Source organism: Equus quagga, chromosome 19 (genome assembly GCF_021613505.1).
Source record: "Equus quagga isolate Etosha38 chromosome 19, UCLA_HA_Equagga_1.0, whole genome shotgun sequence".
In the NCBI taxonomy this organism is placed as follows: Eukaryota; Metazoa; Chordata; class Mammalia; order Perissodactyla; family Equidae; genus Equus; species Equus quagga.
The window spans coordinates 16,855,205-16,999,383 of record NC_060285.1 but is presented as its reverse complement, the minus strand read 5'-3'; the positions used below and the strand labels follow the sequence as shown (position 1 = coordinate 16,999,383).

The following is a 144,179-nucleotide window of genomic DNA, read 5'->3' as shown; positions in this document are numbered from 1 at the left end:
TCCATCGTTTATTGAGCACCAACGACATACTCAACACTACTGGGCTACAGCTTGAGCAACACAGGGGAGGTTTCTGTCCCCGTGGAACTTCTATGCTCGTGGAAGAGAGACAATAAAAAAAGTCAGAAAATTCCAGACAATGATAAATGTTATAAAAGCGGGTGATATGGTAGAGAGGAGCTTGGGTGAGAAAGCTCAGATAAGATGTGAGGACGCATCCTGGGGCTGGCCCCGTGGCCGAGTGGTTAAGTTCGCGCGCTCCGCTGCAGGCGTCCCAGTGTTTCGTTGGTTCGAATCCTGGGCTCGGACATGGCACTGCTCATCAAACCACGCTGAGGCAGCGTCCCACATACCACAACTAGAGGAACCCACAACGAGAAATATACAACTATGTACTGGGGGGCTTTGGGGAGGAAAAGGAAAAAATAAAATCTTTAAAAAAAAAAAAAAGATGTGAGGACACATCCTTAGAGGTGAGAACCTAGTAATAAGAAAGGACCACGAGGCTGAAGATTCCTAAGGCGAGTTCTCCACACAGAGGGAACAGCACATGCAAAGGCCCTGAGGTGGGAACGAGTTTGGCACATTTGAGGGACTGAAAGAAGATGGGGGTGTGCACCATGGGCAGTAAACCACAGGGAGAGGATAGGAGACGGGATGGGAGAGAGACGAGGAGCCAGATCACACAGTGCTTGTAGACCGTGACGAGGGATTGGATTGTACTCATGGATTTATTGAGCAACTATTATATTCTGGGTGCTTTACAAACACTTTCTCTTTAAATCCTCATGGTAACCACACAAAGCTGATGTAATGAGCACCACATTATAGATGAGAACAGTATGACGGAGGGAGGTTACAGGATGTGTTTTATATCCCACCGTAAATGGCAGAGCTGGAATTTAAATCCATATTTGTCCAACTCCAAAGTCCGTGCAGCTAACCACTACGGCATGCTGGGAAAAGAATAGGATTTTCGCGGTTACAGGGCCTCTGTGTGTTCCCCTCTCTTCCCTCCTCTTCACTCCCCCCAACGGCTTGTGCCTCCTCATTTCCCCTGCCCTTTCCCTCAGACATCTGTGGTATGTGAACAATTTGAGGGCCGGGGCGAGACAGCTTCCCTGAACCTTACATGAATCTCGGAGCCCGGGACTCTGCATCGACAGGCAATCCTGAGTGTTGTGGGGAACCTTCCTGCTCCCCCACCACGCTTCTTCCAAGCAGCGGCAGGAGCCCCCCTAGGGAAGCACTCTCAGCATCTCTACCCCCTCTCCCCTCCCCTAGGGAAGAAGAGGTGACTTACCCTGATGGGTGAGGTTGACAGGAAGCCCTTTTCCCTCCCCTCTCCTCCTCTCATCTCTGCTTTCCTCCTTCTTGGGACCATGTTGCCCACATGGAACACCCATTCTGCTCTCCCACTCGCGGCAGGCTCTGACCTCTGAGCTGCCTGTGTCTGGTGGGTAGATCTGTCTATTCCAGGGTGAGTATTAGGATGCCCACGAGTCTGCCATCTGATCCGAGGCTAACTTACCTCCTGCTGCCTTTTGAGAAGCAAACAGTGGGGAGAAACACTTTGTAGGGAGACAATTAATGTTCAAGGGTGTGATGCCATTATTAGACACCCACTGCATGCCACCATCATCAATGGGCCTTGGCTTAGGTCCCCTGAGCTGTGATTGGGACATCAGTAAAAGTTAGGTGAATAATCTTAGCTCTGCTTACCTCCCTCAGTTATTGTGAGAAGCAGCTAAAGCAGGGCATTGAATGGCAATGTGCTCCATAAACCATAAAGCTCTATTAGTAAGTGTGGAGGGAGGAGAATATGATTAATACGAGGAACCTGGGAGTAAAAGTAGGATGTCAGAACCAGGAGTAGCCAGAGAGTGTGATGAGGAGAAGGCACGGAACGGGGGATGGGGGGCAGCCTGCCCTCAGCAGTACATGACAGAAAGAGCAGAGGATTTGGAGTAGAGACCTGGGTCAGAGGCTTGGCAGCTCAGTTTACCAGCTGTGACTCGGGCAAATGACTTAACCTCTTGGTCTATGTTAGCCTGTTTCCTCATCTGTGCAATGGATGAGGCATCTGTCCTGCATGCCCAGCATCCATGCCCTCCTTCAGGTAACAGCCTCCTGATTTTCCTTGCAGAACCACCTACCCCCACTCTCAGGTCATGCTGTGGAGCTGACCTCGCTCTCAGGTCCAAGGTGGGCATTTGACAGAGACCTGAACGACTTGAGCATGAAAGTTGCATAGCCACAGTGGGTTGTTCAGAAATGGACATGTAAATCTATGCTCATTCTGAGACCTTTATTGAAACTCTCAGGAAGAGAGAATCTCTTCAGGTTGTGAAGCGGATGGATTATAAAACTGGAGCTGCCGGAAGAAAAGTTGTCACAACAGGCAGCCTGGTTGAGAAGCAGATCCAAGAGATAGAGAAAACAAGACTAAGACTTAATGACATTTTCTGAACCCCTGGACCTAGCCATACCTGAAGCCCAAGACTTTGCCAATGAAAATAAATAAATTGTCTTTATTTTGATGAGGCCAGTTTAAGATGCTACCTGTTACTGGAAGTCCCAGCTTATAGAGCATTTAATTTAATAATATATTCCAAGTGCTTAAAGCCATGCCTGGCATACAGGAGCTACTCAATATCTGAAGGCCATTATGTTTAAGCTCACATGACTGCACCTTGGTGATAAGGCTTGAACCAGAGGTCTTAAGGAGGCCCGTGTTGTAGAAAGCAAAGGGGACACTAGCCCTCCTCTGTAGCTCTTGCCTCCTATAAAGAGCCTCCAGTATCAGAGATTCGGCAGCCTCTGGCTGCCGACCAAACGCTGCCCACCACACCAAGGGAAAGGCCTCACCCCTTCCCACTCCTCACAGCAGATCCAGTGACTTCCGCCTCCATGACATCTAAGCCAGTGCTTCTTAACCTTGGCAAAAGTTGACATTTTGGACCAGATCATTCTTTGTTGTAGAGGCATTCTTGTGCATTGTAGGATGTTTAGCAACATCCCTGGCCTCCACTCCTTAGAGGCGATTAGCACCCCCAGAGCTGTGACAACCGAAAATGTCTCCAGACCTTGACAAATGTCCCTGGGGGAAAACCATCCCAGCTGAAAACCCTGATCGAGACCTAAGGCTTGAATGTCCAATCCGTTGAGTAACCTTGGTGGTGAAATGTACACCCCAAAGACCCCAAATTTCAACGACCCAAGCAGTGTGAGTTTTGGAGAATTTAATGCACAGCAAGTTACATGATAGTGGTGAAAGCAGCAACATGGGTAAAAAATAAAACAGAGCTTCTAAAGGCATTGTCATCATCAGCACTGTCGTAATAAGCCAGCATGTATTGGGTGCTACCAGGCACTTTTCACTTACTATCTCTCTTATTCCTCATCACAGCCCCATAAGAGGAATACTAGAGGCATACTAGAGATGAATCACAGATGGGGAAGCAGAGGTCTGGAGAAGCTAAGTCACCCGCTCATAGTCACATAGCCAGCAGGAGGCAAAAGGCATGACTGGGATTCTAATGTAGGTCGTCTGACCTCACAGCCTAAGTTTTTAACCACAATAATCAGAGGTGACATCAAAGGAGTTCCTGAGATGTAAGCCTAGATAGATGAGAGATGATAGATAGATGGATGGATGGATGGATAGATAGATAGATAGATAGATAGATAGATAGATAGATATAGAATCAGAAATATGGAGCCAGAAAAGGTCTCAGATATTATTGCGGTCTGTGGGTCCCATCCTGGAGACCAAGTCCACCAACGCCACTTACCAGACGCTGATTAGAAGCCCTGATTGGCTATCAGGACAATCATAAGAATCCCTAAAATGTGATTTTATTATATAATCAGAAATATTTATATATCTGCATCATAAACAGCAGGAAAATAAAATTATTTAACAACTAGTTCTGTTCATAAGACAGTATCTTTCAAAACTTGGGGAGAAAAGAAATCAGAAAAAAGGCCTGAAGCATCGAAAATTGTGAGACCCTGCTCGGGTCCAATCTCGTTGCTTCTAACGAAGGTGGGAAATTTGGGGAGCCAAGTTGGACAAAACTAAAAGGAAAAACTCAGTTTCCCTCAATTCGTAGTCCTGAGGACACTGTCTGAGGAAGATGTGCCCGTGGAAACGTATTTCTTTTTTCTAACTATATGTGGATTAGACTCTCCAAAGAACTTCTTCCTCTGGCTGGCTAGCTGGCCATCATTTCTAGATATGGAAACATTCCCATAGAGCCTCCTCAAATGATCACGTGAGCAGCAGGGGATCCAGAGAAGGCAAAAGAACAAAACCACCCCCATCTTCATCCTGCTCAGATCTGGGCAAGAGTGGGAAGAAAGGCTGGCTTGGCCAGTTTGCACAGACCATCCACGTGACATGTGCACTTTTGCAAATAAAAACATATAAATCCTGACTGTGGCCATTTGCTTATTTCCCGATCTCCCCTCCAAGACTGTAACCTGCTCTTTGTATCTCCAGTGCTCGGTACCTTTCTTGCCATACAGTAAGCATGCCATAAATGCTCATTGAATTAATTCATGTTTATAGACTAAGGCATTAGTCAACAAGATGAACACGGACTTCAAGGACCAGGGTTCACATCCTGGCTCCTACTGGCAAACTTTGTGACCTCATCCAGGCTTCTTTGCCTCATCTGTAAAATGAGTAAATCTGAAAAGCAAAAGATCTATGCCAGGTGAGTGGAAAGGTAAATGATTACAGATGTTTCAGAAGGCAATCTGTGAGCTCTGAGTGAAATTAAATGTACGTATGTCCCAGGTACAAATATGCCAGAGAAATTCCAGTTTATGGTAATGGGTGATGCCAGGGGAAGTAACAAAGTTGAGCGTAATGAATGTGGTCTATGGAATGCAACACAGCAAAAGAAACAACGTACCATGCATACCGAGAGCAACGTGGATAGATTTCAAAGGTGCAATATTCACCTGCAAAACAAGCAAGCAGCCAGAAATACATGAAAAGACCTACAACCTCACTCCTAATAAGAAAAAAATGCAAATTGAATCTATGCTGAGATACCATTTTTTCACCTATTAGATTGTTACAAATATGGAAGTTTGACTTTATTGGCAGGACTGTGGATTAACTGGCATCTTGTACATTACAACATGTAAATGATGCAATTCCATGGTGAGGAATTTGCAAATATCTCGTAAAGGGATGTAGCATTTGTCCTTTGACCCTGCAAGTCCATTTCTGGGAATCGCCCTGAAAATGCACCTCCACAAATTCAATACATGCCCATGGTTGTTCACTGTGGCATTGTCTGTAATAATAGAAGAAGGGAAGCAACCTAACTTTCCAACAATAGCAAACTGGTTGAAGAAACTATTGTACAATGGAGTACTACGCAACTGTAAAAAGAAAGAAGGGCTCTGTAAGCTGGTTTGGAGTAACTCCAGGATACATTGTTCAGTGAAAGAAAAGCAAGGGATAGAACACTGTTTCTACATGTACTACATTTCGTGTAACAAGAAAGAGAAATAATATGTCCATATATATATATATGGATATGTAAGTGTTTATTTTTGTCCCCAAAATTTGCTGGAAACATATACCGGAAACCAATAATAATAGTTACTCTTATGGGCACGAGGGCCAGAAATAGGATGGAGGTATGGAAAGGACACATCGTTGAGTGGGATTTTTAATTTAGTTTTGTCTTTTGAACTATGTGTTTTACATATTCAAAAAATAAACTAAACCAAAAAGAGGGAGAAAAAAGACAAACACCAAAATGGACAACAAACTTTTAAACACAATATCCTAACTATTCATCTTTAGTGGGGTGTGTTCTAAGAACAAGAATCAAAGAATTTGGCAGAGAAATCTTAAACTTCACTCGGTAGCTTTATTGTTAGTAATAATATTTGTATTTCAAAAAACAGTATTGAATGGGAAAATAAGGATAGAATAAGATTTATAGCACAATACCACTTGTGAAAATTAAAAACATATACACAGGCAGTATTTTACAATAACACACCCATATTTAAGGATATATATATCCTTATCTCCATATATATATATAGATAGATCACATTAGAATGAATGCCTATTGTAAGGAGAGAGAATGGGCGTGGGTGTTTAGGAAAAAGGGGAAAAAGAAAACAAGAGTGAGACTTTGCAGGAACTAATGATAACAACATGCTATGAGCTCAGAGGCATGACTTACAAAATTCTCTGAACATGAGGGGAAAAGTATACAGATATTAAATAAATAAAATGAATGGACTGACTAACTGCTCAAGTTTCTCCTAGCTCTAACTGTTAAATAAAGAAAAATTGAGAAGACCATGAGCAACATGATGGCACTCTTTTCCTGCAAGAACCCAGCACAATGTCTGCTTTATAAGAGGTGCTCATTAAATATTTGCTAAATAGATGCGTATCAGTTATGAATTGCATTTGACTGCTCCTAACACAGATGGAACCTCCTAAGAAAGAAGCGTATTTCTCTCATACCCAAAAGATGTCTAGAGTTAGGCAATTCAGGGCAAGTGTGGTAGATCCCAGGTCATTAGGGACACAAGCATCTATCGCTCTGCTCCACTGACCTCATCCTATGGTTTCTGTCCTCAAGGTCATGTCTTGGTCCACGATGGTCTAAGATGGCTGCCAGAGTGCCAGTCATTTCATCTACATACAGGCCAGATGATGGGGAAAATGTGAAAGACCAAAGAGAAGGAAAAACAGTATGTCTCCTTCTTTTTTAAGGAAAATTTCCAAAGGCACCAAACGCTTGTGATTTCATTTCATTTGGTCACACCTAGTTATAAGGCTGCAGGAAGGAAAGCTGGGAAACACAATTTTCTAGATAACGTGCCCAGCTGGAAATTAGGGTTTGTTACTGAAGAGAGAGAGAGAGATAATAGGAGCTGGGTAGGCAGCCAGTCGTCTGTCATGGGAGAAGGAAACTTTTTAAGACACAAACTAGGTGCTAGGTGTCTAGCAGACTCTTTACACACATTGTCACACGGTCAAATCACATGGGACACACTTATACCAAAAATTACTTGTTGTTTATCTGAAATTCAAATTTAATTGAGCATCCTATATTTTTATTAGCAAAATCTGGCAATGCTACACTCTCAGGATGTGATAAAGGCTAGCAGGTGAGCAGGAGGCTGTATGGCTTAGTGGTGAGGCAAGCAGACTCTGAGTCTGAGTGCCCGAGTTCAAATCCCCATTCACGATAGGAGCTTGAGCAAGGCCTTGGTCTCCTTCTATGCTTCCACCTCCTCAATGACATGATAGTCTCTATCTCTTAGGGTAGTTGTTAGGAACAGATGAGTTATGCGAGCAAGATACCTAGGAGGGAGTGTGTCTAAATAGATACAGGAAGTGGGATTTGGACAAAGGACTCTGCCCATCAGCTTGCAGTCCCTCCTGGTTTGACTTAAGACCCCAACACGCTGTGGCGCAGATAACATGCGTTACCCCGACCCTCTGTGTTTCACAGTCGTCACTATTACTGCTAATGATGATTAATCGTAGGAGCAGTGATTATAATCATCCATCCACCGTACTCCACACCTTATGAAAACAGTCTCCCTCCCATTAGCGCATGCTCTCAGTCTGCATTTTATCATTTGTTAAATATCAGTGATGAATTGATGTGACTAGTGAATGAGATCATGTGTATTGAGTGCCTGGCACACAGTAGGTATTCAACAATCCTTTTGCTTAATTCCTCTGCTCTACTGCATAGCCCTAAGTGTGCAACAAACATGAAATATTTGTATGTTGAGTCTTTATTTTATGTATTTGAATATTGACTTGTATTTGTATCCACATCGCTATGTATATATATTGAATATTTATGATAAATAAATGCCTAAATGAACCAATTCTCATCAGTGCTTCTAATCACTCTCACAGATGGCTTTTATTGGGGGGGGTCACCTCAAGGCACTTTTGAATTGGGGTTTCCTCGCTAAGGGGTCTGAACTTGGCCTGCTTCCATTCTTCTGGCCCTCACACCAGTAATAGAAACTCAAAACTCTAATCACTGGCCCATGCCTGGACCTGTTCCAGAAACCCCGAGTCAGGAAACAGGCTCCGAGTGAGAGCTTTTTTCGTTCATTCTGGTGTTGGCCTGGCACAGAGCAAGGAGGATAAGGGGCAGGAGGAGAGAACTGTATTAAGGATGCTAGATGAGGCCCGGAGTCTGAACACACCAGGCGGATCCTATGACCCACGGGATGCTGTGATTGGTATCCCTCGTATCCAGGCAGAATCCCGGGTGACTGGGATTGCCAGCACACCGTCCCATTTCCTATGCAACGCAAAGTAGAGAGGGACAGCCAGGAGGAGAGGAGAGCTGACATCTGGTGTGGGTGGGCGGGACAGAGAGAAGGGTGGGGTTTCTCACCAGAAAGGCCTGAGACATCCCCCGTCTACACTTGAGGTTGACAGACGGCAGGCTGTGTCACACAATGAATAGTAACAAAGGGGGACCGACTCAGAACAGATGTTAGAAGGTATATTTCACCAAATAGGAAAAAACTAAAGTTCTGCCATGCCCAGGGCTCGCAAGCAAATGGGTCGAAACTGTGTCTGGTTCACTTCTGCTCCCATTCAACACGTCTACCCAGAGTCCTCCGAACCAGGGACCAAACGGGATCCACCTGCCTCTTCTTTCCTCAGAAGGGATCTGACCCTTGACTTTCACCCTCCTGAAGTCACAGCTGGGAGAGCCCACACCATGCAGATGTAGATAACCTGGGCTCAATTTTAGCCCCGCCCTGTACAAGCTCAGGGTCTTGGGAAAGTCGCTTCACCTCCCCAGGGCCTCAGTTTCCTCATCTATTAAATGGGGACATAGTAGCCCCCTGCTGGGTTGTTATATGGATTAAATGAGATGGTGTAGGATGATTTGTCATTGCCGTGGGTCGTTTTTTGGCTGCCCAGCATTTGAATCTCTGGGCCTATGACCCAGGCCAGAGCCGTCAGACACACATGCCCAGGATTTCAAATCTGAAAGTAAGAACCCACAGAAACAGAGAAGGGGAGAATTCATCTTGGCAATTCTGACCTGGACGATCCCATTTTCTAGGGCAGCAGTGCCACCAGCAGCCCCCAGTGGCCAGAGGCCGGACCTGGCTACGGTCGCAAAGCAGCCACGAAGGCAATCTTCAGCGGCGGGAACCACAGTCTTCTCCGCAAACTGGCTCTGGGGCCCAATTTTGGCTGAGTTCTGGCCACCTTGCTTCCTTTAGATTCCTAAGCCTTTAGTTTTCCGAGCCTTGTTTCCAGGCTTCCTGGAGATTCTGGGAGCTGCCCCATTTTCTTTCATAAATTGCTTTCCTGCTTAGATCAGCTGGAGTCCCTTTCTGTTGCTTGCAACTGAGAGCCCCGTCTGGCCCAACCGTGAGCAGGACTTGCCTCAGGGCCTGGTCAGCAGCAGGTGTGCAGGGCACGCTCATTTCCCTCAGAAATTAGTTTTCTCTTCCTATTCCTAGGGCTGCTGTAACAAAGTACCACAAATTTCGGCGCTTAAGACAACACGCATTTGTTATCTCACAGCTCTGTAGTTCAGACATCCGGCTCGACATGGTTGAACTCTCTGCTCAGGGGGCCAAAATCAAGCTGCTGACAGAGCTGCGTTCCTTTCCGGAAGCTCTGAGGAAGAACCCACTTCTGAGCTCATTCAGGGTGTTGACAGAATTCAGTTCCTTGCAGCTGTAGGACTGAGGTTCCCATTTCATTGGCCTGTGGTCCCCTCCATCTTCAAGCCAGCAATGGCCTTTGAGTCCTTCCCCTGACCTCCCTTCTGCCCTCCTCTGCTGCTGGTCAGAGTTCACGCGATTACACTGGGCCCACCTGGGTCCTCCAGCTGCTGCTTCCCTCTCTTAAGGCCAACTGAGTCTAAGCTTAATCACATCTGCAAAGTCCTTTTTGACCTTAGGGCTGGAATCTTGTGGGACCCTAAATGTGCCCACCACACCCTCCTTCCCAAAGCCACTCTGCAGTGCCTCCAACTTCTCTCCTTGCTAAAATATCACCTAGAAAATGTTCTGAAGTGAGGTCCAATCCGCGTTTTAGGAAAATGACTCAGATGGCAGCGTGCAGGAGGGAGTGGAGAAGGGATGAGGCAGTCAGGGAAATCGGCTCGTGTGGGAGAAGACGAGGGTGAAAACTAAGGCGGTGGCAGTGGAAGCAGATGTGACACAGAGAGTGATGGAGAAAGCAGCTCAAGGCGGAAGGAGGGAAAGGGGAGGAGAAGCCACCTGCCCTCCCTGGGTTTCTGTCCTGCACATCTCGTGCCGTTAAGCAAAATGGGAAACCAACCAGGAAGAGAAGCAGGTTTGCTGGATGGGAAGAAGTAATTTTGATTTGAATGCGTTGCATCTGAGAAGCCTGAAGAATATCAAAGCAAGAATCCGTCGCCGGGCCCTGGGAGGAAGAGGAGGAATTGATGAAACAAAATATAGAGTGAAAAACAAAAAAGCAAAAAAGCAAAAAAGAGAGAAGTGGAGGAACTTGGAGATGTGCAAAGCAGTCACGGCAGGAACGATGAGGAGCATCTCAGACACCATGACCGCGCTGCTGGGAAGTCGCCTTCTGCCAGCTGCGCCCCCTCCAACATGTGATCTTAAGTTCCCATCTGCGGCATAGTCACACGTGTTGGTCTCTGCTTCCCAAGCACGAGGTTTTCTGCTTCCCTGTGAAGCTGCAGCCCAGCACAGGCCTGCCCTCCTGATTTTGCAGAGATAAACGCTGCTTTGGGACTTCATGGGACTCCCGATGGCACTCTGGGATTCCTGCCCACGTGCCTTATGCTTCCCAGGCCCAAGAGGGTCGCCACCACCTGGATTCTCCTCCAGTCCTGCCTACCATCTCCACATGTCCTACCCAAAGCCTCTTCCTTATCTCCCTCTCATTCCCCCTTCTTCTCCCTCCCCGGGCCCCTCCCCTGGGATATAGTGGAAAGATCACGGGCTCTGGAATCCAATAGACCTGGTTAGTTCCTTAACCAGCTGTGTAGCCTCAAGCAAGTTACTTAATCTCTCAGATTCCTCACACATAGCATGAAATCAGTAATACCTGTCTCGATAGACCTGTTGAAAGTACATTACCCAGTACAGAATAGAAACTCAGTGGATGACAATCTGCTGCCTTCAGCCTGGCACACAGGCCTGTGGACCTCTTTTCAGAGGCAAGAAGGAGCAGACAAAGGCCGCAGGGCCAGAATGACTATGGTGATGGTGAGCTTTTAGTGAGGGGGGCTGAACTGCTCTGTGTCTACCACTTCTTGAGATAACCTTGAGATAACCTTGGGCCCATTTTCTGTGTAATTTCTCGGAGCCTTGGTTCCTCCTCTAGAAAATCGGGACAGTAGGCGCGTGTGCTTCTGCTGAGCATCTCCCATTTGCCCCTCCAGATGTACTCTCCTCCTCTCTCTATCTGCTCTGAGTCCTTGGAAGGTGACCTGTGTGAACCACATCAGTGGATATCCCTGCCCTCTGGCTCCAGTTGAACTTCAGCTGAGGGGGGGCACTGGCGGATCAGAGGAAGGGAGAAGAGTGAGGCCAAGATAGTCATTTCCGAGTCCTCTCCGTGCAGCGGACAGATCATGGGCTCCGGAATCCGACATGGTCAAGGTCAGGCAGAGAAGAGACAGAGCAAGATCAGCTTCAATAGTGGGCATGGGTCCCCCACAGCTAGCGGACTGAGGCAGAGCAATTGGCCCATGCACTCCCCTCGGTGCCGCAGCAGAAGGAACCTGTCCCCTGCCCGCAGAGGACAGGTGCAACCATGGGGCTGGCCAGGTGCCACGTGACGCGCAAGCTTTAGACAAAGGAGCGCTCATCGTGCCTGCAAGAGGGACGGATGTTCCCACACAAGGTGATCAGCCTGGCACAGGCTGAGCCGGCTCTTTCTCTCTTGTAAGAAAGTGTTCCAGGCCCAAGATGGCCCATTCTTATGCGGAGTGGAGGTTGAAAGACTGTGCACCTGAGACAGCCCTTCCAACAGTCACCTCGGCTGTGGCTGCCCTTGATGGGAGCTTCTGTCCAGGAGGCCCTCTCGCCACAGCTCTGTCCTTCCAGAGCCCCAAAATGACCCCTCCTCAAGCCTTCCTCCCTGTCCCTGGGTACTGCAGCTCCCCAGAGGCTGCCCTGCACCCTGCCCACACCTCTGGAAACTGTCCTTTACAAAATCTCCTCTTTCATGCGAGGCCCCTGCCTAAAGCTGGTAAGGAATGAATTAAATAAGATATGCCAAGGGCTTAGAGAATTTTCCAGCATAAACACTAAATAAGCATTAGCTCTAATTATGTCACTTTGTAGAGTTTTCATGGAAATTTATTGAGATTACTTTCTAAAGTGCCTAGTAGCATGTCTGACACAGAGGAAGACCCCAGTGAATGATCGTATTAGGAAGATGTTTATTCTTTCCGTTTTGACAAAGGGGAGGGAAGTCCTTTGCTACTTGACAGAAGGGAATATTGGTAAGAGGGACACAACTCGTCCTTCTTTTTACTCCTCTCTTCCATGGCACAAGTGATTATCTGGCTGGTGAAAGCAGAAAAGGAGCATAGGACAAACTCACTCAAAGGCATTTGGGCTCACTCTGTTGCTTACCACCTGCCCACAGGAATACCAGGTCCTTCCTTCGGTCCCAGATGAGGCACTCTGTGTGGGAGAAGCTGTGTTCGTCCACTGCTAGACAAGTTCACTTGAAGAGAGGAGGATAAAAAGTCCAGTATGGCCTAGGGTCCAGGCCATAGTCTCCAATTTGGGTTTATCAGGAATAAAGCTAACACCTGGGTTGCTTTCTCAATGGAGTTAGAACCCAGAGCAGGAAAAGTAAAATTATTTGTTACCCTATCACTCCTAAACCAGAAGTTGATTTTGTATCATTTTTATTACTATTATTCTACTAAAAGATAACTTGCAAGCAGCATTCATTGTGTGGCTTGATGGGGAAATATGCCACATGGGCCTACTTTGCAAAGCCTGTCCAACCTGGGTCTTCCCACGCCGCGTGCTCCACAGTTCTTGTAGTTGGGGCCAAAGATGCTGTAGGTTCAAACTGAACCTTCCCTAATATGGTCAACACTGTAGACATTTGTCATTCTATCTGGTTGCCTCACACATCCTATGTCCAAAGGAATCCTCATCTTATGAGGCTTAGGGCAAGGTACTATAGAAACCTGATAGTCACTTCCCTTGCCACTAGGGTGCAGATATGTGAGCCAGTCCCTACCAATTAGACAAACCCATGCCTGGCTTTGACCCAGATGCAGACCCCACATATAGTCTATTCTAGCAATGGTGGTGGCAGCCACCTGCAATTTTCAGAGGCAGCTGTGACAAACATTGTATCATTAATGGCCTATTCTCTGCGTCACCCTACCAGATGTTGGCACTGCAAGGGGCAATGTCTTGACACTGGGGCTGGCCAGGGGGTCTCCACCTGCCAAGTTCTACAACAGAAGTCTGTTTCTGCACCTGCAGCCTCAAAGTCTGGCTCTCCTGCACGTCTGTGTTTACCGAAGAGGCTTTAATAATTTCCATTTCTGCATAAAAGAACTAAAACTCAATTCTAGTGTTTGAAGCTCAGAACTCTGACTGATAGAAGCCATTGACATGACAGCCCCTTGGACCATGAACAACGTGAGGGCAGAGGCCACCACTGTACCACTAAGAGTTTCCTTTGGCTTTTTATCCCATGTTTTGCTCAGAAACCCTATCAGTCAAGAATCCTTCGGTTGCAAGTGACAGAAACCCAAATCAAACTAATTAAGCCAAAAAAAGGGACCAACTCTCATAACTGGGAAATCTTGAGGCAGTATTTGCTTTCGGGACAGCTCGACCCGGAAGTTCAAATGATGCTACAGCGCACATTTCATTTACTTTCTTAGTTCTGTTTGCTTCTCTTGGCTTCATTCTCGGGCCATCTTTCTTTTCACTTGGTGATAAAACTGGCCACCATTAGTATCCCTAGGTTTACATCCGTCTCAGGGTAATTCCAGAAAGAAAAGCAAGAACCCTAAACTCCTCTCCCCTAACATTCACACCTGACCACCCAAATGGCACTGAGTGGCCTTGTTTGAGTTTTGGGGGGAACTCAGGACCAATCACTGGGTCCAGGAGAAAAAGAAATCCAATTAGTTGGAGGGGGTGAAGAGCTCACCCCTGCAATGTAGAAGGTAATCACAGGAGGTGATGCCCCCCTGGAGTCACGTTGCATTGGGAGGGACAGTTCCCCAAAGGAAGTGATGCAGAACCTACAAAAAGAGCAGGTTTCCGCTACAGAACCCTAAGTGGCACAGTGCCAGTCAAAGCTATTAAAATGGAAACTACAAGCGTTCTCCTACTACGATTAATACATTCTCCTCTCTCTCTCTCTCTCTCTCTCTCTCCTGTCTCCTCATTTCACATACACACACAAGAAAGAGGTTTCAAACAGTCCCTTGGGCCCTAACAGAGAAAAATGGCCAGGAGGATCAATCCCCATATTACTAAGGGGACAGAGCTAAAGTCTCTTGCTACATCAAGAGGAAAAGAAAAATCGTGAATTGCAGCATAGATTTCCTCATTGTGAGGACTATGAATGGGGGGGCAGTGAATACCTCATCATTCTCAAATAGACGATAAGCTTCAGGAAGCCTTCCATAAATAACCTATCACATTGACATGAATGAAGTTGAGATGGAGTGGGCCATGGTGAGACAGTAGATTGGACAGGAGAACCAAAAGAAAGATGGGTTCTGATGTCCCTTTGTATCTCCCACTTATCCAGATACTGAAACTGAAACACCACGACGAGTCAAGTTTCATATTCCCAAAAAATCTGCCAGCCATTCCTGACATTTCAGCTTTATTGAATTACTATGTAGTGCAGCCTTAGAAATATAAATCATGGAGAAGCAGGAAATGCGCTGATTTCATTAACCCATCCAGCCTTCATTTAAGGCATGCTGATGCATCTCTTAGGAACAGCCTTGCAACTTCACCCTGCAAATACATTGCATTTTGTTTTCCAGCAGCAAACCTAATGATGGACTATCGTTTCATTCCTGCTTCTCTCAACAGTCTTTTATTTCCAATTTAGTTGCCCAGCTGTAGTGCAGAGCTTCTTTAAGATGAGAACATCTTTATGTCCTTTTGTTTGTCGTTTCTTGGTCTCCCAGGCAGCAGTTGGCCAGACTCCCTTTTCATGTCCGTTCCAATCAAACAGCTATGAAGGGGAAGAACTCATTCCCAAGACTGGCAACAAACATCTGGACGATATGCAAAGGCCTGATGACCTTTGGCACAAAACGTGGTCCTCTGTGGAGGGAATGCATATACAAAATGCTTAATTGATGGCGTCAGTAATGAAGACAGATTACTTGGTCCTAGCAAGCAACTTTGCATGCTTAGATGACGGAGCAGAATTAGGATTGGGAGCCCTGCAGTTAGGTGGCCTGAGTTCACATTCAGGCTATGCATTTACCAGCTGGATGACTTGAGCCCATAAATTCCCTTCTCCAAGCTTCCATTTCCTCAGCAGTATCAATGTTTACCTCCAGGGACTATTGAGGGGCAGCTCCAAGGAAAAAATGAGTGTGGGGGGACCTGTAAGCTACAAAACATCCCTCAACTTTGTTATTGTTATGACACCCGGACCAAAGAAGGCAAGAGACATGTACTTAAGTGGCTCAGCTTGAGGCAAAATTTGAGTCTCTCCTTGTCACCTTTCTTGTAAGAATTCCCTTGCTTTCTCATCCTGTCCCAGTTCCCAAGGGGCCTATGTTGTTCTCCGCACTCGCTCTCAGCACTCAATAAATCTCTCCTGAAACATTCATGGCTGGCTAAGGTCTAGCTGACAATGGCTTGATGTGTGCTTCCTCCCAGGAGTAGTGGCATTTATTTTAAGAGGGAAGGAGATCTTGACTTCTCTCCTAACCACTCAGAAGTTCCACCGGGCTCCAGGAGACATCCCTAAAATGTCACCATCTGGGCCTGTCCCACATGATCGTGTTGAAGGTTTGGGAGAATGAACAAGGAGAGGAAAAAGAAAGCAAAAGAAACCCTGTTGGGAATTACTTCTCACTCCCTGATGTGAAGCAAAGCCTAGTGCCTGGAACATGGTAGGTGGTCCATAAATAAGCTTGAATGGATAAAGAAATGATAGAGTTAGTGAATGAGTGAACAAAGAAAGGAAGAGCTGCCCCATACCTTCTCCACTCTCACAAAGAAGAAAATAAATGAAAGCTCACTTTGTCAGGGCACCTCTGAGAAGGAGCAACCATAACAGCTAACTCCCTGGCCAGTCCTTTTTACTAGAATTACCAGCAAGCAGAATAACTAATTTGCTTTTCACTGGTTGGATTTTTACCTGCCTTCTTTCTGGAATGTGATTAAAGGGGTTAGGGTGGAGAACAGAATCTTGATAACAGGAAAGGCATAGGCTTTGAAGTCTGCCATATCTGAGTTTAAAACCCAGTTCTGCCATCAGCTATTTCTGTGACTGGGCAAATGACTTAACTTCAACTTTTGCTTATATTCATGAAGGAGAAACTCTTATGGTACACCCTTTGCCCCAGTGTAAAAACAAACTACAAGAGGGCCAGCCCTGGTGACCTAGTGGTTAAGTTCAGCACACTCCACTTTGGCAGCCTGGGTTTGGTTCCCGGGTGTGGACCTACACCACTCTGTCAGCAGCCATGCTGTGCTGGCAGCCCACATACTGAAAAAATAGAGGAAGATTGGCACAGTTGTTAGCTCAGGGTGAATCTTCCTCGGCAAAACAAAACAAAACATAACAAAAAAACTACAAGACAGAACAAAATGTATTAAACAATTGTTTTCAGACGTGAGACAACAAGAAACACAGGACTATAATCCCCAGCAGAAAGGGAAAAACAAGGTATATCCTACAATTGCCCCATCTTGACCTGGGGGCAGTTTCTGGTGAGAATCACCAGGAGGGGAAACAAGTGATAGAGATAAGGGAGACCCTGGAGGCCAAGGAAGTGAGATTTGGGGGCACAGAGTGCTGGAGAGAAGGGCACTATACAACAAAAGAGCTCCAGAAATCTGCATGGGAACACTCTTGAGTCTTTAGCTAAATACTAATCTGCTAATTTGTGGGGGGAAAGTCTATCAAGGTGAGCAAAGAAAAAAAACAACCCCCAGGGAGCAGCAAGCTGAGCAATTCCTAGAGCTTACCCAGGGCTGGAAATATTCAAGCTCCCACCAGCCAGAGTACAGAAACATTGCTGAATGAATATACCTACCAAACAGAAATGTTAGGGATGAAAAACACAATGTCTGAAATAAAATTTCACTGGATCGAGTTAGGAGCAGATTAAACACTACCAAAGAAAATATCGGTGAACTTGAAGACACACCGAAATGAACGTGTAAAACAAAGCACGGAGAGAAAAAAAGACCAAAAAAGGTCAACAGTGTCTCATTGTCACAAAAAATGTCAACCATGTCAAGTGGTGTAAAATATATGTAACTGGAGTTCAAGAAGGAGAGGAAGGAGATGAATCAGCAAAACAAGCATTTGAACACATAACGGCAATGACATCATCTCCAGCCACTCTTCCTATTGCTTACTCTGCTCCGGTCACCCTGGTCCTCATTGTGTCCTGAGCACCTCAAGTGTGCTCCTTACTCAAGACCTTGGCACTTGCTGTTTCCTCTGGCTGAAGGCTTTTTCAATACACAGCTGTAGGGCTTAATGCTGAAGTGTCACCTAACCAATGAAGGTTTCCCTGAGCACTCTACAAAAATCACTGCTCCTCACGCCCATACACACTCCCTCCAATTTCCTTGTCCTGCTTTATTTCTTCCATTGACTTATCAGCATCTGCCATAGTATGTATTTTTTTTGTTTATTGTCTGCCTTCACCATCCACCACTGGAGGTTATCCCCAGGAAGGCAAGGACCATCTCTGTCTGTTCACTGCCGCATCCCCTGCACCTAAGATGGGCTATGCAATAAATACATGTTGAATGAATCAATTTTAAAAGAGAGGCAAGAAGCATTCCCATAAACAAGGGTAGAGGGTTTCTGATCCTAAAAGAAATAGGGAGCAATGCTGTAAAACTAAACCGTTATATTCCCACTTCACCCATGCAGTGAAAAACCAAGTGAAGGGCCTTGGAGTAGCTCTTTCCATTCGTGTGGCTTTAGGGGAGACCACTAAGACCAGCTGGTGCTGGAGGAGGCACATACTGGCTCTCAAGAGCCCGTGGTTACAATTCCAGGAGTTTTGCTAGCTCATTGATATCACATTGGTGTCTTGAAATCAGTCATGGTGGGAGAATTTATGCTATAGAAATTGGCAAACTCTACAAATCAGTGCATCTCCCCACACTCCACCCTCCCCTACCTACCACCCGACTGCCCTGTCTGCCCCCACAGAGCCGGTTGTTAAGCATTTACCAGAACCCCACTCACTAAAACTATATAGCCCAGAGCTTCTTTTTGGAAAATTTTCTAGCCATGAATTTCACTCTTCGAACAAAAACCTCTCAAGAAGCACAATCCACAAACAAATTGGAACAGCTTAGGTTGGACCGTGGGGAGGTTTTCTAAATCACAGCAACTCAGGTTTCTTTTTCCGAACTCTCCTTGACCCAGATGGGTATTCTCTACGGTGATCCCAAGAACACAGTTGGAAAATCACTGCTCCAATCCAAGCCTCCCTTTGCAAAAGAGGAAAATGGTGTCCAGAAAGAGAAAAACAACTGGACCGAGATCCCAAACTCCAGAACTAAGGTCTCCAGACTCCCAGCTCGGCATTGGAATCGACGTTGGACCAAGACCCCTGATTTCCTTTGGCTTGAAAGGATGATTCCCAATCACTTATTAGGCATTGGGTCAGGCAACAAGGTCACCCAGTGCAGGTAAAGGGTACAGGTTGATCCAGGGGTGCATGCTAGGAAGTCACAGCAGTGCTCATATTCAGGGAATGAGCAGGAGGCAAAAATCAAAGGCAAGTAAGAGTTCAAGGGCCAGACAAAGGCAGAAAGGCTTGGCAGGTGAGGCGGAGGAAGAAACAAAGCAATGACATCCAGGACTTTGGCTGTGAGCAAGGCAGTTGGCATTGGAGATAGTGGCAGGATCATGAATAAATTAGCCAGAATGGAAGATGCAAGGACAGGAAAGACCTCAGGTGAAACACCAGTCAAAGCACCCATGCGAGACTGCACTGGAAACTTGGAGGATGACTTGCTTCTTTAAATCTGTCTCTTCCCTTTGGAGCCCTCTTCTCAACAAGGAGCACTCTCGGTGGCTCCAACTTAGCCTCATGGGCAACATTATCCCACTATTCTGAATCCCAAAAGGGCCTGAGCATGTGATTATGAGTTGTTTCTCCAAAGAGAGGCACTTTTCCTCAAGCCCTCCATGTCTTTTTACCTCCTCATCATGGTGCCCAGAAAGACATGTTTATGAGAAGCAAGTCTAAGCAGCGCCCACTGCCAGGGACCATCTGTACCCCCCAGGGGCTGACCCCACAATCACGGCCTCTTGGGAGCTGACCAGCAGGGCTGGTTCTGAGGCCTGCATCTGGCTTTCTGCTTTGCACACATCCTTTTGTCTGGGCTCCAAAGCCTGATGGCTGAAGCTTCTGGAATGCCCTAGGCACTGCTGAATCAGATGTTTTTCAGTTTCGATGATTCACAAATCCCAATTTGCAGAACTTTCTCAGGATAACTATTTTTTGGAGCCCCTTTTCTCCAGCTGCCTCCAAAATGAACTGTTCCCCACCCTCAGTTGCAGCTGACCGTGAGGTGTTCCTTTGGAAGTCTGATTTGAGGTCATGACTGTGTCATCACCCCGCTCTGGGCTTTGAAGATGTGGCAATGCTGTGCTTTTTATGTGATCGAAGTTGCTGTTGCAGTGGCTGACCCCAGGCAGGTCCATGCAGTCCAGCCTGGCATCCTGTGTTTCCATATGACTCCACGCAGTCGCTTTGAGTTCTCAGCCCTGTGGAAGCAGAGTCCCTGGAGGCACCCCAGCACGGGAAAGAGCGTGTTGAGGGGGTGCATGTGAATACACAGCTTTGGTCAGAAGAAACCAAGCCACTGCAGGCCTACTGTCTCCCCTACAGACTTCTGAGCCACAGCAGACGCTTAGGATGGAGACACACTCCTCCATCCCATGCCACTCTAAAGGAGTTAAGAAATCTGAAGCAATCCTATTAATTCCATCTGCTGAGACTGGACCTTCTAGAACCTGACACTAATGGGATATTGGTGGACAGTTGCTCTCCTCTCCATGTTTGTTAGGAGAGTACATTGACTTGGGCCAGTGCCTTCATTCCTGATGGTTTTCTGTTCAGTTCCTGCAGAAAAATGTTGTTTACATGAACAGGGATGGCAACAGGATTGGGTGTTATGATCAAGGAGCCTGGCTTGAAGAAGGATCATCCCAGGGGCCCAACAGAGCAGTTAAGATCTTGGGCCCAGAAGCCGGTCAGCCAGGCCTGTTTTGGAACCCAGCTCCACATTTGATAGCTGGGTGACTCAGGAAACTTGCTGCATGTTTCCAACATTCAGTTTCCTCATCTGTAAAAGTGGAGATAAGGGACCATGAGGGGCGTTAAAAGAGATGATGTACGTAAAAAGTAGGCACACTGCCTGCAGCTCGCTAAGCTCTTGGTTAATATTAACAGCAATGATTTTTCTTTATGCTGGGACCTCCTTATGGGAAGCAGACATAAGCTGTGACAGAGAGGTTGTTACATGTTCATCTGATTCCATTTGATTTTCCACTTTTTAGGTACTATAGATTTGAAGAATATCCAGGAAGTTAGGTTGGGGTCAAATGACTGAGTTCTGGCCCATGGGATGCGGGTACAAATGATGTACACCACATCCAGGCCTGATCCTTAAAAGATCCTGACTTGTGCTCTCTCTTGATCTCATTGGCACAGCTAGAAATGAAGGACCCCAAGATGGCAGAACCACAGGATGCAAGAAGCTCAGATCCCTGAGTGCCTGTGTGGAGATGACATGACAAGGAGAGCTGCCCAATCTGTATTGGACTTGGTGAGAATAAGAAATAATTGTTCATTATATTGAACCACTGACATTTCAGGGTTTACTTGTTACTTTAGCATAACATAACCTATTCAGACTAATTTATGAAAACTAGCACAGGGAGTGGACAGGGCAATCAGCTGGCTAAGACACAATGGGTATTCCCAGTCAGATAGAGACAGGCAGTGTAAATTTCTCATCAGTAGGAAAATAATCTCCACAATTTTAAAACAAAATTGGTTGCTAATTTTCCACACAATTCCATGCTGGAACCAGACAATTGTGATAGCATGGGGCAGGTCTTGTGACATGAAAATCTTAGTCTTCACTTTCTGGTCTTCACAGAGCATCACCACTACTCCACTTCCATGCCCCAAACTTTGCATGGTTCTGTGGATTAAAAACATCTCCTCCATAAATTGCAATCAACTGGTAGTGAATTTCTGCAGTGGAAACATATTTTTGTTTAAAATTGCACATCATGGCATGTATCTCATCTGGGGACCACCTGTGGAAGGAAGCGGACATTGCAATTAAGGGTACACAAAGTCATAAATGATCACAGCCAGTCCATGTTAGAATGTGGCCACACATGTTTAACAAAACACCACAATCCCTGGACTGTCGTTGTCCTATGCCAATAGACCAGAAATTAACCCTGTAAAGCTCTGTTTTGAAGACCCCAGGGCCTTTGCATATACTGTTCCCTCTACCTGGAATGCTCACTCTTCATATAGCTAGTTCTTCACATTCAGACCTCTACACAAAGGTCACCTCTTCAGAGACGCCTTCCCTGACTACTCTTTCTACAGGAGGTTTCCCTCTTCCTTAATTCTCTATCTCTGCATCCTATCCATTTCCTTCATAGCACTTATTACGATCTGTACTTTTGCAGGGGTTTATTTATTCACTTGTTGATTACCCATTTCTCCCAGTAAGTAAATGTGACATCTACCCTAACTCTAGAATTCCACATGTATGAGCTAATTAAGTCTCTTACGGCTTAAACCAGTTTCAGCTGGATTTCCTGATTTTATAGCTGATTTTACAGCTAAAACCTTCCTAACAAGTACATCTCCTGTCTACAGTGTTATGCGTTGTCTTCCCTGATATTATCAGTATAAATTAAGAATCTTTTATGTGTCAGACCCTGTATTAGGTATTTTATTTCATTTAGTCTTTGCCATAACTCTAAACGTTAAGGATTATTTAATGCTATTTTATAGATGAGGAAATTGTGGCCCAAAAGGTGTAGCTAAGATGGGTTGCTTTTTGTCAGTTCTACATCCCTTCCTTTGGGGGGCTTCCTTCCCCCACTCTGTGTGATTCTGAAGGAGCTGCTTTCAAGTATATCAATGGGTGGGCACATGATCCAGGCAGTCCAATCAGAGCATCTCTTCACTCTGTGACTGGGCCGGAGGGAGACACGTGAGCCCGGCAAAGCCAATCACAGTCCTTCCTTGGCACATACTGGCTAACATAGTTAAGAATCTCTATCTGACTCTAGGATCACACACTAAAAGGACCTCATAACCCAACTACAACCAGGAGCTATCTTGCTGCTGTGCAGAGAGAGTCTGCCTAAGAATGAAGCCCCGACTCAGTGAGAATGGGTGAAAAGGAGGCCAATGACATCGCTTGCACCCTGGATCCAGCTGTGCCTGAGACAGAGGCCTTGGACTTCTCAGTTACAGGAAGCAGTAAATTCATCTTGTTACTTAACATAGTCTAAGTTGGGTTTCTGCCACTTTCTGCTGAACAAGGATGGAGTGAGCACCACGTAGAAGCTTAAGAAATCTAAGTTCTCTCAATTTTCTTCCTTAAAGTGACCACTCCCCATTAACCTCCCAACCTATCAGTTGACAACATGTCAACCGTGCCAATCCAGCCACCTTTACTCCCTCACTACCCCTTATGTGTCACATTTGGTCCGGCCTCTAGCCCGTGCACATGCTGTTCCTTCTATCTGGCTGCAGAATTATGTCTTTCCAAAGAGGTTTACTTTTAAATAAACTTCTCCTTAGTCCGTTACCCTGAAAATGACTGACAGGCCCGTTTGCTAAAAGTGGCAGCAAGAATTAAGAGCCTCCAATCCAGGTAGATTGTCTTTGAAATGTCCTATTTTAGAAGTGAGTATTGCCCTGTAAAGAAAGCACTATGGTTTCCCATTTGTGCTGAGTTTTATACTCAAGATAACTTCATAGAAATTCTCTCACTCCTTCTTCACAGCCCCGTTAAGAATTGGGTAAGGTAGCAGTTAACATACCCAACAGACAGGTGAGAAAACTGAGGCCCAAAGAGGTGAAACAGCTTGACTCAGCAGCAATCATCATGTCCCACATGGAATTAGAGTTCTTCCCACCTCAGCCCAGCTTGAGAGGCAGGGACCTGTCCTAATTTGGCAGGTCACAATTATAAGCATCCATGGCCCAACCCTCTGCCATACCCAAATTAGCCAATGAAGTCCCATTGGATTAGGTTGCCAGATAAATTCAGGATGGGCAGCTACATTTGAATTTCAGATAAATACTTTTCTTAGAATAAGCATGGCCCAAATATTGCGTGGGACACAGTTACAATAAAAAATTATCCATTGTTTAACTGAGTGTCCTCTGGTTTTATTTGTTAAATCTGACAATGCTACATCAGATGTTCTCCCAGGAGACCATAAGGGGTGAAAGCTGTAATTTCTTTGAGAAGTCAGACTTCTCATGGATGGATCCCCTGACACTGCTATTCAGTGCAGAGTATGATTCTCTAATGTTTGGTACTAGGGAAAGGGTTAATGTCATTTGATACTGTGACCAGGATCCAGGAACTCCTCAGTCTGACCCAATTGTTCATCCTCTTTCCAAAAGCTTCCTGGAGGGTCTGTTCACACAAAGAACAATTGCAAAATGGGGCTCAAGACGCCATTTTATTACAGACAGAGCAGTTGCCTTCCCCATTAGGAAACTGGCCCATTGGTCTTGGACTCTGAGCAATCAGATGAGCCATTTGTCTGCCGTGGGATGGAGGGGAGTGCAGAGAAAGGGGGCAGGCAGGGGAAGAGGAAGCATGGGGAGGAAGTGTGGCTGAGTGTTAACCTTTGATGGTGTCTCCAGTCCAGACTGAAGGAACTGGGTCAAAAGTCTCTTTTGGAAACTGGAACCGAGAACATAGAAAGTTGGAAGCTATGGGGTAAGCCAAGGCAGGTCACAAAATCAGGGAGGAGAAAGCTAGGCTACAAAAGGAGGGGGAAAATAAAGCTGTCTGCAAGGAGGAGCAGAAAAGAGGGTGCTTAGTTTTCTTGGATCCCACTTCTCCACTTCCTGGTTCCAGCTGCACCGCCAGCTGCATTTCTTCTGAGAACTTCGAATCAATTCTCCTTTGGTGCTTAAGCAAACTTGGGTGGGTTTCTGGTACTTAAACCCGTTGTGTCACTTACTTAACTAGGAGAAAAACAACCAAATAAAGAGGCAAGGTCCCACTTCAGTTCAGTTCATTGCAATTTATTTAATTTAAAAATAAAAACAAAAAACCCAAAAAACAAAACAAAAATCAGTTTCCAATGAAAACACAAACACTTTGGGTGGTTATCCAGCTTTTTTTTCCCTGTAGGCTGTTCCGGGCTCAAACCAATCAAATGAGTTAAAACCAATGTTGACTGGAGCCATAAAGCATGTTGCACCAATTAAATTACACCAATATATTATTATAATACCTTTGAAATGCCTTTCAGACCAATAAATAAAAAAAAGACAAATTCAAATAAAAAAAGTCAACTTTTTATTACCAAAAAAAAAAAAAAATAGAAATTAAATAAAAGTCACAACATGGATTTAAAAAAAAATGCAGTCAAGTTTCTCTCTCTTTTTTTTTTTCTTCTAGGAATGATACCATGCCAGTAAATCCCTACAGAACATTTCCAGTTTGGCAATAAGCAGTCAGTCGATCATTCACATTTGTACTCAAGACAGCAGGCCTGGGCAACACATCCCTGAATTTCATCCTGAAAAGTGCGCCCCCGTCATCTGAAGAAGCAGCACCTTATAACAGGGATGGAAATTCAGAGAGGACTTAGCATTTTTCATTTTGCCTGGGGTCTTGAAGCACTTCCTGAAAACTGATCATGCCTTGAAATTTACCTGTAAAAAGAAGTATAATTCTACTCCTTTGGCAGATGTGTAAACTAAGACACCGAAAGGCCCACCGAGGCAAGGAAAGGACCAGAGAGCTGACATCGAATCTCCCGTTTGGTCCACCAGGTCAGAAAAGTGTCTCTCACTTGTAATTCCATGGAAATGACTCAAACATGACTTCCTCGGCTGGGGATTGGCTGGTAGGGAGGATGGGACTGACTCAGGAAATAGAGGAGCTGCTTTTCAGGGCTTTTCCCTCTATTTCCAAGTTTTGCCTTGAAAGGGCAGTCAACATCACATCTAGAAGCAGAGGATGTTAGCAGAATGTCAGAACGAGGTGGGGCCTGAGACACCAGCGGATCCACCCTTCCAGCCCTCACTGAAGGGAACGCTTAGCCCCCAAAACACAGCAGTGTCTGAGGCCAGCAGCTAGTTAGCAGCACACCAGGACTCAACTCAGAATCTCGGCCTCTGAGTGGAGGACTGTCTTTGCCACGATCCACTGTCTGGGCTTCTTGACAAAAGAGAACATACATGTGGGGTTTTTTTGGGGTGTGTGGGATTATTTTCCTCGATGATGTCATTTTTATTTAAAGATTAGAAGGATGGAAAACACTAAACAGATGCAATCACTTGGCAAAAGGAAAAAACACATCAACCAGTAGGTAGGTGTGATACCTAAGTCATGCTGACAGCTACCCGCTAGGCCAGCTGCCATGTGAGGGGCCGGCAGTGAGGCAGGAGAGGCTGTTCAGAAAAGGTTGCATAAAACGAGTTAAGGAGCAGGGAGCTCAGAGGTTGCAGAATGCCCTCCATGCACCCACACACCTCATACACACAATTTGCTATAGCTTTTTTTTCCCTTTGAACCTATATTGGAGTTCAGGAAAGAGATGGAATTGAATGAAAGCAAACTGAGAAGCTTGCCATAATACACTACTCAGCTCAACCTGAAGGCGCAAGCCCAAACCCTAGAGCTGGTGGGAAGGGGAGAAATGGGAGCTGCCTTCTCAGGGAAAGGGCAACCTCATCCTACTTAATGTTCTTAGTGTCCTCAGGTGAATTCTTTCTCATCTCCCTATGAACTATTGTCTGTTGGTACTCCCAAAAACACTCCCAGGACTAGTCCTCCTTATGTGTCTAGGTGGCTCTCGGAAGTCAGCCATCTTGATACGAGGGTTTCGATTTGCCCAAGGCAGTAGAATCTGAAGTCATCCCAAATTCCCAAAGACCATTCATTTCGAACCCAGTGTCTGGAGATGTCCCATTGTGGGAGTGACTTTGTCAGATAAGAGTCCTGTCACACCTCTTTTTTGCCTCCTCCAGGATCACTTCAATGACTCCTAAGAAAATGTTCTCTCTCCTCTATGCTTCCTCCCAACCCACTCTGCTCTCTCAACACCTTTTTCCCCAAAGCCTAGGAGACCAAAACCATCACAGAATACCCAGATTTGGGGATAAAACACCTTCTGCCTGACTTCCTTTTCCTCCTCCAAATATCCCACCTACACACTAACTCCCAGAGCAAACTCGCCTACTCTGAGAGGTCTACACTTGGGGGATGGGAAACCTTTACTATCAGTAAACAGAGCAAATGGTTGAGCCAGTGGCTCCTTTGGAGACTATGGACAGTATCACATCCAAGTCAAAGCATTCATGCAGGCGAGAACCCAAGAGGCAGCATTCCAGTTAATATTGAGACGTTAAGGAAATTGACAAGTCGCCCCCTTGCTGGTGTGCATCAACATCCCCTCATCTGCACAAAGACCACAGAGGGTCCTGAGCTCTGTTATACACCATAGTTTTGACACCACTATCTTTTTCCCTGTCTACCTTCGGGAGGTTATGCTGAACAGCAAAGCAGACATCAGGAAAGAAGAAGTGGAGAGCAGGGAGCCAAAAAATCACCACGGGCTGACTCTATGTCCTTAGCAGAGTTCAGAGCATTCTCTCTCTGACCAAGGCTCTGTCTTCCATTCATGGTAGACTAGCAAATTAACAAATGCCACGCCAGAGGCATACAAGTTCACATAGATCCCACAGGATGCCTTAACCTAACTCCCAGGGCTTAGCCAGGTCAAGGATGGCAACTACATGGCAAGAGTGCTACTGCCCCACTTCCCATCCCCATGGCAGCCATTACTATTCAATCACAGCACTCCTTCCTGGGCTACTCAAGCTAGCACATTCAGCAGCCACTATCAATCAATCACTGATTCAAGATCAGGTTGCTGAAATCTACTTGCTGGCCTCGTGTGCTCAGACCAAGCTTGCTATGGGAGGAGAGGAGGAGCAAGCTCTTTGAGCTCACCCACAGCAGATGGCTCCAGTCTCTCTTGCCCCTCCTCCAGAAGCATCTGGACGCTTCTAGGGAAATGCTTCCTCTCCTACACACTTCCTCCCCACCCTCTAAGTGCTGGCCAACACCACCTCCCCGGGACAGCTGGTCCTCTGGGAGGTGCCACAAAGCAAATGCCAATTAGGACCCAAATTCTGACTGGCAGTTGACAGGACTGGCAGAGAGCCCACATCTCCCTTTTAGGTGCTGGCTCAAGGCTGCAAACCTGGCCAAGCAAGATGGCAGCACCAATCCTTTTTCAGTCTCTTGTCATGGCCAGCAAAGAGGTAACCAGCTCGTTAGCACAAGTCACTGCTCCCCTTCCTCCCTCGCACCCACCCCCGCCCCGCCCTGCACCCCGGGGGAGCTAGTTGAGCTTGTTGCAGATCTCCAGCGCTTTCTTGTAGACTTGAGTCACGTCATCCATGTCCGTGAGGAGCGAGAAGCTGCTGTCTCCCAGCCGGTTCCGGTACCGCTTTAGGTACTGGGGCCGGGGCCGGTTCTGGAGCCCCTCAAAGTCCTGGATCTGGAGGAAGTTTTCGGCGGAGACGCAGCTGCGGATGCGCTGGCGGGCAGGACGATTCTCCTGCAAATCCAGCAAGTCGAAGGAGTCGCTGGACAGGACGCTGTCTTCGCTGATGACGCTGGAAGGCCGGCTGTAGCTCCGGGAGAGGCCCTCGGCGGGGACGCCAGGCTCCAGCAAGGATTCCAGTGTGGGCATTTCGGGGCTCGCGAGGGCCGGGTCCATGGTGCCTGCTGAGTACTTGCTGCTGTGTTTCAAGATGCCCTTCCTGCGGCAGGAGAGGCTGTGGGACGTCACTCTGGCTGGGTCCGGGGGGCTGGGGGAGGGGATGCTGCTGCCCATCCCATCATTACTGTCCAACAGCTCTGAAGACTCGCTGCGCTCTGGGGAGGAGTAGTAACCCGATTCTCTCTGCTGGGTCTTCTTCAAGATGCCTTTCTTGGGCATCGTGGCTGACTGTTTGGGGCTGAGTTTACCAGGCACCTCTGCCTCGGGGGAGCTCGGGACGGGCACGCCAGTCCGGCACAAGTCCTGCTCCATCTTGAAAGCAGAGGGTAAGGCAGGAGTGACGACGCCTTCGATGAAGCCGGTGCTGTGAGAACGATGCTCGCTGTTGCTTCGCTTCTTCAGGATCCCTTTGGGCCTCTTGGAATTCAACTTGGATGGGCTTTCGGGCACCGAGTCCTGGCCGGACTGGGCAAAGTCATTCTCCTTCTTGGACTTCTTCAGCGACCGCTGCCGCTCCAGCATGACCTCAGAGGCCCCGGGTTTGGCCAGGCCCTTAATTTTGGCTTCGGCCTCAGCCTGCAGCCCCGTGGAACGGTGGTGCCAATCGATAATGCGCGCCAAGAGCGGGGACTCGGAGTTGTGAAGGGCATCACAGTCACAGACGCTGCTCTTGTAGCCCCAGTTCACCCACCAGTGGTTGGCTATGTCCTCGATGGTGGCCCGGCGATCAGGGTTCACCATCAGCATCCACCGAATGAGTCCTCGAGCATCTATGGGTCAAGAAACAAAAGGAACGATGCATTACATGGGAGCTTTTGGCTTTGGGACAGGGCTGACACTCCAGGAGTGGCTAAGGAGATGCTCACTTTAAGAAAACTCTACTTGGAACCTTGGTCCAGCCACACTATAGAGCGGGAAGCCAAAGCCTTCCAGACTGTACATCAAAAGCATCATCAAGGCTCCGAACCACCGGCCAGTGCGCTGTCACATCCTGGCACGTTTTCCATATGAGTGAAGGAAAGTCATGAACTACTGAGCTTTTCATCAACTCAAGATCTTTAAAAATGGGGAAGTCCAGGTAACCGGGAAAGAATCCAGACCCGACCCCGAGCAGGGCCCCACCATTCCTTTGGTGGATATCATTTTACCAAAAGGGGAAACAGGTGTAGATCACCCTGGATTTCTTTAGTCCCTCCAAGGTAGGCTTGTATAAACATGCAGTGCTCAGGGTTACCGGGAAAGCATGTAGGCACGAAAAAGAAATTCGGGGCTGAGAGGGAGAAAAAAAGGCTCCTCATCAGAGAGGAGAAGACAGAGAAGGATAGAGAGAAGCTCCACCCTGGCACCCCCAGGCAGTGAGAGGGGCCGTGCCCTAGGCGGGCCTGACCCCAAGCCTTGGCCAGGTTCTCAGACCCACACCCAGGGAGCACACCTCTTTCTCTCTCTGACATAAGCCGGAGCCTACTGAGCTGTCAGATCACAGAGCTGATCTATATCTGCTCTCCATTTACAGCCGGTCTGAAAAATTCCATTTGCAAATTTCTGCTGCCAGAGAATTAGGGGAAAGTCCCAAAGGGATGTTGAGGAGGCCACAGGAACCAAATGACTCTCATAGCTTATAAACTGACTTCTAAGATCAAACTATGCTCCCCCAATGGGGGTTGAATTAAAGCCTGGGAAGGCGCCACCTCCCTTCACCCGCATAGGTCGGCTAATGGGCAGCTGGCAAGGCCTGGCAAGGGGGCCGGGAGTGAGCCATACCCATGAAAAGTTACACGACGATCGTTCATTCAGTCATTCACTAAGTATTTTCTGAACCCCTGTCACGTGCCAGGAATTGTGTTGGAATCAGTTAGCTGGGGAGGCAAATAAGACTGCCAGAGAGGTCATCTGAAATCTTTCCAAAAAAAAAAAAAAGGTTGGCTTATTGAAAAAATATGCCTATCTATAGACATACACTCATCTACAATGGTCAATCCTCACTATTCACTGATTCTATACTTGTAAATTTGCGTACTCATTAAAATTTAGTTGTAGCCCCCAAATCAATACTCGAGGTGCTCTCCTGGTCATTTGATTATATCCTTAGAGTGGCAAAAAATTCGAGTTAACCCCAACGTGTATGTGTGTCACCAGCTGAGGCCAAACAAGATGAGGACACTCTGCCTCCCCGTTTCTGCTCTCATACTAACAAGTGTCCTTTTCACAGTCTATTTAGTCCATGTTTTTTACATTTTTTTGTACTTTTTGTTGGTGATCCTGCTGTTTAAAATGGCCCCAAGCATAGTGTGGAAGTGTTGTCTTGAGTTCCTAAATCCACGAGGGCTGTGGGGCACCTTATGGAGAAAGTATGTGGCTGGGTAAGCGTCGTCCAGGCGTGAGTTACGGCGCTGGTGGTTGTGAGTTCGATGTTAATGAATCAAGAACATATTTTAAACGAGGTGCTTTACACAAACAGACATAAAACAAGGTTCTGTACTGATCGGTTGACAAAAGTATTGTGACCAGATGCTCACAGGAATCGAGCCCTGTATTTCCACTAGGAGCAAAGGTTCAGGATTCACCAGCTTTGTGTTCATAGCAACTTTATAGAACACAACTATTGCAAATAATGAGAATCATTTATATGTGTGTGTGTGTGTGTGTGTGTGTGTATGACGTATATGTATGAAGGGTCTGTGTTAACGACACTCCAAACACAGCCACCTGTACACACCCTTTCCATCCACATATGATGCTCTCCCATCGAGAGATGGAGCTTATGGCCTCGGCTGCTTTGACCAACAGAACATGGCGGAAGCGACATTATCTGGCTTCCAAGTACAGACATTAAGAAGGCTTGGTAGCTGCTTCTTCCTCCATCTCTAAGCTGCCATGTGAGAAGTTCAGGCTCCTTCCTGGAGAGAGAAGCCTGGGGAGCTTCCTCACAGAGAGGGAGCCCACATGGTGTCCCACAGTCAGCCCCAGCCCAGCGGCCACCTGATTCCAACTGTAGGAGAAGCCCAAGCGAAGCCAAAGAGCTCTAGCCGACCCAGGGAATCGAGAGAGATGGTTACATGGTTGTTGTTGAAACCACTGAGTTTGTTTTGTGGGGGTATGGGATACAATTGGCATACAGCAACAGATCACAAAACCGTGCCCATGTGCCATAGCCCCCGCCGGGGGCACAGGATTGAGAAAGAGCAGCTGGCACCCTCATGGCACTTACAGTCCAGTGAAGGTGGTTCATATGTCCACATGGACTGGAAGGGACTTCATGTAACACCTTTTCCAAAATTTTAATTTACAGGGAGAAACTGAATCCAAACAGGGAAGGGGACTCGCCCACATTCACACAGCAAGCAAACAGGACTCCCAGCCCACCTGCCATATAGGACGTTTGTTTTGAAAATTCCATTTGGGAAAGTTTGGGCAATCTGCCGAGCAGGCCAGCTCTGCCAGAAGGCAACGGTCTGGAGAGAAGAAGGAGGAAAGGCAGAAGACCTCATACAGACAGTAAAACAGAAGCAGCAGGAGTGAGCTGGGGCAGGCACGCCGACCACTCCCGCCCGACCCTCCGCGGCCACGCACCTGAGGGCTGCGTGGGCTCCCGGTACTCTCCACTGCTGATCTGCCGAATGAGGTTTTTGTGATCGAAACCATCGAAGGGCATGGTACCATAAACGAGAGTGTAAAGCAACACGCCCAGGGCCCAGCTGTCCACCTGGAGCAGAGAGACAGGACACATAGGGGCTGGGAAGCAGATTCCAGGATGCCTTGCAAACCATTAGCATCACAGCCTGTGAGCACCCACCCTCAACGACCCCAGGAACTGAATTTAGCACCTGGCAGACAGGGTCCCACCGCAGCCTGACACCTGATATGCAGTGCAGCTGGGGCCTGCCTCAGAGCCTGACCTTTCCATTTCAAACAGAGACCAGGTCGCAATGTAGATGAAAACCTTCTCAAATAGATTATCTTCTCTGATCTTCAATACAGTTTTGTGAAACAGGTAGGGCCTGGATTATTTTCAACCCCATTTGACAGATGAGAATACTGAGGCATAAGGAAGCTAAATGGTTTCTCCAGAGCCTCACCCCAGTGATGGAGAGAAGACTGGGACACAGGGGCCTTCATTCCTAATCCAGAAATCAAGTCCTTCCTGCACCTTCTTCAAATGGGTCAGGGGCTGCAGACTCAAATGCTTTCAAGAGCCAGGCAGACAGCAAACAGGAACAAAGCAGGAGGGAACCTGGGGTATGACGTGGAGCACTGGTGATGCAGACGAACTGAAGAGTGCATTCACCCAGCTTAAGCAAGCAGCCTCCTCTTGGCCAGTGGCTGCTGCACAGTAATGCTGGCCCAGCCCTGCTAGACCCTTTGGTTTTTCAAGAGAAGTCAGAAACCAGACTTTCATGTGAAATCTCCCAATTATTAAGTGTTTGTTCAATTTGTTTTAGAAAGACTAATATGGCCAAATAAAGCAAGCTTGCTGGCCAGATCACAGCCTGCCAGCTTGTAACCTCGGAAAGAGATCATGGGAGATCAAAGAAGCATTCATTATCGATGATAAACGTACAGTGTCGAGTTTCTACAATTTTGTAAATTGAATCCTACGCTCCTCCCTTACATTCTTATTTTAGGAACACTTTCTCTTCACTCTAATTGGTAGAGGCTGTTGGCAGTCGTCTCTTCACCCCCCAGGCCGGCCCCAAATACTCTCAAACAGATAAATATTTGGAAGGAAACATTTCAACCCACTGAGTAGCTGCTATTCAAAAGGATGCTGAGTGGATGAATCTCTCTGTAAAGAAAGTCATCTTTTTGAAAGAGAATAATCACTCGAAACTCACCCGTTTTCAAAATAATATTTTCACATACACATCTTTTACGGTGGCCCTGAAAACTTTAGGCATATAGAGAAATGCATTTCTCATGAAAGAGAAGATGCAATTAAAATGTAGTTCCTTAATCAAAAGTACAGGTTGTCAAAAATATATGCAAAAAGGTATTCACTGCGGAGTTGAGAGTTTTTTGTTTTTGTTTTGTCTGTTTTGTTACAATAGGGAAAACTGAAAACAATCTGATTGGTTAAATGTAGGGACATAATTAAATAAATGATGGCACATTCATACAATAAAATATGTTCTCATTAAAAACCATGTTTTTAATCATAAATTCAGAAAATGTCACAATTCTAAGTTAATAAAAAGCAAGATATACACATGTATATACCTATATAATCTCAATTATTTTTGAAACACAAAGATCTACACTGGAAAAAAGTCCAAAAGAAAAGTCACAAAAATATTAAGTGGTATTCTCTTAGAGAGAGATTGCAGGTAACTCTATTTTCTGGATTTTTCAAATTTTCTCCCGGGTGTGTATATTATGTCTTTTATAATCGTATAAGGAAAAGTTTTCTTTGTTTGCTTGCTTGTTGGTTTCTTTTTAAGTGTTTCCTGGATTCAGTTCTTGCCCTCCCCTCTTTTCCTCCCCCCAACTCCACTCCCCCCCTCCCCCATATACACCAGGCAACCTGCTCACCTCTGGCCCTCGGTAAGGCCTCCCATTGACAATTTCAGGAGATGCGTAGAGTGGGCTCCCACAGAAAGTTTGCAAGAACTTGTCCTTCTGGTACAGGTTGGAAAGCCCAAAGTCAGCAATCTACAAAGAGAAGCAAGACCCAGGGAAGCCCGTTAGCGTTCCAGTAAGTGCCTGCCCTGGATCAACTCTCACCACACGGCATGAGAGCACCTGAGGGTCTGCCTGCCGGGTCACCATTTTCCCCCCAGTCTTGAGTCTTTATATGAGGGGACCGGTCAACACAAGGGGACCAGTGACTCCCAACTGCAGTCCTTGGCCTTCATCACAAGTTCTGTCCTATCTGCACACTTCATGCTGTTACTTACTTAAAATTACTCCCTCTGTGGACTCTCTGTTTTCACTCGATTTAGACTTGCCCTGAGAAATCGCCACAAAATTCGAGGCTTGATGTTTCTGATGAACACTAGAGTGCATAACTATTCATCTGAAAACTAGCTATCTGTGGCCCACCTAAAATCGTACTGCATCCACGGTGGTGTGCATATCCCAACTTTGGAAAACCCTGCCCCGGGCAACCGACACCACCATCTTTTCGCCATCCACACTCTGATGAGAACCGTACTGTGCCCACCTTGTGACCCTAGATAAAACAGGTCCAGCGCACTGGGTTTTGAGTCATCACATTTCGGGCCAAATTCGGCCACTAGCCATCTGTGTGACATGGAGCAGGTCACTTAGCTAGTCTCAGTTTGCACAGCAGAAAATGGGAACCCGGGATCCCTATGCTGTTTTAGATTGTAGGATTATTGTGAGAATAATAAGAAAAAAAAAACGATCAATCAAACTGAGACTATGCATGGAAAAGTGTTTTATAAACTTTACGTCTTCGGGTTCCGTGCAAATGTTTTAGCTAACCTTGCTTCTCTCCCGTGTTGCACGCTCCTTAAAATCATTCTCTTCACCTTTGGTTTCTAGAAATGTTTCCTTTATTACCCTTTACGGCAGCACTCTTCCATGTATATATACATACACATTATCATATATATACATATAATGTATATATACTATATATAATGCATGTACATATATACGTATGTATATATAATATAAATATATAAATTTTCCTTGCCTACTAGACTGAGTCCCCTGAGGCAGGTGGCAGGTTCCACATCTTCCCCTCCTCTTTCTACCATCCACACCTAGCACCTGCCCCCACCCAAGAAACACTTGTCATTAGAATAGGCAATATATTTTGCAAAGCACAAGATCATGAACGGGTAATGCAAAATAATAATAATAATAGACTTAGTTGCCACTTAGTCAACAACCTCCAATTCTCAGCACTGTTCTAAGCACTTAGCGCTCTCTAGTCTAATCCTATCTAAAACCCGATTTACACAAAAAGGTGAATGTGCTACATGCCACCGAACTGTATACCTAAAAATGGTTAAAATGGTCAATTCTATGTCATGGATATTTTACCACAATTTTTTTAAAAACCCATTGAACAGACGAGGAAACGGAGGTTTAGGGGGATGGGGTTATTCATCTCAGGAGAGCTAACTGGCGATGTCAACGCCGTGTCGTCGCCACAGCTCCAGACCACTGCGCGCACGGCCCCGGGTAATCCACAGATTCCTCTCCAGCCTGAGCCTTTCACTCCAGCCTCACAAGCCGAGCCACTGGGGGCTCCTGCCCTTCCCCAAGCTGATTCCCATTGGCGCCTTATAAATAAATAGGCTGAGCGATTCACATGCCCAGAGAGCAGCCCAGCCCAGACGCTGCTGAGGCTCTCTTTTGAACGCAGCCCCCGGAATAAGCCTATTTTGTAAAAGTTGTCCCTGAATGAATGGAATGTCATTGAAAGCAGCTGGTGTACAACCGCCCTCAGAAAACGCATTCTCGGGGCTCAGATTGCACTTAATTGCCCTGAATTCCACTTTCTTATCAAAGCCCCTGACTTGCTTGCAGGAAGCTGGTTGGAAACTTTATGAAGTGTGCCCTGTCAATCAGAAGAGGAATGGCACGGCTGCAGCCCTGGCATACCCCAAGAAGTCCAGGGCTTCATCCTCTCCGATGGCAGCTAAGGCAGGGACAGCCACAGCATAGCACGCGTCCCAAGGAAAATACATTCCCTTCCCCGCTGTGAAGTCTGCAGGGTCTGGAACACCGCAGGAGCTTCCAAATACACACGTGTGAGAGGCCCCGCCGGCGCCATGTGCAAATACACACGCACACTCGCACCAGGGGTTCTCCAAGTCTGGGCATCCTTGCGTTCTTTGTAGCCGTTGTGAGGAGTGTGTTTATGTTATGGCCCACTCCCATCCTCACAGACTGACGTTTATCAGCCTCTCCCAGTAAAACTGTCACTGCCGCTCACATAAGATTAAGAGAGATCTAGATTAGCCCGTGTTCTTGGCACTTCAATGGAAAAGCCATATTAATCAACACATACAAACACACATAGTTCTCAAACCTTGAGCCACTCACACTTGGGCTGCAGCTCTAAGATTTACTTCCCTAAGGAGCGTCGATGAACTATAAGAAGGGAAAAGGCCACTGGCTATGCAGCTTCTCAAAGCCTCAGTTTTCTCATCTGTAAAATGGAGGTAGGAACAGTGTCCACCCCCACAGTGTCACAGAGAAGATTAAATGGCATAAAGTATGTAAAATGCTTAGAACAGGAACTGGCATGGCTTTGGAGCTCAATAAATATTTGCCTCCCACTCTTAAATCCACATAGGTAACTTTATGAACTTCTTGATACTGATGTTTGATGCTCAAAACGATACTGGTTTTCCATCTAAGGTAATGATGGCAGGTTTCTTTTTCAAATATAATTTTTAAAAGGGAACTGAACTAAATAAAAAATATAAAGTAAAATAGCACAGAAGATAGCAGGAAAAGGCAAAATCCATGACGAGAGTGAAAGAAAGCTGAAATTTGGGAAATATTGATTTAAAACATCACATAACAAAATACCCAAGTCCCAGAATTGGTTTTGACCTGAAAGAGCGCTCAGAGATGAGCTCATCCTGCCCCTCGCTCTGTAAGTGAAGCAACTGAAGGTTAGAGGACTCAGAAGCTTTGCTGAGGGGTGCAGAGACGAGAACAACTACGTGGGCATTGGGAGTCTTCTCAACCTGTATGCTTTCTCTGTAACAGGACCCCAGTTGTCTATGGAGGGTGACTCTCTAGCAGAGGTAATGGGGCTTTGCTTTTTAAGTCATATTTTGCTGACACACTGGTGATCTTTGAAGAAAGGTAACTACTTTGCTTTTTTTTTTTTTTTTTTGAGGAAGATTAGCCCTGAGCTAACATCTGCTGCCAATCCTCCTCTTTTTTACTGAGGAAGACTGGCCCTGAGCTAACATCCATGCCCATCTTCCTCTACTTTACATGTGGGACACCTGCCACAGCATGGCTTGCCAAGTGGTGCATAGGTCTGCACCTGGGATCCGAACTGGTGAACCCCAGGCCACCGAAGTGGAACATGCGAACTTAACCACTGTGCCACCGGGCATGCCCCACTACTTTGCATTTTTGCCGGCTATGGTTTGTTCCCCTGCCCCGTACTGGTTCAGAACCACCCTGTGTCCCCAACACTGGGCTATTACGTTCAGCCTGGGCTCTGAGAAGTAATCTGGGAAGTCAACACTCATGTCCTCAATTTTTGGACTTTTTATTAATATCAAGCCTTTCCAGAGGTGTACCCTACTGGGTGAAAATCAGAGTTAAAAAGATAAACGAGGAAGTCACTATTCACATTTCAAAAGGATTAACCTCACTACAGCATGGATGAACCTTGAAGACGTTCTGCTAAGGGAAACAAGCCAGACACAAAAGGATAAAAATTATATGATTCCCCTTATATGCAGTACCTAGAAGAGGCAAATTCACAGAGACAGAAATTAGAATGGTGTCAGGAACTGGCAGGAGGAAGGAACAGGGAGTTGCTTTTTATTGGGCACAGAGTTTCAGCGTAGGAAGATGCAAAAGTTCTAGAGACGGATGGTGGCGATGGTTGCACGACAATGCAAACGTTCTCAATGCCCCTGAAACGTAGACCTAAAAATGATAAATTTTATGATACGTACATTTTACCACCATTTAAAAAAAAAAAGGATTACCCTCAGATCACTGTGAATAATCACTGTGAGCTCACCCGACGAAAAGGAAGTAACAGCTTGCCGATGATTAACCGCTGGGAAAGGATGCTGATGACAATGATAACATAAGCGTCTGATCATCATCTGCAGTGTCTAAGAGGAAGTGCGCTGGACTGGACCAACCGATCAGAGGTTCTGCAGCCAGAAGAACCTGGGGCTAACTTTGGACTTGGTGCTACAAGATGACTGCTGGGACCTGTCAAGCCACTCAATTTCCTCATTTGCAAATTGGCAATACTAATAGAACCCAACTCACAGAGGTGTTATTGTAAGGACTGAAGAATACGCATGTTGAGCCCCTGGAACAGTCCTGGCACCGCTGACTCTTTATAAATTACAGCTGTTACGATAATGCTGATGGTTTGGTTTATTCAACAGCCACTTGCTAAGAGCCACTGCCCACCAGAGCCCAGAGAAATAATCATCATCCATTTCTAAGTAACCGTGGGCAGCATGAGAGGCTGCCTTGCATGGTGGGAAAAGTATGAGATGTAGGGGTTGAGTGTTTGGGTTCAAATCCGGGCCTCACCTCTTGAACCAGCACTAACCTCAAGCACGTTAGTTAATCCCTCTCTACTCCACGGAGGTCCGTGGAGCAGCAGCAACACCACCAGCTGGGAGCACAACAGCAACTGAGAATGGCAGACCCTGTCCCGGGCCTGCTGAGTTAGAGTCTGCCTTTTAACAAGATGCCCAGGGGATTTGCTGCACATTAGTCACTCTGAAGCTGGGTTTTTTCTTCCGTAAAATGGGGATGATGAGGATAATGTAACCTACCTCACAGGGCTGATATGAAATCATATGAATTGAGAGATGGAAAGTGCTTAAACCATGCCTCGCACATAGTAGGCCTTCAATAAATGTTAGCGATTTCTACTTTAACCTCTCTGACTCTTGGTTTCCTTTGTTGGAAAATGGAATTGCAATAGCACCAATCCCACGGTGTTGTGGAAACCAAAATCAGGTTAAATGAGATGATAAAAACAACGATGAGGACGGCAGCACTGCCTCCCAGCAGTCGCTGTTCTGTGAGTGCTACAGCTATTACATGTTACATCCTCACAACAACCCTGTGAGGAGGGTACCATTATCACTCCCATTTTGCAGATGAGGAAACTGAGACACAGGGTGGTAAGGGCCTGAGATGAGGGGAAGAGCCGCCTTGGCCGTAGAACTCCCACGAAGGGGAGTTATTGCTCTCAGTGGCTGAGGAGGGAGTGTCCTTTGTGCGGAACTCTTCAGGAAGACAGCAACCACGTGGAGGAAGACACACTCCGTAGCTCCTTTCCGGCCCTGGAGTTAATTGCTGTGGCTTTAAACACAACAGCCTTACTCCTGAGTCATCAGGAAGTGAAGGTAGGGAGTGGAACAGACAGCAGAAGTGAGAGGGGTCGGCTTTCATCTTCCGAAGATCTAAGCTCACACGGCCTCTCAGGAGAGACTGGAAATGACCAACCCCGAGCCATCTGGGGATCTCGTAACTGAGGGTGCCTTCAAGAAGCAGCCTCTCAGAGGACGGTGATGAGCAACCTGTCCCGGCTGACTGCACACTCAACTGTGGCGTCCCTGCACGGCTGCTCTGGCCACCATCAGCACGCGGAGAGGCTCTCCCATGGGCTGCTGTCTGCAGGCTGCCTACAAACAAGGTAAGGGCAAAAAGCGAGGACCACAAAAGGGCCCTCATGTGATGCTCTCCTGGATTTACGCCACATTTGGGTGGTATCGATAGAGGGTAGAATAGACGCATCAGGTACCTGGTCTGCAGAATCAAACAGCCATAGGTTTGTGGTCAGCCCCATAGCTTATGAGCTGAGAGAGCCTGTTCATTTGTAAAATGGGGGCAATGAGACCCACCCCGATGGAGACATCCTGAAAACCAAATGAGATAAGGTCTGTGGCAGGTCCTTCTAGCAGGGGCTCAATAAAGGTTCCTTTCCTTTTCTAGCCTCCATGCCCTGTTCCTGTGCTTGCTGCTCCTTCCTCTTAAAAAGCCATCATCACATTCCTTTCTACTGAACTCCTACCTATCCTTCAAAACCCAGTTCACTCACCACTTCCTGAGCAAAGGCTTTCTGGTCCATCCAGCTAACAGACCCACCACCTCCTGCTCGGCACTTCCACAACATGTTACATAGGGTGCTATGAGGTACTCAGCAGGGCCACCTGGCCCTGCCAAGGGAAGAAGATCAGGGAAGCCTTCTTGGAAGAGGAGGCCTTCAAGGTGAGACTCAAAGGAGGGGTAGATAAAGAGCAGTGGGAAAAGCATTCAGGCAGAGGGAACCATGTGTGCAAAGCAGGCAGCCAGAGAAAGCTTGGTGGATTTGAGGAGTTCAAGTCCTACACAAGGGGCCTTCTCCGAACACCCCAGCTAAAAGAGCACCTGCCACTCCTTAGCCTCACCCCACATGGATTTTCTTCACCACGGCACAATTACTTTGTCTTCATTTGTTTATACAAACTGCTGGTTTAACAGCTGCTAGGTTCTGAGCTCCAAGAGGACAGGGACCTGGCCATCTATTTCATTACTAAATCCCCAGCATCCAGCACAGGGCCAGGTACATGGTAGAAACTTATTAAACATTTGTGGTTGAATAAACACTGCCCATAGGAGATACTCGATTTGCCAAATGAGTAAGTGCGGGAATGGAGGCGTGAACACAGCCGTGCATGGATATATATGTACGTACACACACACACACGAACGAACAAATGAACGGATTACCTAATGCACGAGTGCAGAGTTCTCACATTCATACAATCAAAGCCCAGAGGCCCGTATCCTGAGCTGCCCCACTTGGTCTTATTAAGCCTCAGAGGTTTCTATCTCGTCTTAGCCCTGGCCATTCAAAGCTTCCTTTCTTATCCGCAGCAACCACGCTTCTATTGTCATCAGGGGCAACAGGCCATTTTTCCGACGCCCATCTACTCTGAGCCCTGGGAGCTCACCAAATTCCCAGCCCTCTTTGAGGAGGTCGGCTGACCCTGGTGCCTGGACCTCTTCTCATTGTAAGGCATTTTTACAGGAGCCTTCTATGGGAATTGTCGGCATTCCATTCTCCCAGAGAGTGGGATGTGAATCTGGCCCATTTTTATTAATTGCAAATTAATGCTAGGCTGGGTGTCTATTTTAGTAGACATGCTTCTCCACAGAGTACGGAATGCGACCCAAAGCAGCACATTGCTCTCATTCTTTCTGCTGACCGACTGTGTGAATATTTTTAGAAGCCACACCCTTTTGCAGTGGCCAGATAAATAATTCCCAGTGCCAGATGTGCTCTTTGCAAATCAACATCAGGCAGGGAAGGGGAGAGGCGCAGCAGCATGGCTCACACCGAACCTGCAGTGACATGTGACAAGTTTACACCAGTAGCATTTTTATAGGCTTCCTGGGCGAAGCCCTCCACCCTCGGAATATGGAAGATGGACCCCTATTTAGAGAGGAGCCAGAGGGGTACATTGCTGCTCATATGCCGCTGGTTGGGAATAGGCCATCCGTGTCAACGGTCCTCCAGGCCAGCCACTGATGACATGGGCTCTCGTGAACGTGGAGGCCAGCTTGTGGCCATGTGTCCGCCTGCCTTTTTTACAAGTGCCCTTTCTAAATATGTTTTCAGCAAAATGCTGAGTCAGGAAGAGCTGAGCAGACACGGCCGGAAGACAAACCAACAGCAGCTGAAACACATTTTAAAAAAACCTTGGAAGTGGGTGTGAGATGATGAAAAGAGAATCTGCCTGGAAGCCAGACATGTGAGTTCTACTCCTGGCTGTCATCCCTTCATGCCAAAATCAAACCGCTTAAGAATACCCACTGTGTGACACGCACTGTGCCACCACCATATCGTCTAGACTGACTCACTGGGTGAGCTTGGGCAAATCACTTAGACTTTCTGGGGCCATAACCATTAAAACAAGAGGTTGGAAGATGACCTTCAAGGTTCTTTCAAGCTCTAGGATGCTCAGATCCTAGCAGCACTCCTGGAACAAGCACAAGGAAGGACCAGCATCAGAGAATGGAAGGTTTGGTTTTTGTTTAGATGTGTGTGTGCGTTTCACCTTGGGAAATGCCAGGAGTAGAAATTCTTAAGGAAAAAGATATGACCAAACCTTCATTTTTATAATGTTCTGTGTGTCTGCTATTTCCCTACATCATGGACATGGATCCGAGATTGAAGGTCGTGGTCAATCTCACAGAGACCCAACATCACTGCCCTGTTGCTTATGCAAATAAGCCATTCTCCTGGGCCCCTGCCCATTGTTCCCAGCACAAGTGCTTTCAGAATTCTAACCATTCTTCTCCTCCATTGGGGAATTCTATGACTCCGTAGGAAGCTATGTGCCTTATCACTTCTGGTCCGACATCATGGGACCAAGAGGTCACGTTGTACCACAGAACCCAATCCCCGAGCGAGAGGCTCGCATTCCAGGCCTTGTAAAGACTCCACTTCGTTCTGAGAGCTCTGGGGGCAGGTGGCAAGAAGAATCTGCAGAGAAAGCTACCAGGGTGGATGACACCAGTCCTTAGAAAATGTGTCACAGACCAGAACCCAGTTCTCTAGCCATGGCCTGACCGCCACTCCCCAGGACCCAAGCACCTTCAGAGCAGCTGACTTGCTGTTCAATTTCCTCTCTGGGGACCAGCCACTTAAGCAGGTGCCTTGGATATTAAGAGTTAAGTGCTAAATGCCTTGACTATAGTACTGTCTAAAATCCTCACGTTTGTCACCGACTCCTCAGGATTGGCCACAAGCATGGCACACAGTAACTGATCAGGAAATTTTGTCAGTGCTGTTGAGTCCATTCGACTCTTAGCACAGCTGGACCCTGCCCAGTGTTTCTGCACCGTCCTCTCACCTTCCAGGGCTGTATCAGACATTGCTCCACTGATACTCATAGGCCAATTTTTTCAGAGTGAGCAGCCAGTTCCTTCTTCCCAGTCTGTCTTAGTCTGGAAGCTCTGCTGGAATCTGTCCGCCATAGGTGACCCCATGGTATTTGAAATCCCAGTGGTATAGCTCTTAGCATCACGGCAACCCGCAGCCACCACAGTATGACAACTGACAGATGGGTGGTGTGGTTCCCTAACCCGGACAGGGACCCAGGCCACAGCAGTTAGAGCACCGAATCTTAACCACTAGACCACAGGGGCTGGCTCATCCGGAAATACTCAGTGAAAAAAGGGAGCAAATAAACAACAATCCCCAGAGACAGGGACTGGCATCCCTACCAGCCAGATGAGGAAACTGAGGCTTAGGTAGGCAAGTACTCTACCCAAAATATTGCCGGTAGTAAGGGGCAGAGCTGCAACTCAAGCCCAGGCTCTTACACTCCAAAGCCACTGCTGTTAACCTCGGCTCACTGCACAGTGCTCAGGAGCTTATGAAGCTAAACACAGAGTGTCTCACTCAGTCCTCAAAACAAGCCTGTGGGTGTTACTGTCACCTCATGTTATAGCTGAGGAAACAGGGTTAAATGGCTTTCCCAATGTCAAGCAGCTAGAAGCCACACAGGATGGAATTTTCTAACTCTACAGCCAGTGCTCCTGCTAGAGTTATCCAGCCACTTTGCCAGAAAAGGAGAGACCCTGAGCTTTCCCTTCCTGTTCCTAGGAAGAGCTGCCTTCACTAACTGTCTCCTCCTTCCTCCAGGGACTGCAGAGAAATACGTGATCATGGTCAACCTCTCGCAAGAACAAGAGGTCACCTGGACCTGGCTTCCGGGGGCCTCTCAAAGGATGATGGTGACCAATGGTGGCTGCCATGATCTGTAAACAGAATCCAAACACCTAAGCAAGCCCATCCTTCCAAACAAGGAAACGGTCTCCCCGCATTGCCCCCTCAGAGGATAGCAACAACAACAAAAAGTGAGGACGATGCAAGGTCATTCCCAGGCTTTGTCCGGGGACCAGGGATGAGGCACTAACGTCACCAGCGGCCAATTAGAGGGATCTCCTGGTGCAGGGAGTGCTAAGGCCATTTCATAATGAAACCCATGCAGCGAGCTCCGTTTATTTTGAAACCGTATTTGCTTATTTTGCAGACGTGATCAAAAGGACATTTGGGGTGCTTGCTCTGCAGGAGGCACTTGAACCCTGTCGGCCAGGAGAGCTTTCTCCAGCTCCGGCAGCAGCCAGCAATAAATAGTCCTCTCCATCAGAGGAAACTCTGTCACTCGCGGATATAGTCTTTCCCAACGGCAAACACCACCATCATTTAGTCAGCTTCCCAGTTCCACGGCTGGTTTCACGGGGTGCGAGGGTTGCGAGAGAGAAGGAGGAGACAGGGGGTGGCAGTGAGAGAAAAGTGGCAGAAAAGAGTTCCAACTCCAAAATAACCTGGCGCCCTGCTGGCATATCGCGCATAGTGGTTCAAAGGCTGGACTCATGAGTCAGACAGACATGGGTTCCAACCCCAACGCCACCATTCACACTGTGTTACCACGGGTAAGTTACTGCCTCAGTTTCCTATCTGTGAAATGATGTACATAACAGTACCTATCTCATGGGGTTTTTGTGAAGATTGAATTTAAGCGATATCAGGCAAATATGATACGAAAAACATAAGCAATGTGTTACTGTGATAAGTATTTTTACGGTGATGATTGTAGACTATGAGCTTCCTGAGGACAGGGACTGTATCTTCGTCATCTCTTTTTATCCCAGCATGAAGAGCAACGTCTGGCAGGTAGATAGATAAATGCTTGTTGAGTTGAATTGTTTGAACTGATCTGAGGGCTCAAACCCAGTGACTCTCCCCAGCCGCCGGCCAGGGAAGGAAGCGGCTGCCTTATTTTTAGGCTGCAGCTTGGAGCATCTTAAGCCCTCACCCGGCTGCACTCCCCAGACCCTGAACATCAATCAACGAGGCAAGAGCTTTACCTTAATATTGCAGTTGTCATCGAGCAGTATATTTTCCAGCTTCAAGTCCCGGTGGACCACGCCGTTCTGAAACGAGAAGACAGGCAGGGAATTGAATGGGAGCAGTTGGGATGAGAGAGAGAGAGAGAGAGGAAAGAGGAGGGCCAGCAAAGGGAAATGTTTGACAGATTAAAGAAATGCACCAGCCCGGTGGTCCTCGCCTCCATCCTTCAGGGCTGCTCTTACTGTCATGAAGCTCCCTGCCAGCGACCGGCGACAGGAGAGCATTAGTCACTTGCTGTGTGGTTAAGGGAAAAATGACTGGAATCCATTCTCCCCCAGAGCCTGTAAAACAGCAGGGGGATTCTTTGTCGGAATGTAATTCCACTGTGTGAAAGCAATATAGTCCCAGGCAGCCGCGAACAATGTCTGTCTGTGATGTGATTGCCAGGGAAGAAGATGATTTCTCTGCTGGGGACTCAGAATGTGGGGCTCGCAGACCTTGCTTGTCTGTCTGTCTGCCTGCCTGCCTCCTCAATGCTGGAAAGTGGCCTGGCTCAATCTATCTGGACTCCTGAAACCAATCCAGATCTGTCCTGAGGATAACAGAAGCACTCCCGAGAGGTTATTTCCTAAGCAGCTGGGAGGGAAGACTCTGCAAGTCCCTCTCTGCTCAGCAGGACTCGATGTGGGGTGAAGGATGAAGGTGGCAGAGGCCAATGAGCCTGTAGCCACTGAGCTGGCCAAAGCAGGTCACTGCCATACTGGTGACCTTTCCATTCAAGGAAACTCTGGCAAGGCTGGAAGCTGAAATAAAGTGACAAGCAGACGGCCAGCTAAGGTGAAAAGGAGTCGTTAACCAATAGGCTGTGGGTCTATCCAGCAGTAACAAGTGGCTTGCTCAATTCTTTTTAAAACCCCATGATCTTTTGGGGGGGCGGGGGGCAGGAAGAGAAGTGGAAATGAAAGAACCAGCTACTTTGGGCTGGGCAGATAAATAGCAAGGGGTAAGTTTTAAACATCCTTCAGCATAAAGGACGTTTGCAATTAAAGCTGCTCTTTTAAGCAAACCAACTGGCTGGAAATTCTTCATCTTTCATTCAAGACTTCTTTAGTTCGGAATCCGCATGTTTACAGTTGGTGATTTATTGTCGATTTTCCTTTCCATTTGACAGTTCTTCATATCTCCCAAAGCATTGACTGGAGAGACGAAAACATCTATTTCTACTACTCTTTTTCTAACCCAAACCTTTAAAGATGTGTTTTGGATTCAGAAATGTACAAACCAGGGCTCCTGGAGGAAAGATACGGAATACGAGGTACCTGATTTTGTTTAGTTTTAAATATTGGGAGCAGTCTAGTTTACACTGTTGCATTCCTAGTTTTCATAGTAAGATGGAATGAGTCTAATAAAGCTCCATTCATACAAAACCCAAGTATCCACACACTTAAATAATGAAAATATGATCTGTGGTGCTTTAGGATGAGGTCTGATGACAAAATACAAAATACACTATGAGCTGCATCATCAGTGCCTTTGAGACAGCAAAGAGAAGCCAAATAACGTTCATATGGGTTAAGGGTCTTAGATCTGAATAACCATCTTCTAACCCCTTACAGAGCTACTCTCAGTTAACCAGAATATTGAACAAACCAGAAGGCCCCAGGTTGCAATCATCTGAATGAAGATTCTGACTCTATTTTGGACGCCATGTTGGATTCAAGTCACTATTGTCCTCAAAGTGAATGATGGTTCCAGGTATGACAGTTCTGGGGAAAAGTAAGAATGGGATTGAAATCAAGACTAAAATAATTTGGCTGAAATTTGGCTGAGAATTACCTGTCCTTCACTTCCTTCTCCAGAGACCCAGGGTAGCTAAACTGGCTGTGTTATGAGCCCACCCCATTACGTGCATCGCAATAAAATGTGTGTGGACGTAGGTCACCTATGTGGATGTAACCCATCCAAGAAAAGGCACCAAGAGCATAGAAAGGGTTAGAACCTACGGCCTAGCAATTGTGCTTCTGGAATTTCTCTTGAGCACATTACTCAAATAAGAAGAAAAGGTTAATGGATAAAGATGTCAATCATTATTTATAATAACAAAAAATTGGAACCAGCCTAAATGTCCAACAATCACAATAATTACAGTGAATTTTCAGTAACATAGGAAAATGTTTAAACTAAAATACCTAGTGAAAAAGCAAGACACAAATGTAAGAAAACATGCAATGTGGTACTCTGGATTAGCTCCTGGAATGGAGAAAGTCACTGGTGGAAAAACGGATGAAATCCAAAAAAAAATCTTGAGTTTCGCCAATACCAACATACTATTGGTGTCTCAGTTTTGGCAAATGTACTAGAGTAATGTAAGATGTTACCATCAGGGTAAACCGAGTAAAGGGTAGATGGGAACTCTCTGTACTATCTTGGAAAGTTTGCTTTGAACCTAAAATTATTCAAAATAAAAAGTTTAAGTCAAAAATAAATGTTAGGAGTGGAAGGAAGAAGACTGAAATAAACAAACAAAAATGTCAATAGTGGGTTATCCTCGGATTCTGGAATTAAGAGTGATGGAGATTTTCTTCTTCCTGTTTATAAATTCTCCATAAACACTACAATGAACAGACATCACCTTTATGATATGAAAAGAATCACGTGGTACCATAAAAACCACCTGTGGCCCAAGCTCTGGCCAGGCTCGGCTGTACCTTGTGACAGTAGTGCACGGCGGACACGATCTGCCGGAAGAAGTGTCTGGTCTCCCGCTCACTGAGGCGTCGCCGCTCGCTGATGTAATCGTACAGCTCCCCTTTGCTTGCGTACTCCATGATGATCACAATCTTATCTTTGTTCTCAAACACTGTGGGGGGAGAGCAATGCACAGATAGTCTGTTTATCCAACAAGCTCGCTTCTGACTACAAAGAGTGTGAGAGAGGACGATGGAGATGTCTCTGAGCTGGGCAAACAGCTAGCGGCCAGGAGACAAGTCAGGCCATTCAATGTCACAGTGGGTTGGGCAAGTTTTCCAGCCAGGTGGACAATGACATCATCACTAGTGTTTCTGGAAGCGCCTTCACAATGTTAAGGAGAACATGCCTCTTTTCGGTAGACCCCACCCCTTTACCAGGATCATTTCTCACAAGCCCGTCCCACTAGATCAGCTCCCCTGGAGATGGAATAATGGGTAATAGGACACACAACTACCATTTATTAACCATTTGATACAGACCAGCTACCCGGACCTATAAGCTGCTCTGACCCCAAAAGGGGTGGCTGAACTTGTGTCCTCTTTGCTCAAAACCTTCCAGACTGTTCATCTCACTCAAAATAAAACCCAAAGTTCCAAATGTGGTTCACCAGGTCCTGCATGATCCTGTGGACCCTTCTTAGCCCTTTTATATATCTATTCTGTATGTTTATTTATTTTATCTCCCCCACTAGAATACAGCCAGCCCTGGTGTCTAGTGGTTAAGATTCAGCGCTCTCAGCGCCATGGCCCAGGTTCGTTTTCCAGTCAGGGAACCACACCACCCATCTGTTGGTTGCTAGACTGTGGTGGTTGCGTGTGGCTGTGATGCTGAAAGCTATGCCACCAGGATTTCAAATACCAGCAGGGTCACCCATGGTGGACAGGTTTCAGCAGAGCTTCCAGACTAAGACAGACTGGGAAGAAGGTCCTGGCCACCCACTTCCAAAAAATTAGCCATGAAAATCCTGGGAACAGCAGTAGAGCATGTCTGATAGAGAGCCGGAAGGTGAGAGGATGGCGCAGGAAGACTGGGCAGGGCTCTGCCCTGCAGTACACAGGGGCGCTAGGAGGTGGAACTGACTCATGGCGCTAACAAACTAGAATATAAATGAGGGCTGGTCTGTTTCATTCACCGATGTTTCCCCAGCACTCAGAACACTATTTGTCACAGGGGCTCAATTAATATTTATTAAATGTGTGAACTCAAAACTTCATAGATGCATTCTGGACAATTACAGTAAATAATTACTTAGCACTTACCATGCACCAGGCTTCTGTAAGGTTTTGAGTACCTGACACCACGTACTGACTCATTTAAATCTTACAACAAACTATCAGGAAAATATTTGTCATTTTACCACTTGAAAATCGAGGAAACGGAGGCCTAGAGAAGCTAAGAAACTTGCACAGCCGGCAATCAGGCCGTTCGGCTGAACCACTAGACTAGGTGGCTTCTCAATCGGCTCGTTTCTGGCTTCCAGCGTGGGTGGGGAGCCGTCTCGTGTTCTGCCAGGACCACTGTAGTCACCTCAAGCTGGTCTCCCAGACTCAGCCCTTCCCACCCAACCTCCACACCACCATGGAAATCGTTTTCCAAAATGCTGGTAAACGCTTCTGTCTCCTCAACCCTGATGCTCTATAGCAATGATCCTCAAACTCTGCTGGACGAAGTGCTTGTGAGTTCCAGGCAGATGACCACGCAGGCGGGTGAGGGGAGGCACAAAGGACAGGCTCCAGGTCCTCAGCACCCCCTCAACAAAAGCCACTCCACTGCTATCTGTCCCCTACTTCGGGCTTTCACATAAGACGTCCTTTGAGCCAAGACAAATTAATAATACTTGTTTTGAAATCCATCACTCCCAAGGGATATGGTAAAAACCTTTGTAGGGGGGCTGGCCCTGTGGTATACTGGTTAAGTTCAGCACACTCTGCTTCAGCAGCCCACATTCATGGGTTCGGATCCCCAGCATGGACCTACACCACTCAACAGCCATGCTGTAGCAGCAACACACACAGCAAGCAAAAAAAGAGGAAGATTGGCAATGGATGTTAGCTCAGGGCTAATCTTCCTCAGCAAAAAAAAGCAAAAACAAGAACAAAAACCTTTGTAGGGGACCCAAGACCCTCCCTGAAGGACCCTGCCTACCTCCCACCATCTCATCAGCTTCTACTATTTCCCATTAGGCCCCCCATGCCCACTGATGCAGGGCTGTTTGCTGTTTCTCACAATCACTCACTCACACACAGAGGGCTATTTCACACCTCCACACTCTTCCCTCTGCCTTTACTCCTACCTGTCTTTCCTGCCAGGGAAACTCCAAATCACCAGTCAAGACTGACCTCAAATATGGCAGCCAGTGTGCTTCCCTCTGCCTCTCCCTGTACTAATCAATCCACTCCTCTGCCTGGACAGTGAGCCTGGACTTTGAGAGGTAAAAACTGTAGCTATGGAATCAGATACTCCAAGCAGGATTCCTGGATCTGCCTCTTTCTGTGTGACTCTGGGGGAGTGGCTTGCCCTCTCTGTGCCTCAGTTTAGTCAACTGTAAAATGTAAATAATATTAGTAAGTACTTCTTAGAACTGTTGGGAGAGTTTATTGATATGGGGTATGTTATAATGCTTAGAACAAGGCCTGCACTTACGGCACGCACTCAATAATGTTAGGTCTTATCGTTGGTATTAATATTATTGGACCCCAGGGCCTAGCACTGAGCCAGACACACAGACACACTCAGTGAGAACCGAGCTGAACTGGAACATGCCCCAGGCCTGGGTCCCCTGTCCTCCCACACCTTGTCACTGGCTGCTAGAAGCTCAGGCCCCTCCAGTTCCTTTTTGGCTCCTTCAAGTCCAGCCAAAGCTCTCTGATAAAATGAAGGGGGAAAGGGGGAGGGCTGGGAGGAGGAGGAGAGAGAACAGCCAGATAAACTTGGCTGCTCCCGCGTCTGCTGGCCTCCATGTACCCTGCAGCCTCGTCTCCTGCCAGGGATTTCAGCCTGTTGTGCACTTTTCATTAACAATAAACTGTGGAAACTGCAAAAGCTGCCTCGGGATGCATGGCTCAGGCTCCGAAAATGATAAAGATGTGCCCTGGAGAGGCCAGCGGGTTTTCTAATTTTAAAAATAGGGAAGGAAGAAAGAGGGAAAAGTACTTTGACAGAGAAACAAACAAGGAGGCTCACAGCCCAAAAAGTCTGATGCATCCTTAAAGGAAGCCAAAGCCACTGGCCCTTCAGTGACTGTCAGAGGGTGTGCGGGTCACGTGCCTCACGCAGACAAAAGGACTGTTTCAGTGACTGGATTTGTCCTGTTCCAACTGGCTGACTTGGTATCAAGGAGATTTAAACATAATTCATTTCAACACAGTTCGATACGCCAAATATTTTACTAAGCAGTTTCCATCAGTAAGTGCTGGTCCTCCCTCTAAAATGCATCCTGACTTTGTCCACCCGTCTCCCATGCCCGGCCACTCTTCCCCTAAATCCCCAGCCCCACTGGTCTCCTGCCTGTCACTCCTGTCTCTCTGCTGATTGCATCTGGAGGGACTGTGGAACAGTTGCAAATGCATCTGCCATGGAGCACTAGTCCTGCAAGATATTCTGGAGAAACAAAAGGTTTCATGGTCAAACATAGGGAAAATTTTTAGAAAACGCTAATACTCGATCGCCCTTGGAGAGTCTGGCTTTAACTTAGAGTTTTGCGGGTTGATTCGGCCATTTCCACATCCTATTTACATCCAGAGGAACCAAGCAGGAGCCAGTTTGGGAAACACCGGATGAATGAGACAATATCCGAGTGATAAAATTGGCCCTCACTGTGGCAGGCGGGGCTGGTGGGCAGCCAGGTGAGAGAACTGTCCACGTGGCCAGGGCTGACTCTGGGACACCACCGCCACCCCTCCTACAGGAAGCAGCCCAAGTCTTATGGTCCAGGCCCCGATTATAACCCTAGATTACTAAATGCAAACAATCTCTCTAGACTTAGAGCATCAATGATTCATCAAGGAGGCCGTGCGGAGTTTTTCTCAAAGCTTCTTGAACTCTTCCTAAACAGAGCAGCATTTCTTGAAGGCCTACTATGTGCAGTCACTGTGCTAACAGCATTTGCATGAATTATGTCATATGGCTTTGGTCCTATGAGAAGCCTGGTTCCACAGACGAGAAAGCCTGGGTACAACGAGGTTAAAAACTGCAAGGGCCACAGAGCAGGTAGGAGGCAGAGCCAGGCCTGGGCGTGCAGTCTGACCACACACTCCACACTCTTAGCCGCCATCCTATTATTCACATACATTGACCTCCCTGAACCTCAGTCTCTTCTTCAGTCAAATGAGGCTAACAACTTCCTCACATGGTTACGGGGGATTCCGTGAGCTCACAGGTCCAGCGCCCTCAGCACGGTGCCTCGGCCAGTCCTCAAAAAATAACAGCTCTTCTCCTAATTCCTTCACCTGCCTCTTCGGCACCTCTGGCCAAACAAACCCGTAGACTTTCCTCTCCCCACTGGCATTGCTCTTTCAAACATGCTGTGGATGCCGCAGAATCACAGGATTTTTGAGCAGGAAGAACCTCAGAGATCAGCTATTATTTTTCCAGAACAGCCCAGGATTTACAACATATAAGAACAAGGCCTTGGGAATTTGTCCTGAAGAATGACCAGCTTCCGCCCCGCTGGCCCAAGGCTCCTCGCCCACTGTAAGGTCACTATCAACGAGGTGAGAGGAACACTCTCAGCCATTCTTCTGGCAAAAAGGGCCGCTTCCCTTGGGCACTTTTGCAACTGGTTATTTATAAGCCCAGAAATCTTGTCTGTGTTTATGTTATTAGTCACTAAGCAAAAGCTTATTTTCCACCAGTTGGGAAGGGTTTCCTTTCTGAAAAATGAAAGCCTGTGTCTCTTGGCCAGACAGTTTTACCCAGAAGCCCGGTGGCTCCAGAATGGTAAGGCAAACTATAGCCCTTGACATGCCAGGCCTACCAGGAAAATTAAAACCTCGAATAGAAACTTAGCTCAGCTTGAGTCAGCTCACAGCACTGGGGCCGTGTCCATTTGCTGCGGATCCTGGTTTTTAGTATACCAATAAATTTTTATAAAGCACCCACTATGTAGATGGCACCGGGGGTCCTGGGAGAAGTCTTTACCAGGTTAAGGAGCGGAAGAAGGCAGGCCTGGCAGAAGGGGCAGCATGGCTAAGCGCAGAAGCAGGAACACTGCAGGCAGAACTACCAACAGTTGGCAGGTGCCAAGATTAAGAGAAGAGAAGGAAGAAGTAGGCTAGGAATGAAACACAGAGGCCTTGAATGCACACAAGGCGCTCTGGGTGGGGAGGAGTCAGACACGAGACCAAACACTGCCAAGAACAATAAACAGACGGAACAAAGGACAGGGTAGCATCCAGGATCCTGAACCTATGAAACAGTCCAGGGCTCGCTTCTTCCCAAGAGCCTCCCCAGACAGTGGCCTCTCCTTCCCTAGGAGGCTTATTTATAACAATAGTTCACGCTTATTGAACACTCACTGCATGCCGTGGATTGTCACATTTAATCCTAACAATCCTTGAGATAGGTGTTAATATTATCCCTCCCGCATAAACAGGGAACCGGCACTCAGATAGAGAAACGAGATGGCCAGCACCCAGCAAGTGCCCCCATGTCCTCTTTCTGCCACTAACCACCTCCCCAAGGATGTATATAAGCCAATAGGATACATTATTAGTCTTGCCGATTTTGAGTTTTCTAAAAATGGAATCATGCAGTATATATTCGTTTGTGTCTGGCTTCATTAGCTCAATATTATATTTGTAAGAATAATCTGTGTTGTTCCATGTCATCAAAGATTGTTTACCCTTACTGCTGTAGAGTACTCCATTTTGTGAGTGTGTCGCGGCTTAGCTATCCATTCTACTGTCGATAGACTTTGGGCTGTTTCCAGGCGAAGGTCATTATGAATCACATTGCTGTGAACATACTTGTGCATGTCTTTTGATGCATTTCTGTTGGAGAGATAACCAGTAAGGACTGGATCCCAAATTTGTGTGATTCAAAAGCTTCTGTTCTTGCCACAACTCTCCACCACCTTCCTCCATCATCCGTTTACTCTCCTTGCATAATTCTCAATGAAGATTCTCCTTCCCTAAAGAGAACCCACGTCACTATCTTTTCTGAAAACACTTTATTAGCCAATCTGAAGCATTTATCTGAGCATTTTGCTATGTATTAAAGGGGGTACAAAACCAGAGTGTGGCCTGGAGGAGTTGCTAGCTAGTTGTATACAGCTAGTACTTATAAAATAATTCAAGGACTGACCTGTCTGAAACAGACTTTAAGTACCTAGATGATCAGAGAGAAGGATTAGTGAGGTGGCTTGAATGGGCCTCAAAAGATTCCTAGACAAAACAGGCATGGACGTGAACCATCAAAAATGACTAGGGTTTTGCTTGCAGGAGACCATTTCACCATCGTTTCAGCATATCTTAAAATATCCAAACTCTGTTTTCTTCTACTGTTCTGCAGAAGGGCCTTCTTCCCAGACGCCAACTTGAATTATTCTTCTTGTTTTCTATTTGTTTTCCATTTCAAGGGAGAGTGAGGATTGGCTACTATAGCAACAGCTGCTTCTCCAAATTAATTTTGAATTTCATCAGATGTTCAGCTTCACAGTCCAGTTCTGCCTTCGGATTGTCTGGCTTTCACAACCACGCTAATTACCCAACTCCTAACGACTCCCTCCCTGCTGCCCTCGGGGTTAATAACGCAACTCGTATAACTTGAGAAAATGCATATTATAAAAACAATGCCCGGGCCTGGGAGAAATACTGATGAGTGACGAGATCTTGGGATTTTAGCCTTCCATTGGCCATTTTAGAGCCTAATGAGGCCATTTAGAAAGAAAATGAGCTGGGGAAGGGAGAGAGTGGGGATCAATTTACAGGAAGCTCCGTGAAGAGCAGGTTATAAAAAATGGAGGAGATCTTTCGGGTCTACACGGAACTCCAGGGGAGGAAGATTCATTTGTTGGTTGTAAGGAAAAAGGCCAAGGGCCTAGAGTGGACCAGTCAGAATTCTCTTTATGCCTTTGCCTTCTATCAACTCCATCTCCTAACTTAGTTCCAGGAGGCTGCCATCCCTTCCACGGTGTTCCCTCCCCACACAGCAGCATTTTTATTACTTTCCTAAAACCTCAGACAGAAGTCCTGTTCCACTCCTCAGGGGTGTTCTTTTTATTAAAGGTCAGTAGGATTCTCACAGAAAGTACCTTATTTTTCATTTTAGAAATGGAGTGAACTTTCCTTTGCAAGAATTGTCTGCAACCTAATTAGGTCATTTAGTCAATACAAGATTCATTCTTCAAGTTTCCTCCCCAGAACTAAATTTCAAACACCTCATGGGCTCACAGCTTCACAAAATGGTCCTCTGATCCCTTCAGTCCGAAAGCCTAGGGCAGCAGGAGTGAGAAAATTAAACCGGACTGGCAGCTCTCCCATTGTCAGCGAGCTGGTCAGAGTTGAGTCAATGTGTTTCCTGGTTTGGACAATGAAAGGCTCTTTAGTTCACTAATTGTCTTTTCTTAAACCAAAACTCTTTCTGGATGTTGGTTGGCATGCCCAAGGAGAACCACAGCCAACTAGGCCGCCCACCGCCAGCAGTGGACTCCACAGAAGGCAAAAGAAACGGTCAGAAAGTGGATAAGCTACCTGCGGAAGAGGGGATGCAGAAGGCTTGCCAAGAATCATCCATTCCTGCTAAGATCATTAGTGCTACTTGGGGAGACCAGTATCAAATGCCAGGAAGGCAGGGGACATGGCCAGGATAAGAGAGGAGTGTGGGAGAGGGAATCCCGGGCACCATGCTGGACCAGTCATTGGACTCTGCCCACCTTCCACAGCCATCCTGGGGGCATTGCCGTGGAAACAAGCAGGAATCTGAAGTGATGGGTCCATCCACCATCCCCACACACTCATCAGCCACACCCCACAGTCTCCCTGATCATTCCCTTTATTGCTCTGTCTCAGCCTTTTTGTCACACACACTCACACACATACACACACACACAAACACGCTCACACAACCATGAATCTGAGAGAGCACTGACAACTGACCAGAACATCTCAGAACCACCCCAGGCTCAAGCTTAGGCTCTTGCACTTGACACTGGAACTTCTAGAAAAAGCAAGTTCCTTCAAATCGGGCAACGAAGTGGGTAGAAATCCCTCCCTCTGCGAAGACAGCCTTAGTCTGCCTCCCCCCACAGAGGGCTTCGCTACAGGGGCTCATCCCCCACTTCCCAGCAGTCAGGGTGGAAAAGCCAGGCCTGTGGTTATCACACCTCTCCTTGTAGCCTCCACCAGACCCCCTTGGCACAGGAATATCTTGTCCACTCAAAACTCTAGCCCAGCTCATCAGCAACAGAGCGCAGTGGTTAAGAGCCTGACTCTTGGAGCCAGGCTGCCTGAGTTCCAACCCAGATGCTGCCACTTACCAGCTGACCTTGGCAAGTTGCTTAACCTTTCTGCGCCTCAGTGTCTTTATCTTAAAATGAAGACTATCTACCCCTCTACCCTCTTTGTGCAGATTATCACAGCGCACAGCAGTAAGCACACGTGTAAACGTTAGCCTGTTCCTATGAGGCAGCAAGTCTTAGTTTAAGAAAGGAGAACAAATGAAGACACGCCTGGATCAAACCCAGGATTATTAAGGATATGTATCGGAATAAGAATTCGCACCTGAGATTACACGTCTGCCCTCGAGGGATGGGAGGGAGGTGAGAGAATGGAAGGGTTAGTAAACGAACACTCAAAGACATCAAAGGACTCGTAGCAAAGCCTGACATGGAGGCGAGCCTAGCTCTTGGAAGTGGGGTCCATTCTTCAGTCCCCAGGGGTGTTCCACAGCCCGGATCTCAATCTCAGAGCCATACCTACCAGATGAACCCCGTCAGAAATCGTGGGGGGATGGAGGCCCTCGTCTATACTCTATGAGCCTTCGTAAATGCATGCTATTGACTGCCTGAGCAAATTACCGGAGCCATCCCAGTTAATTTCCAAAGACCCTATATTAAACGGCAACACGGTTCTATTTTTTCTTTAAAAATTAGCTTCAAGTACAAGCGGTATTATTTGAGGCACTAGAAAAGACTGAATTCCAGGAAACCCAAGAGGGCGAGGCAGGACAACCAGGGAGCAGCATTAGTTTTTCGCTGTTTTATTTCTAATCTCCAGCCTCTAGAAAAATGACTTGGGTGTAATCAAATGAAAACAATGAAAGTAATACACTTGAAGGTCAAACAGCTAACTTAATAGGAAACTCATTAGAAACGTGGCTGGACAGATTCACAGCTGAAGAGCTCGTTCACATGATTAAAAGTGAAGAAAACTCTCCGGTGTCGTGTCATTAACGGGGGCGAGGCCTTAATCTGGATGCAGTCTGTAGAGCGTCCATGTGGAACTTGTGAGTCTGGCAGCGAAGGGAGTGCGTTAAAATGCTCAGCAATTCGCCATGGGTTCAAAAGAGTAAACACAAGCATAACAGACCACTTTGCCAAGTTCAACAAACTGTTTCATGGAGCTCTAAGTCTCTGATGGGGGCAGCAAGCAAATGGCTAAGGAAGCACACCCAGGCCCAAAGGTGTCAGTCGGGGCTCACTGGTGACTGTTGCCAGACACACATTCTTCTCTGGAATTCACTGATGACAAATGATCAGACCAAGACAAGTTTCTCGAGCAGGGCTCATTTCCTCCTGGTTGCAGGATTAAGTCCATACTCCTCAGCCTGGCGAATTAAATTGGAATCCCTAGGGGTGAGGCCCAGGCATCAGCATTTTATAAAAGCGCCCCATGAGATTCCGATGTGCATCTGGCGTTCAGAATCCCTGAAATGGGCAATCTGGCCTCAACCTACTCCTCTACCACCTCCCAACAGAAGTTTCGACTCTAGCTAAAGGACCTCTCAGATCCCTAAACATCGCATCAGGGACAATCAATATTGTTTCCTGTACCCAGCACTGGGCTTAGCAATTTTATTCATTATCTCATTTAATCCCCCCCCCGCCCCCGATCGTATCTATAACATCACTAGCTATTGGTTCCATTTTATCCATAAGGGAATTAAGCCTCAGAGAGGTTGTTACTAGCCCACGGTCACACAGTAGCAATTAGGAGAGCAACTGGCTCATTCAAATCTAAGCCTGTTTGGACAATAAAAATACACTCACCCTCCTAAAACAGTACCTGGAACATAAGTGCTCAAAAAATTTTTGTAAAATGAATGAATGAATGACTAAATAAGTGAATGAATGACAGCAGTGGGTAGTATTAATAACCCACAGACCTTGTTAGATGAATTCAGCCATCCCCTGCCTTCAAAAAAGTCTAAATCAGGACTTCCCTGCCTGCTGCCTGAAAACCATGGATGAAGACACTCGAGCCTGGGAAGAAAAATGTAAAGTGCTTCCTTCCACTGTAGGTATTTCTGAATAATTGATGCTGGCCAAGCAGCCCTACTTCGGTTTCTGACCTACCGAGCAGGGCTTTCTCTAACACAGTGGTCCTCAAACTGAGAATGCATCAGAGTCACCAGGAGGGCTGGTTGCCTCACAGAACCCTGGGCCGACTCTCAGAGTTTCTGATTCAGTGGGTCTGGGGTGAGGCCCAGGTGATGTGGATGCTGCTGGTCCTGGATCGCCCTCTGAAAACTGTTGCTCAAATGTATTACTAGGTAGTTTATCAGGGCCCTGCCATTCTCAAGGGGTTATCTTCCAGTGGCAGTAACAGCTTCTGACTCCAGGACCTCTGCTGGGTTCTGGGGGACATCTTGCACTGGCCCCATGTCCCCGCCACAAGTTGACAGGGAGGAGAAGGCAGGCAGTGGGGCGCCCTGTCCTCTGAGCCTGCAGGGCGCCACACAGGCTCCGGGCCCTTCCACAGACCCTGTCTCTTGGTTTCTCCTCCACATCTCTGGTGGGATTTTCAGAACAGTGATTTTAACCAGGAGGTAAGAACAACATCCCCTTCCACAAAGATGTAACAGAATCTCAGGAGGCATAAGTAGCTTGAAAAACCATACTGTAACGTAACTTCTAGGAAGACGGCAGGAGCTTTTAACTGACAGTAAATTCATCCAGAGTGTCTCCATGGTAGTTATGCGGGGTCGGTGAGTGGAGGAGTCGAAAGAAACATTTCTTTGACTCTCAAGATCTGGCAGTAGTGCTCTTTTATTTGGAGAACAGTGTGGAATAGCATGGGGACAGGACCCATGGGCAATCAGGCTGCTGCGTGGGGACAGGGCCCAGGGGCAGGAGGAGCCGCTGCTGCTGCCCCCACTACTGCTGCAAACATGAGTGGAGAGTAAGGCTAAACTTAAGGCATAGGTATGTGAGCCATCTCTTTACAAGACAAAGGAAAGAACACATGAAAAAGTTACACTGGTATTAGTCCAGGTGGGGTCTGGCCATTGGGTGGTCCCACAACTTTTAGATAAGAATCAAATCGGATTAAGTAAAGGCCAGAAGCCACCACCCTAAATCAGTTACATGAGGTTGTCAGACAGTAACCAACTTAAGTTCTTGCCTTCCCCATTAAGAGTTTCTAGAGATAAGGCCGTCCCCCTTCTTCCTGGCACAGAGAGGGAGGCATCTTTACAGATGGAGGTTTCCCTTACAAATGTAAAGGTTTCTCAGCAAAGGGCAATCAAACTCCAGTCCTCGGAGCCTGCTTCTCATTTGCAGTTTTAAAATTAACCAGCCTAGAATCTTCATCCGTAGGAATTCAGAGAATTTTCTAGAATATAGTCTCTTTTACGTCTTCTCACAGGCAGCAGGTTTAAGGCTCATGGGGCCAGTGCATGAGACTCACATGCTTATGGACCAAAGGACATCTGTTTGTCTGCTGTGTTTTTTGAAGTTTGAGAAACTCTTCCAAAGGTGAGAGATCACAGCTGACAGATGCCACGCAGGCTGCCTAATTGTCCCAGAAAGCCAGGGTCACCCTCACCCAAGAGAGGGGAGGGCAGGAGAGGGTCGGCTGGTTCTAGCATAGCACAACGCTAAGGGCCAATCAAGAGATGCAATCCTGCATGGCCAGGAAGAGAGATTTCCAGGAACAAAAAACAAGGGCAGGAAAGTGAAGGCTCAGGCTGATCTGCCCACACCCCGCCTTTCGCTTTCACACAGGACTGACACCAGATGGGGTGCGAAGATTCCCTGAGGGTCCAGCGGCAAGGCAAGATGTTCATTCTCGAGGTTTTGCTGATTGGGGCTCCTAGGCTTTCAAAGGGGAAATGTGAGTGAGACAAGGCGCCTTTGATGTTTGAACTTGGGGACTGAAATCAGAACCTCAGGCAGAAACTGTTTTTATCTCTTCCATCCTAGGTAAGCAAGCTGAAAGCTCCGGGCGGGCGGGCACTTCCTCCTCAGCTGTTCTTTCCCTATCGTCAATTACCCCCCTGCTGAGAGAACGGAATGCCTTTGACTGGAAACAGGTCCATCCCGAGATGCGGCGGGAGATTTCTTTCTTCCTTTTCTCTCTCTCGATGATGTTACCCTTAGTTTCGCACCCTGGAAGGTGTCTTTCTATCCTCTTATTTTACTTAGAATTAGAAGCCAGTTACGTTTTGCGTCTACATAGAGTCGACAAACTTGAGGGTTAATCACCTGCACGCATGGGTCAATAGGAGGGTGACCCCGGGCTCCGGGTAGAGAAAGAAACGTTTGAAAGGAATTACTTTTGTGGTTGGTGAACGGCAGCATCAGTTCAGTGAAGTCGCAGACTTTATGAGCCTATGGGTGTTGCGAATAATATATAAGTAACTTACATTTCGATGGACTGCAGTGTAGAAAACACTTGACCTCTGACTTTACTGGATTTGGGCCCCAAGATTCTTCCTGAGATGTGTGCAGAAATATTTTCTAAAATACCCACAAAACTGGGATTAAACGAGATAATACATGCATGCATCCTGGCCCAGGGTAAACACTCAACAACTCCTAGCTATTATTAGTATTATTCTAAAGTGTAAATTAAAAAATACTACTTCCTTCCTCAAAACCAATGGCTTCTCCTCATTCCTGGTGTAAAATGCACTTTCTCCGTTAGCCAGTGTGCTCAAGATCTGGTCCTCTCCAACCTCCTCTCTCCTGTCACCATCCTACTCACTCCCTCCCTCAGCCTCACAGGCCCTCTATCACTTCCACCAACACAAGATCCTTCCCTCCTCTGAGCATTCACACATGCTGTTCCTTTTGCCCGGAATGCGCCTGCCATGCCCAGGTCTTCCAAGGGCTCACTCCCCACTTCACTCAGGTCTCAGCTCAAGTCACTTATCTGTTCATGGTCTGCTCACTGAATGTCGGCTCCATGAGACACGAGTGTGTCATGTTTACCCTGTATTCCTAGTGCCTAGAATAGGGCCTGGCACAGAGTAAGTATTTAATTAGTTTTTTTTTTAATGAAGGAATTATTTTTTCTCTGGAACTAGGATTTCAATATCACCAGATAGTACAGACCAAGACGGTGACTCCCCCTCATGAAAGTCCAAAGTCCCTAAGTATACAGGGTTGGGTACATCATTGCTTTGTCACGTTGCTGCCATTACTGTTACTGCTACTGCTGCTGCTTGTGTGTGTGTGTGTATGTGTGTGTGTATTTTAAATCATAAAGGTCCTTGTGGAAGAAATGATTGTAAAGTTCTTTAATAGCTTCTATTCACTTGGCCAATGTCCCAACAGCCACTTAGACGCCTCGACATTTTCACTAAGCAAATTAATGCATCGCCGCACTCAGCTAAGACTCTTCATTGGCCTATCAAACAACCAATCGGCTTTCAGAGAAAAGGTTCCCCTTTCACTCTGTGGGTGGCAGAGACACCAGTGTATTAACTCACAGACTTGGGTCGCACCACCAACGCTGCCACCACACTGCCCCTACCACACCGCAGGGTAGAAAAGGGTGGAAAAGGGCAGGCTGAGGGGGACGCCTGGGGCAGAGAGGTGGGCTGCAGAGCCAGCAAACCAAGACACAAGGTCAGAAATACAGGGCTGAGGCCTGGCAGAGTTAAAAAATGTGCCAGGGCTGCCAACTAGCTGTGATACCCAGTGTTATGAGCTGAATTGGGTCCCCCCAAATTCCTATGTTGAAGTCCTAACCCCTAGGAACTCAGAATGTGACACTATTTGGAGAGAGGGTCTTTAAAGAGGGAATTAAGGTTCGATGAGGTCATTCAGGTGGGCCCCCATCCAGTAGGACTGGTGTCCTCACAAAAAGGGGAAATCTGGACACAGACATACAAAAAAGGAAGATGGTGTGAAGACTCAGGGAGGAGACAGCCGTCCACAAGCCAAGGGAAGAGGCCTTAGAAGCAAGCAACCCTGCTCACACCTTGGTCTTGGACTCCCAGCCTCCAGAATTGTGACACAATAAACTTCTGTTGCTTAATCCACCCAGACTGTGGTACTTAGTTGTGGCAGCCCAGAGGACGAATACACCCAGCAAGTGGTCAGCCTGCCAGAGTCTGCAAAACGGGAACACCTGGACCGCCCACCTCACAGGTCTGCTGTGGGGATCAAACGAGACCAGATGTGGGAGCGCTGTATAAACTCTACAGAGCTCTCCAGATGACACCAGGATGTCTAACTTCACCCTCAGAGCTGCATCTTGGGGTCCTGGGCGGTGAAGCAGATACAGTCATAAGACCTGGAGATTGTGGGGTCCCAGTTAGGGGTGTACGAGCTGGAACAGCACCTTGGCGATCTCGTTCCTAACCACTCGGGAAGGGAGGGGAGCTGCCCTCCTCCACAGTTATTTAGTGGATATGGGAGAAACAGAACTTGCGTGGGAGAAGGGAAATAGAACAGAACAGAAACTGGAGATCTCTAAGAAATTAAAATTTTTTAAAAAGCCACATTTAAGTCCCTGGGAGTTTTCTGGATAAAAACAATACCTTTTATTTGTATGGGACTCTGCTGGTCACAAAATACTTGATGGCAGTGGGGTTTTCTAAACTCATTTGAGGGTAGGCAGCCCTCTGAGAGTCTGATGAGTGCTATGCGCCCTCTCCCCAGAAAAAAATAACCCATGCACTTAACACATAAAACAGTATACACCAGCAGGGTCCTATCCTGCAGCGATGAAAAAGTACTATATGTACACTATCCAGTATGGGAGCCACTAACCCTAACATCTGGCTATTGAGCACGTGAAATGTAGTGACTGAGGAACTGAATTTTTAATTATTTTATTTTACTAATTTTAATTTAAATATTCATCTGTGGCTAGTGGTTTCTGTATTGGACAACGTAGCTATAGACTATTCCAGAGGATTTACAGACCCTCACCCATGAAACACACTTGTCAATGGACCCCAGGTTAAGAACCACTTATAATGATTATACCATCTTCACAATAATTACCTTTTTTCGAGTTTACCATACCAGAACACATATCTCATTTAATCCTATCGAAAACCCTCTGAGAAAGGCAGAACATTATCCCCATTTCACAGGTATGGTTATTGAGGCACTGAGAGGCCCACCATCTTGCCCAAAGTCTCACTTCTAGGCCACAGTGGAGGATTTGGGACTGAAACCCAAGACTGTCTGATGGAAGAACTCAGGCTCCTTCCTGACGCCCTAAAACCTGTTCAGAGGGTTTTATGGATTGAGGTCCAAGCTCCCACCTGCGGCCTTGATGGAAATTATTTCTAGTCACCCAAGGAACTTTAATTCATGCTGGTGCCCATCTTTAAAGTTATAAGCAAGGGCTTCCCTTCTTCTTGAAGCCTCCAGCAGGGGCTGGACTGAGGCCAGCTTGACTTTGATAATAGAATGCTCTTCCATAAGGGTTCATCTTCTGGCCTTCCCTTGGGAGGAGGACAGATTGCTGTTCCCCATTGGGCCTGTAGGATTCCCAAGGCCAAAGATGGCAGGATGCTAGTGAAGCACTCAAGCTTCTCCATGCCAGACTTCAGTTCCCACAGACCGTCTCCCAGATAAAGAACCTGGGAGCTGCACCCGGGGATAACACTCTCTCCGCCTTCCTGATAAAGAGGGGTCCAGCTCTAGGCCAAGAATCCCAAACACGGCAGTGCTCACGGAGCATGTGACCCTCACTGGTCCATACACGTCACCTTTCACAACTGCCTTCAGGTTTCCATGGTAACCAGACCACATGGAGCAAAAACACTCAGAATTTAATAAAACTCACTCTCATCCTACAGTTTGTATCTCTACTCACTTCTAACTTCTAGAAATTTCCTCATTCACCAGGCATATTCAGTTTATCAGCCTGGAATTCTACTTTTGCCAATTCTTCCTCAAAAAAACTCCTTCAAAAGCCCAGCCTGGATGTCGCACATCTCCATGAAAACTTCTAACCCCTGGGACTCCACGGTCCCAGAATATGTTGCTTACATATCTACACAATACTTTTTCTATCATGCCTTGTATTGGCTCTTGAGTATGAGATTCACAGCATATGCCTCCTTAATTTCTAAGAACATTTAACACAGTGCTTAAGGAGAAGTAGACCAAAGGTTCCCAAACTTGTTAAAACACAGAACTGCTGATTCAGCAGGTTCTAGGTGAGACCCGGGAATCTGCATTTCTAACAATCTCAGTTTATGCCGATGCTGCTGGTCCAAGGACTGCACTTTGAGAATCACTGCAAGAAACGTTTGTGGAATGAATCAATGATTGAATGAATGAAACTTTCCCTTAACCATCCTATCCCCAAGGGGGCCAAAATGAGCTTTAGAAAAATCAAGATAAAAGATATTACCAACATTTACTGCTAGATGAGGAATGAAAATAGAAACCGCAGAAAAAAGAATGGCAAAAAACAGCAGGAAACCAGAAGAAGGAAAATTTTAAATATCAGAAAAATTTTAGGGTTACCATCTGGTTTTGTCTTAGTCCTCACTGTATAACTTATGATCAGACCAGAAATTAAAAATAGGCTCATTTTTCTGACTCAACCATATATTAATAAATATTCTGGAGAAACAGTTTGACTCAGTAATTCCAAGACTAGGAATTTTTCATAGGAAAATAATCAGAAATGAATGTAAGAATGATGTATAAGGAGGGTCACTAAAGCACTGTTTATAATAACCAGAAATTTGAAATAACTTAAATGTTTGACAAAAGGAATGAGATTCAATAAATTATGGTATGTCCATAAAAGGAATACTACAAAGCCTTTTTAAATGTCCTTACAGGGGAATATTTATTGACATAGGAAGAGATGCATGATATAAAAAATGAAAAAAATCAAACGAAAAAATACTACAAACAGTATGATCTAACTTTGGATAAAAACCACATGCAGATATAGAGAAGTAGATGAAAATATAAATATAGCTAGAGAGCTATTTATCAAACTGGGAGTTAGAACAGAAATTACTGTCTTAATTTTAACATTTGTATTTCAATCATTTCTGCAATAAACACATATAGTTTGCATAATTTTGAAGGATTTGTTTTTTAAACGGTAGACTGGGAAGTTTATCCTCTCCATTTCTTCCTACGAAGGACCCAAGAGTTAAAGCAGGAACGTTTTTATAAGCTTTTCCCCATCCCGCCTTTCTACTAAAATGAATACAGCTTGGACTCCACTTAAGAAGCATCTGCCACATCTACAGATCCCTCTTCTTTCTCGGTATTTCCTGGACCTGCTCAAAGTTAATTTCTAACTCAAAGAGCCTAACTTCCAGTAACTCATGACACCACCACCAGAGCATCAGCTTTGGGGAATGACATTTATAATGGATCCCCCGTTACTTGGTCACCCAGCAAAGTGCCATTTTCAGAAACCATAGCTGTCTCACATACTGGCTGTCAGCAAGGCAGGTTGCTTAGCAACCACCAAGGAACTGGAAAGACGGAGGAAGGCACCCGCCAGAGCTATTTTATGACCAAAGTGAGCTGCGCTACGTGTGTCTGGTTGCATTCAAGGTAACCAAATAAGAGATAACACCCGGCTATTTTTGCATCATGAGGAAAAATACTTGGCTCCTGTCCAGAAGGGCAATTACCTAAAAATCTTGGCAGGCCCCATGGTATGAGAAATGGTAACTGATACGGAGGTGAAAAAAAAAATCACTGACCTTCATAAATACTGATGATATGAGGATGGTTGAGGGATGACATGATCTCAATCTCTCGTCTGATGTGAACCATGTCTTGTTCATCCTTAATTTTGTCCTTACGAATGGATTTTATAGCGACCTATAAAGTCAGGAAATGAAATGTTACTCAGAGAACTAAACAGATGCAAATCAGCCATCGGGAGAGTGTGGAAAATAAATACAGATGTTACTCGTTGGCAGAACCGGCAATAACCAAAACAAAGCTTTGAAATACCCCCTGCCGCATCTTTCATTTATACCAAAAACCCTCTGCTCCCGGCAACAGAAAACATCAGGTTTTAACAGCCTGGGGTTTGGGATGGTGGGTTTTTTTCATAAAGCGGAGGCTGCTTCACGTGGCCAGATTCATCTACTCTAGGAATACCGATCCTTTGAAAAAAGGAAAAAAAGGAGAGCTTGGTTTACAGGGTATCGATGATTAAACATGGATAGGTGAAATTAGGATGGCTCAGCTCCACCACGCTGCTGCCTCGGCGATGGCTAGAAAAAGCATTTCTGGCTGGCCCATCTCAAGGCCAGTTCTGCCTCAAACCTTGGGTTTTAAGACTCCAGTCTCTGCTGTGTTTATGCAATTGCTCGGAAGCCAAAATCCTCCCTACATCCTTCCTCTTCCCCAAGGCACCTTCGATAGCACGTGATGTGACAAAAAGGCTCTGCCAGAGAGAAATCGAGATCAAACAAAGAGAGTGACAGCTAGACTCCCTGCCCAGCCCCAGTGGATTCCAAAAGCTCCGTGCCAATGTCGCTTGCAAATCCAAACTGGAGAGAATTGCCAGGACCAACGCGCAGAGCAATTACTCAAAGGAAACACAAATAAAAAGGCATTAGATGACTATGGACATCTAATAAGGAAAAATACGTTTACCAATGGATTCATCCTTGCTCATAAACAAGTTGCTGGGTAATTCAATCTGCCTTGGCTGTAAGGGGGACAAAAATGACTTTGGTCGGGGGAGGTATCCATGGGTAATAAGGAAGCACGCCAACCAATTTGCTGCCAGCTCGGAAAGCCTGCTTAGTCCCCATCAAACTAGTCCCGCTGTGACCTCAACTCTACCTGTGCCACCCTTTCCTAGATGAAAGGCAGTTAAGCCATCCCTCTGGATTACAAAGGCATGAAGTGCTCTGGAGAAAAGAATGTGCTTGTTTTCAGGGACCCAAAGGACACACCTTGACTATCACAGGGTGAACCATGGTCAGCCTCAGCACGAAGGCATCCACACCTGTGAATACTGGCAACTTCCGACTTACACCAGGTCCCCACCAAGACTATACGCGGAAACATTTCTAAAATACAATCAGTCCATCGATGACTCAACAAGCACTGGGAAGCAATTATTATTATTGTTTTTGCTATTTGCTGATCTCCCAAAAACAGGGTAAGTTGACTAGCAGCTCTCTGTATTTCTCCTTTGCAGAACCTTCCCCAGTTGTAGTTAAATCAGTCTTTCTGTCATTACTTGACTCTACCTGAGTGCAGATCTTATTCGCTGCTTTATCTCTAGTGCTTAACACCGTGCGGGGCACGTGGCAGGCCTGAGAAAACACTAGGGGTGGGCAGGCAGACAGGTGGTAGGTGGATAGAAAGGGAAGGAGAGAAGGAAAGGAGGAAGCACGAGAGAGGGGAGGGTCTGATGCTATTAAGTGATGAGAGGTCAGACCAGACAAGTGATAGTGGAATTGGAGCAAAAAAGGAGGGACCACTCTGGTCAAACACCACCACCAAGACAGGCACGATAGGAAGGTGATTTAGGATTTCTCTGGCATCCTACCTACATGGGCAATGGAGGAAAGGAGAACACGGACGGGAAACACAGGACGCCCTGCTGTAAGCCCAGGGGCAGGCACCACCCTCCCTTAGACTGTGGAGAAACCACGTGGCTGGATAAAAGGAGGCTGCACAAGATGAATGAGCTTCCAGCTTCAAGGCCCCTTCTGACCACAGTGCCAGGCTCAGAGCGACCCCAGGCCCTCACGACAGCCCCATGCAGTATGTAACAAGGAATGCCTCCCTCGGCTTACGTCAAACGTAAAGATACGACTGGAAAGCTTTATTTTATCTGAGTAGAGCCTGCAATCCTGGGAGCTTGTTCTCGGAGGAAGCAGACAGTGAACACACACAGGCCGTGGAGGATGTGGGTGGCTGTTGGACCAACTCCTAGATTCCTCCATGAACTAAAGATGGGCCAAGGGGAGAAACCACCCCCTTTGATTATGCAGCAGGCTGAACTTGGCCTCGAGGAGGCCCTATTGTCAAATTACAATAGAAATAAATTCTTTCACCATCCAGGGTCAGGGGAGGGTAGCGACGTTCTAGGGGGTAAGAAAATAAGCCCACTTGTTATTTCCCCCCAACGGTGGAGCGAGGGGCCGCCGGTCCCACGGTGTACTTGCCAGGGCGATGCTTCCCGCCCAGGATGAAAAGAAATGGACCCACATTCTAATGCAGCCCCGCTCAGAGCTGAGGAAACTAAAAGGGCTCCCTAAATGTTAATGACAATGGTGGTTGTCTCGCCACAAAAGCTTCGCTACTCCGACAATGAATCTTCTATTGAAAATGTAAGAGGGCTCCTTCTGCCCCCCCACCCCGTTTCACAGGGTGGGTTGGGAAGTCAGGGGGAGAGAAACGCTAGAAATCACTCACAACTGTGCAACTGCCAAGGCGGGAGGAAAGACACTCAGTTCAACTCCCAAGGGCAGTGAGATGACTCACCCAAGGTCGAGGAGTCAGTTAACGCCATCCATGAAAACAACAGCAACGACAGTAATAATAACAGGCATTCTTGGAGCACTTAATACAGAGTCCAGACACTGTGCTAAGTGTCTCACACATGGCAGGTCTCTCATCACTCAAGCTTCAGCTTCATGCCATCCCCTTAGGGATGCCCCCCCAGCCCTCTAGTTGGTAAGCAGCCCCCCTCCACCCCCACCCCACCCCCAGCCCTAGCCTGGCCACCTCCTTCTCTCTATACCTTTCCCATTTTATCTTCTTCAGGGCATTTTGCACCATCTGAAATCATCTTGCTTCTTTGTTGGCTGCATATTCAGCCTGCAGGCCAAATGCAGCTCGAGGCCTGTTTCTGTAGGACCCAGAGAGCTAAGAATGGTTGTCACATTTGTAAAGAGTTGTTTAAAAAGCAGGAGAAAGAGATCTATAAATGTGTCTCCAGTAATGTAATATAGTGCCTGCTTCATGAAGTTGAAGGACAAACTGAGCCAGTGCACAGTGAAGCAGTACCGCATAATGGCTAGGGACATGGCTTTGAGTCCTACTAAAACCACTCACTAGCTGTGTGACCTTGGGCAGGTTGTATAACCTCTCTGTGCTCTAGTTTCCTCATCCTTCAAGTAGGGAAACTAATAGTACCTGCCTCACAGGTCTCTGTGAGGTACGTAGAATGTGCCTGGCACCAGGTAAATGCTCAGGAAGTGTCAGCCATGTTTAACCTGGAGACGGTGCTCCATCAACAGGGCCTTCCTTCCTTCCCTTCATCCTCAGAGCAAACTTGAATTCCTCCTGGTTCCTCATGAGGCAGAGACTGAAGGCCTTGGGAATGGAGACCACGTTTGTTCCCAAAGCACACAAAGGTCAAAAGAACCTTTTCCCTGGGTCTTTAAATTGTGCCTTCATCTGAAATGTCAGCAAGCCCAGAGCAGCTGGGGCCACCCCCCAGGATCATCACGGCACCTGAGTCTGAGATCAGACAGAAGGATGAACAACTTGAACCCAGGACCATCTCCCCATCTCCTTCTTGCGGTTGCCCATCCAGGTGAACAGGGGAAAAAAGCGTTCCTCCTTAGAAGACAAAAATCTGACTCAAGATACCCACTTCAGCCTTTCTGGACTTTGACTGTTCATTCATTTATTCCTTTTGAGTGCCTAGCAGGTACCAACCGCGATGCTGAGACCACATAAGAGGGATCCAGCACGATTGGGCCCCAGCCCTCAAGGCAGGGGGAACAGGGGGAGAAGGGCAGTAAGCAAAAATGACACAATAATGACATAATTACCCTCGTGGCCGAGGGCTACCAGAGAAACACATAAAGATGGCTGGCAAGGTGGACAAATCTCCTTTCCAGTTTTCCTCAATCCTCACCCACATCTACAAAGAAAGACTGTGGTAAGGAGAGAGCCCAGCAGGAAGAGATTACCAAATGTCTGAAATCATACACCTTCCAGAAAAAAAAAAATCCAATTTGTTCCTGCACGAGCCAGAGGTTTCAGCCCGCCTTCGAAACGCCAGGAGCAGAGAACTCAGGTGTTTGAGCCACTTCCATAAATGCTCCCAAGTCTAGACGGCACCGTGCACCTTATAAAATGGTCTGCTTTTAAATAAGGCCACCCTATAGCTTAATATCTACACTGTATGCAGCAGGAGGTCTGGCCACAGTCCTGCGAATTCTGCCCCGGGGTGCCTGCCTGTTCAAGAGACAAACTCAGCCCAGCCAATTCCCATCTCTTATTAAATGTAACAGGCCCAGCCTCCTCTTCTACAGTGGTAACTTTTCCTTTTTTGACTAATCACCAAAAACCACCTGCTCTGCAGCCTGGGGCGTCGCTTGCCCCAGGGGCCACTGTGAATGCTGAGCACTCGGTGATCTAGGCTGGGTAATGGGAGGATGCTCAAAGGATCCCGAAGGGCCTCCGGAGCCCAGTGGGACGGGGCCCTTCTAAAAAGATGAAGTTTTCCATGGTCACATGTGAAGTCCGGGGAGGCAGGACTCGGGGGCTGAGCAGCAGGGAAGAAACACAGCCATAAACACAGCATTAGCATCACTTAGTGAGAACAAGTTTGCCTTCTAATCCCGGCAACAGGAGCTGGCAGCTTCCTTGCCATTCACAAGGTGTGATCTCACCCCGGCCACGTTCCACAGGAGCTGCGGGGCACTGAGTCAGAGGCAACTGGGGATCTTTCCTTACCAAGGGGCCCAGAGGCCAGTGGGGACGGGCAGCCAAGTCAAGTTGGAAGCCAGCATCGGGGTTCCTGCTCTTGTCTGGTTGACGGTCAGAGTTCAGGGCGAGGCACAGCTCCACCTGGGACACAGCTCCCCAAGATCACCAAATGGCTTTTGCTCGGAGAGGCTGTGCCCAGGCACCACGGGGATGCCACACAGGAGGCCATCCTGCAGCTAAAGCCCCTAATGAATTAAATGACCACCTGCTCTTTGTGAGCAGCCTGGCCAACTCAGGACAACACGCTAACAAGTTGCCGTGATGCAACCGGGCCCGCAGGGACCCAAGCCAGCTCCGCCGCGGGGCCTGTGGGCCTCTTCCTCTCTGGCCTGTTGATTCATGTCAGTACATGGATGCTTTTTCAGACAGAAGCAGGTTGGAAGCCAAGCACTGTATCAACAGGTTCTAAGGAGAGGCGCCCTCATGCCAGGAAGCGCAGCATGTGTAAGAAAGGGCTTTTTCTTCAAAGAATGGCATGCCACCATTCGCCACCACCAGCCCTTTAATCTTGTAAAAGGTTCTGAAAATATAATCCTCCATAACTCAGTTCTCAATCTTTTATTTCCCAAAACTCCCCATAAGAGATGTTTCCTCACATGGGACTGATTTTTTTCTCCTGCCATGAAAAACGTGTTCTATTTCTAGAATTTAAACAGCAAATCAGACTTTTATTTGACGGGGCCAGGGCCTGCTTTAGGAGGACCTCCGAGGGGCCTGGGACGTTTCTATCTACATGTATAGTCATTCCTTGTTCACCACCCGCCTCTTCAAGGACTGAGCGAAGAAAGCCATAATTGCACGTGGGGATGCTGCGAGGCAAGTGGAATTAATGACTAAGAAATCACGGGCAGAGTTTCACTCCCTGTGTGGCGCTGGGTTTGTAAACACGAGATAGTGGCCATGGCCGACCAGCCCAGAACCAAAAAAGCAGCGAAAAGAAGGCCAATAGAAAGTTAACGCTGGTGGCAATGCAAAAAGCAAGCACCAAACCAGCCCGGAGGGCAGAATTAGATCCTCAGAGAGAGCAATTTGCCAAAGGGTGGTCAGCACACCACCCACATCAGATCCCCTGGTTGGGGAGGAAAGGGGAAACTGAGGGTCAAAATGCAGATTCTGGGGCCCACCCCAAATCTACTGAATTTGAGGGTGGGGGCAGGCTGGCATCAGCAGTTCTTTTATTTTTTTGTGTTTTTTTTGGTGAGGAAGATTGGCCCTGAGGTAAACATCTGTTGCCAATCTTCCTCTTTTTGCCTGAGGAAGATTGTCGCTGAGCTAACACCTGTGCCAATCTTCCTCTATTTTGTATGTGGGATGCCTCCACAGCGTGGGCTGATGAGCAGTGTAGGTCCGTGCCCAGGATCCAAACCTGCAAACCCCAGGCCACCAAAGCAGAGCGTGTGAACTTAACGGCTATGCCACCGGGCTGGCCCCAGTATCAGCATTTCTTACAAGCTTCCCAGGGGCTTCTGACACACTCTGAAGATTGAGAACTGCCATCTTAAACCAGAGTCAATATGGCCATGACGCCACTTATTTAGTAACTTAAATATTACAGTCATATTAAACATTAGATGATTAATGAAAATTAATGAACTGCCCATCTATAGAGAGGGGAATTTAAAATAAGCTGCTTCCTTGAGGGGACTGAGTGACCCAAATTAATTTACCCCTGGCTAACGGAAAGTCTGCTCCCAGCGGACATGTCGCTCATCCCAGGTGGAGGCAGGCCTGTGATGCTATAAAGCCAGGGAAGCTGGCTGCCAATGGGTCGCTTCATGCTCTGCAGACAACCTGGGGCTCCCACAGCTGGTAAAAGTGACTGTGTCTAAGGGAGGAGAGAGGAAGTGAGTCCTGGAGCCTCATGTCCCACCTGCTCTGTGAGAGAGGGTCTGGCTGAGGCTGTGAGGAGCCTTCCCTCACCAGAATCCTCTGGAAGTCTCTCCAGGCTCTGCTTGAATAAATGACCCCAAAGCTCCCTACATGAAAAGGCCTCTGGGAGCACAAGTAATGCTACACTAGAGTCACTGAAACACTGAAATTTCAAGGGTGTTTAACTGGGGTTCGTGTGGCCAAGCAGCTGTTTATTTTTGAACTTTCACATTTCCGAAAGCTAAATGCTACACCGCTCAGAATTCCACACTGCTTTTCTTCCAGGTCACAAGTGTCCTGGGGAGCAGGGAAAGGGCTGGACCAGAGGGCTGAGGTTACTTAGAAGTCAGATAGCCTCAACCAGTAGCATCTGAAGCATCTGATGACGCTCACACTGTTTATAACACGGCTTGGATAAGCTCAGGGTTGTGCAACTTTTATTTATCAACCTCCAAACCAGCAGCACCCCTGCCAGAACGGCTAAGAAACTCAGCATCAGCACCCTGGCCTCGTCGTCAGTCCCTGCAACTTGGCCCAGGCGCCCCCTGCACAGAGAGGCACTCAGGCAAGCACCCCACAGACCTCGGTTCCCTCACCTGCAAATGAGGATGCCGAGACCACCAACCCCACAAGGCTGAGGTGGGGGTCCTATCAGAGCGTGTCTCTGACGCAGGGCAGAGAAGGCAGACAGTCACTATGGCGGAAGGCAGAAGGAGCACCATTATCATCAGCAGATGCTAGAGCTGCGAGGACCACAGCCTGTTCTATGCCAGCCCCTCATTTTACATATGAGGAAACTGAGGCCCAGGGAGGCTAAAGCACAGGCCCAAATCTCCGAAGCTAACACAGCACTGGAATTGCAACAAGAGTCCCGAGTCCCACTCCAGTCTGGGAGCGATACTCCAGGCAAGGAGTCCTAACCAAATTCCAAGCCACAGCTGGCAACGGGACTGAAGCCGCCACCAGAAGGTTTCACGTTTACATGGGAGGCACGCCCCAGCGCAGCAAAGTCCCCAGAAATGTTGCATTATTCATAAACCGAGATGTGGAGTGACAGATACTCCTAAGTGTGCAGGCAAATCATGGCCTGAGTCACAGCGTGGAGCATTATTTCACCTCCATCTAATGCCAGGGGGCTGTCCTCACACAGACAAGCTGGAGACACTGTTTTCAGTCCAATTCAGTCCAAACCTTCTTTGGTTCTGAAGCCTGATTTGATATCACACATGAATAGGTCTACTTGGGAGGTTTTGATCCCATTATTTCTTAATTCACTGAAAACACTGCTTTTAAATATTAACTCCAGGCTGCTACTGAATCGCTGACCTTGCAAACAATGAACAAAGACAGAAAAACCTAAGAAACAAAATTAGTTTTCCAAAAGGAAAGGAAATTGGTCCACAGAGTTTAGTGGATCCAGGTGAGCAGAACAAAGGAAAAAAAGCTTTTAATTTCTTAAGGTAGTAGAATTTAGCATGCAAAAACATGGGCACAGCTTTAGATTTTATATTTTAACCATTTTATAGGTAAGTGAAAGGGATGATTCTCCAGAAGTTATTTTCATCCTGACAGAATCCCTCTTATCCGGAAATCTGATTTATAGCAATCAGTGTGCAAAGATATATCAGACAGGGAAGGAACAAGAGCCCAGGCTGCAGTCTGTCCCGCTGTGGCCTCGGAAGGCCTCATTCATCATCTCACAAGTAGCAGCTTCTTTCCTTCCAAGGGCAGCTCTCCTTGTCCATTACCCACAGAGTTAACAGGCTGCTCCCTGCTCCACAGCCCCACTGCAAAATCCATCTGGATGCTTGTCAGCCCGCTAATTACCACCACAAACCCTCTGGGGATGCTTGTCACAGCAGCGCCCCTGGCGACAAATGCACAGCCCCAAGCAGTGACAGCCTGACCCCAAGGAGCATGCTCAGTCCCAGGGGGGCTTTTACTGCCACCCCAGCAGGCAGGTTGCCTCCGTGAGCCTTAGCCAACACCCATCACTCAGTTCCTACCCTTGGGGAGACTGAGGCAGGGGTCTGTGGCCATTACAGGGACCCAAGGAGCAGCCCGGGTGGAGGAGTGTGCTTGGGCCCCTGGAAGTTTCTGATTGTCATTTTCTCTGCCAGGATCCCTCCAAACTCTATCACCTGCAACTAACTTCTTCAGCTGACCAACTCCTTCGCATCCCTCCCCTGCAGGGAGCCCCCATAACGCACGTCCAGGACCCCTTTCATGACCTCGCTCACCATTACTTACAGGCTTCATTTGCACGGAGACCAGCTCTGTTTTAATCACTACATTTCCAGTGCCCACCAGGTGCCTGGTCTATAATATATGCCAAAAAGCTGTTGCCAAAACAGACCCCAAGGATTAAAAAGGACCCTTATAAAACTATAAAACCATAATAGGACATCTTATTATTCCACCCAACCTAACCCGGGGCCACCTGCCACTGAGATTTCTTATACTTGCTAATCTCTCAAGTGGTGAACCCCTAATTGTCCTCAAGTCACTGAGCCTAAACTTGCTCATCTGTCAAATGGAGATAAGAGTGCCCACTCCAGAAGGGCTGGGAGGTGATTCACAGCAATAGCTAATAGTAATCATAATAATTACCCATTACAAAGCCCTACTATGTGCCAGGCACTGGGCACTATCCTATTTAACCTCTCAAGTTCTCACTCATTAAATTCTTGCAAAAACATTCTTACTTCTGCTTTCTCCATGAATATAAAGTGAGTCTGAGGGAGGTTACGTAACTTGCCCTAGGGCACACAAGGAATAAATAGGACACCTGAGTCTCGCTAAACCCAAAGACCACACTGCTAAGCTCTGTGCCACACCGACAAAGCCAGTAGCACAGTCTTCGGCACATAGCAGGTGTCTGATAAATATGACCTGAATTGGAGTCTCTGGAGATGGAGGACCCACCAAAGCCACACGGCCTTGTCCCCATCCTAAGTCTTTTTTTAAGCTATTATTGAAGCCACTTCCATCTTCAGAAGCACATCCGCTGGTGCTCCTTGCTTCTTTCTGTGGGGCCAGCCAATGCAGTTGGGTAAAAAGGCAAAATTGGACAGGAGGGTGTGGGGGGGGGGGGGGGTGTCCCTAAAATGATGCAATGATGAGTCAATTCTCCAGCAAGCAATTTTGGGAAATCTGTTCTGGATAAGGCATCGATCCAGGTCCTGTGAAACGTCACCCAGACCTGCCCTTCAAGTCTTACTAACCAAGTGGAGAGGGCGGTGGACCCGGGGGCTCTTCTCTGCCCTGCATCCATTCACCCTTCTACTAGTAAGAACACTCTGACTTTGCTCCGGGGACCACAACCCCATTGGATGCAGTTTCAAAGAGACTGTCAGTCAACGTACCTCACCCTCCCCATCCCAATGAATAGACACATCACCCAGAAGTTTGGCCAAGGAGATGCTCTCTCCCCAGAATGGAATTTTGAGTGCTCTGAAAATGGCTGGGGCATTCATCTCAACAACTTTCACCCCAACAACAGTCTCTGAAGAGTCATCTGTTAGTAGTTCCTCCTACTTAGTTCTTCAGGGCTTCCTTAGTTGTCCTTTCCCAAGCCGGTCCTGTGGGATATACATCCTAACCTTATAAACTCATTTACTCCTTAAATGAATCACAGGGTCCATTTCTGTCACTTGCAACCAAGACCCCTAACTTCTCCCTGGAGATGTCGATGAATATGTGGGAAGAGAGAACAAGGTTACCAAGCAGGTAAGCACCCAGCTATGCTGCGGGCTAGAGAAGTCAAGGGAGGGCTCCAGGGAGCAGGTGGGACTTGAGACAGGACCAGAAGGTGAGCAGGCTTTGGCACAAAGAGACCGTCAGTCAAGGTACTTCACCCTCCCCCCAACGCCAATGAGTAGACACATAGCCCTAGAGTTTGGCCAAGGAGATGCTCTTTCTAAGACTCTAAGACCTTTCCCAGCAAAGTGTTCTTGTGTGAGGTCACAGGCCAACTGATGGATGTGTGCTGAGGTGGGGCTCCTGAGAAGTCTTTCCATTCACAGCACCCCCTTTTCACCCCTGGGTCTCACTCATGCTCCTAAATAAGATCAGAATTGAGTCTCATTTTGCCCAGAGTATCCATTTTTCCATCCACAAAAAGAGCCAGGACAGAATCTCCCTTGTCCCTTTTGCTCACTCATATTGCGCGCCTTACACTCAGTCACCTCCTCCATAAAATCACCCACTGGCTCCTTTACTCTGCTGCTACTGTCCAAATGCCGTCCTCAGGACCCATCCAGATGTAATTTTTACAATAATTTCCTCCCACACCACAATAAAGCCATATTAAATTATTGCGGAGTTTTGCCCTTTTTTCTGGCTGACTGGGGGTTCGGTAAGGGTCATTTCAAACTATCTTGCCAGAAGGTGCAGGAAGTCTAGCCATATTCTCTGCCAAACAATGTTCACACCTATAAAATAGTTATCAGTGTTACAGACTGAATTGTGTCCCCCCAAACTTCATATGTTGAAGTCCCAAAGTCCCAACCCCCAATGACTGTACTTGGAGATAGGGTCTTTAAGGAGGCAAGTAAGGTTAAATGAGGTCATTAGGGTGGAGACCTGATCCAATAGGACTGGTGTCCTTATAAGAAAAGGAAGAGATACCAGGAGTGTAAACACACTGAGGAAAAGCCAGATGAAGACACAGCAAGTACGTGGCTGTCTGCAAGCCAGGAAGAGAGCTACCACAAGAAACCAACCCTGCTGGCACCTTGATCTTGGACTTCCAGCCTCCAGAACTGTAAGAAAATCAATTTCTGTTGTTTAGGACACTCAGTCTGTGGTATTCTGTTACAGCAGCCCGAGCAGACTAATACACCAGCATGGTCCATGCTACTAAAGCACAGGCAATATATAACCTAACACGAGGGAGAGTCAGTCATGGTCACTGAATGACCAGGCACAGCAAGCAGACTGTAGGACAGGAAGTCTAACTAAGATGCCTTGCTACCCCTGTGTCTCCTGACATCATAGTAGACATCCAATAAACATTTGTTGAGTTGAACTGAACCAAACATGATGAATATCATGTCTTAATTTTGATAAGAATTCCTTTCTTACCCATCCACCAACTAACCACAACCTGGCCCAGCATCTACTTATCATTCATATGTTTAAGTCCTAAACCCGACTTGCTGAAGTTGCTGAAGTCAGACAACCTACCCAGATGACATCCCAGATTCCACTCTGGTCCAAACCACATCTGTACTTGTGGAGAAGACCCAAACCCATGGATGCAATACCATGATGTGGGAATGACCCCCTCCTTGGGATACAATGCCATCCCACTTTACTTCACTCTCCCCACCACCCCATGAGACAGGCTACTTATTGTGTAGGAGAAGGAAACTGAAACTGAGAAAAGGAATTCCCTAAGTCCCCACAGGTCATAAAGGCAAGACCCAAGTTTCAACCCAGGTACTTGAAGTCTACGGCCAACGCTGCTTCCACTGGGGCACACCTGTTTCCACATTTCCTCAAATCTATGGAACCACAGGGTAAAGAAGAAACACCCTGAAGCACTGTGATGCTTCCTTTCTCTGAAGTTCAAGCCTTGGAGAAAACTAGCTCAGATATTGGACTGTCCATATGTCATAGATGATCTGGCCAGGGAGCGAATCAGAACAGTCTGAGTGTGCGGCCAAACAAGGACACCCCTTCCTGGATCGAGCATTGCCTCTATGGCAACACTTCATAAGAACTCTTCCCTTACAACAAAATTGTCAAATCTAGCGACCACAGGCCAGAAACATCCCAGCTGAACCCCGCCAAGCTGCTTTCTGATGTACTGTTCACACAAATACCAATATTCCCCAGATGTTCTCCATGGAAAACATTTGGTTTGAGACACAGCCCTTCTTTCCCCAAAACTCTTACATTTGTTTAATGGACTCATACAGTTCAGCTAAAATATCCTGGAGCAGACATCTGAAGCCAGCCCGGCTCTGATGCAAACATCCCATCTGTAGAAAAGACGAACAAGTAAATAAGACCGTCCTCCCCAAGCTTTATGCTCCCTGCATCTTTAAGCAGGTCATAAAATGTAAGCTATGTAGGGATAATAACGCAAGTTGCTTTCAAGTGTGTTTCTGAGTCCATCTTGGTATTAATCGAAGACTGATGTTCAGAGATGAGGTCTGGCATGCTGAAGAAAAGACTCCATTCCACTTCTGGCTGCCTCAGAAAAGACGTTTAAAAATCTGTCACCTGAGCAACCTAGAGGATTGAGGTAAAGGTGGGTTTTTCCTGGTTTTAGCTATCCAAATAGAGCAATAGCTCCTTTATTCCAAAGCCACTTAGCCCTTAATGCACAATCTAGGAGACAGGTAAGTGGTGGCAAGATGGGAAATGCACTGGACCTTGAGTCAAGAAACCCAGCTTGGCCACATACTAACTGGGTGACCCTGGCCAGCCCTACTCCCCCAGTGGCCCATCCTGTTACATGATAAAATGGAACTTCACTAGACTTAGTGTCAGGGCCCATTCAGCTGTGAAGACTCTATGAATAAAAGAAATAAACCCTTAGAAAAGCCACCCCAAGAAACGTCATAGAATCCATGCACCGGGACCCCGCAGATGGTCACCCATAGCTTCCCTACCAACTATTCTAACAAGCTTGGTCACAGCCAATCTGTGGAGAACTGGAAAAATGGAACTAGAAAGCCACTAGAGACAGCCTCACTGACAGAATCAAGCCAGGACCATGAATTTTACCTTTCTTCTTTAGCTTTTCTGTCTTGTGAGTTTGCAGTATTGAGCACGCATTATTTTACTAAAGGATAAAGAAGAATTTTATCTTTTAAGAAGGTCACAGAAAGGAATGAAAGTTGATGAGGGAGAAGATAGACAAACCATAAATAGCAGACATGAGAAGTCCAAAACACAGTACTGAGGACCCTAGAGGGGAAGTTCCCAAAGACACCAAGAAAGGGCTTAACTACCTTCAAGGTACTTTGTTTTAAGAAGGCAAGAAAGGGTGCATCCACTTGAGAAAGATTTCCATAATCAATGGTTACAATTTTTTAAAAGACTGGCTGTTAAGTGAGTGTGTTCCAATTACCTGGAAAAATCTATTTAGAGCTCTCTATTATAGCGTATTAGTATTTCCACTAAACCAACAAATCAAATTAACCAGGAGTCTCCAGATCCTTGACTGAGGCTTGTGGCAAGTTGGACACTAGGGGCAGTGGGGCTAGTCTCTGTTTTTTCCCACACCCTTCTGTTCAATTAGCCAACTACCCACTGCCATCCCAGCCACGCCAGCTGCCCCAATATGGCGGCCTCTACAGTCCATGGGACACCTCACCCTCCAACAAGGCCAGCAAATGGCACGACTATAACTTCCTTCATTCTAAGGATAAAAAGTCCAAGATTTCAGACTTGTGTTTACTCTCATCACTGTCAGGAAAAGGCAAAATGCAAGGAGATAACATAGAAATGCCCCATAGTGTGCCCAACATACAGTATATGCTCCAAAACTGCTTTCATCATCATCATCATTATTATTAACAAATAGGCCTTATGCAGAGATATGCGTAAGTAGGAACACTACAGTGAGAACTTCAAAATACGAGGTTGAGAGGACGATGTCAGAGGGCAAAGTGAGACAAGGGTTAGGACAAAGGGAGCAGCTGTAGCCTCTTTTAAGAGGACGTTTCCACTAAAAGAAGTCCCTCCAAATGTACTTCTGCAGCCCCCAGGGGATCGATTTTGCAGGATGGAATTATTTCTCTGAAATAAACAGACACACAAAGGTCGCTACAACTGGGGCCTAGAAAGAAAACAAAGCCGGCTGCCGATTTACGGGCAGCTTCTGATGCAACAGAGCCAAAGGTCCCGGCGCAGGTCCAGCGGGACAGCCTGGGATACACCAGGCCTCCCTGGAGAAGGCATACCGGGGGCAAGGACAGGGGAGGCGACTTCCTGTGAGCAAGCTCCCAGTTGGACTGGGCACTGACGGGAATACCTTCAGGAGGGCAGATCCCTGGACCTCCACAGTCAGCATGCTCCAGCTTGTGGCTCTCAACTCCAGCAGCGCTGTACAGTGACCCAGGGGTCTGTTTAAAAATACGGATGCCTGGGTTCCATCCCCAGAGAGCTTTTTAAAGGTCCCCACCTTGAGGGTATTACGCAAAGCGAAATAAGTCAGAAGGGGAAAGACAAATACGGTATGCTTTCACTCACATGTAGACGATAAAAACCACAGAGATACGGAGAACAGACTGGTGGCTACCAAAAGGGATGGGGGCAGGGGGAAGGGCAAAAGGGGTAAAGGGGCACATGTGTACGGTGATGGATGGAAACTAGACTTTTGGTGGGCAACACGATACAGTCCACACAGAAGTCAAAATGCGATGATGTACACCCGAAATCTATATAACATTATAAACCAACGTCATCTCAATAAAAAACAATTTTTTAAAGGTCCCCAGTTTATTCTAATGCTCAGCCAGGACCGAGAACCAGTGGTACAGCATGAAGAGCCCCCAAGGGGTCAGATGGACCTGAGTTTTGAAGCCAGGTGCTACCTCGTTCGAGCAGATCAGTTATCCTTTCTCAGCATCAACTGCTTTAACCGTTGAGAACTGCTGTGAAACGAGATGACGCATGTAACCGCCTCATTGAGTGAATCCTGCACTAAATAGTCTATCAATGTTCGCTCCTCTCCTTTTCACTCTCCTTTCCAGCTTCTCCCAAGTGGGTCAGGAGTTCTGGGCAGCTCCCAACTCTAAGGGGTGTCCTGCCTTGCTGAGTGCTTAAACAGGGTGGCAGGGAGACATCCTTCCTTACACTGGACCCCCCACCACACATACAAAATACACACACAGAACCCCTCCTGGGTGAAAGAAGCAGATTCTACAGCAAAACTATGCAAAAAATTGAGTTACAAGCAGTAAAATGAGGGAATACCTAGTTCTTAAGATTCGCTTTGCTTTTCCCCGGACCGAAGAAAACCTCTATCAGGTGTGACGCCTTCGGGGGAAGTCCCTGCCTATGCCTCTGTCTCCCCAGCAAGGCCAAGTACAAGGCCTTTTCCCCTGAGAGCCCTGCACAGGGCTGGTGCATAGTAGCCCACGGGAATGTCTGCCGAAGGAATGAATTACACTTCCTGGGGCCTGGGATGGGCATTTGTAGATCAACGGAGCTCATAATGGCCTCACATGTTAATCCCCCAAACAAGCATTTCACAAATACGCCTGACCTTTGGTTCTGAGCAACTGGCAGAACACAACATAAAGGCCCACTGGGCATTCAAGAGGCAGCTGTTCAGAGTCCAGCAACTGCGAGCGGCAGTATCACAGCCCTTCAGGGTTTGAATTCCACTTACAAGTGCTGTGAACATGGGCAAGTGACTTCATTTTCTGTGCCTCAGTTTATCCACTGTAAAATGGGGATAATAATGGTGTGCACCTCTTAGGATTACCACGAGGATGAATTTAGGTCTGTGATCTAACAGGCTTAGAGTCTCCCCTGGCACAGTTACTGCTATGTAATTGTTTGCTATTATTATTACTCCGCGAAAGGATAACAGGCAAAGAGCTCTCAAGCTTCAGGCCCAGTATAAGAACTCGGGGTCTTACGGCCCTCCAGTCATCACAAGAGAAGGTATGGACTGAAGAAAGCAGGGTGGTGTATCCCCAGATAAATATAGCAACTAGCTTCCTCTTGCCCAGAGCTGTGTTTCTTACAGCACAGAGCATGGACCAAAACCATCACATTCACTTGCGTTGCTTGGTAAAAATGCTGAAGATTCTCGGGTCTCCCTAAGTCTCACCCCAGCCCTGAGCGATCAGACTTTCCGGGGTGGATACCAAGCAGGGTGCATTTTAACAGGCACACCCAGGAGTTTCACATTTGCCCACAAATGGAAGAACCATTGGGTCGGTCATGCTCCTTAACTAGAAGATTCAAGTCTGTTTGCTCATCACGGTATCCCCAGAGCCTCGCATGATGTCTGACACACAGAATGTGCTCAACAAATATCAGATGAATCCATTCAACGGTTAGATATAACTATTGGTCCAATTTTTTTGAAGGCCCACTAAGTATCAGGCACACGCAAAACAACGCTGAATGAGACAACTTCATTCATTCATTCTAAAAAATCTTTACTGGGGGCTTTCTACATACTAGGAACTGGTCTAGACCATGGAGATACAGACAAGATGATGAATGAGGTTGCTTAGAAACAATTACAGACAGTGACAAGGGCTACTACGGAGCTAACAAAGCGAGGTAAGGGGTGGGGCGTGTCACTGCTCTCATTAAACTCAGCATCCAGAGCAGCGCTGTGCATCAGAGCTTTCTGTGACGGTGGAAATGATCTTTTCGGCACTGTCCAATGGTAGCCACTAGCCACACAGGGTTATGAGGCACTTAAAATGTGGCTAGTGTGACCAAGGAACTGAAGTTTTCATTTTAATTGTAATTAATTTTCATTTTAATAGTCACATGAATTCATATTAGACAGCGCAGCTCTAGAGGCAGAACAAGATATGTAACTGGAAATTAGAACACCAGGCAGTATGTGCGATGGGCGGGGGGGGAGGGGTGGGGAGTACACAGCACCATGTGTTATCAAATGCCTCTCACCCAATTACCGGATGCCCGAACGTTCTCTGGCTCCGAGAACTGAAAGAACAAGGTCAGGTACAAGGCATTGTACTTGGGCTGGAATTTTTATAGCCCATGATCAGTTGGAAGTGGTATGCGGCCCGGCCAAGCCCCAGGGACTGTGGTTCAGGAACACACCACTCTCCATAAAGCCTGCCCACAGCTGCCAGAGAGATCTCTCTCTCCCCTGTCATTCGCTGATGGTCATTTTGTCCTTGGCTAGAACGTCCCACTGGGCCTGAGACGCTGCATGGATTTTATGAGATTCCTCCACTTCAAGCATAAGTACGAACACAAGCCTCCTAAATTCCACCGGAAAATTGGTGGCTAATCCAAACATTTCATAAAATTAGAACTCATTGTGGAGCTGAAAGGAATTCAGACTGTGCCGCCACCAGAGAAATGCAAAATATTTGTTATAATTTTTTCCTTCATGAGCTGTTTTAAGAAGCAAGTGTTTTTTCTGCCTGAAGGAAAGGAGGGGGGAAGATGGGAGAGTTTTTGTTTTTGTTTGGTTCTCTCTGTGGTTTGCAAAAAGCATCACCAGAGGAAAAATCGAGGAATCGTGCCTGACTCCCTAATCCCTCAGCTAGCAGGGATAATAAACCGTCCTGATCTCGGCTGCATCTTGCCTTTATAAAGACGCTGTTTTTCCTGGAAAATGGTACTTTTGCTCCTTAACTTTCTTCTTGGGCTTTAGCCCTAGAATTTTATATCCTGAGATTTCATTAGCAAGAGAGATACCACAACCATTCATTCAGGCGCTCATGCATGCATGCATGTCACCAATATCTGCTTACCAGGCACTGTCATGGGCATTTGGGAGACACTGGTAATCCAAATTGATGAAAATCCCTGCTCTGGTGGAACATGCCTTCTAGGGAAGGAAGATAAACAAGGGAGGCTTCAGCCATAGTGCTTTGAAGCGATGTGGGGAGAAGACATGAAGACTCATCAAATGCAGAATCTGGAAGGTTCCAGGCTGGAATGTAAGCTCCAAGAGAGCAGGAACCTCATCTATCCCGTTGTCACACTCTCTCTATCACCCAGAGCAGAGTGGTGTCTGACATATGGCAGGCACTCAATAAATATTTGTTGAATGAATAATGAATCCTGAAACAGAAATCTGTCCCAGAGCTCTCATCTCAAAGGTAAGTTAATTGAAGCCATAGAAGGGACACAGCATCTTGCCCAAGGTCACACACCTCAAGTTGCGGCAATGGTGGGGCTGGCCCCCAAGTCTCCTGAAAACGTCCCCAGACTCATAATACTCCACAGCCATTCATCAAATATTTATTGCACTCTTATTGTGTGCCAGGCACGGAATTAGGCATCGAGAGGACCTACATTAGTAAGACACAGAATAACTGAGATCATGGGAGAAAGTTCCTCCAGTTGCTATTTTCACAAGACTGGAGACAACTTCGCTGAGCTTTATGTCCGGGTTCAACAGCACTCAACCATCCCGTGTGTGGGTGAAGAACCGCAGCCGGAAACTGCAGAAGCTTCCAAGAATCCATACCCAAGAGGCCATGGCGCCCAGTGGTTATGACCATGACCCTGAAATCAGACAGCCCATCTCTAAATCCCAGCTCTGTGACTTTGGGCAAGTCATTTGACCTCTCTAAGCCTCTCCTTCCTCATCTGCACAATGAACATACTAATAATGCAGGGTCAAAGGAGAGAAGGGTGTAAAGTAGTTAGAACAGCGCCTAGCACACACTCGTCACTCAATAAATGTGTCCTCCTATGATGACTGTGAGAGAAAGGATCCTCCTGCTCCGGACCTTCCTGCACATTCAAGAAGGTGCACAGGACTCAGTGGAGATTTCCACTGAAGCCTACCCTCTCCAGGATTTCTGCTACCAGCTGCTTGCACGCCCACTCACACATCGGCTCCCTCCCTGAGCATTCCATTTGACTCTGCCTGGGAAACAGATATCAATTAACCACGAGGAAGATGCAAAGCGGGCTTCTCCCTGGAGCAAGCACATCACTGCCCCGCCCTGCCATCCAACACCGTCCAGTGCTGGGCTCTGAACTCACCAGGTCAACCGGGGAGCAGCCTCTTCCCTCCCACTGCTTTTGCTAGTTGGAGAAAGAGTTCACTTTCAAATCTACCAAGAACTATACAAAGTAATAATGTTGCATTAAGGACCAATGAGAGCTTCTCGAAGCTTGCTGGCCATCTCTTTTAACTGATACTGAGAAAATCAAGGCTGAATACTGGATGTCCTTGATACAAAGGAATGAAATTCTAGGAGATTAAAGAAAAAAAAAAACAATAGGGGGCCAGCCTGGTGGCGCAGTGTTTAAGTGCGTGTGTTCGGCTTCTCAGCAGCCCAGGGTTCGCTGGTTCAGATCCTGGGTGCGGACATGGCACTGCTTGAAAGCCATGCGGTGGTAGGCGTCCCACATATAAAGTAGAGGAAGATGGGCATGGATGTTAGCTCAGGGCCAGTCTTCCTCAGCAAAAAGAGGAGTGGCAGTAGTTAGCTCAGGGCTAATCTTCCTCAAAAAAAAAAAAAAAAAACAAAATACAATAGAGAATTCATCTCTTTAAATGGGTCAGCAAGGAGGGGTAAGTGTGGACCACAAGGATGGGGATCTAGAAATGACAAGCAGTAGACGCACATTCTAGAACCAAGAGGTGGCTGAGTTCTTTTGGGGCAGAGGTCATATCTTGTTCCCTGTGGTCCCCCCAGCATGTAGCACAGTTCCTGGCACAGAGAAGAAGCTCACCAAATATCTAACGAATATTACTAAACGAGCTACCTGGGAGAGGCAGAAGGAACACCTGCCACAAGAGAAAAATGACAGAGATATTTCTCCTCCTTCTTGGGAAACTGTGTGGGCTCGTAGCCGGAGCTCAGACAGATGTGAGTTTCACTCCTGCCATCATCCCAGGTTATAAATACTGTGGCACTTTGCAGTAAAGTGGGGATCCTGACAGCATCGTTCTCATTCGATGGGTCTAAGGACGACCAGGAAGTCAGTGAGATGACGCAGGCAGTGCACTTACCCCAAGGTCCGGCAAATATAAAGTGCTCCATGAAGGAGAGCTTGCTTGATTGATTTCATCTTTAAGGACGAAACAGTAGGAAACACATTAGTCAAGTCTTCCTTTTAAGTGAGACTGCCCAAAACATCCCCTGCCCTGGGTAGAGGGCCCCTCCTTAGTCTTTTTCTTATCCGAAGTCTTGCCTCCACCTCCTGTGTCACCAAGACGAAGAAGCTGAGCTTTCCGCAGATGCTGAATCCCCCACACTGCTAAAGTCACAGAGAGAAACAAGGGCATCTCCAGGGAGGCCCAAATGCACAACCCAGAGCAGAGGCAGTCACAAGGCTCTGGCCTCACTGGGACCAAAAGCAAAGCCCCCAAAACTAAGTATCTAAGGAAGAAGCAACCCAGCAGAACATGAGCCTGCCCTCCTCTGAATCCCAAATAATAACAGCTAACATTTATTGAGAACTGGCCACAGGCCAGGCACTGTTCTCAGCACCGTCCCTGAGACTTACAAGAACCTAGAAGGCAGGTCTCCTACCATCATCCCATTTTACAGATGAGAAAACTGATACTTTCTTTGAAAGTGAGAATTTTCTCTCCCACACAGAGCCTCGTTCGGAACCCACCTCACAGACGTGCTTAAAACGCAGGGCCTGCCTTGAGCTGCACGGGAACGCCTTCACATCCGGGGGAAGCAGGGCTTAGGAGAAGGTTAGAGGGTCTCCGCACGCCGCTGACACCACTAGGGAGACCCTCCTGACGCTTGGCAAAGCTTGCGCCAACAATCTGAAAAGGATTTTGAGAACTGAAGGTACTTCCCCTTCTCCCCAACAAGAAGTCATTCTGCCAAAAACTAGGCAACAGGAAATGAAGTCTACACTTCACCAATTCCATTCAGCGAATCCCAGGATTCTCTTCCATGAGCTGGCGGGGATCTTGGAGAACATTTTGGCTCAGCCCTTAATTTACAGGTGAAGGAAGGCAGTTCCACACAGGGGCACCTACTATGTGCAATGCTCTGTGCCCAGGCTGCCCAAGGTGCAAAGACGGCCAAGAGCCATCCTGCCTTTCTCAAAAGGGCTCCTCCCAAGAACGGCACTTAGAGAACATTCGCTGTGGGCCCCACACTTTTCTAAGAACTCCACATTTATCCTCACAGCCACTTCCATTTCACAGATGAAGAAACTGAGTCAAGCTGACCATCTCAAGTTTACACAGGAGGTTCAAGGGTCGGGGGCTCTCAAACCCAGGCAGCCTGTCTCCAGAGGCATGCTTACAACCACCCCAGGCTCCCTGTTAGAGTCCTAGATTGGATCGCCCACTTCCCTCCCACCATCCTGTAGAAGATTGGGAAACAAGTGTCCTTTGGCAGCCGGGGTGAATCCTACATGAACTGGGCCCAATTCACAACGGAATGACGACAGCCAGCAAGGATTCCTTCTAACCTGCAGCCATCAGCTGCCTTTGAGCCACATGAATATGAGGAGCTTGACACAAGCTGGAGGGAACAGGGAGGGAATGGGCCCATAGGCAATACCAAGACAAAGAAGCAATTCCCCTTTTGTTACTGGGAAATTGCCCTTTGGCCAAAAAGATTCAAGGTGCTCCTGAGCCACCTGAACACCATCATTCTCCTCCAGTTCCGGGAAGCAGGGAACCTATCACAGTCGCCTCTTAGCACTTTCCCCCCACCCGAGAACCTGGTGTGGCCTCTCAGTATCTCTAATGAAAGTAAACAAAGTGGAATTCTTTTCTCGAGTTTAAAAGGCAAATCATGATGGCGTTTTTTCCAGACATACATGAACTCCACACTCCAACCGGTTTACAATTCTTTAAGTACCTGATTTACAACCCAAGGAGAAAATGTTTTAAAAACCTTGCAATTCGCATGGAAAGCTTGCCTGCTCTGCAGAGCTGATCACCAGGGCTCCGTAGACAGGGGGCTGGAGTCTCTGGGGGAAGATGAAAAATATGGGAGCAACTCAAGGAGGCCATGAGTTGCAAAGAACTGGGGGAGCAGAGGCCAAGGCTGGGAAGCAGGCCCCTCTTCCTCTCCAGCCATGGCACACTTGAGAGGCACTTGCCAATGGTGTCCACACGGCGGGGAGGAGAGAGGTGACCCGGGAAAGGAGGAGGATGGAGTTCCAAGGGGCCTCCTCCTGGGAGTCCTTGCTGCCTCCCACCTTCACAGAACTACTCTGCGCAGGATTGCTGGTGCATTCTTCATGCAGTTGTTCATTCATACATTCATTCATTCATTCCTTCCTTCCTTCACACTTACTGAGCACCATATGCCTGGCCCCCAGCTACAGGCCAGGGTGCAGGGGTGAGTAAGATAGCGCCCCTGCTTCCCTTCTAATGGGGGAGAGAAGGGAGGGCGTAGACAGACAAATCATTAAATCCACATGGTTAACATGCTCCAAAGGAAACAGACACAGGGCTGAGACAGAGGAATAAGGGAGTGGGAGTTGGACATCCAGGCAGGAGCCTTGAAGGACATGGCAAATCCAGAGTTTCGTTCCCACGCAACCCATGGGAGGGTTTTAAGCAGGGAAATCCACGATCCGAGATAAGAAGACCACCAAGGGCTCGATGCTAGTACCTCTCACTAAAATACTACTACTAGTCTAGCTTTCAAGAGCTACTATACACCAGGCTCTGCGCTTGAAGCTTCCAAACCCTATTTCTCATGGCGACCCCACTTGGTAGGATACTGGTGGCCACATTTTCTAGATAAGGGAACAGAAGCTCGGAGAACACAGGCAGCCTGCAGATCCTCCGGCTGCTGAGTGGCGGGGAGGAATCTAAACCCAAGCCTGTCTGACGGGACAGCCGTGGTTTCTCCCTCTACACCTCATCTATATACAACCACGTGTTGTCCTCAGATTATTCCAGATGCATAAATGACACGCCCCCACTAAATTCTAGGTATCTCAATGGCAGGACTTATACCGTCCTCTGACATCTCCCACAGTCCTGGGCACATAGGTAAGCACTCATTAAGTACAGCTGGTTTATTGCTAGACTGAAAGGAAAAGGGGTGCCTACCTCCAAATTATGTTGTGTCTTCATGATGGGGACACTTTAGCCACTTGGTGATGAGTGACAGCTAATACAAAGAAGGATGCAAGGCGCCACCAGGGCTCCAAACAGGACCCTGCAGGTCATCCACACACAAGGTGCCGGGTTGAGGGGCAAGTGAAAGGCCTCCAGCCCACTCATTCCTCACGGAGCCACCAGTCTGGGGGCTGCTTCAGGCCAGGAGGGGAGCCTTCTCAAACTCATCCACCTAGAAGGAGGCCTGTTTCTAATTCAGACAGATGTGCCTTTTAGATTAGCAATGGGCCTGGCTACATTTATTATGCACCCACTATGTGCCAGGCACTGGGCTAAAGGCTCAGTCACATAGCGTCATCGTACTGAACCCTCTCAGCAACCCATAAAATGAGAACTATGATGAGCCCTAGATGAGAGACAGAAGTTTGACGGAGATAAGTGATCAGCTCGAGATCACACAGTCATCAGCGGCTGGAACAGAATGCAGACCCAGGTGGTGTGGATCCAAGGCTCCCTCTGGAACACGGCACACAGCATGCCGCTTTCCATTCCTTTCACAAAATGAGTCTGAGAGTTATGGGGACCCACAGGTTGGAATCTCAGGGGCCTGATAGATATGGGCTTCCACCCCCATCCCCACTCCCCACCCACCACTCCAAGCCCCAGGGTTTTTTTTTTAATAACAGCTTTATGGAGAGAGAATTCATCTATCACACAATTCACCCATTTAAAATGTACAGTTCAGGGGTTTTTAGTATATTCACGGAGTTGTACTATCATCACCACAAACAGTTTTAGAACATTCTCGTCACCCCAAAAAGGAACCCCATACCCATTAGCAGCCACTCCCAATTTACTGCCAACCCACCCTAGCCCTAGGCAACCATTAACCTATTTTCCGTCTCTCTGGATTCACCTACATTTCATAGAAATGGAATCATACAATATACGATCTTTTCTTTCACTTAGCATAATGTTTTCAAGCTTCATCCATGTTGTAGCATGTGTCAGTATTTCATTTCGTTTTATTGCTGAATAATAATCTATAAATATTCCATAAATAAAATTATGGAATGGATCACAAACAATATTCCATAAATAAAATGAACGTTCCATATTTTATTTATCTATTCATCCACTGATGGACATTTGGGTTGCTTCTACTTTGGGGCTCTCAGGAATCATGCTGCTGTGAACCTTGGTGAGCAAGTTTCTGTGTGGACATGTGTTTGCATTTCTCGCAGGCAGATCCAGGAGTGGAACTGCCCATCCCTGTTTTAACATGCAGTTAAAAGTGCACCGAAGAGCCTTGCCGCGAAGTCAACATCTGGCTGCTCCTGGGCCGTTTCCAGAGAATTTTATCAATACAGCCAGACTCCACTCATGGGTGGGTCATCTGGCTCGGCCCCTCCTATTCCAGAGCCCGGGATCTCCTCATTCCTGCACTGTACAGTGTCGTCTGGGCCAGCGCGATGATAAATGCATTCTGCTTTAAAGCAGATACTTCACAAATCATAACTTACAGATGCTCCAGGACTTTCATGTGGGAAAGACAAATGAGACTTATGCTGTCTGACTCCAGAGCCACTGAGGACAGGAAGCCAGGGCCAGAAAGCCGACCAGCCCTGGATAGATGTCTCTCCCTCCCTAACGTATGCATGCAAATGTAACAGAAGGGGAATTCGTGCACGGAGGGGTCTGCCTGGCTTCGCGGACTTTGCTACGTAACCTGCCATTCATTTCCAGCCATGGTGTCTCCTTCCCGACAAATCGGAAAGTTCCTTGAGATCAGGGATGATGACCTGCACCCTCTACATCTCCTAACAGAGTCCCCTGCTCGATGTATTCACTTCAGTTCCATCCTTCAAGCCTTTGCTGAGGACCTACTACGTGCCTGGCACTATGCCAGGTGCTGAGAGTAGGTTCCAGATGGTTAGACAGGGCTTACCAACAGACAAGACACAGGGACCCACCCTTATCTCCTGCTGCCTCCCAGGAGGAAGCACCATGCAGAGGTCGTGGCGTGGTGTGCGTGCACTTCTGTCTGCAGATAGGGAAGTGAACAACTGACCTCTCCAGGCCCCCTACAGATTCTAGAATCTGAGGCTGCTTAAGGAACAAAGAACTCAGTGCGTGTCCAGGTAGAGAGCTCCCTGATTCACTGAAACACAGTCAAGGCCCCACAAGGGGAGAGTTCGCCAGAAGCAGACATATTTCTCATCCCTCATGTGGTTCCCATCCTTATCTTCTCACACCTCAGATCTTGGGAAAACCTCCAGGCTGGCCTCCTGCTCCAAGCCAGCACACCAGATAGAAGGGCTCAGAGCCCCGCTGAGAGCAGAACCCAGCTGGACCCCCCAGAGGAAGGGAGACGGTCAAGGCCTCTGCCGTCACACTGCCTGGGTCCTAACCCTGACTCTGCTGCTGCATGTGACCTTGGGCAGGCTAGTAAACCTCTCTGTGGCTCAGTTTCTTCATCCAGAAAATGGGACCATAACAGGATTGTTACAAGGATTAAATCAGTTAATATGTACCTGGCATGTTATAAGCACTCAAGAAGTATCAGCTAATAGTATCATCATTATTAACTATTATTGTTACCCTCATCCCATCTTACCAATCTTGCCTCCTACTCTGTCACAGCACAAACTCTGCATTCCAAGCAATCTGGCCCGCCCACCTGGAAGCTTCTCTCTGCCTGAGATGCCCCATATTTCAGTCTTCTGAAACCCTAATCAAGGGCCATCTTCAACAGCGCTTGCCCCCTCAATCCTACAGTAAGTACTCCACGGCCCCTTCTCTTCATCCCCTTCCTGAGCAGCAACAAGAAACTCCCCAGAAAAAGAAGCATCCCTTAGCTGGTCTTCTTGTACCGAGAGTGAAGTACCACACCCAAGGCCAGAGGTCACCAGCTGTGTAACAGAAGGAATGTTCTCCATTTCTCTGCAGCAATGGGCTTCAAAATAGATAGACTTGTTTGACACCGGCTAGGTGTATGGCCCTGGGCAAAGGACTTTATCTCCCTAAGCATCTTTTACCCCTTCTGTTAAATGGACCTAACTAGTGTGCATACCTCCTGGGGTGGTTGTGAGGATTAAGTGAGAGAAAATGTCTGTAGAGCACTTAGCAGGGTGCGACACACCCCAAGCTCTTAACAATGTCAGCTGGTAGCAATAATAGCAGCAGTGGCAATACGGGGAGGGGTGTTCCTGTCCAGGATCAAACGCAATTTAATGGACCAAGCTTCAAGGAGCTACGCTCCAACTTGAAAATCATCTGAAATAAGAGAGTCCTGCAGAGAAGAGGGACCCACGGCCTAGGCACTGCTCACACTGTCTCTTCCAGCAGACATAAGCTCCTCGGGTTTATTCACGTCTATGTCCCATGAATAACATAGTGAGAAGTATATGGCAGATGGCAATAAATCTTTGTTCAACTGAACAGAATTAGCTCAATATTTGTAAGTACATTTCATCTTTGCTACTAGATGAGAAGCTCTTTAAGAGTGAGGATCATGTCTTGCTCTTGTAAAGATTTATTACATGAGTGATGGAAAAATACTAACTCTAGAATCAGGTTGCTTAGACCCCGCTCAGTCACCTACCAGCTGGGCAACCTCAGGAAAGTCACTTAACACTTCCATGCCTTACTTCCCCCACCTCCAGGATGAGACATTTGGACCAAACGTTTGCCAACGTCCCTTACTCCCTGAAACTGGGTTTGGGCCTCAGCCGCAACATGGCACCTCAGCCACCGTGTATACAGCAGCCACACACCCCCTGGCACGGCAGGCCAGCTTACTAAATTGGGCCCCTGATCTGTGGTTTTTCCAGCACCAGGCTGTGAATAACCTTGGGCCAGTGCTTAAAACACCCATTTCTGGTCAAATCACTTCCCTTGCTGAGTGAAGATGCCCCATTACCTAGTCTAGAGCTCTGGTACCTGGGGACATCATGGCAAACTGGGGGCACACTCTGCCCACCAGTCCTCCACTCCCATGCCGGACCCCTCCCTCCCAGAGACCTTGCCTCCCACTCATGCCCCACCATATCCTGCTCACAGGAGAAAACCTGGTGCAGAGGGAAAGTTGAACTTGGCCCTTGACGGTGAGGTGATCACATGATACCTCTCGCCAAAATGTTGTTTTTGGTTTGGGGGTTTTGGCAATACTTTGTGCAGCCTGAAGGTCCAGGGAGCTTGGCTCAAAGAAAATGCACACCATGTTATGACAGAGGAGCTCCTCTCCACAGCCCTGCCCAATATTGTATCAAAACAGAAGTTGTGCAATAAACAAAGCCCAAATTCAAGGCTTGAGAGATGTGTTCAGATCTTATCAGAATCTGGCTGATTGTCTTGGCTTCCTATGGGCCCATTTCCCTAATTAACCTCATATTCCCTAATTAACCTGAAAAGTCTATTATTTCCCCCTACCTCTCTCTCAGTGATACAAGGCTAATTGTCCAATGCATCATGTCTCTCTGATGGTCTTAAATCTAAATGAAAGTCCAAGGGAGATGAGAAAAACATCTGCTAAAAGAGGGAATGACATTGGCTAATTTCCCCTTTTGAGGCTTTCTATAGATCATTCTGCGCTTAGAACAAGTCCGCGAAGTTGGTACTATCAGCAGCCCATTTTACAGATGAGGAAGCTGAGGTTTTAAAAAGTGACATAGCCGGGGGCCGGCCCCGTGGCTGAGTGGTTAAGTCTGTGCGCTCCGCTGCAGGCGGCCCAGTGTTTCGTTGGTTCGAATCCTGGGCACGGACATGGCACTGCTCATCAAACCACGCTGAGGCAGCGTCCCACATGCTACAACTAGAAGGACCCACAACAAAGAATATACAACTATGTACGGGGGGCTTTGGGGAGAAAAAGGAAAAAAAAATAAAATCTTTAAAAAAAAAAAAGTGACATAGCCGATGCAAGGTCACAAAGCAGTAAAGGATCAGTCAGGATAGGAACCTAAGGCAGGGCTCTTAGCCCTTTTGCAAGAGAGCCTCATTGTTAGGCTTGCTAATCTCTGGAACAACCCACTTTGAGTCCTGGTCTCATGGACATGTCAGGCAGAGGCCACAAGACCACATTGGGGAATGAAGAGGGGAGGATGCCCGGACCACGCAGGGGGCAGACTCCAAGTTCCTGATACTGCAGCTCTCTCCGGAACTGCCTTTCACAGAACATAGAAGGTGATGGCGTGTGGTGTTGTGTTTGACTCAGAAGGCCCTTCCAGACGTGCAATCAAAAGCCACAACATTCTCATTTTTAAACACTTCTCTGTCTGTGAGCTGCTTTCAACAGGCATGCTGATCCCATAGCATCTCACGCCCCGGACTTTGGCCACTCACACTGGCAAGGCGGCTTCAAGCCACTGCTCCTCTTGAGAGGTGCCATAAAAGGCATGGGGACAAACAGAAACAAAACACCACTTTGGAATTCTACCTGAAGATTGAAAAGGCAGAACAGAGACTTCACTCTCTCAAGTCTCCTTAATTGCCCCTCAAAAGCAAGCTGTAGATATTTCGTGAATCCTTAGAAACTGAGGAAAACTCCAAGTCCACACTTCAGATGAAAACGTCTTGCTGCTCTTGACGGATTCTGAGTCACCAGGCACTGTACAGGCAAGAACAACTTGCTGACCAATTTTTTACGTGTTTGTTTTATTTTCTGTCGAGCCAGGCACAGGGAATTTTCCACCTGACAATCCCTGTTTCTCACTTAAGTTCTCACACCATCTGAGAGCAGTGCGCTCAGCAAGGGGAGGACTCAAGGCCAAGGCGGCCTGCCCATCACCCGACCTCAGTTTTCCCATCTGTTTACTGCAAGGTTTTCACCAGCTGACTCTGCTAACGTTCAAAACTTATCTATCGAATAGAAAGCAGTTTGGGGATTGCCAGCTTCCGGGCCTGGATCTGCCACCGGATTCAAAATCTTTACATAATTTTTGAGTAAAACAAGAGATTTAGCTGAAATTAATAGCACAATGGGAAACCGCACTAGAGATGGACAATAACAGCAAGACTCAAGTCTGGCGGCAGAGAAACGAGCCTCTTCCGTTCTCAGGGCGCCCCCTAGTGGTCCTTCTGCTAAATCCCGACGGAATGTTCGGAGTTTCTGCAAATGAAAGAGACACCCACCACAAGAGAAAGGCAGGCTCCGGTCTACTGATGCAATCCCTTTCGCTGTAACCTAGTCTGGGGATCAGGCAGCCAGAGGAATGCCTGACAGGAAGCCCCACTGAAGCTCAGAAAGGTGTCTGCCATGAGACAAGGTTTCACTCTTCCAGTTTGCAGCAGCTCCCCAGCTTTCAGGCTTCTGTGTCCCCTCACAGAGCCCAGACACACCCTTACCACTCAACCCTTCACGAGCTCACATCCTCAACCTGCAGCTCGAAGCGCGTCTGTTTTTCATTATTCCGCTTTCCAACTTCCCAGTGCGATTCTTCAACAGCTATTAAGACAACATGAGCAAGGAGCTAAGCTTCGTTTTTGCTTATTCAACGTCCAGCCTGGGGAATATCACCTCAGAAGGAAAGCATGAATGAAGTGCACGTTTCTCAACCTCTTCCTCCACAAACCCGCACGGCTGTTCCTCGGAAGGTCATCTTTACAACTATCTCCTCCTTAAAATTTTCAACCTACAAAAATGGCACCTGCGCATAGTGAATTCTCAACGACTTGCTTGCTGTAGAATTTCTTTATGGGAGACAGCTTAAAAATACAACGTCTCAAATTTCCAATTAACCTATAACAAGACTTTTTTTTTTTAAGCTAGGGGATAAAGTTGTATCAACCCAAACAGTGAAGCTTAGAATGAGGGAGTTCTCCAAGCATCCAAATATTTGAGAATTGGGGGGGCTGAACCTTCCGATTGGTGCCCCATTTTTTCCAGAGAACTGATGCTGCACAGATGCAAAAGCAATAGATCAGCATCAACCTACAACTTCATTTGACAGTTCATTTTGCTTTTTCCCTGTGGTCATTTAAGTTTATAAGCAACCCTGGGCCCCGAAACACCCCCAAAAGTGTACACAAGGAGTCCTATAATGAGTTCCTGACTTTGGCTCTAAATCGACTAAAATACATCTAACATGCTTCAAATCAAAGAACCATGTTAATTTTTTGCCACACACCACACAAAATCTTTCTGGAACAGTCACTTTGAACCCAGCCCGCTAGCCACAAGCAGTGTGGATTTCAAGTGCCTGTTCTGCAGAAAGGAAAATGACAACAAACCAAGTCTGGGACAATGCAGAGACCCCAAGGCACTGAAGGTGCTCCCTGGGGATGTGCAAATGGTGCTGGGACTCTGGCAGGATTTCAGCTGTCACAAAGCGTGGGGCAGCTGTGCCAGACCCCTTAAGAAACTTAGTAGCCCTGCAGTCAGGACCTGAAATGCAGTTGAGTCCCTGCAACTCAGCGTCTGTGCGGCTCCCTATGCCCTGGGCATTTCAGTCCTCCCAGAAGCCATACGCTAACTGTCACAACCCTCAGGCGTGCAGCAGCCTTCGCTTTTGCTCCCTAACCTTCACTCTTAAAAACAGGCAGAAGCCTGCCCTCCCTTGCAGCAGACGGCAGCACCGGGGTGATGAGGAGTAGAAGGGAGGATGCAAGGGGAGAGGGAGTCGCATTCATCCATAGGACATTGGACTTGGGGGACCAGCTCTGAGCTGAGGATGTGGGTCTGTCTGGAGTTAGAGCAATAAGGCATTCCAGGGCACGGTCTGAATGCGTGCCCGCGAGGGAGAATCCGCTGGTCCCAACGTTGCAAAGTGTTTGCAAATCATAAACACTACTTTGCTGCTGGGATAAAAACCCCCAAAATATGCGCAGACAGGATGTAACAAGTGTTTCGGGAGAGAGACACGCCTGAGTCGCGGGGAGCTGGGGGGAGAGCGAGGAGTCTGTCTGGGGGGTCCCGGGAAACCCCTTCCCGGACAAGAAAGCCTCCGTGCCCAAGACCCCCACCCCGCGCGCCCTCGGTCCCCAGCCCTGTCCAGTCCGCGCCCCTCAGGGTTCTCCCCACTCACCACTCGGCCCGAAAACCTCTCGGTGGCCCTCTTGACTTTGCCATAGGTGCCTTTACCCAGGGTCTCCTGCAGCTCGTAGCGGTGCTTCAAGTTGTGCTTGTGGTGATGCCGCTTCACCCCGTGCGGCTTCCTGGGCTCCGGGGCCGCCGCTGCTGCGGGGGCTGCAGTCGCCCCCGTCCCCGCCTCCGGGAGAGAGCCCGGCGCCCCCGGCCCCAAGTCGGGGCCGTCCCCAGCCGCGGGTGCAGCGGCCCCCTCCATGTCTAAACGCGGGGCGAGCCGGGCTGGAGAGGGCAGGACCGGGCGCAGCGCTCGGGGAGTCGGGGTCCCCGTGGAGGCAAGCCGGGGTGCGCTCAAGGTCGCCCCCGCAGCATCGGGGAGGCGGCCCGATCCCGCTCAGGCTGCGGCTCGGTCACTGGCGGCGGCGGGGACGGCACATCTGGCGCCGCCGGCGCGCACGGTCCGCGCACCGCCCACCGGCCGCGGCGAGCTGCGGATCGGCGGGCGAGGTGGCGGCGGTGGCAGGGGAGGCGGTGGTGTTCGCGGGAGGGAGGGAAGAGGGGTGGCTCCGCGCGCCGGAGGAGGAGTGTTATGTGGGGCGCCGCGCCCCCCGACCCCTCCCCCGGAGGACGGCAGACGGGCGGGGGCGGGGACGGCGCGCTCGCCGGGCCCCGGGGAGGGGCGCGAGGGGCGGCGTGCCCGGGGCTTCCCCACCTCACCGCCGCCCCTGGGGCCCCGGGCCACCCCGCGGTGGGAGGGGGATGGGCGCGTGTCGCGACGCGCCCTTTGTGCCGCGCGGTGTAGGCCGCAGCGGCGGCCAGGGGGCTTTGTCCTCGCTCGGCCGGGATGGGGACGGGGGGGTTCCAAGCCCGGGCGCCCCCTCCCCGGGCTCGCCCGCCGCAGCTACCGCGGGCCCGTCGCCGCCGCCGCCGCCTGCTCCGGCCGCTCGGCTTCCCTTCCTGCTCGCGCCCGGGCGGCGGCGGCTCGCTGAGCCCCGGGCCCGGGGAAGCGAGAGCGCGCCGAGCTGGGGGCCGCCGGGGCCCGCTCGCGATCCGGCCGGGGGGGGCCCGGGTCCGGGCGCCCCTTCATTTTCTTTCGGGTGTCGCGGCGGCCGCCAGGCCGGGGATGGGGGAAAGGCTGGGGGGGCAGGGGGGGTGTTGGGTTACAGGCGGTGAGTCACGGCCCCCTCCCGGCGCAGTGCGCGCCCTGCCCGCCTAGCCAGGGCTGGCACCCCCGCCGCGCGCTCCCCCGCCTCGGGCTGGGGAAGGGCCGCCCGCCCCGAGAACCCCGAGAGGGGCGCCGGGACCCCGGCCCCGCGGGCTCCCCGAAGCAAGGCGGAGGAAGGGAGGCTCCGAGGCCGACGCTGGGCCCGCCGCCGGCCCTGCCACACCAGCCCGGACTCCGGCCGGCGGGGCAACCGCCTGGGAGCAGAGGAGAGTTGGGGGCGTGGGGGAGACGGGGCGCCCACCCTGACCGCCGAGGCTGCCTTCGGAGGTGGGCAAACCAGGGACCTCGGATGGAGCCGGGGCCGGGGCCTGCGACTTGCAGGCCTCTTGGCCCCTCGGGCCCTGGCAGTTTTCCTTTAAGTGAAAGGGCCGGATCCTGGAGATGGTAACAGCCAAGGTACCCCCGCAATCCGAGGGTCAGGCAGGGAGGGCCTCCACCGCGGCGAGGCTGCCTCCGTCCTCCTAAGAAGCGGCGAGTAAAAATAAGGGAAAAAGCAAGAGGAAAAGAGGCCTCAGGGAATTTTTTTATGAACGGTGCAGTAGACCAGACTGGGATAGGAAGAGAGGTATGAAGAATGTCTGGTGCGTTCTGCACATCCACTGGTGCTTCTTTACGTTTCCTCCCGTGAGCTGGCTCGACCTTCCTCCGCAGCTCTCGGGTTCATCCTTTGTGCATTCCTGCTGTCTTCACTCCTGTCTACCCCTTATCACCTTACCCTGCACTCCTGCACAAGCCGGTCCTCCCCGGGAGCCCCCTCCTTGCTGCCAGAGTAAGGGCCTAAAACGCTGCCATCATCATATCCTCCATGGTGTGCCTCTGCCACACTCCAGTGCTTGGTATTCTTGTCTGTCCCAACTTTTCTGCTGATGCTTGACATAAACCCCTCTGCCCCTTCCTGCCTTCCCCAGAAGCACGCTGGTTATTGCATAATACAAACGCAAAGGCCGTGTTTATTCAGTTCCTATTCCATCCTCCACCCTTGCAGGGCCTCCCTGCCCACCTCCTGAAACTATAGTCTGCTTTTACACAAAGTCTAGACATTGTGCGTGCAGATTAAAGAGTCAGAGCGAATATTATGCACATTGAGCCGGGCTCCCCGGTGGATGGGCTGTGTGACCTTGGTCATATGACTTAACCTCTCAGAGCTTCAGTTTCTCCTTCTTAGAATATGGGTTAGCAGATCTGTTTGCAGATAAACAGATTGTGTCCTAGTGGTAATTAAAACTGTTCACCAAATATTTTCTGGTTCTTCCCCTCCCCAAGGATGTGGTGGGAATCCACTACCCCATCCTCTTGAAATTAGGTGAGGCCGTATGACTTGCTTAGGCCAATGGAATGAGCAAAAGTGATATGCATTGTTTTCAGGTGGCAACTTTTAAGAGCCAATGGACAAATCCCCGTGTCTTGACAATTCAGAGAGGACAGTCTTAGCAATCCTATCTTGACACCCATGGAAGTACAGAGATAAAGCCTCCCCCAGCCAGCCTGGGTCTCTAAAGATGGCTGAGCAGTCCCACCTAACCTGCATTAGAAAAGTAGTGTGAGCAATATTAAATGTGTTTGTGTTAAACCAGTGAGATTTGGTGGATTGTTTGTTATGGCAGCATAACCTAGCTTATTCTGGCTGATAGTGTTGCTTCCGTGGGCCTGGGACTTAATCAGTGTTTGTTGAATGAATAACCCCCACCATATGCTGGTACCACCATGACAGTAAACCCTCCTCTGTAAGGTGGCTGTTAGAATCCCTATTTTCAATTGAGGAAACCATTTCAGAAAGGTTGAGTGATTTGCCTGAGATTACACAGCTTATAAATAGCAGCACCAGGATTTAAACCCTACCTGTGCGGTGCCAAAGCTGGTGCTCTTCCTCGTCCACGGGGGCTGTGCTGCCTCTCCTTAAAAGGGAAGGATGGAAACACCCAATACATGCCTGGCACGCAGTCATGCCCAAGCGCTGGGAGTTCCTCTCCAGACTGAATTCCTATAGCATTTATAACTCAAACCACACTTTAGCACAATGTTATCATGCATTGTGTTCGAGTGTTTTCACGTAGACAAAGCATTTCCTCCAACAAGATCCCACGCTCCTTGATTTAGAGCTTGAGTTCTGGAGTCACACTGCCTGGGTTCAAATCCCTGTTCCACCACCAGGAATTGACCATCTTGGACAATTCTTTTCCCTCTCTGTGCCCCGGTTCTCTCATCTACAAAATGGTGATGGGCATAACATAGGTGGTATTGACGGTGATAACAATAATAAGTTGCACGGGGTTGGTATGAGGATTAAGGGATAGAATATATACGCTCAATAAATCATGGCTATTAATATTATATTTATTTGTCGTCTTCCACGGCTCCTGCTAGAATTCAGGCAATTATAAGCAGTTTAATCACACTACTTGATTAGACTGGTTTCTGGCTTCATTCTGGATATGGGACAGATGTTGTAACATCTGCAATTGGAAGCATGACATCCACACTGTCCTACAACTTATATTTAAATAAGGCTCATTACTTGTTCTTTATTACACTTTCTATTTCCAAAGCAATTTAAAAGAAAGGAGGTATGTTGCTTTCTTGAGAAATCTTTGTTCATAAAACACAGTAATACCAGTTATCATTGATCTACTATCTACTGTCTGCCAGGACCTTTATATGTATTGTCTCTAATCATCGCAAAACTGCAAGGTGGGCGTGGTGATCCCCATTTGGCTGTTAAGAACACTGAGTCTCAAAGAAGTTAAGTTGCTTGTGATGAGGAAGGCACTGCCTGAATCAAGATTTGGAGCCAGGTCTCTGACTCTAAGGCTTTGCTCTGACCCCTATTCCAAGCTGCCTGACATCCCAGCTCCCATCCCGTGCTTTGAGTGACACCACACCAGTCTTCCATTTGTCTAGAAGAGCATTTGGAAAGTCACCTAAGCTTGTGACTTCTAACCTGAGTATGTTATCTGGTACACGTCTTACATTAAAGAGCAACCTAAGAAGTTACTTATTCTTCACCCTGGCGGAAGATTGCTAGCTGCGCACCACATATTCATGCTTCTCCTTCCATAGGGAGCAGACTGACAGCTCGCAGCTGGAGATCTATTTCCCAGCCTCCCTTGCATCCAAGCGTGGCCATGTGACTAGTTCTCTCTAATGGCATATGAGCAAAAGTAATGTTCATTACTTCTAGGCCAGTAATTAAAAAATGGGTATGCCTTCCGCAATTTGCCTAGCTGGAGGCAGAGGACTCCCAGGCCCCAGAGTACAGTGGAGTCACTAGATAAAAGACACCTGTGTCTCTGCATCACCCGGAGGAATAAAGCCACTTCCTGACCTGATGTTGGACTGGTACATGAGTGAGAAATAAACTTCTATTGTGTTAAGCTCCTGGAATTAGAGAGTTGTTACAGCAGCTAAAAGTGCCCTAATACATACAGCTCACAGTAAGTTTGAATTTACATATAAAAAGCAAAAGGGCAGATTATAACAACCATCTAAATAGTTGGAACCAAAAATGCCACTTTTATATTCTCTGTCTACTTACTTAAGGAGAAAGTAGATTATTTGGAGCCAGAGTGTTTCCTTTCATTTTTTCTGGATTACGTGTATCAGAGATCAAATAAGAGGAGTATTCAAGGTCATAAAACAGTGAGGAACAAACTTATTCATTCAACAATATTTCTTATTTCCCACTACATACCAGGCACCCAGGGCTCGGGGTGCGCTGGGACAAGACAGGCGTGGTCTCACCTTTATAAAGCTTCCAGTCTGTGGATACTAAACACAATTTATAGCATTCAACTGACCTCTGGCCACCCCACTTCTTGGGAGAACGCAGGCTATTTGAATGTGGAATAGATAACTAAAATAAAAACCAAAATTTACTCACAAATCAAAACAGAAAGCTATGTTTCTCCCCCTGCTAAGTGGCTAGAGAAAGAGTCAAGAGGGTGGTTAAGAGCATAGACCAGAATCAAAACCAGCTGAGTTCAAATCCTGCCTCCACCACTGTCAAGCTGTGTGATCCTGGGCAGCTTCCTCTGTGTTTCTCAGTTTCTCCATCTTTAAAGTGGGCACATTAGTCATACCTAGCTCAAAGGGTTTTTGTGGAGGATTGGTTGAGTTAATGCAAAAAAAAAGGAAAACCCCTAAAAACAGCACGAGATGCATTATAGCACCCAATAAAAGTCAGCTGCTAATGTTATTTGCTGCGTTTCCAGTGGTGGTATATTTTGTGTAGAAAAGCTTACAAGGGAAGACCTTTTTATGGGGGTTGATAGATGGTGACACCAGGAAACAGAATTATGAGTAGAATCTGTCCAAATTACAAGGATTCAACTGAAATAATCCGATTGAGATCTCACTTTCCATTTTTCTCATCTATTTGGTGACTGAGAGGGCAGAATGATCATGTTTGGGAAGAGCATCAGTTTGAGTACCCACCGTAGCATGGGGACAATCACAGGACAAGAGGCAGGGCTTCCAGGCCCTGCTGGACCGCTGATGCTGCCTCGGGCAGGTGCCTTCACCTCTCTGTGGGATGCTGTCATCAGATGAGATGACCTATGATGAGCCTCTGGCACTGACAGTTCTTGATTCCTTCCAGAGATTCAGTCTTACGTTCCTTGCACACTCCTTCTCTTCCTCCCTTCTCTGGGCATGTGTGAAGAGGATGGGGCAAGCAGATGATTGACAGCAGCTTGGTTTACTTTGTTTTCTCTGTCCTAAACTTTAGCCTGAAGAATAAGATAGTGTCTTCCTGAGAGAATAAAGCAGCCAAGATCCATTGGAAGGTTCTATCATCAAGAAAGGAAACTGAAATGTGATAAATTCCCCGTCAACAGGGAAAGCACTGGCAGGACTCCAGAAACAGAAAGCAACACCGCGTCACCCTGGAAAGAGTGGCCGCCAGAAGTCAAGAGAGTAGATCCGTCACATGCAGGGATGCGCTGGGGTCAGGTGCGAGAACTCTCACTGGCCACAACGGAAGAGCCTTTCTGTCCCATACAGAAGTGAACCAGAACAAGGTCCCTGCCTTCATCAGGTTTGCAGATAGACAGTGAGCCCTGAACAAATAAGTGTATTGCCTGTCAGGTACTAGGAAGGGCTGGCAGAAGAATAAAGCGGGTTAAGGCGGTAGAGAATGATGAAGGTGGCAAGGGGAACACTTTCTGGTAAGGTGACACTTGAGCAGAGGCCCCAAGAAAGTGAGGGAGTATACCATCTGGATATCTCGGGGACAATATGGATATCTGGGAGAACAGCCTCCCAGGCATAGTGAGTGCCAAGGCCCTGAGGCAGGAATATCCTTGGCACGTTCATGAAACAGTGAGGAGGTCATTGTGAGTGGAGGGAATAGGAAGAGAGGAGTAGGAGTTGAGGCCAGAGAGGTAACAAAGGACCAGATCCTGAAAGGCTTTGTGGAATGATGTAAGACATTTATTCTGAGTCAGGCAGGAAGCCATTGGCCAATTCTGATTAGAGCGATGACATAATCAGACTTGGGTTTGAAAGTTCTTCCTCTGGCCACTGTATAGACAATAGACTTGGAGAGAGAGGGTTATGATTTGGGGGGCATGGGGGGGGGACTATGACAAATGCTAAGGAGAGGCACCTACAAGAACTACAGAGCAAGAACTCCAACACTCAGTCAGTCTCCTCAGTGCCATCCCTCCTCCATGGTCACCATAATTCATTCTGAGAATACACATCTGTCTGACCCTGTGCCTCCCTCCTCCAGGATGCTGCTGGTGGTCTTCAGGACAAAGTCCAAACTCCTTAGCCTGGCACACAGGGCAGCATGACAGAGTAACAAGAGCATTGGTGTAACATCAGAAAGACCCAGATTAGAATCCTGCCCTTATTGTTCATCAGCTGTGTGACTTGGCCCAAGTCACTCAACCTCTCTGACCTTGGTTTGTTCTCTTTCCTCCTTGTCCTGGATATTGTTACCTGCATGTCAGTTCCATGAGGACAGGGACTTCGTCCTGTTCCCTGCTGTATATTCAGCCTCAGGAACGATGCCAACACATAGTAGGCAGTCAACACATGTGTGTGGAGTCAATGAATAAGCTAATATAGGAGAAAGCATCCGGCAGAGTGGCTGGCACGCTGGTGCCCAGCAAATGCGCCTTCCCCCTGCGGGGTAATGCTCGTTCCCTGCGTGGTCTGCCCCTAACAGTACTCTGATTTGTATCCACACCACCTCTTCCCACCAGCACTGTACGTTCCAGGGGCACTTCTTGCTGTTTCTCTGCCTTTGCACATGCTGTGCCCAATGCCTGGGACACCCCCTTTCCTGTCCTCCGGATGTCAAACTCCTACTCTTTTTGGAGACCTGGCTTAAGACGTCACCTCTCCTGTGATCTGCACTGGACAGAACTGTCCCCAGGGCACTCAGTTTCTAGGTCTCTTATAGCACTTCCCTCATGGAATTACAATTATTCCATTACGTGCCCAGCTCTGCCCCACTGCCGGGAGCTCTAGGATGGTCAGGCCTAGAAGTGCTGTCCAATAGAAATATAACATGAGCTGCACATGTCTTTTCGACTTTTCTAGCAGCCACATTAAAACAAGTAAAAACAAAGAGAGAAAGAAATTAATTTTAATAATGTATTTTATTTCCCCTAATGTGTCCAAAACATTATCATTTCAATATACAATCAATATGTAATCAACATAATTTTACATTTTTCTTTTTGTTGTCTCTTTGAAATCCATTGTGTATTTTACACTTTCGGTAAATCTCAATTCAGAGCTAAGTTTTGAATGGTCAAAGTGAAATGTAACTCTAGCAAAACAGTAAAGTTCTATTTAACAGGAAAATATTTTAAACTGCTCCAGGGTTTTTTAATTTAAATTTTAGTTAATTGCATAAAATTAAAGTTTTAGTTCCCCAGTCACAGAGGCACATTTCAAGTGCTCAATGGCCACATGTGGCTAGTGGCTACTGTATCCAACAGTACACATCCAGATCTTAGTCTTCTTTCTAGTAGAGGTATGAGTCTGGCTTGTAATGGGTGCCATATAAACATTGAGTGGATGGATAAATGGATGGATGGATGGGTAGACGGATAGATGGATAAATGGATGGATGGATAGTTGGATGGATGGATAAATGGATGGATAGATGAATTTTACCACCTTTACTTCCTCCCTAGTTTATCTTTCTGTTTCTTACTCTGGAAATGCATAGCCCAGGAAAGAAAGAATGAACTTAAGGGAAAGGGGAATCCATAGAAATATTCTTTGGACTACAATTTTTCAACTTGCCCATTGGGCAAAGTTCAAAAGCATCAAAGTTCTGCTCTCTGACCCATGCAGCTCAGCAACCCAGCTCTTTGTTCAAATATCGTCTTCTCAGTGGGGTCTTTCCTGACCATCCTGTTTAAAATTATAGCCCACTGTCTCCTCTGCCGTCCCACCGCTGATGTTCCTTACCCGCTTTCCCTGCTTTATTCACCACAGCATTTCCCAGTGTGTAATATATTATGTAATCTACTTATTTATTATGTTTGTCTGGACAAAACAGAGATTTTTATCGGTATGATTCACTCGTGAATCCCCACTACCTGGGATATAATAGGTGCTCAATAGTTATTTGTGGAATGAACAAATGAGTGGATAAATAATTTGAGTTCCAGCTCTTTCATCTGCCAGCTCTATGACCCCAGTAAGTAATTAAAGGTTAAACCTCAGTTCCCTCATCTATAAAATGGGTATCATAGTAATACTTACCTTATAGAGTTGTGTGATATGATCCTACAGCATTAATGCTTACCTTATAGGACTAAATAAGATAACGTCTGTGAAGCATTTGGCGTAGTACCTACATAGGCATGTGGTAAGCACTGACAAGTGGTAGCTGCTATTATTACTGTTTAAATAATAATATTATTAGATTTATTCTATCGGCTTGTGTAACAACCATATAAAGCAATTACAATTTCCCAAGTAATTCTGTCCCAAACTAAAAACTAGATCAGGGAAAAGTATTTTTAGGATCTAGATTTCCTACATAATTGTCTATATTTACCTGTCCTGTTTTTATTTGTATTTCTAACCATGGGATACGGGTCCCTCAGCCCCCCCCCCCCCCACCCCCGCCAAGACCCGGGACAGCTCACTGTCAGGTCCTGCATCCATTATGTTTACTGTCACCAAGGACTTAGGCTTGACAAGCAGGCACGAGAGGGAGGGCATTCCAGGCGCATCACCAGCCTGCCCATGAGGGCAGAAGCTCTTGGCCCACCTCCTCTGGGGCAGTCACACAGGCCTTAGATGGCCCGGGGCCTGGCAGCTGGACCCAAGCGGAGCCAGGCTGCCCAGGCGGCCGGCTGGTGAGGCATGTATTAACCACCTTCCCGGCAGATGAGGCACGTGCCCCAGATTCCCCTCAAGGGCCTGCTTCTCCTGCTCCCTCTCCAGCTTCATCCTTAAAACCCTTAACTTAACAGGCACATTTCCAATCTGCTTCCCTTCATGATGCTCCGCATCCACCTGTTCATTCATACATGCACCAGATGGTACTTGAGCATGTATGAGGTGCAGTCATTGTGCGAGGACTGGGGCTAAAGAGTAATATAAGATAGTCCTCTGCCCTCAGGAAGTTTCTAATACCACCCATCAGTATCATGCTTTCACAGTTTATAAAAGCTTTCACCAAGGGTTCTCTTTTAATTCTCAAAATGATACCTTACTTGGAGTTAGATATTTTTGTTTCCCCCACATTTCACTGGATGTGCTAAGAGATTGGGTGCCTTACCTAAGGTCTCACGGCTCACAGATGGGGAGCCAGGACTCAAACTCAAATATTTTGGCTACCCTGCAGCTGGTGTCCAAGCAACATCACATCTCACAAACAGCACTTCTATAAAAGTCACAAAAGTCAGCTCCCTGAAAGATACAGGCCATTTGATAGTAGGTCTAATGGCTCCAAAGAGAAATTGCATGTTATACATGGGGCGGGGAGACTGACTCCCTCCCCAGCATGACAGAAGGGGGCATCTGGGAAACTTGCAGGCATTGGGAGCCTCCCCAGATCTGTCTTTCCCTGGTCCCTCCAATATGAGCACCCTCCTCGGGATTCCTGAAACCTCTGAGCTCAGAGCCCCGACTGCCCAAATTACCAGGACGCAAACAAACGCTGGAAGCACACACACAGGTATGAACCACACCGCTTTCCCCCTGAAGCACCATTTCTGGTGTGCCTACCTTTAGACCTCAAGTTCTCCGGGAGAAACATCCAGGTGGCTTTATAAGAAAAAACAGCTTCCCACAGCACCACCAAGTGGCTGAGTCTCTGCCCACTGACAACTCTGTGAAACAGAGGCAGAAGAAATCTAGTCCGCTTAAGGGCAAGCCAAGGCACAACATATCTGATGACAGGACGGAGAAAAAGAACTTGGCAAAATGGAGGTGGGGTAGAGAAATGCGGGGGAGATCCGGGCGGTGTGGGTGTCCTCAGGATAGGGAGAAGGCAGGCAATCAAAGCTCTTTATCAAGAAGCAATTCAGCAGAAAGTCATAGATTATTAGGGCTGCATGTGGCCAACACTTTCCTTTTTATAGATGGGAAAACTGAGGCCCAGGGAAGTTCATGCTCTGACAATGTGACCTAAGGATGATGACGTACTCTGTGCCAAGCACATGACCTGTCTGATCTCATTTAATCCATACAAGTCTAAGAGAGAGGCCCCAATTTTACAGACAAAGACAGAATAGGAGCCAGCACACTATGGCCCACCGCCTGTTTTTGTGCCTTACACAGCTGAGACTGGTTTTTACATTTTTAAGGGGCCGGAAAAATCTAATAAGAACAAGTTTTATGATATCTGAAAATTATGTGAAATTCAGATTTCAATGCCATAAATAAAGATTTATTGGAACGCAGCCGTGCCCACTTATTTGTGTTCAGCTACGGCTGTTTTCAAGCTGTAAGAGCAGAATTGAGTAGTTTCAGCAGAGACCATATGCCCGTGAAAGCCTAAACTATTTACTATGCAGCCCTGTACAGACAGAAAAAATCACCAGCTCCTAGGATAGAGACTCGAAGAACTTGAGGAATCCAGGGAGAAGTGATATGGAAAGAGGGCAGAATATAGAGTTAAAGGACCTGGTCTGTCACTGACAGTGTGATCTGTAAGATGCAAGATAACGATGAAATCCCTTACTGGGTTTGTTGTAAGGATGGGCTGAAAAGTTAGATGCCAAAACTCTGTGTCTGTTGTAAAGGGCTCTACGTTTGTGTCCATTGTTATTTCCTAGATTAGAGCCAGGTTAGGGTCCTCTTCTCCCAACTCATTCATCCTGCCACCTTCCACCACATCATGAGGTCTCTCTGGGCCTCGGTCTCCCCATCTATAAAATGAGGATAATGATACCCTTCATCACAGGGACGTGGTCCAGATGAAAGGAAGAGCACGTTTGTGAAAGCCATTCGTAAAATACTTTGTATGTGGTTAGCTGCTGGGTCTCAAGCTCCTTTCTAAAATCAAATGGGATGCACTGAGTTTTTACTCCCCCAAATCGGAGGACGGTGAGCCAAAATGAAAAGCCAGAAAAGGGACAGGACAAAGAACCCCAGCCTGGCTTCAGCTTGGCCTCCTGCTCTTTCAAAAAGCGAAGCCTCCTCAATGTTCCTTCCAAAGGGCAGCTGACTGGATTTTTAGTGCCTTCATCATGCGGGAAGGGCATTTAGGGAAATTAACGTGTCCTTGGGGTATTTCCACCGAGCGGTCCGCTTCCAGCCTGCGCTCGTGTTCTCACCTCTGGCCTTCTCTGGTTACCAGCGGGCTTTCTCTTCAGTGGTAGTGCCAGCCACTCATATCAGGCAGACGGCAGGTGATGAGTGGACTCTGGCTGAGGGACCAGATCCCTACCCTGACAAAGAGTGGACTGCGGGCCGTCGCCCGGGCAGCTGGTGAAGAGAAGCAAGGATCTGCTGCCGAGGCAGGAGACGGTGAGCAGCCCTCTCAGTCCACAGCCAGCCACAGCAAGATACAGCAATTAGGCAGAGTTTGGACACTTGACACTTTGACCAAAAATGTCCCAGCAGTTGTCACCAAATTGCTTGGGTCATCAGCCTACCGGCTGGCTCAGATCTCCATTTGACTGGGTGACTCCTTAGCATCCAGCTGCATCTAGCTAAAACAAGCCCGGCCACAGTCGAAGGGAATAAAGCACGGAGAAAAATCCAATGTGGGATAGGCCTTCTTTACAGAGAATGAAAGCTCTGGAGTCAGATCTGGGTCAAATCCCAGCTCCTTCCATTGCTAGCTGTGTGACCTTGGGCAAATTGCTTAATTTCTCTGGGCTTCAGTTTCTGCATCCACACAGTGGGACCGATACCTAACAACTATCATTTGGAGAGGATTATATTAAAGTATGCCTCATGTCTGGCACAAACTAAGGGCTCAGTTAAAGGTGGATATTGTTATTTTTTACTGTTGGAACAGCACTTTCTCCCTAGGCATCTTGGTAGCCCCTTGTCCCACACATCAGGACTGCAAAGAATAACTTGCTAACTGTGAATGAATGAACTAATGAGCAAAAGAGAAGCATGCTTCATTCTGTCTTCCTCATAACATGCAGGAGAGTTACGCTATTGTATTATTGTGTCTAATTTACAGATGTGCGATGTGAGGCCCGAGAGCCTACATCATCTGTAGAAATTTGTAATTCAAGCCCAGGGTTTAAATTGTGGCTTCTGTTTCGGCCTCAGTTTCCTCATCAATTAAACAGGCATCATCATCAAACCTGTCTTACTAGGTTGTCAAGGGCAGCCAATGAGAGGAGGCGATGTGAGAACATCACTTTTGTGGCTGGTAAGTGGAAAAGTTCACGCTCCAAGGAATGTACTTTAATAAGACACAGATTGCCTGTTCAGCCTTAGCCAAAAGGATGAAACTCTACTTACAGAATGTCAGGCAGAGCCAGACGAGCTTGAGAAGCGTCGATGCAGGTGACGGAGAACGTCCCATCTCTTTTGCAAATAAGCCACATATGGCGATGTGGGCCAGAGATGACCTTGTCCCCTGAGGCTGTTTTCCTGGATTTGTAGAGTCCAACTTGACTGTGGCTGTGGCCTCTTGAGTGAAACCTACAGAAGATAGAGTTGCAGAGACCACGGACTTCACAAAATCCACCCCCGATACTTTAGCAGAGGCATCTGGCATAGTCCCCATTTATGAGAACCCTGTAAAGCTACAGGGGTCTAAGGCCACAGTGAGCTGTGTTTTGTTCATTCCTCTGGCTCTGTCATAAGTAGAAACCCATCAGAGGATGCCTTTGAGATTAACCCCCCCCCCCCCCCACATACACACACAAAATTAGGACTATTTAACCTTAAAAGATCCTCCAACATAAAATTATTTAACTGTCTAAACTAAACTTTCCCATGAATGTACATACACATATTCCTTTGGGATAAAAGACCTTATCAGTGCCTTAATGTCCAGGAAGGTACCTGTAGGAATCGCTCCCCTGTAGGAATGGATGTTGTCTCTCTCACCTCAGCAGTTGTCTCCACCTGGTGGAGTGGAACCGGTACAAGAGTTCTCATCAGGGCATGGTCCATGATCTCAGCCTCTGGCCAAAAACCTGCAAGGGTTTCTTAGGGCAACAGGGGAGCAGAGTACAGAGGTGCACAGCACAGCCCCTGCAGCGCCAAAAAGTGCCAGCTAGCTATGAAAGCTCAGGGTTCCTGGGCTCCCAAGTGAGGGGCTCCTTTTCTGTGATTGGTTTCCCTGGGGTTTCACTGTTCACACTTTCTAGGCTATATGTAAATAAGCTATATGCAAATAAGCTATATGCTATATGCAAATAAGCAAATTCCAATGTGCTGATTCTAGATATGCTTATTAGCATCCATGCTGGCTCTGCTTCCCCCATCCATCTCTCTGTCTTTTATGGATGTGTAAATTAGGCTACCTTAATATGCTGATGCTGAAAAGATGGTGGTCCTTGCTGGAGGAAGGCAGCTCTCCCTTCGTGGGCTGATGGTGGTCCCAGAAGTGGGATTTCAAGTTCAAAGCATATACTCATACACTCTACACACTGATAGTAGGTATTCAGTAAATGTTCTCTTTCCTGGTTTGAGTGACTTTCTTCTCTCTCCCCACCGTGTGGCTGGTTTCCCTACTTGGTACTTCCATAGCATCAGTGCCTTTCCATCTTTTGGAATTATCTCTTCATCTATTTGTTCTCTCCTCTAGACTGTGAGCTCTTTGAAGGCAGGGTTTGGGGCTCTTTTTCATTGTCACTAGTGCTATTGACACAGTCGGTGCTAAGTAAATACATCAGAATGCTTAAATCCGAAACGAATGATGTCCATTTCAGAGTAGTCACCGTAAGAGGGGGTGCAGCTGCTGTACCCTTTTGGGGAAGGGACTTTTTAGTGTGTGACATATTCTTTTGAACAGCCTTAGTGAGAATGCACCTTCTTCCCACATGGGAGGATTTCTGTGAGAATGCTTTTAGTGACGAGGATCAAAACAAGCAGGTAAAAATGACTTAAACGCTGAAGACATGTTATCACCTCACGTGACAAGAAGGCTGAAGGTAAATTATTCCAGGGTTGGCTCAGCAGTTCAACAAAGACACCAAGGACACAGGCTCTTTCTATTCTTCTTCTCTACCATTCTTAGCTTTTGGCTTTTTTTAATCCCATGGGTTATTACCTCCTGGTCACAGATGGCTGCCATAGTTCCAGACGTCACATTCTCATACTACTGCTTTCAAAGGAAGTAAGAAGGGGTGGGGTGAGGGATAAGCCAGGGCAAAAAGGAGCTCCCTTCATATGTCTTTCTCTCCCTTTATGAGAGGTGAAAACACTTCCTAGGACATCCCATTGACCATAACTTGGTCACATAGTTACACTTAGCCGAAAAGCAAGCTGGGAAAGCAAATTCCCAGTGTATTCAGGCTCCACAGTGGGAGGCAGGGAAGGACAAAGGAGTCTGGGGGTGGCTTGTAGGGAGGCAACCAAGAAAGGTTCTCAGAGATTTGATTTCCATTAGATGTCAAAATTCAGTTAGAGCCCAATCTGGGGAATCCAGTGGTTAATATCAAAGTGGATCTGTAAATAACAATAACCCGTTGAACACTAACTATATGCCAGCTTAGTAGTAAGGACCTGGCATACATTGTCTTACTTGATCTTCTCAAAATCCTTGAGTGACCTTGGGGCCACAATTGTTAGCCCTGTTTTATCACTGATGAAACTGAGGCCCAGAAAGTTGAAAATACTCACCCCAAGTCATACAAATAACAAATGATGAAGTCCTGGCTGACTCCAAAGTGAAGCCTCTTCACCCCAACATTGGACTACAAGCAATTCATAGGAAGATTTTTCTATCATGGCTCATAAAACCAAGGCTGAGGTGAACTGTTATATCGCTCTTTACAGTTTACAAAACTTTCCCACGTACCAGGTCTTCTGACCCCTAAAAAACTTGTCGAGGTAAGAAATATCACACCGTAGCAGGTATGTACGCCCCGTGTCTTTCTCCCTCTCCTCGTCTTCCGTAGTAGTACAGCTCCTGATTTTTAACGGGGTACATGGCTCCCAGAATAAAGACTATATTTCCCAGTCTTCCTTGCAGCCCAGTTGGCCATGGAACTAAGTTCTGGAGAATAGGATGTGAGCAAAAGAGAAATGGGCAGCTTTTGGATCATGGTCTTAGAGAGAATGGAATCTTACCCCTTCTGCCATCTTGAAAGTGAATCTGATGACAAGCCATAATGAACCACGGGGATGAGGGGGAAATCCCACCCATGGCAGACACCAAGATAACAGCAGCCCAGCCTACCAGTACTGCAGTTGTGCTCTCTCTGCCCTATACTGCTTATAACTGGACTGTTACATGAGAAATCTATCTTATTTAAACCACTGTTTAAATAGGTCCCTGGTAAACCAGTGAACCTATGTTCTAAGATAGCCCACAGATAAATTTGGGTGTAACAATCCAGCTTACAGCAATGTCCTTGACCTCCCACTTCACCTATAAGTATGAACTCCCCTTAATTACATTTGTGCACCATGACTCTGACCTCCTAGACATGGGAGTAGACAAGAAACCCAAGATGGGCCAAAGTCTCTCTTTTACATATCTGAGGTGAGTATTGAGTGATTTTAGATCAGTCTGGGCTAATTACTTGAGTAGAGAAGATGTAAACTCAAGAGCTAAGGGGCATGCATTGTTATAGGACCAAAAAGCAGAAAAAGTCAGTCGACAGAAAAAGAATAAAGCAAGTGGGCAGAGACAAGCTGTATGGCCCCAGATGACTTTTACGTTCCTGATTCCGGTCTCTTCCTAAGGCCCAGCTGAATCTCTTTCTTGAGTTCTGCAAAACGTCACTGTATCCTTACAATAAATCCTCCCTTTTGCTTCCCTGGCTCAACCAGGTTTTTGTTACTTGCAGGCAGAATTACAAATAATGCCATGAGACCCAGTACCATTAAGCAAGTGGCAGAACCAAGACACACTCAGCTTCTCTAATTCTGTGTCCAGGGTCTTCCCACAACAAGCCTATTTCACAGCTTGATTTAGAATCTGGTCTCGCCTCTCCCTTTTCCTTTTTAATGGACACATCTGGGTAGGACAGGGTTCAGGAAACCAAAGCCCTAAATTCCAATCTGAGCATAGACCCCTCTGCAAAGGAGGAGCTGTCTTTTTTATTAGCTTCTTAATTCCTCTGCTGCATTTATATACACAAGTCAATAGATTTGAGATGCATTGCCAGGAGAGTAAGCAGGGGAACAGAGACAAGGCTTTTCCTAGGACCAGTCTTAGTCACTTATTCATTGAAAAAAATTCTAGTAAGTTGGCACTGTGATAGGCCCTGGAAATAAAACCATGAAGAGACACAGGATCTGACTTCCAGAAGAGGGAAATGGAGAAGGTAGATGCAGAGGAGGAGCTCTTACAACCTCCATGGTTCTTTTCCTTCAGTTGGTGTTTCTTTGGTTTGTTTTCTTTGAAGCTTTCATGTATTGAGAGCCTGGCACTGTGCTGGGCTCGAGAAGAAAAGTATGTTAAGAAAATAAATAGGATCCACTTTCAGAAAGATAAGAGTAATTGTTGTTAATAACAACGTTGTTATTATAACTTCCTTGAGTTTGTTGTTTTTTTACATAACAAAATTTACCATTTTAACCATTTTTAAGTGTACAGTCCAGTGGCATTAAGTACATTCATGTTGCTCTTCAACCAATCTCCAGAACTTTCTCATGTTCCCCAACTGAAACTCTGTACCTCTGAAACAACTCCCCATTCCTTCTCCCCCCATGCCCTGGCAACCACCATTCTACTTTCTGTCTCGATGAATTTAACTACTCTAGGTACCTCATGTAAGGGGAATCAAACAATGTTTGTCCTTTTGTGACTGGCTTATTTCACTGAGTGTAATGTCTTCAAGGTTCATCCACAGGGGCTGGCCCGGTGACATAGTGGGTAAGTTCACATGCTCCACTTCAGCAGTCTGGGATTCATGGGTTCAGATCCCGGGTATGGATCTACACACCACTAGTCAGCCATGCTGTGGCAGCATCTCACATACAAAATAGACAAAGATTGGTACAGATGTTAGCTCAGGGCCAATCTTCCTCACCAAAAAACAAACAACAAGCAAAAAGTTGTTCCATGTTACAGTTTTTGTCAGAATTTCATTCCTTTTTAAGGCTGAATAATATTTCATTGCGTGTATATATCCCATTTTGTTTATTCATTCATCCATCAATGCATACTTGGTTGCTTCCATCTTTTGGCTACTGTGAGTAATGCTACTAAGATCATGAGTGTGCACATATCTCTTCGTGTTCCTACTTTCATTTCTTCGGGGTATGCACTTGGAAATGGAATTGCTGGATCCTATGGTAATGCTATGTTTAATTCTTTGAAGGCCCACCATACTGTTTTCCACAACAGCTGCACCATTTCACATTCCCACCAATGGTGCACAAGGGCTCCAGTCTCTCCACATGCTCATCAACACTTCTTATTTTCTGTTTTTTTAATAATAGCCATCCTAACGGATGGGAGGTGATATCTCATTGTGGGTTTTATTTGCATTTTTCCTAATGATTAGTGATGTTGAGCATCTTCTTGTGTGCCTGTGGCCATTTGTATGCCTTCTTTGGAGAAAGGTCTATCAGGTCCCTTAGTTTTATTTTTCATGACCATACGCTGCTTTCCATGTTTTGTGCCAGGCACTCTAGCAAGCTCCACAGATGCGTTATTTTATGGCGTTTAACCTCACTACAAGGAAATGAGGGGTTATTATTCCCATTTTACAGGTGGGGAAACTGAGGCTCTTATCAGGACTTGCACCCTAGGAAGGGACAGAGAGGGATCTGAGGCAGGCCTGGCCGGCCTCACTAAGCCTCACCATGTTTCAGGCAGTGGGGACTATGGGGAGAGCTGGTCTTTGTGTCTCATGCATTCCTTCCTGCCTCTTGTAGCACTTTCCTCCTCTCTCTTCCTTCCCTTCTCTTCTCCTTTCCAGTCTGAGCCACTAAATGTCTCCTCCCGTCTGGCCAAGATCTGATAACTTCTTGGCACCTCAGTGAGAAGCTCCCTCCTCCGGAGGACTTTTATTTTCAAGGGCATGAACTGGAAGGGAAATGCCCAGAAAGAGCCTCTGGAGGGTCACCCCTAGGACCCTGACTGGGAAAGCTGAATCTAACCTGGGGTGAGCGTCCAGAGAAGAGGGGGGCAAGCCGGCTCCAGCCCTACCCCCATGACCTGGTGACTGGCTCTTTTTTTTTGGCTCAAGGAAGTTATTACCCAACTACTCACTAGTTCTTAATACAATGAATTGTTGGCGTAGCTACAAACTAACTGAGAACCTACTATGTGCCAGGCCCCATTCTAAATACTTGTATTCACTCATCTGATCCTCCCAACCACCACTCGTTCCATTGAGAGATGAGGAAACTGAGCCTCAGAGAGGTGACATAACCAGCTCCAACTCCCACAGCGTTAAGGGGTCCAGCCAGGACTCAACTCCAGTTGGCTGGTCCCAAAGCCTACACTTAGCTGCTACTTCATACGGCCCACAATCTTCTCCTAGAAGAACTGAGAGGCAGATATACGCGATAGATGATAGATAGATAGATAGATAGGTAGGTAGGATAGTTGGGGGAGGGCTTCCTCTCCTTTCCTGACTTACTTGTGGAGCATCTCCACCATCGAAATCAGCCTCTCTCTGATTCCTCACTCACTCCTCCCCAGGGAAGAAAGTTTCTGTTGTCTATTTGTTTGTCCCTCCTCACCAACACCAATCCCTTCTGGTCTTTCTCTGGCCCGGGAGGCTGAGCCCTGTGGGCTATATCACCAGTGCCCCCTTGATCTCTTGCTTCCAGTCGGGCGTGGCCAATGGGAGGCACCAGCAAGAGTCAGAGGGTGAGAAGTGGCCTATCGCTGGCAGTTTCTGCGTCCATCCTTCCATGGCCACGGTCCTTCCTGTAGCTGTCTTCATGCTACAGCGTCTCCAAAGCCAGTCCCTGCACTTTCCTGGCAGCCTCAGGGGAGGAAAGTACTTCCGGCTGCTGCTAGCCATAGAGGGGCACACCACTGTGTGTTTGTTCCTTAGCTCTGCCCACGTCTCTGTGATGCTCCCCTCTCTTCATTAGGATCTTCCCTGCTTTCCCTTCATTCAGACTCTCTCAAGAGGTTCAGACGTCAGACGGGGAAGAGGGCTGTTTTTCTTGGATCCTACACACACGTACACACATACACACATATATACACACACACACACATTCTAAATACTGGGAAGACACAAGCCAAAATGCTCACAGTGGTTTTCGCTGGACAACAGGACTGCAGGTGATTGTTTTTGTTTTTTCTTTATGCGTTTCTAGATTTTCTATGATATTCATGACTTAAAACTTTTTTTAATGTTCTTTCTTTTTTCAAAGAAATGCCGATCCATTAGTGAGAAGACAGAGCCAATGGGGGGTTGTGGATAAACTCAGAGGTCAGAAGGTTCTACTCCTTTCCCTGAAATCACCCTAGGAAGAGGGGGGCCTCCCCTGCCTTTGCAACGACCCCTCCCCAAGCCCTCCCATGGCCATCACAGACTTCTGAACCAGCCTCTGCTCTCTCACCAAGGCCACCTTGAGGCCTTAAGCATAGGAAAGGTCCTCAAGAGCCCTTCCGTGCCTCCCAAAATGGCTGGAAGTGTCAGCTAGCCCTCTCCTGGGCCCACTAAGGGGAGGCACCCCCACCCACCCACCGCAGCCCCCTGTTCCCCATCTGTGGGAGAAGTCAAAGATGAGCCCAATTCTCAGGAGACCCTGGACTTCCTGGGCGGCCTGGATGAGGGTAGGAGTCACGTCAAGCTCACCGAGCAGGAGAGGCAAGTGCCGTCACCCAGGCAGGGGCCGGGCTGCCAGCTGCCAGCCCTCGCGGGAGTTGTGCAGTGAGAAAAGCGTTTCCCACAACCCAGATCCTCGCTTCCTCCTCTCCTTGTCGCCCCGCCCCACCTGTGCTCAATCAGGTCTCTCTCCGGACCTGCTCTGAGATCCCTAGACGCCCTCAGGCAGCAGCAGCAGGGCAGATGGAAAAGCATAGCTGCTCCTGGGGCGATTTACATCTTAAATGGAGGAATCCTAGAAAGATAACCCCACAGAGGGCCTGCAATGGAGGAATTTCATGCCGCAGTGGGGGCAGTCTGTTGAGAAGCGGAGCGTGTCAGGCTGCCCCTGCACCAGACCATAATCAACTCTCCACTGCATTTCAAAGGAGGGTCAGCCAGGGTCAGCCGGGTCACTGCCCAGGGCTGCTTTTGAGGAGAAGCTAATCTAACAAGGATCTAGCCCCACCAGAGGGAGAAACCAGTTACTGAGATGTGAAATTGGGTCCAAGCAAATGAGTCTAACCCTTCCACCCCACTCCCCAGCTCTGCTGAGCCTTGAGCCTCTGCGGGTGGTAAACAGCCCCAGGCCTAGACGATTTAAAAATCCTGTGTCCAGCACCTAGCTGTCTCCTAATCTGCTGTGTGATGTTAGGCAAGATACTAAACCTCTCTGAGCCTTCTGTCATGACTGGCAATGTGAAGAGGTTGGATTAGAAGGCTCTAAGGTCCCCTCCAGCTCCCATAGGCTGTGGTCTCCCTCTCCCTTCCGTCTTCCTCCTCCTCCCTGCTCCCTCACACGCGTGCACGCACACCCCCAGCCCCAACAATGTATATCAACACAAAGGCAGAGAGTGTGGTTCAGCTCAATCCAGAGATTTCTGGGAACTGCAATAGGCCTGCAGCTCACATTTGGTCAACCGCGGCCAGCTGTCTCAGGGACTGAAAGAGCTTCTCTTCCCAGGTCACCCAGAGGTCCAGGCCCAGATAAAAGGCCTGCCCCACGCTCAGCTAGCCGAGTTGCTCAGCCCGCATCCAGGATTAATCAAGGCTCCTCACTGGCTCTCTGGTTTCAAAACAAAACTTTGAAAGAGAACCGCATTCAGTGGAAAATCCCCCAGTAACAAGGCCCCTGGGCCTTACGGGTACACCATCTGTCAAGCATTGGTTCCCACAACCTGTGACCAAAACAACCTTTTAATGTCAATACCAATCATGATAATCACGCCTCGTGTGTTTAGACAGCGCTACTGACCTTTCAAAGCCCTTCATCTGGGCTCCATTTGGCCTCGTGCAACTTTCTCAAGTAGGCAGAGCAAGGGACTTTCACATCACTTAGTCCTGGGTTCCAGATGAGGAAATTGAAGCCCGAAAAATAACAGAGGTGGGAAGAGAGACATTCTAACCTGGAATGAAGTCCCCTGAACAAGGTTCAATGAATTTCCCCCACATCAGTACATCCCAAATGCCATCTGCAGCTGGCTGCATCACAACCCTCAAGGCCCCACCACAAAGACGATTGAGGTCTTGGACGGAAGCCCCAAACAAGCATTGCAGTGATGCACAGATTTGGGGACCACTGCCCCTATGCTGTGTTCACCGAATCTGGGAATCCTGGAAAGTCCGGGCTGGAAGGACGTGAGAGTTCATTCATCCAGCCCAGTCTCCTGCTCAGCGTGCATCCCCCGCCTGCAGCCTCAACACATGCTCAGGATACAGCTGCTGCTGCAGGGACAGGGACCATGAATAGTGACAGCTGGAACGAAGGAGCCGCTTCTTTCTTTCTCACGTCACAGTTGGGAGTAAACAGCACAGGGCTGCTGGGGCAGCTCTCTGGGGTCGAGGACACAGGACTCTTCTCTGCTTTGGCGTCTTTAGGGCATGTTGCACTTCGAGGCCCCCAGGAAACAGACTTCGAGATGGAGATTAGTACGCCGGATCCACACCTGTGGAAAAGGGCACATGCTGGATGGAGCAGAGGGAGGAGCTGGCTGTGATGGAGTCACAACGAGGCCTCAGCCAGCCCTTTGGGGAAGCCCTGATGGCCTTGATGGCCTTTCAGCGTCAGCCGAATTGAGGAGTGGGGGCCAGGCCTTTATCCACACACACAGACTGGTCATTGGATACCGGCCGCCCCCAGGAAGGGGGTGACCTTGCACCAGCAGACTCTATTCAGCTGGGAGCAATTCTCAGCAAGGGCTGAGAGCTGAGGGCTGGCAGCTGTGGGAACAGTCCTTGGGTCCAGAAAGGTAATCTGATCAGCGCAGCACAGCATCCACTAAATTCAAATCCCCACCACCACCAAATTCATGTGTCAAAGTCCTCACCCCCGGTACCTCAGAATGTGAACTTATTTGGAAATGAAGTCCTTGTAGACGTAATTAGGTAAGTTTAAGTGAGGTCATACTGGAGTATGGTGAGCCTCTAATGCAATATGACCAGTGTCCTCATACAAAGGCAAATCTGGACACAGAAATGCACACAGTGAGAATGCCGTGAATGTAAAGATCACAGTGATGCTTCTACAAGCCAAAGGACGCCAAAGATTGCCAGCAAACCACCAGAAGCTAGGAGAGAGGCATGGAACAGATCCTCTCTCACAGCCCTCAGCAGGACCCAACTCTCCCAACACCTTGATCTTGGACTTCTGGTCTCCAGAACTGAGAGACAGTAAAATTCTGTTGTTCAAGCCACTAAGTTTGTTGTACTTTGTTATGACAGCCCCAGAAAACTAACATGGAGATGTTGCCTTCATCCACATGGTCCAAAATGGTTTATTGCCACGTCAGCCTTCCAGCTAGTAGAAAAGAGAAAGACGATGGGGGCGGCCAACAGACCTCCTCCCTCACGTCCAGTCACATCCCATTGATCTCGACTTGATCACGTGGTCACATCAGCTGCAAGGAAGGCTGGGAAATGAAGTCTTTATTCTGGACAGCCATGTGCCCAGGGAAAAACTCTTTTACTAAAGAAGAATAAGACCACAAATAAAGTGAAGTTAATCCCTTCAAGGAGCTCAAATGAGCTCAGGGGGCAAGATGTAAAAACAAACATTTCCCTTAGAATACCTTACCAGGAAGTCTCCAAGAAAGGAAAGCACAAGGGACAGTGGGAACACAGAAGACATTTGGTCTCACTCTGCCCCAGAACTGGGTAGGCTTCCTGGAGGAGGTGGCACAAGGATCTGGGCTCTAAGAGACAGAGAAGACATTCTTGAAGTGAAGCTGGAAGGGGAGGAAATTACAAAAAAGAAAAAAGTATGCTCAGTGGGCAGTGCCCCAGGAGCTGTACACCCATTATCTCATTTCACCCTCAGAACAACCCTGCAAAGCTGCCATTTCAGAGAGGAGGAATCTGAAAGGCTAAATGGAGAGCTGGTATAACTTTGACAAGTTGCTTGTCAAAGATCACACAACTAGTAAGAGGCACAGTAGAGGCACAAACTAGGTCTTCTAATTCCAAGCAAAGGGTCTATTTTAACTCAGAGGTAAACGGGGCCCCCCAACCCTTGAGATGTATATAGGATTGCTGGTAGGAGGCACAGACACAGCTAAAGGACACTCATCCTGTCTGAATCAGGGGCACATTCCCAGGGACTCTGCCTGAGGAGTCCTGGCCCATCCTGGCATCAAATTGGATATAAAATCCTTCACCTGTTTCCTAAATAAATAAGTAAAATGTTTAGCTAGGAGAGGTAGCAGGGAGGGGTCACACCTCTCCTGCACGACCATCTCCTCACCCTCCAACACACCAATCCCTCTGGCTGTCCCCAATATTCTCATCCCCCAGCTCTCTTTCCAATTCCACCACTTTCTTTGGAGCCCTGATGATCCAGGAGACCCTTGTTCAAATCCCTCTTTGACAGGCCCAGCCCCGTAATTTACTTAATCAATCCGCAGCGTTGCAGCTGCCTCTGTGCTCTGCTCTGGACACCTGGAGCTAAGTAATCGGCAAACTACATTTCCCAGGCTCCCTTGCGAGCTGGCTTCCTGGTTAGTTCCACCAATGGGAGGTGCTGGTGGGAGAGGGGAAGGCAGGTGGGAGGAAGTGAGAAGCTTCCTGCTCTGATGCTGACAGGTGGAATTTCTGGGGCCTGGTATAGTGACGGCCTCAGTTGGGTGATTCTAGACAACAGCCACTGTGGCAGAAGCAGCCCCATTTTGGCAGTCCCAGCCCAGCTAAGGAGGCACATCTTCAAATGACCCAGAGCTCACTGCTACAACTTCCCCAACAGTGCACTGGCTCCTGCCGGGGGCACCAGCAGCTCTGGATGCCTGGATGTCTTCCGTTTTATTCTTCCTGCCCACCTCCTCCTTCTCATTTTTGTTTATCCAGCCCTTCTAACATCTTTATCACAATACCCTCCTTTAGATTCCCTCTGTTAGAAATACCTAGCATGTTTTTTATTTCCTGACTGAATCTCTTCACATTTAACATGCATTTTAAGATTTTCCCCCCTCTGTCTTTCAAGAAAAGGATGAAAGTGGATTTGATTATTTCCCTTTGCTTCCAATGAGTCACACGAAGATCTGTGTGCATCTTCCTCAGAAAGACAAATTTTTGGTTATTAAAACAAGTGGAATGTATAATACTTGGAACATTCCTATAAGTAATAGTCATTCAATAATTGGGCCATTCTTGTTGCTTAATATATCAACTTTTAAAAGCCAAAGGGGACTTGTTAAAGCTACCTCAATTGAAGTTTTGGAGTTATGATCTGATACCATCCCTCTAATGGTATTTTCCCCAGGAGGTTTTATAAAAATACCATCTCCTCCTTCAAGGCAGATATCCATTTGTGGGCAAAACTTTCTGGGTCTGCCCCCAACCAAGCTGGGAGATCTCTTCACACAAATCAAAAAGGAATGCATGCCCCATGCCCCACACTGAGAACTGAAATGGTGGGGTAATAGCTGGATTGGTTCAAGTTGCACTAAAGAGGCAGTAATTGCTACATCTCCTGTTGTCCAGAATCTTCTTCCTTGTCACTTATTTTAAAAGATCGAAAAGTTGTGCCCAGCCTAGAAAAGGGAGCCATCCTTGATTTTGGTGAGCTCTCCATGCTCTTGGTATGAGCCCCAAGGGGTGTCAGCCCAATCAGTTTCATCAACGTTTTCCCAAATAAACAGGTTCTCTCCCCAAAAAGAATTCTTCTCTTAGCTACTAGCACAACAATTTTCTCCAGAGTTTTATTACCACTTAACCAGGTCACCTCCACTGCCCCGAGCAAAGCTCTATAAAAGGTCTGGAGCTGGTTCAATAGCATAAACCATGAATATCAAGGCCTATTTAGATTGCCCTGTGGTCAGTGGGCAGACTTCTCACCTCGTCCTCAAGACTTCCCATCCTGCAAGGGCCTGAACAAGGCTCCGTTCTGTTTGGATAAAGTCTAATTTTGTCCGTTATCTTGTGTTGAGGGGTGAAAAAGACACCAGTTGGAACTTCAGTGCAGGCCGGAGGGCAGGGGGCCTTTGGGTGCTTGAGTTGGGGCTGTGATTGAAGAAAGAGAGAGTTGGAGAGCCAACAGATGAAGTAGCGAGACAGGCCCAGACAGTACTTTACTCTAGGACCCAGGAGTGAACTTGTGTAAATCAGAGCATTCTAGCCTCCATGAGAGCTTGAGAAGGAAGCATCACCCTCTCCTGCTCTCGTGCATCTTTCAAATAACGGTGACTGAGTCACTCATCCTTTCATTCCTTCCTTAACATTCAAATAAGCAATAAATGTCCTACAGGCCGTAGTGCCTGGTGATTACCCTGTGCCCACTCTGGAGTCAGACAGACCTGAGTTCGAATCTCTGCTCTGTCTCTTGTTACATATGTGCCTTGGGCAAATGGTTTAATCTCTCTGAGCCTCAGTTTCCTCATATATCAAAAAACTTGGAGTAACAAGCCCTCCCTCCCAGGGTTGCTGTGAGGATGAAATGGAATCCCGGGTGCAAGGCACAGTGCCTGACTCACAGAAATGCTCCATTAATAGCAGTTTTAAAAACCCGGTGAGGTCGTGGCAGTAAACACACAGACTGGTACTTAAGGGCTTATTTCATGCTTGTTGACCGCTCGACCTATGCCCCCATGGCCCTTCCCCAAGAGCCTTGACCCAAGCTGGGCCAACTGGATTTTGTCTTTCTAAAATGTGTAATTGGTACTCAGAAATTCTAGTTCTTCTCTGTGGGTGTTTCGTGTTGCTTCCCTGTTGGTGAACTAAGATGACAAGTAAGAGCTGAGGTGGCCATTATGTGTCCTGCACCCGGAGAAGCAGAGAAAGCCTGCGGGAGGAGGGAAGGAAGAAAACAGGCTGAATGAGAAGCCATGGTGGGGGGCTGGGGTTGGGGGAGAGCAGAAGAGAAGAAACGAAGGAGAGAAAGAAAGACAGAGCACGCATTTGGTTTTCATAAGACCCCCAGGATCCTCCCAGTGAATCCCCCTTTTTGCCTAAGCTACTCGGTGAGTCTGATCTAAGACATCCATTCTTTCAGATCTCTCCTCAGCTCACTGATTCTTCTCCTCTCCCTCGAGTTATAGGCATTCTAGTTCCTCCTTTGACAGATGAAGACGTGAGGTTTACAGAGACTGAATGTCTTGTCAAGGGCACACATCTGAAAGCATCAGAGTCAGGACTCAAACCCCTATCCATCTGTCTCCCTGTGGCATGACTCAGACCCAGGGGACAGAAGACCTTACTGGGGTGGGTAGTTCTGATGCTCACCAGCCACGTGACCTCAGCCAGGCCCTCAATCACTGAGACCCCTGCTTGCCTACTCCATCAGATGGGGATAACAATGTGTCCTCTCCCCACCTCCAGGGTGATTGATGAAGTACGATATGTGAACACACTTTTTAAACTGCAGAGCACGGGGCAAATACCAGCCATTGTTCGTTCATGGATCTTTCTCGATCATTGCCTGCCTGATGAGATTTTTAAGTTGAAAATCCCAAAGATAGGAACCATGTCTGCTTGAATGCCCCCAAAAGCACCTGGAAGTCTGCTGGTCCTTGGAAAATGTGAAGTAACTCCAAGTTGAGAAATCGCAAACACGTTTATTTTTCTAAAGCAGAGGATACAGATTTCATAAAGAAAATAAATATGTTAAGAAATTACTCAGTTTCTCAACTCACGTTCCCAGCTGTTGTTTGGAAACTCTGTGGATGGCATTTGGGGTGATTAATAAAGAAGAAATAATTTACGCGAGTGTCTGCATGTTGTTGCTTAAAGTCGCTATTAAAAACACAACTGAAGAGCATGTGTTTTTCCATTCTCCGGAAAGGAAGAAATATAGAGCTGTTTTTACTCAAACTTTTCTAAAACAAATCACCTTTTGTGATGGAAAGTGTTGGCCTAAGGAGAGAAATTTTCAGAAAAATTGTGAAAGAGTGCAAGAAAACAGAGCACCAAAGAGAAGCCCTATTTAATGAGAACAAGAAGCCTGGTCTGCAGGCCTGAATCCGTCTGCAGCCCGTGTCACTCAGCTGTCTGTCTTCTGTGTAGGCATTGAAGTCGGACAGACCTGGGTTCAAATCCAGCTGTGATTGTCATTAGCTGAGTAGCCTGGGGTATCTCAGCGCCTCTCTAAGCCTCAATTTCCTCATCTGTAAAATAGGGATGAAATACTTTTCCTCCCAGCTTCTGGAAAGATTAAATGCAGCTATATATTTATAATACTCACCCTGTTGTAAATTTTGAACATACGATCATTTCTCTGGTTGTGCCTAACGCATATAAACCCACTGAACCTGTAATACTGCCTTGTAAGTCACCTCCTAAGAACCACACTCTTCTCAGTGATGCCTACTAGAATATTCTAGTCCCCAAAACTTAGCTTTTAGGCCTCTCATCCTGGTATCCAACAAAACAGGGATTGGGTATAGAAAGGTAAATTGTTTTTGTTTTCCCATTTTTATGTATTGTTCAAAACAACATTGCCAAGAGTAAAAGAAAGATGGGAAGGAACCCCACTAACCATGTGATCTTGGTGCCCGTGGCGCGTGAGGTGGGTAAGGTGGAGAGAAGCAAGAGGTAGGCGAGGTGGACTGAGAAAGAAGAGAAAAGAGCATTGCAACTTTATCTGCAATTTTCAAAATTTCATTCATATAAAGATATTGGAAGCAAATAAGATAGAATGTTCACAGCAACTCAAAGTGGTGGGTACCTGGATGTCTGTTAGGATATTCTTTGTACCTTTCTGCATTTTTCACTATCAAAATTATTTCCAACTAAACAAATTATTCTTGTACCCATATAAAATATTGTAATGGAAAGAACCTCACCAGTATCCTGGCTACCCTTACAACTGAGGTCATTTACGTCCCGTTGCTTTTGCTGTCTTCCACTCAGGCATAGCTATTTTACAGAGTATAATGTGTAATCTTTTTCCACATAGGGACATGCAAGGATCCCACGGCACGTTTTGTGCGGCAGTTTGCTTAACCCACATAAAGGGGCAGAAACTAGATTGTTCTCATGACAGGTGGTCTGTCACCTGTCGTCTCAAGTGCAGCCGCCTTCTGGGATGGTTCTTTTTACCAACCCGGTCCTTGAGTTTGCAAGTTCTGCATCATAATGTAACATCTTCCTGCTTTAGCTCTTCACCAGCCATTGGTTCATCCATTCATTCTAGATGTCTATTCAGCACCTCTAAGTACCCAGCCCTGTGCTGGGCCTGAGGAAAGTGCATGAGTCAGGCCAAGTGGACACCCTGGAATAATTCAGGGACAAATGTGAGAGATGGACAGGTGAGCAGCCCATGAGAGGTCCTGCAAGGTCAGGTGAGATGATGGAGAAAAGCAGAGGATGTGGGAGGCACAGAGGGGACTAGGGGGGCGAGGGATGGCTCCCCAGAGGAGGTGACAGCTGGAAGAAGTCTGGAAGGAAAAGTAAGAGTTTGTTAACGTTCAAAACTTGAGAGATTATATGTTTTTAAATCCAGATGTCTTGGCTTATCTTTTAAAAATCAGAATCTGACAACAGTGGGGAAGAGTCCTGGAGGGCGAACATCAGGTGGACCTGCGTGCAGGGCTGGTGCCCGAGCAGAGGAGAGTGGGAGGCGATGGGATCCCGCAGCCGAACCTCATCAGATTCCACCAACACCGCGCGGGCGGGGGTCTCCACAAGCCCCTTTGGTTTCTCTCAGCTCCAGGGGGAAGGGCACATGGGCTCCTCCAGGCAGTGGCGGCTTCATTCAGAGAGGTTCCATCCCGGGATCTTCCAGGCGGAGACAGATTTCAAACTGCACTTCTGGTAGGTAAGTCCAGAGCCCTTCCCTAGGCCGGAGAAGTCCCCCTAATGGCGGAGATATTGGGCACCAAGGGAGGCCAGTCGGGGAGACAATTTAGGGCGGGCAGATAATTTGGTTCTCTTTAGATTATACCTCATAGCCAACTTCCCTCCCTATGGCCTCACAGAGAGGTGTTCCTGGGTGAATGAAGAGAGAGAAGAGGCTAGTAAAGGCTTTCCCAGACCCCGAGTGAGCGGAAATCAGACAACAGCTGAGAAGGGTAATCAAGAGACGCCTGGACTTATTATCAATAAAACCCCATAGACTGTCTGAAATATTCATACACTCAAACTCAATAACACGATATATTTTGCTGTGGTGGTTGTTGTTCAATACTACGCACCAGGCCTCAGCCCAGCCCTTACCACTGAATCCTTACAATAATCTTGGGAGGGAGGTTTTCTAACCCTTATTGTAGAGATGAGAAACCAAAGCTCAGAGTACGTGTGTCACTTGTCCAGGGTCCTCCAGCTCCTGAAAGGTGGAGCTGGGATACCGGCTCCAGGCATCTGACTCAGAGACCTGCAATTTTTCCACTAACCCTGGCCAGCTGCCTCCAAATTCTGGGAACCTAGCCTAAGAAGATAATCTCAAACATGGAAAAAATTTTATTATGTACAAAATTGTTCACCCCAGGGCTGTGTATACCATTAGAAAAATGAACACAACCTAAGTGTCTAATAGTTCGCATGGAGATTGACCCAGCCTGGGCCCTCAACAAACATCTTTCAGATAAACAAAATGGAAACAGTTAAAGAAATTATGGGCCACTTGTGTTGATGGAGTATTAGATGCCGTTTACTAAGTGCCCTTAAGAAGAATTTGTGATGATATCTTAAGTGCTTGTTAGAATGATATAGTAAAAATAAGGTGCACAATTCTATGATCCCAATTACATTCAAACGCATTCATGTAGACAAAAAGAATGCAAGAAAATATGACATAGGGGCTGACAGTCACTGTATTTGGCTGTTTTAGACAAATGAAGATCTAATTTTTTTCTTCTTTCCCTATTTTCCAGACTTTCAGTTCTAAGTTTATGGGTCACTTTTATAATAAAGAGAAAACACTTTGTGTTATTTAAAAGCAAACTCTGCTTTCAGAATTCCGGTCTCAGACAACGAGGCCATGGAACTGGAACATGCTGGGAAAACTGGCCCTGCCAAATGGCCAGCCCAACAGGCAGGTGCTGGGGAAGGGACAGCTACTCTGGGACAAAGGCTCAAAGAAGAAAGCAGAGTGGACAATAGGGACATCTGCAAGGGAGAAGGATGTTTAGGGTGTGGAGAGCGGGGTGCAGGAAGGGCCTGGGGTTGACAGTAGCGGGAGCTGCAGTAACACACACGGAGTACGTAGACAGGTGTTTATTGAACACCTGCCTCGTGCTACAATTTTCTTATGGAGCGTTTACTATGTCCAGGGCACTATCCACATATCATCTCACTTAACCCTCACTACCAGTCTGTTTTGTTATTTCAGTTCCACACGTTAAGAAAATATCTGACTTGCAACCATTTTAGAGGTGGGAAACACCTGAGAGTTGATTGGCACCAGGGATTCCAGACCTAACTGTGCATCGCAAACTCTGGGATACTTTTTAAAAGTCTAGTGACAGCATTTGTCCACGTCCCTCAGCCAGCACAGTGGCCAGGCCAAGACGCAAACCTTCTTGTAATCACAGTGCCTCGCCATGTTTGCAAGGTCTGACATAGGACCCAGAGATTGGGGGAGCACCTCTAATCCTCTGAGGTTGATGTCATGGAAGAGACCTCACCTTCGCACAGAGCCGGGGCCCCAACGCCCCCCAGACTCAGCACCCCAAGCCTGATCTCTCCAGCTGTCCTGAGTGTGTATTGTATATTTATTTATTCCATGCACACACAATAGTTATGGAATATCAGAGTGGGAATACATCTTAGAGAGGACGTGGTTCAACCCTCTCATTTGACAAGTAAGGAAACTGACGCTCAGAGAAGTAAAGGGACTCGCCCAAGGTCACACAGCTAGCTGTTGCCTCCAGTCCTAACGCAGCTGGGACTAAAACCTGAATGCTTTGGCTTCAAGCCTACCTTCCATTTTTCCCTCTCGATGCTTAATTCTCCCAAGCTCCATTTCATTCTTCTAAGAAGAATCATTAGTCCCAAATGGGAGAGGAGCCACGCTTTTCTGTCCCCTAAGGATGTTATTTCCAATATTCAAGGGATTATTGCAAATGACATAGTAATATTAAGTTATTGAAGCAACCCTGTGTAAAATGAAAAAGCCATTTCTCAGAAACTGGCTCCAAAGCCATTTTTCAGAAATTAGAGAAAAAATAAAACAAAGACTAGAAACAGGGTAGGAAAATCACAATTGATCCAAGCCGAACACATGTAAGGTCCAGAGCTCAGCCAAGGGAGGCAGAAATAGCCAATTTCTTTCAATTACCCCCATTTTCCATCCCCGAATCTAGATGAAGACTGTCATTTTATTGGCTTGTCAAAACCTTTAGGAAACTTGACCCTGTTCTTCATTCATTCAATTATTTCCCCAGCACTCGGGCCAGAGGAAAGCATGGGGCCCAGCTAACTCACTCCCCCAACCCCAATCCTCTATTTACGTGTTATTGCTTAGGAAGATGCTCATTTCCCTATTTGGTCCCTTCTCGTTTTCTGATATTCCTAAAGTCCGTGTTCTACCCACCACTCTAAGAGCGTGGACGATGGAGTCAGCCTGAAGTTGGGTTTTAAGTCCAGCTGGGCCATAAACCACTTGGGTAGCCTTGACTATTTGAGCTATCTGGGCCTCAGTTTCCCAGTCTATAAAATGGGGATAATAACTTACACATGACTTTTGTGAGACATAAATAAGATTATGTGTGTAAAGTAACCAGCACAGAGTAAGCACTCACTCAATAAATGCTGGTTTTATCCCCCATGACACCGTGTGTGACACACATATCAATCATCCCTTTGGTGCCGGATACCTCACTAGTTAACATTCAAAGTATCACGAGAGATTCTGGGTGCTTTAAGACCTAGAGGACACAAATAGTTATCGAAAAATAAATGAAAAAGCAAAGTTTCCCCTTTAAAAAAATCAGAATTAGTAATCCTAAGAAACATGACTGGAGATTGAGTTGGAAAAGAACCCAACTAAAGGCACTGAGAAGTCCTGCAGAAAGAAATCTATCTGTGTCCCTGGATTAACTAAGCATTTTCTCAACTTATTTGGTCACAGAAATTTTTGTCAAATAATGTCTATTAATACCCAAAGAATCTACATTCTCTTAATATATGTTTGGAACTCTTGTTAATTATTCTAAGATTATTAATATCAATAGTCAAGTTGGCCCCCATGTGTAGGTGTCTCAGCAACTTCATCTCTGCTCCCACAGGCATGAGAGCCGTTGTTGTCCACGTGGGACAGCAGGGTCTAAGGAGGGGCACAGCATCACACAGGCGGTACATCACACAGGGGACAGAATCTGTCCCCACGTCTGCCCAACTCTGGAGTCCACGGCCTTTCCCCGACACCATACACCCTCCCAACTTCATCTGATTTCCACCTCCCTCGTCCCAACCTGAGCTGCAGCTGGTCCTTCTCTCTAAGTTCCACTGAATCAAACAGTTTACCAAAAGTCCGTGAGCAAGCTGATGTGGAGAGCTGCTCTTGGAAGCAAATACGCCCTGAGTCTCTGCAGGACACTGCCCGCCCTTCACCCGCCGCTGGACCCTTCTTTCACGGAGCATCTCATAGAACGTGCTTCCAGGCATACGTCGTTGCAGTCTCTACCAGAAGTCACAGGAGAGCTGGAATTCTGGTTGTTTTAGCCTAGCTGAGTCCTGATTTATATGTGAAGCAGAAGTCAGGAACTGCGTTCTTACCCAGCTCCATCTCTGGTCACAGGGATGTCCTTGTGCAAATTCTTAAGACTCCTCCTCTCTAGACTTCTGATCTGCCAACTACGAAATGAGCTGGCAGGGTATACCAGATAGCTAATCTTTGGGGTTCCCAACAAGCACTTAGATGATGAAATAATCTGGGTTTATTATTTCATGGAGACTTAGGTTCTAAAAATCCAACTACTCGGGTTGTAATCCTGGCTCTACCACTTACTGTGTGAGCTTTGGCAAGTTACTTAACCTCTCTGTTCCTTAGTTTCTTCGTCTGTCAAATGGAATTAAATCATAGAACCTACTTTGAAGGGTAGAGTGATTAGAATAGCGGCCGACACATTTCAAATGCTTGAAAAATGTTAATTATCATTATTATCAGCATAAGCCTTGTTGCAAAGTATGGCCCAAGAAATTACAAATTTCAAAGTGCCCTGGTCTCTGGACAGAGCTGAACTCTCCCCCACAAAGTTCCTTTCCTCCTCCCCTTTGCCCCCTCCTCGTCTCCACTCTACTCCACTCCCCCCACCCCCACCCCACCTTCTCAGCCTCAGCGTCTGAATCCCTCAGAGAGGATTCTCCAAGGAGCCTGAATGGAAGCTGCCCCGCCTGAGGGTAGAGAGGCTGACCTCTCACAACTGGACCAGCCTCACAGTGACGAGTGGAGCCGCTCGGGTCGGGGGCAGCAGTAGGGTCACCCGAGAGATTGGCCAGGTTGCCAGCCCATTCACTGACACCTGGCGCCCTGCCTGTCCCCAAGCCTCAGGCCCTCGGGGGCTATTGTGAGGGACGAGTCCTCCTGCTCTGCTGGGCTCAGCCACCTGGACCCCTCAAAGGCCCTGGCTGCCCAGAGCTGCCCCCAGAAGGGGTTCACACCAACAGGGGGTTTCATTGCTGCATCTGGACCGGGGAGGAGCTGGCAGGGGGAGGACGGAGCAAAGACTCAGGGGGATGAGTGGGCCACGGTTAAACACGCTGGGATTTCTGCCATGAGCTGGACTTTTTACACGATGATTAAGATCAAGCACTGAGGAGGGAGACAGGTGAGCTGAAACATGGCTGCACCACTCTGCCACCCTATGTGTCCCCATGTCACCTAGCCCCTCCGTGCCTCAGCTCGCTGAGACGATTGAATGAAATGATACGTGGAAAACTCGTAGAGGGCATAAACTCGTGGTAAATCTGAACTATTATTATCAACAACTATCCATTTACTCCTCACGACAATCCTCGGAGGTAGAGATTATCACCATTGCCATTTTCCTGATGAGAAAACCGAGGCGCACAGAGCTCAGAAGCTTTGGAGCCTGGGTTCAAAGGCAGCTCTGGCCCTAAATCCACGATGCTGCAATGTCACCTCCTGCCCTGGGGTGTCAGACTGCCCCTCTCTAGCACGTTCTTCTCTGGTGAAGACAAAATCTATAAAGTTCACCATTCAGTCAATGTCTGGAAGGGGCCAGGCACTGACTACGGGGTCAGGGATATAGCAGAAAACAAACGACACCAAGCCCACCCTCCTGGACTTATGGTCTGTGATGGAGACAGACACAGACCAAATCGACAGGAGCAAGGGGGCACAATTCCAACATGAGACGAACGCTCAAGAGCGATGGCATCCAATATGGTAGCCACTTGCCACATGCGGCTATTTAAATTCAACTTTCAGTTAATTAAAATTAAACAAAATGAATAATTCAGTCACATGAGCCAAGTGCCCAACAAGCAATGTGACTAGTAACTACTATACCGGCCACCACCAACATAGAGCATTTCCATCATCACAGAAGCTTCTATTGGAGAGTGTTGCTCGAGAGCAAAGGAACCAAAACTATGAGCTCTGGGGGTTCAGACACCGGGAGGCCTCCCTGAGGAAGTGGCATTTGAGCTGGAACTGAAGGATGAGGGGAAATCCAGTTCTGAAGAAGGTTGGGGACAAGAGGAAAGCATTTTAGACAGGGGAACAGCACCGGGAAAAGCCTGTGGTGGGAGGGAACCATGTGACTGGAATGCAAAGAGAGGGAGTGAATTGGCTAAGAGCAGAGCCTCCAAGGGGCTGGCTACCTGGGTTTGAATCCCAGCCCGGACTCTTCTAAGCTGTGTGCTATTGGACAAGTTAGTTGACGTCTCTGTGCCTCACTTTCCCCACCAGCAAAGTGAGGATAATAATAGTCCCTCCCTCCCAGGGTTGTCCTGAGGATTAAAAGAGCCTGGCACACGTTTAGCACTGTATGTGTGTTTGCTGTTGTTATTCCTGGCACAAGATGAGGTCAGAGAGGTAGGCAGGAGTCAGGCTGCGTAAGCCTTGTGGGCCCTGGAAAAAATGTTGGTCTGTGTCCTCACAGCAATGGGAAACCTAAAGGGTTTTAAACATAGAGGGCAGAGGTTGGCAGAGGAGAATCAGTGAACATCTGAAGGTGGTGGCAGCCACCACTCAAACCAGCCAGGCTTGGAACCTGGGACAGTGGACCCAATATTGTCAAGCCTTCCAATTTTCCAAAAGAGGCTGGAAATCCAGATTTTTTTAATGTAAAATCTCCTAACTTTTTAAAGTAGTCCTCTTATTCCCAAATTTTTAAGGAGCTTAAGAGTGCTAGGCTTCCAGCCTACCCTACCATCTGCGGACCCTCAAACCTCAATAAACCAAAGTCTGCCACCAAAGCGACATCACCTGGTGAGCCAGGTGGCCCCAGGAAGAAACCAGCAGATTGCCTAGAACAAAAGTGGCACATCAATAGAGTCACCAAATTAAATCTGAACCAATTTGCTGCACAACTGGGCCGAAGGCCCTCGGGGCCTCTGGGAAACGGCCCAGTGATAAAAGTGTACGCAAGCTGCACAGCCTTTTTGTTTTTATTTTTTAACCTTTTGGTAGTAAAAAATATATATATGTGAAAAGCAGTATTTTCTTCACTCCGAGGTTGTTATGAACATATTCTCAGCCGCTCCACAGCGTCTGTCAGTCCTTTCACCCAAAAAATATAGGGAGCAGGTGTTCATTTGGGAGGCCTGTGGTTCATGTCGTTTCCTGGTGCCAGGTTATAAAATGAAACCGCTTAATTAGGACACGGTGTTGGGTGGGAGAGCAGGAGAGGGCGTAAAGAGGAAAGACTGGTTTGATGAATAAAAATGCCTGAATGAAAGCCTTAGGCCTGAGTGAGAATCAGGTATTTTCGGTTCTCATCTTGACTTCTTGGTCTTCATTAACCATTGCTTCTTCGTAGAAGTTTCCCTTCCAGAAATATTAACTATCTAATCATACTAGGAACTAGGGATACGGAGCCCTGGGCCCTGTCCTCAGGTAACCTACAGTCAGCCAGTTGGTGATCATTATTCCTCCAGATTAAGGGAGAGACCCAGCTAAGCACTTGTCCTAGGGAGTAAAACCTTTGTAACAGAGAAGAAAGGGTTCCTTAGGGAAGATTTTACAAATACCAGGGAAGTGGAAATTGCCTCTGAAGAAAGAGGCTTCCGGCACCTCCTCCAATACTGGAACTCCAAGGGTCAAGCTCGGAAACAGCAATTTAGAAACACTCGATCACTCTCTAGGAAGGGTGGCAATTTTATTAGGTGAAGGATGCCAGTTTGGGTGGCACGGGATGGAGCTGGGGACTGCAGCTGAGGCTGAGGGTCCGACCTCCTTTCCATCTTCCCCGTCACCCACTCCCCTCCTGTAAGTAGCTGGTGGAAGGGCAGGTTACGGGCTGGCTGAGGCTGCCCATGTGTCTCAGCCCAGCTTTGAGAGCAGAAGAGGTGAAGGGGTCATGACACAGAGACACACGCAAAATGCTTCGAGATCTTAGGTCAGGGCCATCCAAATCAGACTAGTTAACCTGCAGTCTGTAGCTCAAATTTAGGGCCTCCTTGAACTTGGCTGAGAAAAAGATTTATCTTGAATTTCACTAACCTCTAACTGAAATGAAGCATGTCTTTCTATGATGAGCATAGGCAACGAACCACGGTGATATGAGCAGTACCTGGACTGTCACAAATTGTCATCACAGATATTCTCATACCACATTTCATTTGTGCAGAAACCTTGAAGGAACATTCACACACAACACTACATCGAAACAATGGTAGTTGTTAGACTTGCTGCTGGATCTTGTTATTTAATGCATTAATTAGGAAGCACATATATTATTATATCATTAATTCATTTTTTTCAATGGGGCCCAAAGCATAAAAAGATTAATGGCCCCTGGACTTGAATTTAAAGGGCATGAATTTGAGCAGGCAAAGGAAAGGGGTAGGGGAAAGGCATTTCAGGCTAGGGAACAGCATTTGGAAAAGAACATGATTTTCAGACACTGTAACTGGTTGGTCAGGCTGCAGAAGGCCTCTCAAGCTGGGGACAGTTGAGGGGGTTGAGAGGTTGAGCGTGGCTGGAAGCCCATTCAGCTTGGGCCTCACCATCACCGAGGGCCCCAAACTCAGGCTTCCCATCCTAATCATTAAATGACATTGTCTGGGGCCGGCCCCATGGCTGAGTGGTTAAGTTCACATGCTCTGCTTCTGTGGCCCAGGGTTTCACCGGTTCGGATCCTGGGCATGGACATGGCACTGCTCATCAGGCACCACTCATCAGGCCACACTGAGGCAGCGTCCCACATAGCAGAACCAGAAGGACCTACAACTAGAATATGCAACTATGTACTGGGGAGCTTCGGGGAGAAGAATTTTTAAAAAAAAGAAGAAGAAGATTGGCAACACTTGTTAGCTCAGGCGCCAATCTTTAAAAAAAAACAAATGTGAATTTCTATTAAAAAAAATGACATTGTCTGACCTTTGAAATTTTCATGCTTGTGTTGAAAGTGTTAGTTGACCAAAACATTTAAAATATATCACAATTTTCCTAACCCTATTTTGGCATATCTTTGTTTTTCTTCAAGGCACCTCTCGACTGAGGGAGTGACGTTGGCCAAGAGGAAAGGATTTAGCAGAGGTGGGGAGGAAGATGAGGTCAGCAAAGTCAACAATGGCCAGATCAAAGAGTTGGGATTTGATCCTGAAAATTATGAGGTTCTGTTTTTTTTCTTTCTTGAAAGGTTTTCTTTAGTTTTGGGGGGGGGTTTTTTTATACCATGCAAATGACGTAATCAGTATAATGCACATTTGCTGATGTTCCTGCCAAGATCCATCCCCTCTCTCCTGGCAGTAGCAGCTCAGATTTCTTTTGGAGAACCACCTGTCTACAACTCTTAGAGGTAGAGGAAGGGCATGTGACCAGACTTGACCAATCAGAGCCCAGAATTCCCCAAGCCACAGTGATTGATTTAGAGGTAAGCCTATCATAATAATTCCATCCTTCTGACTTTATAGGGTTTGTTTCAGGGATGGGTATTCACCCAAGTTGGTCCAGTCGGAGTGAATCTTGGGATTTATGTAAGCACTATTGGTAAAAGAGTGTCTTCTTTAGGCTGGATTGGACCTAGAGGGGCTTAAGCCTAGAGAAGGTAGCTAAGGTAGCTATCTTGCTACCATATGCTGCCTAAGAATGAAGCCAAAAACTGGGAAAGCACAGTCAAGAGATAAGAGAGACGGAGTCCTGATGATAATACTGTACCTCTGGATAAAGCTGGCCAAATCCATCCTGAACTTTTCAGTTAAATAAACTAATACTAATAAACTCCTTTTGTTTTGTTTTTTTGGTCTTGTGCTTATTGAGTTGGGTTTTCTTGCAACCAAAAGAGCCCTAAGGGACACAGTCAGATCTGGTTTTAGAAGGAGCATGCTGTCTGCTGGGAGAGGAACGATCGAGGGGATCCTGCAGTGGAGGCAAGAAGATTCAGAATTTCAAAGCTGGAGACTGTACTTGCCCACTTTCCCTGGGTAAGGCTGTCATAACAGACAACCCTAAGCTTCCAATGGCCTGCGACAACACAGATTTACTTCTCACTCACACTGCTTGTTGGCTGCAGGTTGACTCTGGCTCCGTGGCTCCACTCCCAAAATCTTCCCCATTGTAGGACCCAGGCTGGGGAGCAGCTCCTATCTTAGCCTCATGGCAGAAAGGAATGGAACAGTAACTGAACCACACAATGGCTGTTAAAGCTTCTGCTCAGTGATGGCTCTGTCATGTCTACCCACATTCCATTGGTCAAAGCAAGTCTATGGCCAAACCTGATATTAATGAAAGCACTGAAAGCTGTGAGGCAATGGGCAGGGATGTATAATCCTCTCATGAGAAAGACAGTGAGTAATTGGACCAATAATAGGATCCACTGCCAAGGCTTTGGAAGTGATTTGGTTTAGGCCTTTCATTTGACAGATGGGGAAACTGAGGTCCAAATAAGTCAAGTGATGCTCACCGTTACATGGGTCACCAGTGGCAGAGCAAGGGCAAGGACCCAGGTCTCCTGGCTCCCCGTCCAGGCTCTTCCCTGTGCCCTGGCTGCTCCCCTGTCCATTTTGGCAAGTGAGGAGAGACTGTTCATGAGCTCTGTTGTCCTCTTCCATTCACTCATGCAGTATGTTTCCCAGCACAGACAGCTGGATGATAGTCAGGGCAAAAGAGAAAACTCTCCAGACTCATTATTGGAGCTTTTTTCTCCCAGGCATCCAGCAAGAACAGAAAGCTGGTTTGGGATGATCAAACAGAGCCTTGGAAACAAATGCAAGAAATTTACGATTCTGCAAGATTTTTGCACTAGTGGATTTAGCTTTGGAGTTGAGGGTTTGAGCTTCCTTCGTTTTCTTCTGATTTGGCTTTTTTTTTTTTTTACTAGTTTTTAATCCCACAGAGGAGAAGAAGAAGTAATGGCTATCAAATATCTAGAAGGTGTCAGACCCTGATAGATTTGATACATATTGCATACACATGGTTCTCTCTCCTTTCTCTCCCCTATTTACAGCACTCCTGAGAATACACAAAATGTAGGAGAAGCCCTGTTATCATACGGTACTGCTATCTAGACTTTCAATCAGCCAAATATTCTGTACAATATATTTCAAGCACTAAGTGTATAAACTGATTGTAGACACTAAGAATTTTGGAGAAGTCACAGTCTGAAAAACCCATTCACCTCGGTGCAACCAGGACTGATCTTCCAGATCTGGGCAGGGCACTTGGGTTTACGCTCAGCCTCCCAAAGTCTGGGGATTCCTGTGGACTCAGTGACCTGCATCCCATCCCAAAACCACTCTCTCTATGAAGTCTGGGGGACCCCACGTACCCCAGGCTGAGTATTGGAGCCAGGCAGGAACCTTCTCCAGTCTCCCTAGCTAGACCTCTAAATCTCTGATCCAGAAAGAGAGGGCAGGCTAGGCAACCAGTAATGGTTACTAGTTGAGAGAAATAGATGAATTCTATACCCTTCATGGACGTCTCTTGGGCCCATGGCCCACGATCTCTGCCTCTCTTCCCACCCTTTCCGCTAGGGCTCAACTCTCTCTAATTTCCTTTCTCCTAGAGTCACCACTGATGCTCTGAGGGTCTCTCTTTTCCAAATGTTTGCATTAACTAACACATTCATTTATCCAACGCTCACAATAAGCTCTGTGTGACCAATACTATTATCTCCTTTATGCAGGTGAGGGAAGTGAGACTGAGAAAGAAAACTCATCAATTTTGGCCATATGGTATGGAACCACCATTTGAAACCATATCTGCCACACTCAAAGACATAGATGCCAAAATTCATTCATTCACAAGTATGATAGGGCACCTCCCAGTTCCACGTCCCGTGTGAAACTGGAAATAGATGGTGGACAAGACCCAGTCCCCACGTAGCTTATTCAAAATCCACTCAACAAATATTATCTGAGCTCCCACCATGTGCCTGGGCTGTAGTAGTTTATAATCTACTAGCAGATGCAGACAAATTAACATGCAACTAACAGTACAATTTGTTAAGTGCTGCAATGCTGGTAGATAACGGGGTGAGTGAGAAGAGAGAGAGTGAGTGAGCCGCCTTGTCTACCACTTGCCCTGTACCGGGTTTGACAAAACTTGGAATAAGCCTACCCAGCCCCACTCTCTCCAGTTCTAATCGTCCCCTTGCTTAACAGCTCATCAAAAGCAGGGACCTGCAGGGAATTAGGATATACCAGCCTTTGGCCTATTCTTTGCAGCTATAGAGAAATGTATTGGAGCAGTGCTTTAGGCCAGAATCCATTTCCTTCCAAGAAGCCAGGCAGGGTACTCGCAGCTCAGTGATGGGAGGGTGCGGAGAGAAAGCCTGAGACGGTTCTGGAGAAGTTCAGAGATGGCTCTGCAGTCAATTATTGATGGTGAGTGAAAAATGAGGTCAGCTCCCTGACAGCAAGGCCCAGGAGAAGCAGCGAAATACCACAGAACCCCCGTTCTCTGTGGCCCTGAGGACACAGCGTCTAAAAATAGACACACAATACCACTGGATCTGCTGTGGATTTCACAACTGCTGGCCCAGCACAAAATGCTTGGCTTTGGCCAAGTCGGGATGCAATGAAAACCAGCCAGGAAGCTGAGCATGACCAAGATTAACATTCACCAGACCGACAGCAATGCCTCTATCAGGCCTTGGCCATGGAAGCTGGTACCCGCTGCCCTAAGGCCTTGTTCAACTCGTTCTGCAACGTACAGAAAACTAGCCTTGCACACCAAGGACTTTCTAAGACATTTCATTTCAGAGACCCTGAGGCGAGGTCCTTGTGGAAGTTTGCCCTGAGAACTAGGAAATTAGTGAGAAATGGCCATGATTTCAGCATGAGGGGAAACACAACTGCAAACGTGGGAGGTGGGTGGGATGAATAAGAAAACATTTTAAAGAGAAAATAATTACAAACACATGAGAGGGAGAAAGGGCATGGCCCAGGTTAGAAATGCGTAGGAAAATAAAATGAAAACAAGAAAAGATTCGGCATTCTATCTGTGGGTTTAAAACCAATTTTAAAGTTGACAATTCTACTCTGCTGGTGATTATCTATTTTTATAGTTTATGAGACATTATTTACTGAGTAGGTAGCATATGCCAGAAGCTGCTCCCAACCCTTTACATGTATTATTTCATCTAATCTTCACATCAACCTTATGGGGCAGACACTAAGATTATTCCCATTTTTGAGATATGGAAAGTGATTTGGAATCCTTAAAGCTTGAACAGACCTTAGCAATCATCTTAACCAGTGGTTCCTAAGCTGACTTGGATGTCAGAATTATCTAGGAAACCCTACAGAATCTGGAACTCTATTCTAGACACCACCACCCCCAATCAGAATGGGCATAGGGTGGGTCCAGGAATCTGTGCTTACAGAGCACCCCCAATGATTCTCATGTACAGCCTTGTTCGGCATCCACTTGCCAAACCAACTGACCTCTTCATTTTCCAGATCAGAAAACTGAAGCCCAGAGAGTTCTGGTGACATGTCCAAGGTAACCAGCCTGCTGGTAGCAGACCTAGGACCAGAGCCCAGGGCTTGCCACATAGTGCTCTTGCCATCAAGTCATTCATTCCTCACTGGATTCTAAATGAGGAAAAGGTGGTTTCTTTCTCTCCCACTAAAACACTAGACTTGGCCTCACATTCAGCCAACTCTTAGCCAAAACTTTCAACTCAACACAGTGCAATTCAAAAGTTTTGCTGAGCACCCACCATGTGCTACATCCTGTAGTTGGTTCTGGGAATCCCATTGTGAGCAAGACTAACATGGACTCTTGCTCTCACAGAGCTTACAGTGCAGCAAAAAAGAACATCTGTAAAAATGCGACTAGCTTACTGAAGGAGCTAGAATCAGCCGGCCCCAATTTTATTTTCTCATCACTGCCCCTTCGAACCTGCTCTATCTTCCTATTCGCTGGAAATCTTAGGCATCTTTGATGGATCCCATATTTATTCTGGCCACTCTTAGGTATTAAAGAATAGCTTCTTGTTTCGGGTAATTTGTAAAGTCCCATTAGGTCTAATGGCAAAGCTCCAATCTGTCATCCAGTGAAAAATTTCTCCCCCGCCCCTCATCTTGGGACTCGCCCAGGCTCGGAAGCTGTAGTGGAGAAGGGAATTGTGTGGGGTTTTTTGCTGATTCTTGCCCTTCTTTTCCACTCACTGCTTCTTTAGGTTCCTCTGGGACCAGGGCAAGAGGCCCAGGGAGCAGGAGGGAGAGATGGGAGGGGTAAAGAAGGTGAGAAGGTCTTATGGAGCCGGGGTCATCTGTACGAGTGGAACATCCTCATTAATGCAGATGTCCAAACTCTGGTGCTTTCTCCCCTGAGGACTTCCTCTCCACTCCTCTCTGCCAGCGATGGAATTAGCCTTCTATAATTCCCTGATGTGGGCCATGCCTCCCCCAGCTGGCCCCTCAACCCCTCGCTTCCAGCCAGCTATCCTATTCAGACACTCTCTGTTGGAGTCACCTTGTGTCTCACAAGTGTTCTCTTGGATGGGGACACCTCTTAAAATGACTCAAGTCTGGCTCTCCTCTCTTGGGACCATATCCAGGCTCCCACTGCCATTGGGAGGACTGTTCATACTGGCCTCTTCCTTCTTCTTCTCTTTCTCATCAAGGCAGCTCCAGTCTGACTCTCTCTTTAGACCCTCCAGGCATGAGTTGTGCACCAGTCGCTAAGTCCCTTCAATGCTAGAGATTTTTCCCAGTTCTTCTCAGAAGTCCTCCTCATCTGACTTGGAGGAAGGGGAGAGAAGAACGCCTCTCCCTTCCCCTCCTCTGACTACTCACTGTCCAACGTCTCAAGATGAATCCCCACTCCTACCCCATGGTATGTCCTCCATGTAGGTAATGAGCTAAGAACTTTTTAGAATAAAAACTGATTTCACAATCTCTTAGCGTGTACTGCACAGATGGTCTCAACCCTTGGGTACTTTTGCCAAAACACCAAAAGTCAAATTTAACATCCTGTTACACAAGAAATTACAAATTCAGAATACCAAGGGAACATACAGCAAGGGCATTTGGGGTCAGCATGCTTTAGTTGACTAAGATCTTTCCCTCACAGTCCTCAGATAGGGTACCAAGTCCTTCACTTTCTAGGCCTCAATAGAGACTGGCTTCCCAGAGAACAAACGAGTAGCTCTTTGCTGTAGCTCACTATTCACTCACCCTACTCTACCAAAACAACAGTATATATCTAACTTTATACATATGTGGACTCTATAGTCTTCTGTCCCGATCTTTAAGATCATAGATTGTACACTCCTATGAAGGTAGCCTAGGACATCTCTAGAACGGTGATGATGATGGTGACAATGACAATGACAGTGATGATGTCAGTTACCAATGATGATAATGATTAGGGGCCAAAAGCAAAGAGAAATGATAACCTCATCCTCCTATCTTTTCTAACTATTAATATACTGTGCAGTATAGATCCAACCCCAAAATTGATCACTTCCATTAATACTATTCCAAAGATGTGAAATAGTATATCAAGTGCTTTCTGTGTGTTAAAAAGTACATTGTGGCAGCCAGCCTCCAAGATGGTCCCCAACAATCTTTGCCTTCTAGTAATCATGCCTTTGTGCCGTCCCCTTCCACAGTGAGTAGGGCTGATCTATGTTACCAAAAGAATATTGTGGAAATGATGGTATGTGACTTCTGAGGCTAGGTCCTTTTTCTTTAAGTGCAATTTCTACCTTTCTCTCTCTTTGAATATTCACTCCATAGAAAACCAGCTGCCATGTTGGGAGGACACTCAAGCAACATTTTGGAGAAGTCCACATGGTGAGGAACTGAGGCCCCCTGCCAACAGCGAGCATTGACTGACTTGTCAGCCCTGTGCGTGAGCCATCTGAGAACGAGATCCTCCAGCTTTCAGGAAGCCTTCAGCTGACTGCAGCCTCAGCTGACACTTTGACTTTAACCTCCTAACAGACCCTTAGCACCCATGCAAGCAGTTCCTGAATTCCTTACTTACAGAAACTGTGTAAGATGACAAATGTCATTGTTGTTTTAAGCCAATAAGTTTTGGGGTAATTTGTGACATAGCAACAGATAACCAATATATTATGATGGTCAAAGGTACGGCTCTGTAATTACAGTGCCCAGATTCCAATCTCATCTCTATCACTCATTACTATGTGATCTTAGACAAATTATTTAGTCTCTGAACCTCAGTTTCCTCATCGGAAAAATGAGGAAACAACAATACTTGCTTCATAGACTTGTGGGAAGATTAAATTAAATGAGATATGCCTGTAAGGCACTTAGCACAGGGTCTGGCATAAAGAAGACACTAGAGTTCTTTTTGTTAAGCCCCATGGAGGCTTTCCTGTTGTCTCTCATAAAACAAGCCCTCCCTTCTCTGAATTCTGAGAGTATTTGCTATCATTTTGTGAAAATGGAAAGCAAACAGGAATGGAAGTGACATTATCTGAGCACAAGTCACCATAATGGGGACTTGACATGTACTGTCACATTTACTCTTTGCACATTCTATGAGTGTAAGGGAGTGGCAGCGAGGGCATTTAAGTCGTGTTCAACCTAATATTTTGACATGTGTGGCTTGTCCAGCAGATTGATGGGGCTAGCTTGGCAGAAGTCTGTTTGCATGAGTGACCAGGGAGCGCCCCCATAGGAAATGTACCACCTAAGGGAGCACAGATTCTTAACCTAGCATGGCGGATTAAAGATGATCATAAATTCTTTGACACCTCACCCATTAAGGTGGGATCTATTTTGCCTCCCCTGAATCTGGGCTGGCCTGTGACTGTTTTGATTGTTAGAATATGGAGAAAGTGACACTATGCCAATTCTGGGTCTAGCCTTTGGAGAGGACTCATGACTTCTTCTTTGGTCTCTTGGAGCCTCCAGATCAGACCAGCCATCAGACAAACGCCACCAAGCGATTCTAGCTGACGCTGTATGGAAAGAGAATCGCCCAGCAGAGCCCTGCCTAAATTCCTGTGTACAAATTTGTGCGATAAAATAAAATTTTGTTGTTTTAAGTCACCAAGTTTTGAAGTAGTTTATTATACAGCATAAGACATATCTGAGACATCTGGGGTCCACATATCCCAAAGTACCTATGGATAGAATTCAAGGAGTCCAAAACTTGGAGAAGAAAAGGTTGCATCTTTCTTTTCACTAACCTATGACTGAAATAAAGCACATTTTCCCTTTGGAGGAGAAGCGGCAAACCACAGTAGTGTTAGCTGCATCTATGACTGATGCTGAGAGGGGATTTATAGACATTTCCAAACCGCTAAATGAGTTCATGGTCCTGTACACGTGCACACACACACAAACACACACAGGCTTGACTTTTCTTGGGAATATTTAGAAACGGTGAGGATT

General features: G+C 47.2%; 1 protein-coding gene across 2 annotated transcripts; it reads right to left on the bottom strand.

Moving 5' to 3' along the window:
- Nucleotides 1-26,714: 26,714 nt before the first annotated feature.
- On the bottom strand, nucleotides 26,715-97,508 carry NUAK1 (NUAK family kinase 1). Of its 2 annotated transcripts, XM_046646297.1 has the most exons (8): nucleotides 97,237-97,361; nucleotides 86,782-86,941; nucleotides 65,646-65,766; nucleotides 47,513-47,664; nucleotides 44,822-44,887; nucleotides 33,779-33,898; nucleotides 31,823-31,955; nucleotides 26,715-29,022 (listed from the first exon to the last, which is right to left on the bottom strand). In XM_046646297.1, exons 3-8 carry the CDS (start codon nucleotides 65,716-65,718, stop codon nucleotides 27,869-27,871), a joined length of 1,698 nt encoding a protein of 565 aa, XP_046502253.1. In that variant the 5' UTR covers nucleotides 65,719-65,766; nucleotides 86,782-86,941; nucleotides 97,237-97,361; the 3' UTR covers nucleotides 26,715-27,868. The 2 variants fall into 2 exon arrangements, with proteins under 2 accessions (XP_046502253.1, XP_046502252.1); XM_046646296.1 differs by lacking the exon at nucleotides 86,782-86,941 and having other exon boundaries at nucleotides 97,237-97,508.
- Between the last annotated feature and the right edge of the window lie 46,671 nt (nucleotides 97,509-144,179).

Coding starts and splice junctions, on each gene's coding strand:
- NUAK1 (XM_046646296.1), bottom strand. CDS start 97,494: ATGGAGGGGGCCGCTGCACCCGCGGCTGGGGACGGCCCCGACTTGGGG. Junction 65,767..97,236: donor AGAGGTTTTCGGGCCGAGTG/GTGAGTGGGGAG, acceptor CTGACTTTATAG/GTCGCTATAAAATCCATTCG. Junction 31,956..33,778: donor GGCCTTACCGAGGGCCAGAG/GTGAGCAGGTTG, acceptor TCTCTGCTCCAG/GTGGACAGCTGGGCCCTGGG.